Source organism: Xiphias gladius, chromosome 23, assembly GCF_016859285.1.
Source record: "Xiphias gladius isolate SHS-SW01 ecotype Sanya breed wild chromosome 23, ASM1685928v1, whole genome shotgun sequence".
NCBI lineage: Eukaryota > Metazoa > Chordata > Actinopteri > Istiophoriformes > Xiphiidae > Xiphias > Xiphias gladius.
The window spans coordinates 7,731,547-7,875,725 of NC_053422.1; the positions used below are offsets into that span (position 1 = coordinate 7,731,547).

The 144,179-nt window shown below is 38.5% G+C and overlaps 1 long non-coding RNA gene across 1 annotated transcript; it reads right to left on the reverse strand.

Annotated features, from left to right (window-relative positions):
* Positions 1–64,207: 64,207 nt before the first annotated feature.
* LOC120784873 lies at positions 64,208–93,596 on the reverse strand. The gene is made up of 4 exons (XR_005706516.1): positions 93,499–93,596; positions 65,266–65,569; positions 64,845–65,115; positions 64,208–64,753 (listed from the first exon to the last, which is right to left on the reverse strand). It is a non-coding gene; the product is annotated as an uncharacterized LOC120784873 (long non-coding RNA).
* Positions 93,597–144,179: the final 50,583 nt, after the last annotated feature.

Here is a 144,179-nt window from a genome sequence, read left to right on the forward strand (position 1 = left end):
CTATGATGTAGGTACTGACGCATAGGCATAAACAGAAACTGGTTCAGAGAAACAGAAACAGATATTGCCACTGACAAAAGTCCCATTCACACCCAGTCACTTGGTGTGTCTTGGGCGGATCAAACAGCCATGGGATATCGAAAAACCTACATGTAAATGTGACCAAAAAGCACTGAAGTGGTTTGACAGGCATTTTAGCCAGGTATTGAAAAGGTGTAAATGCGTCCGTCTCTCCAAGCCACCTACATAGTACCCCTCCAAGTATAAATATGTTAGTAAGTGGCCTGGCCCCTGTGGTGATGGCATCTGAGGCAGTACTGAAATTATGCCGTAATTAGCCATTTCATCAATGCACCAGGAAGCAAGTGGCTCCAGAGATTTTACCATAGACAATCGTTCAGAAGACGTGAATCAAAGCACTTAACGACAAGTAAAAATTTTGTTGCTCTCAAATCCATCAATCCAATTTGTCCATATGTTTGTTAAGTTTAAGTATAGTTGTTAGCGACCAAGCTCAAGTGTTATTGTTGTAAATAAGAAGACATTCTTCTTCCAGCATCCTCTGAGCAGTTACCGAACAGCTTCAGCTTCAGTTGCATTGCCACCGCCATCTGGGTTCTACGCTGATTTGCGGGTCGGCATGGAAAACTAAGAAAGAAGCAATCTGATTTGCAATCTGACGTATGTGGCAAGTAAGTGTGAACAAAAGTGCACTAAATTGCATCTGGCTTTTATCTTCAGATGAGACACTGGAAAAAGACAAGCGAGAGAAACAGATTCACACCCTGATACTGCAGCAAGAACACACATGGACAGATGAATACGCTGACTCAACTTGAAAGTAGTTACCTGCGCGTAACACAGTACTGGGCTGCTAATTTCCCGACCATGGACATTATCATCCTTTATTATATTATTGTCCATACAAATGTTGGAATTTGTTTTTTTTGTTAATGTTGTAACCACCTACTGTAATTTATGCCTTTATAAATCTTAATTTACCTCTCAGTTGCTCTATAATTATCAGGGGTCATTTGGATTTTCCTTGGAGTTAATTAAAATTGCAAATAACATAGCAGATGATGCAAATGATAAAATTTGAATATACTGTTAAAATTACAAAACATTAATATAAACACTAACAAAGAAATTGGTGAAAATACACTTTGTGTGTTTGTGTGTGTATGTGTGTGTGTGTGCGTGTGTGTTTGTGTGTCTGTTGCATATTCACTCGTAGTGATACTTGTTGATATAGGACCATGTGATGTGTCTTTTTGTGTCCATTAGCCCTTGAACGAAAGTGGGCACATTCGGAAATCCAGCTGTGAGTTTAAGTTGTCACACGCAGAGTGCCTAAGTGATGTGTTACAGATCTCAGTTCCAAAGGAAAACATCGTTACGCATAATGAAGAACCTAAACTTTGTGTATCTCGACCTGATTTTGCATTGTGTTCATATTGTCAAGTGAAAAAAACTGTCACTAACTGAATCATTAGAGATAGCTGTCCAACATCGCCGGCTTTAGTTGTCTTACATCCGTGTGGGAGTTAGAGTAGATCCACGGCGTTTGACGCAATACTTTTTTTCAGATCTGTTTACATAACACCGATTTCTTCATGTTACTAAAGTGTTGCGGATATGACTCGTAGATGCTTTGACACCCTCTAAACCTGCAGACAATACAGTGTGTGCTAAAATGTGTACCTCCCTAACCAAACGGAGTGAAGAAAGACGAAAATCATTTATGGCCTCATTTCTGGAGGCATTACTACATCGCCATAGTAGTATTCCACTTTAACTTTGTGTCCTTTCACTTGTGTCACAATGCCTCCTTTGTTTGCAGAGTCGTATGACCAGCATTGCATTGACTGACACATTCTCTCTTGTGTAGTGCGGTTTGGCAGATGAGGTAATCCACCGTCTGCAAAAGGTGGCTTATTCAATCCTCTTACAACAAGGACGCCCTACTCTATCCTTATGTATACATATGCAAACCTTCTCCAAGGACAGCTATTCCAAACTAGCTGTTTATAATTATTGTAAGTAATTATGTGGAGAGCAGCGTGTCGTTTGATCATACAGTGTCTCCCTTCAAATACAGTGTTCCTAATCAGTCGTATTTCAATGTGGATAAGATATTGACTGTTATTTATCTAGTAAAATAATTCCAAGCAGCTTTCAAGGAATGTCTTGATGTTATTGCTGGGTTTTGGTATCTAATCAAACTATATCATAAAATTTTTTTCTTCAGCTATTTTTCCCTCTTCTTCAGAGTCCGATCCACATTGTTCAATTATCGCACCATTAGTGTGTGTTGCGCGGTGTGTACTTCGGTGTAGTATTACGTAATACCACTCACAGGACCAGTATTTAGTTCGAAACACCATCACGATCCTGCTCCCAGATCTGTACCCAAGGCTTTGATTTATCCATTTGTATCGAACGGTGCCTGCTAAATTTGAATCAATAAATCTAGTGTGAATATAGTGAAACAAAAATGCAAGGCATGCTAAAACTGATCAGCAAAAGTTCTGTCAGTGTTTCCATTTAATCCACTACCCTGATCCTTGACCAAAGATGGACTGAAATGTGTACATTTCTTCTCTCTTTCTGCCATGGTTGCCTGAAAGACCATAAGCAACAGTGTGACTGGATCTGTGTAGCCTAGCGTGTAGTGAGCTGTTGACCTTATATGCAGTGTTTGGACTAGCAACAGACTGGATGTACTGCTGAACTAAAGACAGTCTGAATCAGAGCTGAACGTCGGGCAGTGTAAGCGGTGACGAGTTTACTTACTGTCGTACTGAAGCGCCTTTGAATGGTGATCAGACTGTTTAGCATGGGGGGGCTACATAGCCAGTGACTACGAATCTTTGAACTGAACAAAACAAAGTGTTTTTCGAATCAACAAAGTGATTTGTGATTTCCACCTCTATTTGTCGCTGTGGGTTGCTTTTGTCAGTAGAGATTTAAAGCTTTGTTGTTATGTCCACGGAGAAAAAGTCCAGTTATACCTGTACCTGCACATCTTTGCTCTTTGCTACTTCTTGTTCAGCCATATCTACCATATATATCTTTTGTAATCCAAAATGTTCTTACTCAGTGTGTAGTGTGTGGTTTTTTTGACTTACTTTTGTTCCACATCATAAACTGATTCCGATCACTTTGTGACTGACAATGAGCTTTTTCTGAATCTGAATTTCACTATGTCCCATAGCAGTAAAGAGGTTTTTAAAATGGATTTAAATCTTTTTCCTTTTCAATATACATTTGGTGTTTTTCTACAGCTTTGATATACTTCATAAGCATAATTATTGCATCGCCATTTTCAAAATACACTGTAGATCACAGATATCCTTTGTGAGTTATATTTGCATAAAGTTTAGAGTCCTTACTTTCCATGAGAGTTTTCGTCTTCTTGGAGATTTTCATCTTAATTGAGGTCATGCCATAGTTTAAAATTCTCTTCAGCGCATAGCAAGGATTTGCTCCTGCAGCTTTTTCAGGCTATGCGGAAAATCTACTCGGGGCCAATCAAGCAGACACCCTGGATGGCAATGGATGCCAAATGTTGTGCTGCCAAATTGTGGGCTTATCTCATTTCAACAACTTACTTAGACGTTAAAATGAATAAAACAAGGTCTTTGAATATCATGAAATAAAACTCACCTTGACTTTTTAAGGATTTCAAATGTTTTATTTTTTGATTCCTAGGTTCTCAATGTGTTTTATGAGCTTTATAGTTATAAAACATAATCCATCTGAAAGATCATGTCAGAGTTTGAATAATACATTAAGATCTCGAAAATCTTGTTAAAATGGTTGTTTCCATAACTACATTTTCATACTGACTCTCAGTGTGGGCTGAGACATCATCTGAGTAAGTGAGTAGAAGAGTGGGAGAGTCTGGGTGGGTGATGTTTACGGTTGGATTTTTTTTTTATGTGTTGATTGGCTATTGATGAAATAACCTTGAAGGTGGGTGCGGTGGGACTGGAGATATAGACCAGTATAGGCATCTGAAGGCAACTCAAATACATATATATGTATATATATACATATATATGTATTTTTTGCCCTCACTAGAAATCACACATTTCATTTTCATTGATGTTTTGTTCACTAATACATTCAAGGTCAAATGTCTGTCTGTCACTGATTAGCTTCTTTATCAAGGGCGTTACATGTCAACACCATGCAATTACATGCATGTGCTCAGTTGAGAGTAAAGGTTCGGCATTTGGGATTTGCATGCATACCATACATTTTCAGAGATGTATTTGTTGTTGCTGATGTTCCTTTGTGTTGTTTTTTTATTCTTCATTCGCAAAGTGGAAACTTATTTGACTCTTTTGTATTTTCATAGTTGCTCACTCAATTTTTGACTACTACAACATGTATTCTGTAATACATGTTGTACAATGTGTTTTGTTTTGCGTGGCTTTGACCTATAAATATGCAAAATAGAAATGCATACACATATGTAACACACAGTATGTTACTTGATTCCTTAATTGTTCATTTGTTTTTAAGTATTTATATTGTTTACTTAACGTAAAAATCACCTTACATGAGAGGCTGAGACAAAGGGTCACCTTATATTTCTGTTGTATTAGTATTTGGAGTCGGACATGTGTAAGTATTCACGAATGTTCCACATACTGTAGTTGTTACTTATTTCCACATTTACTGGGTTTCAAGTTTTATCCCATCTGCAAAACAGTCAGAAATATTCAAATATTCAAAGGGCCATTAAACCAAGTTCTCACCAAGTCATTTAGAAGGTTCTGAAACCATTTTCTGCTGTAATTCAGTCTGTGAAAGCAATAATTATTCCCAATTAATTACGGTTTCAGCACCAAAAGCTTTGGGATTGTACATTAGTCTGTCAGTTTCCGGGGTGTGTGGTCCTCAGTTTCCCTTATTAAGCCTGTTAGATTTAAATGGCTGCACATATGCCTTTGAGAGAGTAATGGCAAAATGAGACCTTTCACCTTGGACTGATGGGAGAAATGAATTCTGAACATGGCAAAAGCTGCATTTGACTGACAGGTCAATTGAAGATCAACTGCCAGTGTGTGCAAATATGTAGGGGCGTTCAGGATAAAACATATTTCTATGGCGGCCGAGAGAGCTCAACGCACTGCAACTTAAGACATGCAAATAGACAAAACGCAAGGAAATTAAGAAAACAATTTAACAAAACATTCTGTTTGTCTCTTTGGTTGTGTTGTGTGTATTTGCAGCTCATTTGTCTGTTTGCTTGTGTTGTGTTTATTTGCAGCACTTCATATTTGATGTTGTTTCATTTATTTTCTTTGTGTTGTGTTTAACAGGTGAACTCAAACGCAGAGCACAGACTCAAGGTACAAGTGACCAAGTAAAGATTTATTGTTTTGTTTTTGCAGATGAGGAGAAATGTGGAAATGAGACTTCCGGCAAACAAAGGGGGAAAAGAGGGAATGGCGGTTTGCAGAGCAGAGCAGAGCAGGGAATAAAGGCTGGGCGGTGAGCGGGTTGGATGACTGGCCAGCAGGCAGGAGAATGAGTTGGGGTGCAGGCTGATGAAGCAGGGGGGATGAGGGACGCTGGACACTGGCGGAAAGGAGCTGGTTACGGGGAGGTGTATTGTGTGGCAAGTGTGGCAGGTTGATAGCAGAGCAGCAAAACAGGCAAACAAGGGGGCGTTCCTGGAGCAAAGGAAGGAGAGGGAGGAAAGATTAGCTCAGGGGCAGTACACGAGGATAACACAGAACAACTCTAAGCGGCCCGAAACTGTGCGGTACCAAACTGGCGGAAGTATACTAATCCGGTGGCTGATTAGTAGATGAATGGCAGGTGTGTAGAGAGATTGGCAATCAGGCAGCCAGGAAGGAGTGAAGAACACCGCACCCACACCACAGACACACATACACAGAGAGAGACAGACAGGGAAAGACAGGAGACACAGTGGAAAGGAAAAAAACACCAGACACAAAAGGGATTAACTACAGTCACAGCCAAGATCATGACGCTTGACAATCTGAAATGTGTTGTTACGATAATACTAATATCTTATTCTAATGGTAATATATATATATATATATATTATATATACAACATATATTATATATACATAATTCATATAGGAATATAACTGACACAGCCCTTAGGCATTAAATGGCTTTAGCTCAAAAATTCCAAGGAATCGTGAAGTGCACAATTTGTTGTTCATTGAGCTTTACAATATACGCCATTTTTACATTTAATATTTAGGTCAGAGTGACGTAAACATTGTAACATAAATTCAGGGTTTGTTTCTACTCAAAGATTTCAAGTAATATGGACGAAAAATTGAATTTGTTTTCAAACCCTGGATTTAACGTTGCTTTGACAAATGTTTACTAAATGATGTGTTAAGACAGCAAAACATTTTTGTGTTTTTGTTATGTGAAGTGAACACGTTTTTTACTTTATTGAACAAGTGACTACTTATCAAATGACTATAACATTGAGTACATATTTTTAAAAACATTTTCTTTTAGATCTTTACAGGTGAGTATGCTTCCCTTCACATCACCAGCAAAAAAAAGCACCATGTTGGTACTAAATGCAGAAGTACGAGACAGGATGATGCCCTTTGATTTGATTTCTAGGGGTCCAGGAGGTAGAGGGAATAAAAGCCCATCGGGGACCTCCTGTGGTGGAATCTTCCTCATGACAGAGGCTTTTTCCTCTTCCAGTGCCTCCACTTTAGCATGGTTGGAGAGAGCAGTGTGGAGGATGACCCATAAGGGAGGTGGTTGACAGCTCAACTGGAGACCATATCCTCTCCTCAGCGTCCGGCCAGGGGAAGAGAGGAGCACAGAGCTCCAGCCACACAAACTGACGCTCTAACAGTGGGTGCACAGTGGGGATGGGAGTTTAAAGCTCTGTTGGCCTCCCCCCCTATCTTCCTCCCACTGAGGAGGGAGACATGGGGGTTCTGGCAAAAAAAGGGGTCACTGCAATAGGGAAGCACAGACAGGGAAACGCTTCATTTACCGCTCTCTCTGAAGCACAGACAGTGGAGAGATATGAGGAAGTCACTGTCACAGAGGATTAATCCCACACAGTTCTCATTGCAGGTTAGATCTTTGCTTCTCTTTGAACATGACGACGCACCCCTCGGTGCAAAGAGTTCCTCCATTCCAAATGGGGGGCCTATGCCAACTTGTACAGCACATATTGTTCTTCTGCAATTGAGAGCGAAGGCCTGAGAGATTCTAAGGGCCCAAGCACACCACCATTTATTACAGTGAAATTGCAGACCAAAATCTATTCATTTCAATGGAATCACTGGATCACTGGACAATTTTGGAAAAAAAAAAAAAAAAATGCACTGTGCTTTTGCGTAGTGCTCCACTTTAGTGAACTTTAATATACAAGGAAATTGACCATTTACAAAATGTCTTAACCGGTGCTGAACACTATGGGAACAAGGAGACACGAAGAGTCGAAAATGGAAGAAGTTTTCATATTAGCTTCGTCATACCATCCAATTCCAATAAATTGCTCCAAAAAAGGCGCAACATGGTTTGCAGTCAGTTGTGACATAGGAGTGGATGGTAAGTTCCCTTGAATAATTTACTGCCTGGTTAGTGACTGAGAATGCAAATAGACACTTTGTCAGGACACCAAGCTTCCTTCACCAGCTATTCTGCCGGACTGCATGAATGAATTTCACTGTGTGACTTTCTAGTGGGGCCGGGCTGCCACTTTACTCTGAAACTCGACAGTTTCTTCTGACTTGAGCTCAGTCTCCTGATAGGTGAGAAGGCTGAGGGAGCACATTAAAGGCTAGGCTTCTAGCCTCTGTTACTCCTCGAGCATTGCTAGCTTCGCGGCAGTCAAAGCCTCTCCTGTCTCTCTTTAAAGGAGTTAGACCCCGACTGTATCCTCAATGGGAGGAGCTTTGTCGACCATGCAGTTGGGAGCTTAATGGTTAGAGGCAAAACCCGTTCCTTCTTGATTTAGTGAAAAAGTGGTGCCATATGGGGGAACACTGGGGGAACATATGTAAACAGCCAATAAATGTTTACCACACTTACATTCAAGTACGGCACTACGAAGGCATTCAACAGTTCAAGGCCCGGCTTACCCACACAGATGTTTTGAAACGTCTGTTCAATTACAACAAAATGAACAGGGGGGTCATGAAAATACTCACATAGTCCATGAGAGGAGGTCCAAACAGTAAATTTAACTGAAAACACCTGTGTTAGTGTACCACAGATGTGTAGGGGATTTAATGTTGAGATGTGAGTTTTATTTTTGGCTTAAGATATGAGGTGAATAAAGCACATTTGTTGCCGCTGTTTCAGTGACAGGTACTTAAGATGCCAATGCTGTGCCTATACTACAAATAACCAAGGTTATTTTCTGCTGTAGTAAGTACCAATTACTGTTTTAAAGGGAATAAAATGAAGCCAAATGAGTCTGAACTGCTACTAAAAAGAAAGTAGTTTGTTATTGTCATGTAAATAAGGGATATGGTCTGAAGGATGTTTTGTCCTTTGTTATCCCCAAGTCTAATCCACAAAGGACATTTCTGCACACAATCAGTATAGTGGTAGAACTAAAAGGGTTTCCTGTTTTCCAACAAGGACTGGGATTAGACCCAAAAATGACCCCTTAACCACAAACTGCTTTAAACGACACACAATCCCAACAAAAGCAAATATCCACACATATTCCTCCTGGACGACTCATCGTAACGAATATGAAAATATTCGATTTGTCGTTTGTTTCATGCAAAACAATTGTTTGGCGTGATGAAAACTGAGGCCTCTGGGATCTTAAGGTGGGACTTTTGGTGAGACAAACAAAGAAGACACTCTTCAGCAGGACGTTACAAGGATCCGTGCTATTTGCTTCTTCTCCTTTGACGGAACACACTGGTGTTAGCGTAATTAGAAAAAAGAATGCAGAAAAATTGATTGAAATATATGTGAGAGAGAAAAAAGGACATTCTTGTCGTTTTCAAACAGAAAATCTTCCAAAGAGAGACAAACACAGCTATGAGTCTGTGTGTGGTGGGGGGCTCTCTCTGCATTAATACATTTCTTTTTCAATGGAAAGAGTTTTCTCTTGCAACTTCCTAACATTGCTGAGTGCGCCCAAAAACTCAACGCAGTGGGTGCTGAAAGTTAAAAAAAATTAATCACACTCAAACTTGAGTAAAGGTGCCATGCCTCAACTGAGTTTTCTGTGGTTGCATAGCAACAGTGGGGGCTGAGACTAGCACTTTCCCCTAAGAACTCCTATGTTTGGTGAGAGGTTCTGTGGGAGCATTGTAGAAACCCTTTGTAAAGGCCTAAAAAGACTGACCGTTTTCTTTTTTTCCTGAAAGAAATTGGTGAGTAGGCTTTGAAGGTGACCTGTTATGCTTTTCTTTATTTTCTGTCATATATATATATATAAAATGTTACAATTTTAACATGGCCAAAGTTTCAAATAATGAGTTAAATGTGTGTAAAAGTAATCCCTGTGAGACAAAAGATCAGGCTGGAGACTGCTCTGAATGCAAGTTTGCCAACGGTTCTTTCTGTTTCTTTATACGGTCATTCGCTCCAAGCGCGGCTCGTTCTCACAGTCTACTTGAGTAGGATTATAGGCATTTAATGTACTCCAGCATACAAGTAACCAACGGTGCAGGTTTACTATACAATCATCTGGCGACAGCAGACTAAGATTTTACTAGCAACATTAGCTTTTATATTTCCTGACGGCATACATTTATCCACTTTCGTCAGGATTTTAGTGCATTTCCCCACACATACAACTATTTCCAGGGGCATTTATAGAAACATTTTTATACACGGATTGTGACTGAAAGACCACCGTTATGTCACACAATTAGCACGTAATGGGCTTAATATTTGCCGAACAGAGATGTCCTGCTGTATTCATTGTTGCTGCGGATGTTCTTGCTGTCCACTCTCAAGTTCCGGATTGGATTCGGGCTGTGGATGGATTTGAGAAGTTGCCATTTCCAATCAATTATGTTCTGTTACTCAGTTTTAGTTACTAGTTACTTAGTTTTACAGCTCAGCTTTCACAACCTCCACACCAGTAAGAGGATTAGGTGGTGCTCAGAAATGCTGGGTGCGCTTCACCTCGGCAGGCTTCCAGATGTTCGGCCAATCAGAAGCTTTTAAGGAGGCCTCTTAAGGAAGCCTGAGCCAATATATCTGTTTCAGTCAGAGGCTCAACTGAGGGGCTGCATACGGGCAGTTTGAGATAAATAAGAACTTCTTTTGAACTGTGAATGGAGTCCCAGAATAAAAATCTACAGCTGTAAATAAACATAATAGGTCCCCTTTAAAATCACATAGAACAACTTTTGAAGAAACTAAAAGCTTTATGAAAGATGGAATAAGAATTACTACATTTTGATCTCAGTCACACATAGCAGTGAACTCTTTAAAACAGGAATTAATGTTTTAGCTGTTTGCTGTAAATGTTGCTGGTTATAAAACCCACATAGTTTCATAACCGCAAACAGCGAGACTCAGTGTGACTCTCTGCACTACGTTTGTCCCGAGAATAATGCATCTGCGTGTGGCTAATGAGCAGCATAAGTTTAGCGTGGAAAACATTCACACAGAGTTTTTCTGCCTTTGAATGTTTCTCTAAAAACAAGTTTATGCGCCTTTTTCCAACTGCTTACACCCTCAAGGGCAACTGTGCCTTAGACATTTTGAAAGTAGCCAGAGCTGGGGCTCATTATGGCTTCAGAAAATGCCGTCGTTAATGTCCAGCAGAGTCTTCACACTATGAAACCAAGCGGCTCCTCCAGATGGCTCTCCAGTCTTACCTTGCTCTCTCTGTGCATCTCTCAGCACTCCTACAGGAGGTGGGAAGCAGGCCAGAGGCCCACATCTTTCCAGGAAGACAGAGAATATTCAGCTGTGGAGTCCAAGACCACCCGATCAGAGAACTACAAAAAAAACCCCCCAAAAAAACACTAAAAGTAAACACAGCTGTGGGGCAGAGGAGGGAACAACCACTAAAACCACAGCTAATAGAGCATATTCAATAAGGCAATGGTCCTCTGCCAAAATCCAAGGTCACTTTTGATCTGTATGTAATAAAATAAATCTATCTATCTACCCATGTATCTATCTATTGTGGACAACGTGATCAACTTACCATACTTTCCAAACCAATCAACCAACTGAATACCCTTCCCCTCAACCCCTGCCTTACTGAGAGCCAGTGTTTGGGTAGCCTGTTCTGGGCTACTGTAGAAACATGGCGGTGCAACATGGCAGGATCCGTGGAGGAGGACCCCGTTCCCTGGGTGGATGTGAAGGGCTCATTCTGAGATAACGAAACACAATGATTCTTAGCTCCAGGTGATTATACGCCAATGAAAACATAATTATCAATATCGTATTCCATTTCTACCAATAGATTCCTCTAAATCCTACAGACTGTTCCTTTAATACTATGGAACAGTCACAGTTTGGTCAGGTTTAACTTTACCTTTATGCTTGGGTAAAGATTGTGGTGTGGTTTAAAATAAATACTTCCTTAAGGTTAGAGTACCTTTGTCGTCATGGCTACAATAACATAAAAACCCCAAATAATCCAAATCCACATAAATTCAAGATGGCACTCTCTCTAGTGCTTTCTTTGTTTTTGTTTATTCTATGTGTGTGTTCGGTCACTCCGACCCGATTACTTTCACTAGAGAAGAACTGCTTAAAATCAGTTTTTCTCCGGTTTTCACAAACCTGGAAAGTTTTCGTGCCATCACCCTCGTAAATACCGGACCAGTATCATCTACTATGCCACAGATACTGTAGTTTCTTCAGATTATTGCACCCTGCTTCACATCTACAGTACTGTAATGTACATATGCTCATACACCACAATTTCATTCCCGTACGTAATGCACATCATTGCTGTTTGCACTACCACTCACACTTGCGCTTTATTTATATTGCTTGTCTTTTATATAATCTGTATATTGCATGTATATTGTGTATTGCCTGTACATACTATGTACGCTCTCTGTATATTGTCTGCATTGCTTGAGAGTCATCAGCGGTCGGAACCAAATTCCTTGTGCGTATTAAAATACTTGGTGAATAAATCTGATCCTGATTATGAAATCGGATTCTAATTCTGATAACAAAACATGCAGTTAAAGTTGCGGAATGGTCATGGTTCAAAGAAACGACGATGGCTACTTGTTTCACATGGGAAATGAACAGCAGTCTCCTGTGTCAAAGCCTTGTGTTTAGTGGACCCATCCATTCACACCGACCTCCTCCCAATGCAGACTTTGTTGCTAACCTGACTTCCTCCTTTGCTCCCGTCACAATTACTACGGCTGCTAGAGTTCGCCCAACAATAAAACGTAACTGTGGGTCAACCTATGGGCTAGTTTTTTACAGGAGGACAGTCTCGTAACTACTATTCATGAAATTACACATATTTAATAACATTATCAACATTATCTTTGGATGAAATTCACACACAAAACAGCAATGTTATTTTTCACCGCTTGCAACAATAGTGTTGTGGACATTCTTAAAATTAAAGTAATGTTGGTGGCAGCTGGTAAAAATTCCAAAAAAAAAACATTATTTGAAACAAGTTTCCTGGAACAGACACAGCTAGTGTCCATGCTTCATTGTTCGTTTTCTGATCATTCAAACTAAAATCGGAAAGGACCAAAAGGCCTTGAATGATCGTGATCAACGTATTTATTTCATCTGAATAGTATTTCATTCAACAAAACCCTGGCCAGCTGTTGTCACTTTGGAAGGGTTTGTTTTTGCCTCCAAAGATAAATGACGCCTCCTCTTATTTACTGTACTTGTTTGAGCTGATAGTATAGAGAGTCAACCCATGCTGTGTTATAAATTTCTGTAAGTAACTGATCTAAATTGCCCTGTTCACAAGTATAATTTGTAACCGTACTGCACTGTACAGCTTTCGTTTTTGAGCTGAAGCTGGCCCTTGTGCCAGCTCTCAAGCCAAGCTGGTTAATCACACTCCCACACACGCCGCATTCTGTTAGGAACAACAATTATCATCTCTGCAACGAGCTGCTAGATATTGTTTTTCTTCTTGGAGATTTTCATCAACAGTGAGCAGAGAATTGTGTGGCATCTTAGTGACAAAACTGATGATGCGCACATTACAACAGTTGGCTCTATCTAAATTTTATTCACATCAAGATAGGTTTTCTGAATGTTCATTAACTGAATATTGGGAACTGTCAACCAAAAAGTACTGAGGTATCTTCTCTCCCTCAGAATTGACAATTAGGACAGATTTGTTTTGTTTTTTTAATTCAAATGGATCATCATTTTGTTCATCACCTCTGAAATGGTGGCAATTTATTACAAATGTGTGCAATTTACAGCTATAACTAACAATTCTCCTGACCTGACCACAGCTAATTGACTTTGTTATTTCAATTTATTTTGCTATTTTAATTTTATTTTTAATATACAGTAGTCACAAGAGATAATTTGTCTTTTTAATGTAGAATTAAACACTTTACTTTGATATACTAGGCCCTATACTAGGGTAATCTAAGGGGAATGTGAGCAGAGTTTAGAAATAGCATTTCAGCAATGTCTGTTGTGTGATTCAATTGTCTTACAAGACAAAGCACTACATCTGTCTCACTCTGACTCATAGATCATGTCCACAAAACATACTATATCAAATGAGGCGATGTGAATCGTGTGAAATCTCAGAGAAAGAGAGGAAACGAGGTTACAAGTGGGCCGACATCTTGTCATAAATTCTATAACATGACTTTATGTTTCCATTTTGAGCATTTAGTTGACACTATGATTCACAGAAAGTTGTTCGAGGTCAGTAGTACAAGATTAAGTTCTTAAACGTCGTACTGCAACAAGACAGCATAATGCTCCGTGTGTGCTTGTGTGTCCATTTCTGGGCTCATGCTTATGTCCACGATGCTCTCTCTGACAAAATATATTTATTGCCAAACATGTTTTGGAAGAAATTTTTTCCGTTCACAGGTAACATTTATTCGAGGCTGTCCAGCCAGAAGAACAACAGCATCAATCCTTTCAGCAATTCCCCCAAAACAACACATGTTTATGTTCAAGTGACAAAGCCTTCTAGCAGCTCTAGTAATCTTGACGGAGGTGAAGGCATTGGACACTGGGGATGGGTCAACAAAACATCAGACTTTAACATGGAAGATAATGGTTTATTTCCTGTTTCCAGATGTGAGTCAAGATTGTTTTTTTTTTTAATTTTTTTTTAGGCATGACCACAATTGTTGTTCCCAGAGTTCATTATTGTCACCATGACAAACATCCCCTAATCTAACGAAGTAGTCATTTTAACCCAAACCGTGAAATTTCTCTTAACTTAACCAAGTTGTTTTTCCGCCTAACCTGAACCTTGTTTATAATACTTTGTCACATCATAAAACCGATTTATTTTTCAACACTGATTTGTAGAAGTTTTGGGAGTCCAGAACAAATGATGTTGTCAAGCCAATTGTGGCATCAGGACAAATGACACATTTTATAATTTAATTTTATGACTTGTTGTCATAAGAGCAGGATGGGGATGGGGGGTGGTACAAAGAACAGAGACAGAAGTTTGGGGCCTCTATGTTCTGTTACGTTTGGTCTCTGCTAAAGGTCAGGAAAATTTTTTAGTTTTTTGCTAAATATTGAAGTCGCCACTCCCAAACTCCCAAAATTTTATTCATCTTTACATGCATTCCCATCCCTACCATGGGAATTCTTTTTTTTCCAGGTGGCACAACCGGTCTATCCCAGCAGGGGATAACTTGTTGGCATCTAAAATAATAAGAAAAAAGGGACAAGATTAAGTTTGGGGAGAAAGGGAGACATGTCAACTTACAAAACTGTCTTCTACAAATTAGGTTCATATTCAACTAATTAGCTCTTGTTAACATGTTTTAGAATAAATGTTATGCCAATCTGGATTTCATTCACTGGCAACGCTTTGTTCCAAAGCAGGAAAAAGTTGACATGCTACCCCAATGGAAAAATGTAAAGAAATGATGGACAGGTTTTCACGGTCTAGGCCATGACTCCAGTTTTTTCCCTTGTGTTTCTAGTGTTTCCCTTTTCCCCGTGTTTTCTGTCTTCCCCTGTCTGACTCTGTGTGTGTGTATGTGTGTCTGCATCTGGGGCAACGTGGCGCTGCTCCTTCTCCCTCTCTCCCTCTCTCTCTCGGCCACCTGTTGCCAATCAGCCAGCACACCTGTACTTCATCAGCACATCAAGTCATCAGTATATATTCCCCGGTCCTATACTCACTCTGCGCCAGATTGTAGTTTTCAGCAGTCTGGTTGATTATGCGCAGGCTGCTTAGAAATCTCATTCTAAGTTCTTGCTCCAGTTTTTTTTTTTCCCCCTCCCTTTCCCCTCCCTCCCCCCTCGTGTTAACATTTGTTTCCTTGTGCTCAGGATTACTACTCACCTGCTTGCCTGCCAGCTCATCAGAGTGCCACTCTCCAGACCTACTGCTTGCCTTGCCAGCCACCAACCCTCTAAACCCCACCTGCCTGTCTGTTCATCTACTCATTCCCTGGCTTCCCGGGGCTGCTGCTTTCTCTGAGCCCCCCCCAGCTCCCTATCTGCCTACTGCCTGCTTCCCCTCAGCCCCTTGCCAAAACCTTGCACATTCCTTTTATCTTAGTGCTGAGCTAGCAATAAACTCACTGTTGTTGATTTGAGCTCTGAGTTTTGTGTTCTGTATTTGGGTTCCTCTATTTGTGACCCAGTTGGGTTGATACTAGAGAACAGGGTTTACATGCAGTCTTACGCTTCTATTCATAGTATTCTTTTTAGAATATTTAACCGAGACCATGGGCTCTCCCTAACAAAGTCAAGTCACAACTTTTGCAACCTTTGAATCTACAACACTACAGTTGTCCTTTTTGTCATGACCTGTCTCCTGTCTCCATACCCTGCGCACTTCTCAAGCCATGCCCCCCCTTCATGTCCATGTTCTCCCCTTTAGACCTGCCATTCTTCATTCACACACCAGATTTCTCTGGACTATTTTCCTGTCTTCAGTTCCACTTGCTCACCTGTTTCTCATCAGCAATCCCCTGTGCTTCCCTGCCTACTCTCACACCTGTTCCCAGTTACCTCATCACCCCAGTCTGTATCTATACCTGCCATTGTCCCCAGCCCATTGTCGGTTCATCTGGTTATGTTCCAGCGTGTTTTCTCAGTGCATCTGCTACCCACTTATGTTCCTGTGTATTTCCCTGTGAACCTCCTACCTGCATTTGTTACCTGTTGTCTAGTCTTGCATAGCCAGACCTATCCCCACAGCACCATGTCAGCTCTGGAGAAGGGTCTGGCTTGTTTGTATTTCTTTAAACCAGTCACAATCGTCTTGGGTGGCGCTAAGGCCATGATGCTGCTACCGTCCACCTGCAAAATAGTGTCGGGGGTGACTTTTTTTGTGTGGAACATTTGGTGGGAAGGCGATCAGTGTCCTCCTTAAAGAGGCTAATTCGCCGGACAGAAAAACCCCCCACAAAAAACAGTAAAAGAGGTATGTCGACTCTATGATTGCACAATCCAAATCTTCATTAAAACTTGCCATTTTCAGTGTGTAAGTTGCTGGACTGGAGGTTGTTGTTGTTTCCCGTAGGTAAGGGACTTGAAACCAGTAACGGGAAGATCGCGGGAGGGGAGGAGAATGCAAAAGACACTGTCAACTCACCAGCCTGCTTGTATAACCATCCGCCTATAAGCCTGACCTCTATTAGTGTCCTCCCCTGCTTGTGCTGATACCAGCAATCTTGACACCTTTCCTCTCTTTCACCTACTGCTGGTTCATACAATCTTGTTATACGCTAACATGCTGCTTTCATTATTTAATACAAAACAGTTATGGATTTCATTTTACTGAAATAGAAAAATACTATGAAGTGGGTGACACACTGATGACATAACTGAAGTGACAGCAGTAATTTTTCACCTGAAATCTGATTGCAGCAGCACATGTGCAGATGATCACTATGCCAGTGTTCACTTCTTTATCAAATGATAACAGATGTCTCAGACTCAGTTAAAGATGTCGGCTCTCCTATTTTGACCTTTTGCAAGTTGTTTTGGTGGAAATCAGGAAATTATTATTATTATTATTATTATTATTATTATTCCTTTCTTTTCTCTTTTTGCCCAGATTAACGCTATTTTTGCACTTCAGCTAAGGGGTTCTGATGCTCCAAGATGTTCATGTTATACTGTTACATGAAGAATGACAAAAACGGTAGCTTTTTTTATGTTTTGTGTAGTGTATCTCAAGTATACATAAATCTGTTGATACTGCTTTTGAATTTGTTAGTTCTTCTAAAAGAACTGTTAGTATTGTTGTTGCTTCTTGTGAAGTGTATTGAGACTTTTATGTGATAATGCCCTTTAAATAAATGTTTACTTGTCGTTACCTGATAATTATTCAAGTGCAGAATATCACATGGAATACAGAATGGTATACGGATTAATTTGGAAGCTCATTTCTGCCATACAAAATAAATGAAAAAAAACAATCACCTTAGTATTTTTATTCTCATAATCATGACTCTCTATATCACAGTTATGAAGATTCTTAGTGATGAAATGCATTCAGATGTGCCAGAAATGTATCAAGAAAAACACTCAAAGAGGCTATAATGGATATTAGCCTCTAAGAGGCTATAATATACACTGATCATCCACAACATTAAAACCACCTGCCTAATATTGTGTAGGACCCCCTTCCGAGGCATGGACTCAAAGAGACATCTGAAAGTGTCCTTTGGTATCAGTTACCGAGACGTAAGCATCAGATCCTTTAAGTCGCGAGGTGGGGCCTCCATGGATCGGACTTGTTTTTCTAGCAAATCCCACAGATGCTCGATCGGATTGAGATCTGGGGAATTTGGAGGCCAACACCTTGAACTCTTGGATTCCTGAACAATTTGGCAGTGTGGCAGTGTGCCACAGTGCTGAAAGAGGCCACTGCCATCAGGGAATACCGTTGCCATGACATACTTGGTCTACAACTATGTTTAGTTAGGTGGTACGTCAAAGCAACATGTACATGAATGCCAGGACCTAAGGTTACCCAGAAGAACATTACCCAGAGCATCCGACTGCCTCCACGAGCTTTCCCGATGAGAAACATGTCAGCAAGTGGAATTTTCCCCTTCTTATATGGCCTACTGCTGCCATCTCTTCCCCAGGTATACAACGCACAAATATACAACACTAAATCAAATGACCACGTCTACCATTTTCTAGACTAGAGAGGCGTATATTTGATCATATATTATCCCGTTACATTGTAACGAGATAATCAAGGTTATTTACTTCACCTGTCAGTGGTTTTAACGATGTGGCTCATTGGTGTATACAGAAAGTCTTTGTAATTGTTTGTTTGCCTCCATCACCCAGTCAACAGGTGGTTTACAACAGTCCATTGTGAGTGTCAGCCAACAATATTCTGAAGTAAAAGGAGGAGGGGAGTTTAATCGAAACAAACAGCTTGTTCAGATGTGAGCCAGGGTCACACCAAGTACCCACCCCATGGCTCTGTATAATTGCCTTCATGCTCATGCCTCTGCCAATAAAAATACCCAGCAGTGACTTTGGAGTGGCAGCAAACGTAACTCTTCTCAGTGGCTTTTGTAGCATATTAGCTTGTTGGATTGCCGCCGCAGATTCGCCTATTTTTGATGCTGGTGCCGAAGTGGGACACGAAGGATAATTTGAATAAGAGCCACTGTTAGTCAGACTATCAACATCAGCCTGAATGCTGCATGGCTGTTAGAAAATATAAATATACACTGCAGGGGGATTAATCATTAAGATGTAAAAAGAAAATTAGCTGTCCATCAGCTTTAGTGATTTGGAAGGTTGATTGCTCCGCCTTTCAACCTTCTACATCGTGAAATTTTGCTGTCTGGGATGTCTCCCCCTTTTCCTCCACATGAAATTCAGAATTATTTTATATGCCAAGCTCAGGATACATAAAACAAGTTGCATCAATAGAGTTGGCAAAAGGTATACTATTTGCACAACTTAAAAACGCAGTCCATACAGAGCTGTGCGTAGCATACAGAACATGGCACAAGATAAACAGCAACTCACTTACCAACTGTCTGAGACACTTACAGCTGGTAAATTGTGCATATGACTCAGTGAAGAGCTTTATATCATTTCAAAAAAGTGACACCTTCCTCCTCCTCCTCCTCCTCCACAAAATGATTAATACTATCCTAAAAGGCATATCCAGAATTGTATATGTGACATGGATACTAACTGAGAAACTAAATCTGTTAAGAATAAACTTACATATCGAACACACAAAATGATTTTTAAGGTTAAGCTACACACCATTATGTCTGTGATCTGTTGGAAACCATTGGATTGAAGACTGCACACTATCTGCTAACTGTAAACCTATCAAATCTATTTAGATATCTATTTAAATATTATTATTTACAATGTTAAGAGGCCTGGACCAGACAATATTTTAAAATATATAATAGATATAGAAGAAGTATGAACATTTAAGATTGTTATAGTGAGTGTGATCTTCAGAAGATATTGAGCATACAGATCAACAGCAGAGACATGAATTATGCTTTGGGATAATATTGGATATTTTGATGATTTATTTATTTACTTATTGTGGTCACTCTGGGTTGTCATTGGAATTCGATGTAATTTTCAGTGGAATATGCCTTTAACTATTAGAGAGCCCTTTGGAGATTTGAGCATTGGCACTTTCAAAATGTGCATTTTCCAAAATGTCATCACTCAAGGTTTGAAACTCATATTGGTCCTCAAAAGTAAAGTACAACAGGACACGGTCACACACACACACACACACACACACGTTAATGCACAAACACAAATTGAATGTGTCATTTGTTTATACTGTATGTTTCAGAATTGTGAGAAAGGATTTTCTCCTCTTCATCACTGTGTCGAATACAAATGTGTAAGGCTCAGTGGCGCAGTGTTCGGTCCTCAGCCTGAAGGTCATGTCCCCATTTCAAATGAAGTCCAGAGGGCACAGAGTTTTGGACAGCAGGACACATCCAAAGGGAGTTTCCACACATAATGGGCTCTAACACCCGTTGCAGAGAGAACAGGGGGTGTTTACTTTGTTGACTGACCTTGCACCCTCTCACTCCCTGCAGGATAGACATTGATTGTGTATGATCTGTTCCGGTATCCAGCACTGAGCTGTCTACAGCAGGGTTTAAGATACGACATATGCACTTTGACACAGCGTTTTTTAAAAATTGGAAATAATTTTGTTTGTTTGTTTTTGAAATATTTGTTTAACAATGGAAATTTGTCGCAAACTATTAACAGCCATTGTCTTTAGTGTGTTTAATAAGACATGACTCCCTCCTTGAATAGATATTATATTTATATTATACAGAAACTACGTTGGATTCATTTGATTTTAGAAAAGTTAAGACAATTTCTCTGCAATATTTCATGGATACAGGTTTGTTTCAAAGTAAACTGATTCATTAAAGTAAGATGGGACGCCCTGCTGATACGATTTTAGATCTAGTTATTTAATATTACCCCAACTCATTGTTGTTGCAATGTGCAAAATGTGGATGAAGACACTGTGTACATTGTGTGCAATAAACCTCCTGCTGCTCTTGGATTTGTTTTTTCCGTTTTTTTAGAAATGACACTATTTGTTGGACTTGATTTATGGTGAAGCTCCAAACATTTGAAAACATTTTAATAGCTTTCCAAAATAATGCAGCCCAAAAACTACAGATTGAATACATGCATTGGTATAAAGAATAAAAATGAAACTGCCTCATTCATTCAGTGTGAGTCTTTGGATTTTGTGACATGAAAAAAAAAAAACCTTCAGCTCTATTTGAAAAAGCTTTGAAAAGCAAACAGCGAGTTCAGCAGATTTGACAGGTAGGATAAGGAGCATGATAGATCACCTTGAAAACGCAGAGCGCTACTCAGAAATCCATCCATTCCAATGCATCCACCTTTGCATTAATACATGTGGATGTAAATATTTCTTCCTCTGCCATGAAAGCAGAGGTAACAATAACGAATGCGAACAATCTACGCATATATTTCCCACAAATCGTTGGTCATACAAGCAGCTGTTGTTAAGTCAATGTAAATTTTTTCTTCCTGATGAATGTAAATAAATGCATTCAACAAATATTATAAGCAGTTTCAGCTGTCCCCTTTGACTTATTATTTTTCTACACCATTGTAAAGCTTTCACCCGACTTTGATTCTCTCCACACTGTAGAAAAATTCTGCATTTTTAATTTTCCTTTTAGGAGCTTTAACATTAATAAAATGAGGATTAATGCACTGCATCCACTTTTGCTGGCTTACTGGTATGGCTAATGTTAGCTAGCACTAAATAACTTTCTCAAAATAAAATATGTTTTATAAAAACTGAGAGAAGGCATACTTGTTAACCCGTTTCTACTCTGTTTACCATATCCTGCTTGGTGACCAACTTAGCTCCTTTTCATTATATTTACATTACGGGGAGTATGAAAAGGTAGAAGTTTAACTGCTTGGTAGTTAACAGTTAGCCTTGACATCTAACTGACATGTTAGTTAATTCAACATTGAAATACTGATGGTAAGGAAACGGAGACATGCTAGAGATATGTCTAAACCTGGGTTGCCCAAAATTGTGTTACGGCCGACTCCAAGGGCACAGCGTTGTAGGTCTCCTCTCCAGTAACTGGCAAGTTTTTTCAGGAAACAGGGAAAGAGATCCATAGTCCAGTTAGTTTCCGGTCCCTTATAAAACAAGGGATATGAGTGGCGTCCTGGTCCTGCACCTGCTGAACACATGTGTGGACCTTTTTCACAGCCGACCCTTTGGCTCGTTCTAACAATAAGAGCACAGGTGGTACTAATAACATTAATGACGGCTCTGTTCCGTTCTTGTGTCCCACTGAGCCTGCAGGCACATAACCAAGGCCTTGGAACTAGCACAGCTAAATGGACTAAAGCCTTTTTTAATGTCGGTAGTTACACCTGTGCTTTTCCTGCTATGACATTTCAAAATGTCTGCTGTGAAAATGGCTCATTGCACAACGACCGCAATTAGTTCACCCCACTAGTCCGGTCATCTGAGTAGCGCTACCAGCCTTATGAGAATCAGGCCGAAGGCTTCTACCTCTCCAGGGTTAGAGCTGATATTTCTGTTTGGAATATGCACTGTAAAGGTATGCACTTGTGACCCTTTCAGATAAAAAAAAAATCCATCAAATTCCAGAGGTTGGGTAACGGTACCTGGTCACATAATGCTACAGCAACAAAAACACACAACGTGACAGTGTCAATATGGTTATTCAATGTGTCCTACATACATCTGGACAAAAAGCTTGGGTCAGGAAAAACAGAATGATTATTATTATTATGATTAACTATTATAAGGACTAAGTGCAACGAACCATCTTCTAAGTACAGTAAACACTTAGTTTTTTGTCTATTTATTTGTATAGTGATCTTTTTATTCCTTACCTTATTAACTGTTTTTGACACTATATGTTTTACAAGAATATTAAAAGCTGGACATTATCATTACAGTTTAGTCAAAAGCAACACAAACCCTTATTCTTTGTCAAATGTGCTATAAACAGGTGCTCTATATACCCACGTGCACAAGTCCAGGTGCACAGCCACAAAGAAAATCTCACGATGACACCTCATCAGCCAAGGGCAAACTGCCAACGTCCTCACACTCTGCCTGTCTCAGAGAAAAGCTGAGGATTTGTTGAGGTCCGACGGGGTGAACGGCACCATCAGACAGCCACCAAAACAGACCAGATGGATTCTGACATACCCAGCTATCTCCCCTGTCGAATCCCAATTCAAAAACAGGTAGTTGGCTGAATGTAAAAATGCTCTAACATTGTTTACCACTGATCGAATGGATTCTATCTTCTTTTGACTGTAACTGGGTTATTTTCCATAATACCTTTATTGTATTTCCTTTCATCCAGGTGGGACGTTTAGTTACAGAAAAACGATGCAGATGCTGGAAAGAAATCCGTTGTCTTCCTCATGGTCACTTCAACAGCATGAATGTTTTCTTTTATTTTTTTTATTTTTAATGACCAAGAACTCAAGACTGCAGTAACTAATCTAATGTTTAAGTATACGATTCTGCACTCAAAAGTTAATTACACATTGGAAATTTGTTCATCCGTATGCTTTCCTAATGTAGTCTGCATCTCACGTGTCTTTTGTGCTTTGCAGCATTGCAGATTTTAGGAGGGCTTCATGGCAGTTGTTACAATTTGACTGTGGCCCACGCAGTCACGGGGTATGAAAAACAGATTTCTCATTATCAGAATGTTCACAGTGTTGGAAGATTGGCACTGACATTGCAGCCATAGTCATGCTGCCAACAGGGCAGGTAGAAGATGAGACTTGTTAATGATATGAGTCACTTGTGACTTGCCTGCAGAGTTTAAAAAAATAAAAAGTAAAAAAACATGAAAAAAAACTTCAGCCTTTTACTGAAAGAAAAATTAATAATAAATAATTCAACTCAATTACTCTCTCTGAGGTTTCCTAACTATTTTCAGCAAGGTCCTTAATTATGGGTGGGTTTGGCAACGTTCTGATACTAAAGAGATCAGCATTTTTTTTTTTTTTTCCTGCCTCATAAATGTTAAAATACTTCTGTTGTAAACTTCAAACAGCTTTAAGCTGACCATGGTTTGTCCAAAGCACAAGACTCAAACCTAGCCTGGACAGAACGGCAGCCACTGGTTATTTTGTATTGTTTCATACACAGCCACCTGGCCGAGGGCTGGTAAAGCTTAACTGGTGCATGACTTGAGAAATGTGTGTGTGTGTGTGTGTGTGTGTGTGTGTGTGTGTGGGCATTTATTTACACAAGAAAGCATCACCTTGATTGTTGTAAGCATTTACAAATTTTTACCATCCAACAAGACCCCTTCATGTTATTTTTGTATGCATTTCTCATTTCAAGATCACATCTGATGGAGATATTTTTAGAAGAGATCATAAATTATAAACAACACCGGTATTATTCTGTTGGTTATGATGAAGTCAGCTCTTGGAATTTCTGTCAAAATAATTTTGCTGATAGATAAATCTCTCTTGATGGCTATCCAGATATATACAGAGAGAGTTTGGAAAATTAAACACTATGTACAAAGATGAATGGCACAAGGAGATCTCACATATAGTTCACTAGTGTTAGATATTTTGTAGTTGAAAGTCCCTACTTCCCAACAGGGTTTGCATCAATCCCTCACATTTATAGAGATGTCTTTGCTTTTAGATCTCAGTAACTCTTGAGTGGCCTTCTGTCTTTGTCTTGTGTTCATCATAATCATAAAAAGCATTCTAAACTTCATGTGTGAAATGAATTTGTAACTAAAAATAAATGAATGACGTACATAGAAGACATGAATGCCACCACCCTTTTTAGAAATTCCTGTTAACCTTAAGCGATGGAGGCTCTTTCAGGCCCAGCAGGGCTTTGAGCAAAATGCTAATTTCAGCATACTAACTCGCTCACAAAGACATGCTGATGTGAAGCAGGTATACACCATTCAGCCACGGCATTAAAACTGGTAACTGGTTTTAATGCCGTGGCTGATCGGTGTTTGTTAACCATACTCACCACATGTCAGCGTGTTAACATGTGTAATTAGCACTAAACCCAATGGGCAGCTGTCTGATGAGAATATCAATAGATTTGTAGGTATTTGGTTGTAACTCAAAGTATTTGACAAATTGAAATTTTGATGTGGTGATGGCGCTATACGACAAGTAAACAGATCACCAGAGTTATTTCGATTCATCCTGAGGGGATTCTTGAATGTACGAACATGAGTGTCTAAAATTTCATGACGATCCAGCCAATAGTCATTGAGGTACTTCATTTCGGACCAAAGTGGTGGAGCTGCAAACAGACAGAAGACCATCATTTCCATCAACGGAATTATGCTGCTAGTATGGTTTAAAAATGAATAGACGGCACAGTAACTGCACTGTACCATTATATGCTGGGTAGTTATGTAGTAATTATAAGTACCAAAATTTTGAATTATAGGTTTCTGAAGGACCTAGGCTCTGGTACATAGAGGTCCACGAGATAACAAGGTAAAAGTTGCACTAAGAATTTGTACAAAGAATTTACCTACCACAAGTAACATGATTTGTGATAATGGATAAACTAGAAACAGAACTAAAATAAATTTTGAAATATGTCATACCACCATTGGGGTTATTCTAACAACCAGTTACTTTGAATTAATCAATATCAATATATACCACATATGATTTGTAAAGTTTCTATGTAAAAAAAAAAAAGCATTAGGGCAAATATTTGATGAATTTGTAAATATTTACTTAACTTTTTATTCATTTGCTGCACAGAAATGCGGATAACCATCAACACTGAGTGAAATGGGTGGGTTTGACTTCAATTAGAAATTTAATTGTACATGACGGATGGTAATGACAACCACCTACCATCCTACTAACCTATGTCAGTGCACAGGCATAATATTATCTTCCCCTCCTCCGCTCGATCCTCCAGCTCGGTCCTTTCATCTCCCCACGCCAGACGCTGACACACTGTAGTTGCTGCTGTTGTGTGACTGAGCACTTTCCAGTGAGCAAAGGGCAATCCGAGGCATTATTGAAACCGGGACTGGCTTTAGTTGACACTTGTAGCGCAGTGATTCAGCATCATCTTTCCCGCATCTAATCTCTTCGTCACCTCTTTGCTGATGCGGCCAGATCGCTCTCCATTTTCCATGGCTGGTAACCCAATTATCTTGTTCCTTATCAATCCAAGGGCTCCTTCTCAAGGCCTTTCATCATGCAGAGGACTAAAAGGAATCCGAATTTACGCGGACAGTTCGCACCCATCGATATGAAAAATGTTTGTGCTAATAGTTTTATTTAGCAACTAGAAAGGTATTATTATACCACAGACAAATTCATTCACACAAATTACTATAATCATTGTGAACATAACAGTTAGATGTTTTGAGAAGTTATCAATGCAAACAACACATCTCGCACCATGTGGGAAACATCAGTCTACATTCAAGCAAATCCTCCTTTTATCCCAGCTGTAATTGCAATGCCGCTGAATACGTTGCCACAGCATAAGGAGGGTATAAATGAGACTACCTGTCAGTTCTGATGCCAGGGCATGACTATCACACAGAACGCAGCATTCTGCAGTTTTCAGTTTGAGACATGAATGTTTAAAATCACAGCGAAAGCATCTGAGCTTGCACTGCTAAGGCGGGCAGGCACCAGCATGAGACTCGTAGCTGCAGTGCATTTACTCTTTTAACTAATAGAGCTACCCCAGATGTCTCTTCCTTCCAACCCAAACCCAACTGGCACCTCTTAGCATCCCTCCACTATATTTCCCTGTTGTGCTGTTCATCATGAAAAGTACTTACCTATTGAAAGCTTGCTTGATGTTATTTGGCATACGCGGTACAAAATGAGAGATGCATTTACAGGAATAAGAAAAAAAAATATAAACACTTCAATGAAAAACACTTACATTGTGAAGCATTTTAATCACTACTGCAGACACAGCTTTAAAGGTGGTGCTGCTGGGTTGGATTCTAGTTAGTACCATTTATCAGACATAAAAGAGCACTGAAAATGAGGACTGACGTGAGAATTCAAAGCAACAATGAACAGAGCTCCACAAGAAGAAAAAAAAAAGCAAAGTTCTTTGATTTATCAGTGGGAACAATCTCAGAAAGAAGAAAACACAATGTCCTATACACAGACGAACAGAAACGACGTGTAGGTACAGTATTTACTGAGTTGATTTAAAAAAAACTGCTAATTGGCATAAAGCCTAATGGCCCAGCTGTGGGCTGAAAGCCACACAGACAGCACGGCTTTTGACCGTGATCGTTTCATTTTCTACAAACAAAAACATATGTGGCTTAAGCAGTAGATCGCTATCCTACATCAGTGCATCTCAGGTGCAATTACATCTGGGTTACAATAATCAGAAATGCCCCCTAATCCCAAATTCTAAGTTTTTGATTTGCTTTGGACTCCGAAATCACTTCCTATTTGCTACATAGTGTACCAAAAACTTTATGACATGTAATTTTATTTCAACTTTATTATTAGTATAAAATTTTATGAACTACATAGGGTCGGCGAAAAATTACCACGATAGAAATAAACCATGTGCACTTCAATTTTTACTCCCCCCCCAAAAAAAAAATTAAAATAAAAAGAAATGAATGTTATTAATGTATTTATGTAATCATGCTTCCTACATTTAGATACATGAATTACAGTTACGCAGCCCTTCATCGGTCAGTGATGATGTAAAATGTTTGCTGATAACTATGGAGTGTTTGTTCATTAGGAATTAGTGAATGTGTGAACAAGTGATTCGGATACAGCCTTGATACGTACTTCATAGTAACCTACGGTTATACTCGTTTTCAGCAGGGCATGTCTGTAACAACAAATGGTACACATCAGTATGTGTTAGAGATCAAACAACTCCAAAAGTAATGCACAGTCCATTTGGCCCTGCACCATTTGATGAAACCTAACGAGGAGTGGTCAGCCTTGGAGGCTGCAGCCATATGTGACAGTGCTTCCACTCTCTCTCCATCTGTTCCTGTTGCATATTTCATCCTCAGTCACCTTCGAGTCATTGTGGAGACTCCAAATGTCACTGATTTCTATCCTCCAAATCCCCCAAAGCCCCCATATGAACATTACAGAAGAGAAAAAAAGGAAAAAAATCATCTCACACTTTCAGAGCTACAGCACTACACAAAACACACCCGTGGGTGCACTGCACACCATTTATGATCTATATCACAATTAGAAATGAAAGGTCTCCCTCAGTGAAAAATGTCAGTTGGGTTTGAAAGAGTTCAAGCCTTTCATTCTCCCCCTGGTGTGGGAATAGATGGAGAAAGGGTAAATGGTAATGATTCTTTGAAAAGGTTCTTGATGTCTTTCTTAACCTCTTAACTGTTAGTGGTGGGGGTACAGTAACACATGTTGCTAATGCTTTAGTTACTGTCACTTTACAGTATATACAGTTTAAAACAACTCAGAATTGGAAAATATGGATAAATTAATAAGAATAGGGAAATTTTATAGGTTTTTTTTTTTTAATTTATCATATAAATACTTCACTACTCTGAATATACAGTAATAAAGACAACCCCAATTTTGCAACACTGTGCTTCTGGAAAATACTTATTGAACATAAGAAACACCTTGATGAAATAAAGCAGGCAAATCTACCATATTTGCCATTACTTAATGCACTAGCTCATTTAAAAAAGAAAAAAAAAACACAATACATTTTTACTTAAGTTGCTTTCTGCTTACATTTCTATTTTTCCTGCACTCCCCCTCTGGTCTATTGTATTATGATTGAACCAGACAATTGTACATTTATAATGATACAATTGTTACAATTTGAATAGGACACGACACCTAAAAGGCACAAAAAAAACCTGAGTAGTAACCAATGAATGGGTATGGAACAAATCGGGACCCAAGCGCTAATTAATGAATCACAAATACTTATAAAACATTACTTGAAAATATAAATGAGTTATAAAATATTTTAACTATATTTTTTGTTTTATAGTTTCCTTTAAAAGATGACATTCATAAATGTTACCTCATAGCGTAACAGCAAGCCGACACAGAGAAAAGTCCCATCCAATAGTATTACCACAGATTAATCACAAATCTGTGAAACCTGCAGTTTCACAGTTTTCAAAGTGACATACGAAACAACATGTTACAATGCTACAATACCAAAAATCCCTCCAGGGGATTAACTTCAGGCAATTGTCCATTTTATCCCCCACTGCTGATCTATAAATATGTCACAGCCACCAAAATACTGGCACCGGCATTATATGGGAGGATGACATTTGTCTTTGTGTGAAATAATCAGCTGAGACAATTTAAACCTCAGCATGTGCAGGCTAAATAAGGCTCTGCCTGTCAAGGCAGTCTAGTCTCTTCCCACTGACTCCTGCCTAATGTTTAACATGAGAACAGATAGCAGAGCAAACTCTACGCTTAAACATACACCGTCTGCCAAATTTAACGGTTCGTAGTTATTAAGCAAAGGAGACTGCAACGTCTGAAAGTAACAACTGCAGCTGAATCAGTAACCATTGGTAATGTAATATCCCTTTTATTGCCTGCTTTATTTCCCCCTAACATGTTACATAATCTCCATTTGCATATAATCAGTTTTATCAGTTTTATCATTTCTGCTGTTTGCATTGCATATTAAGTGTTGATGTTCTTTGTTCTTTAATGAATCTTACCACTATTAGCGCTGTAATGATCCAGTTTCATCAAACGGTATTTCTAAAGGGCGACTCAGAAAAATATGTTGCCCTTTAGGAAACGCACCTAATGTTTGTAGGATCTCTGCCCGAGAGACAACAATATGGCTGTACACAAGATCTGTGTGTGCATTAGTGTTTCTCTATTTCTTTTAGAGGCTTTAGGGTTTTGAATGTTTTGGAATCAGTAATGATCATTACACACTTCATAAGTTGCTGCTTATCCTCAAACAAAACATCCTCATGTTTTGTTAATAGTCTGTTTTAAACAGTGTGTTAGTTACACATTTCATCTCATTCACAGTTGCCACAAAACACATGAATTTGGCGTTTTCTGAGCATTTATGAGACAAGTTGCGTTGACAGCCATTCATTTGAGAACTCGCATTACAAATGTCTTCGGAACAAGAGCTGCTACTATATCACCTGTGTGTTAATAATGATAAAATAGGCTATTGTGTTGTTGTTACGGAGATAAAACTGAGTACAATTATAAAATGTAAATTTGGGTTAGTGTTTTGCTGCTCTAGCCATCAGGGTAATTTATCAATGCAAATTTTTTGTTACGACTATGAGGCATAAAACCCATGAGTATAAATTGAGTAAGGGTACGTTATATGGCTTATGAATTGAACTTTTCATTTTGAAATACATGCACATTGTTTTGTACAGCTAACAATAAATTTGTGACAGTTAAGGTAAAATCGAGCTTGTTGTACATAACCATTGGTCAAAATAACAATATTTTAGTTTGGTTAAAAAAACCCTGGGTACCAGTTGGTACCGAGCAAAGTTTAGACAGCATTGAATCGGTGCTGTATTGCCAATAATAGGATTTTTAGTGTGCAGACAAATCCAGGAATTCAGGACATGGTTAGAAATTGTAAAGAAAATCTGTTGACAGAAAGAACTTAACGAGCAGGCAGGTGAAAGAACGTGGCTAAAAGAAGAAATAGCAAATCAAAGAAACAAAACTAAAAGCAGAATTGTGTTTTGACAGTTGATTTGAAGGAGAACACTGTTTCAGCCGCCGCTGTAACAAAGCCAGTATCAGTAGAGCCCTGCCTGGAGCGCTAAGTCAGAACAATGGCTCATAGATGGCTAAAAGGTCCAAAATATAGCTGGAAGCAAGGCCTTGAAAAGCACTAAAAGTTATCAATCAAATTTTAAAATCAATCAGGAAACTGACAGGCAACCAACGTAAGGATGCCAGAATATGAAAAATGTGGTTCCATCTCTTTGAGCTGATTAAAAGCCCGGCTGCAACAATGAGCTGCGGCTTGTTCGTATATAAAATGACATAGTAATACCAGAAAATAACCAGTAAAAGCATGTATGACTCTTTTATATTAGTAATAGACATAACTAATCTAATTTTGGCAGTATTTAAAGCTGAAGAGAACATGACTGAATTACTGCATCGTTAATGTGGGTCAAGGTTTAAAGTTTGATTGAAGATGCTGCAGTGTTTTAGGTGCAGCCTGTGCGATATTGGTCAAAAGTTTAAAAAAGACTGCTTAGTTTGTCACGTTATCATACTAACACTCCTTGAAGCCACGAGACATCCAGTCCTTTTATGGCTGTCAGAATTACAACATGTCCCCATGAAAGATTTTCAGACAGCGTTTTCAGGGTTGAGAACATTGCAGTGTGCAGCGTCACCAGTGTATTTTATGGGCTGACTGCCTTGCTCAAGGGTATAATAGAGTTTCTTCACTCTTGGGGTCACTGGCGCTAGCTACTGTAAATCTAGAAGAAGAAAAGAAAAGACAAAAAGCCTTTTGTTGTTTTATAAGGAAAACCTTGCAGGAGCTTCTGTATTCATCTTTGAGTAACCTCATTTTGCTGACCTTTTATGCACGGCAGCTTCTCTTGTGTGAATGATTTTGGTCCTGCATACTGAATTTTCCAAGGTTCTTTCTGAGTCAACCTCCATCCTCATAATGAAGGTTTATGAAACTGGCCAACTTTACAGCCTCCCACATAATGAAAAAATAAGCTTATGTATATAAGCATTAGTCATAACATAATTTGTCTATTTTTCTGTCTGATCCGTCCAACACTGGTTGAACACAATTTGATATAAAAATTAGTTGGACTGTGCACTAGTGTGCAAGAGTTTTGCATTTTAGTCATAGTACAGAATATTGAATGAGGGCACAAGGCTTAGCGAGCCATTAAAAAGCTCCTTTGAAGGTCTGATAGATGACTGAATGAATGATGTATTCTCTTGCAGTAACAGGCCATGATTAGTAGCCACGATAGTGGGGCTGTCTTGTTTTCCCCTTTTGAGTCAGTGTGTGTGTGTGTGTGTGTGTGTCTGATCATGGCAAAATGTGGTCCTGGAGACACCTACTGTACCAGGAACTACCACAGAGGCAGTTTTGAGTACTTAAGAAGTTGTTCGCATGTCTGTCTGTGGACTGATTTTGTCACCGTGACAGCGACACAACAGTGCAGGATACAGTCACAAAACCTTAAAGTGACCTTACAGTACTGATCCCTCGTGGGATTTTTATATGGCAATATGAAAAAGTAACACTGTGATTTGGTTTGTGCATTAAAGGATAAGGTGATATTCTGTGTTGTCAACAAATGTCACGAGAAGAACAAAAACAAGAACATGATGAACATGGGCACTGTAGTTTATTTTGAGTCAGTCACACACACAGTCCTGCTGCTGCACAAATTGTGTATTAGTCTAACACTGACATTATTCCCCAACAAATGCACTATTTGCTCAGGTTTGAGTAATATTTCTAAATGAAAATTTATATGCAGGACCTGTTTTTAAAGATTTATGCCTTCAGTTGAAACAAATGAACTTGAGTCTGAGTGCCAGACAGGCTGGCAAGTCAGAAGGTATTGAGTGAAGGACTAATGCATTTGTTGGTTTTGGTCTTTTCATGAATTTTGGATTTTTTGACAATAACAAATATGTAGAATATTGCCAGCTTTGATCTTTAGGTAGCTGTATGTTATGGCATAGAAAAGTCTTAGCTTTGTGAACACTTTATGACAGAAACCATATACAGTACTTATAATTTTATTGCACATCATGTTGGCCTCATAGTTTTACTGAACTGCAGTGGTAATAAAACTGTTGCTTTGTATTTAAAACAAATCTCAAGCAGACCCTGCCATCTGTACCATGGTATGTGCTGCAGTGGGCCGAGGTAACCTCTCTGCACATGCTCACTGTGATCTGGTGGTCTAATGAGTGAGTGGTCCTCAACACCTCAGACTGCACCAGTATTTAAGAAACCTGTTTGGTCATTTTAGTGGTGCATGTGCACAAGGATGTAGTGAACTAAACTGGTTCTAAATCTATACTCGCTAAGTAATTAGCAAGTCAACAACACGTAGGCATATATGCAGATTTGGGGAATTTCTGCCACCAATAAACTGACTTTGGGAATAGAAGTCTCGAAATTGCTTGTGAAGTTCTACTCGCTATCTATACTAGACTCTATTTTAAAAAACAAAACAGTTTTTCAAGTTTAAAAGAAGCCTAAGGATTTTGGTCACTCACTAGAGAGCCATCAAGATACAGCCCTGGTCTCCTACTCTTTGAAAATGCAGTATCTGTTTCACAAGGTAACAATTAAACTGCAGCTGTCAGCAGAGGAGATATTAAACTCGTTCCCTGTTCTGCCTCCTTTTCTGCTGACGGTGACCTTGGTAGGGAGACAGAGGCTGGCTGCTGAAGCCTCATGCTGGTGGAGAGGGTTCGCAGGCTCCATCTCATGGAGAGCCAGCCATCTGGGATAGGGATATTCATCACACTGCAACAGTAAACACACAGCCACTGGCACAGACACTATCATCCTCATCACCATCATCATCACCAGAACTCGCCAACATCATCACATGTGCCGGGGCTCTGTGAAAATCCCGGACCGCCAGTCCTACTGTCATGCAATGTCATCTAATCACGTGAGGTGACAGAATTGGCTGAATGCCAGGATTATCTTTATCATTTATTTTTAAAATTCAAAATGTGAAGAAAAAACCCTTTTCATCATGCTCATAAATATACGTTAAATGGTTGCTTGAGGTTTCATGTCAAATTCCGATGTTTGTCAGTGCCTTCCAAAACACCCCGTTGTTCCAAAAACGAATATCGCCTTTTCAAGGAAAGGGACAGTTATCCTTCTGATATTGTCATTACACTGTCAATCATCCTTTCAGTAATTATTCAGTGATTTCACTGGAGCTTGTTCACAGGTTTTCTTGTCAACCAATGATCATTGTAGCTTGAAATTCTGGTGTATTTCAACTTGATGTATTTCCCATAAATGTGGTCATTGTGACTCTAAGGGTCTTGCTAACTTTGTGCTGTGTTCCTCTGTTGTAGAAATTCAAAACAATTTATACTGGGGCAAGTCTCACACAGCCTTTACATGCATCATTTCAGGCAGCTGTCTCTGAGTCTGACGGAAAGTAAACACAGAGAGATGCATGGTGGAAAAGCCATTATGGCGAACTGCATCTACATCCAGGTCAACTTGCCAGTTGTCCTAACCACCTTGCATATTCATCCATGCAGGCTGGTTTGTTTTACAGGTGCAGAAACCGAAAGGCACCAGAAACATCCTGAAAGACAATGTACGTCAGCGAAGTGGTGATGTTCCTGTGGTCTTTGCTCTCCATGCAGTGATAAAAATTGATGATAATATAATAACAATATAATATAATATAATAATATCCATATGTATGGAAAATATGCCAGGTGGAAATATACTGGAGGTTTCCTTTAAGAATATTTAGATTACCTCACCTCTACAGTCATTGCTGCTTTGCTACTCCACCATCCCAACCTCTACTGGTGTCAAGGCCCTGTATATGGATCTCTGAAAGGCCACTATTAAAGGACGCTTACCCCTGTGATTTGGCCTAACTGACATGGTTAAAACCAAATCTCTTTGTCTCTTTTTTAAAATAAAGCATCTGAATTTTTTTTTTTAATTTTTTTTGTCTCTGATCTACCATCCCTGTGATTAAGGTATGGTTAAATTTAGACAATTACAGGTACTTGCTTAATGTTAGGGAAGCTTGGGTTGGCTAATGAAGAAACCACTACTGACTCTTTGAAGGGGAAAACACACTTATTATTGTCTCCAGTGTTGAAGTCACACACATTTTACATCCAAACTTTCACCACAAACTCCTTCCTCAGACTTTTTTCCGCCTTTGTAACATCATGTTTACTTTAAACAACATAAACATATAGCATTCAAGCCAATGGCAAATCATAAGACCATGTCATAAAGAGGACAGTCAGTGTTATCACAAACACAAGAGATCCCAAGTAATGAAAATGTAAAAATAAGTTGCTATTGCTGCAATTTTTCTGGGAATGAAAAACCATCCCCTAGCCTTGAGTATATCTGTTATTTTGTGACTATTATTGTGTGTGTAGGTTGCTTCCCTTTAATTTGTCTGTTGATCACTGTAGAAACTCGCTGTAGATTTGTTGTGTTTTTGTTTTGGAATTCACCGTGTTTTCCTCCCTCGAGTGTGTTTTTTGTGCCAGTAATTATTGATTGACGTTTGGTAGGTGCATGGGTCCGTGTTTGACTTGGGTGACAGTTGGCAATTGGTCCATTAGCCAGAGGCACTTGCAGGTGATTGGTTGCCCAGATAACATCATGCTACATACAGAGCCGGGCTGACTTGTGATGCTGGGTGGGAGCCTGTTCTTCCTCACCTCCTGACCGTGCACCACTGACCTTCTTTGTATGCAGTATGGTGATTGTTAGAAGCTGTATATCTCTGTTGGAGTTCTCTGTTGGGGAATAGTAGGTGTGAGCTGCCTGTAATCTTATCTTTGTTTTTTCCTGTGTTGTTAGTTTGACAGGTTAGCAACTGCACTAGTTTTCTTAAAGATTGTTGGGTTGTTCTGTCTCTGCACAATGTAGAACTCCTTTTTTTATGTTGGCCTTTCTCAACCTGAATTTGAATTCTTCTGCTTCCTAATATTGTATATCGACTATTCTGTTGTGGTCTGGTTTGGCGATTTGAACAAAAGAAAACAACAACCTTGCTTTCACTGTACACAACGATCATATTATTAAGATATTTTAATAGTTCATGAATCCAATGCTACTTAAGCGCGCACCTTGTAAGTTAGGTAACAATTACACAAAATGTAACTGTAGCTTTAATTTACACTTTAAACATCACAGCATTCACAAAAAAAAGACAGTTATAAATGGATGTTCTCTTGTCAATGCACCTTCAGGTCAAACGTGTCGGCAGAGACTCGTTAGCAATTTCTCTGAATCATGTATATACTAATGTGCCCAAACTTCTGCAACCTTAGGCAAAGTACATACTTTTTTGATTTTCAAAGTGAAACGATGATGTTCAATTCAGGGGAGTGTGAGGTCCCTTCCAAAAGCTGCAGTTTGTGCTTCTTGAAGTAGTTCATGGTGGATATCAAGGTCTTCTTTGGGTCATTGTCCTGTTGTAGAAGCCAGCCTCTTTCCAGTTTCAGTTTATTGACTGACTGCATTATATCTGCATCCAGAAATTGATGATATTTGGTGAAATCCATTTCTCCATCCATCCGTGCAATGTTTCCTGTAGCAGTGGCTGCTACACAACCCCGAGGCAGAATATTTCCACTCCCATTCTTAATGGTTGGCAAAACTTTTGCATATGCCACAGTTTCATTTTCTCAGTTATTTAAGTTCATGAAATAAAAAAGTAATTTAAAGAAGGGCTCATTTTTTAAAATATCTGTTTGCTTCATGGGTTGGATTTACTTCTTTCCATTTCAAAAAAATCAACAACGTAAAAGATAAAATGATCTGCCCTTCTTTCCCTGGACTCTGCTATTTTTCCTGTTTTATTTTGAAATTGCCTACCTTGTCTGTCTGTTGTGTCCCTTCCTGCCCTTGTGTGTGTTTTCCGCCTTTGTGATTGCCTGCCCCGCCCCGATTAGTTTCACCTGTTCCCCATTACCTTTGCCTTCCTTGTGTATGGAGTCCCTGTGCTCCCCTCACTCTTTGTAGGATCATCTGTTCCTGCGTTTGGTTCCTGTGTTTTCCTTTGTGCTTGCTACCTGCTTGAACTTACTGTTGTCTGTCCCTGCCTTTTTTGCCTGCAAGCCTGTTAATTTTCAATACTAAAGTATCTTCTTCGTGTGTGTCTGCATTTAGGTCCTCCCTGCCTGTGCCGTGACAAAAAAAACCCCCAAAACAATCACATAAACCATATTACAAAATGCTTGAAACAATTGATAAGAACCCACATAAAAGCTCACATTAAAGAATGGGTATTAGTGGCAGCGTAACATAAAACTGGTGTACATTCAGCCATCATCATCCCACCCAATCACCCGTAGTAAAAACGAGATCCCCATCATCATTCACCAATATATACTAGGTCTTCAACAACTAAAAAAATTAATATAGCATGTTCTGCTGTTTTAAGGAAAAATTATGAAAAATACCTTGCAATGTGGCCAAATACACCATTTAGGAAAAGAAACTGTCCATACAGATTTCACTGACCCTTCTCTCCTGGTGAGCCCACTCTTGTCTGTTAGGCGAAGGATGTTTTCTGGTGAATGACAATGGCTCCACCAGAATGGCAACCTGAATCAGATGTATTATTAAAAAAATGTCAGCTCTGCCTATGTGTTCACATCCCCAAACCCAGTGACAGGCTGAGTGCCAAGACATACTTGTCATCCATGATCATGGGCTCAATATGAAAAGAGAAGAAATTTGAAGAAAGCTAGAGAAGGCAATTCTTTGAATAAAACATTCAGGGAAATGAATGAGTGCTTGGGATGGGAGTTCTGGCTCTTCTTAGTGAGCCAGAAGAGAGATAATTTGGCTCAGCTGAGCAATAAGAGCCAGCTCTTTCAGCTCCCAAACGGCTGTTCATTTAGTACTTCTGAGTAACTTCTGGGTTCTATAATTCAGCCAAATTTAGCAATGTTTTGACTTATGATTGCTATGTGTGCATGCATACCACTTAAATTATTCATTTTAATACTTAACCTTGTAATTTCCAGAATACAATAATTTAACATTTTGTTTTGTATAAAAAAATTGATGTAAAAACATCCAACAATATTACAGATATGTTTTGAAGGTTTTATTTATATTGAACATTGTAAATTAGCACTTAACACTGTACAGTCGGTAGACCATCAGCCGACACATCATTATTTCCTGCTACCTGGCAGAGATCGGCGACGTATACATCCTCTAATTTTTCCCGTTAGAATTTTGAAAATTAATTGATGGTATGAATAATTTAGTTACATGTTTGGTTGACTGACGTGTTATTGCAGGCTCTCACTCAGCTTTTCAACCTTAATTTAACCAGGAAAAGGCCCATTGAGATTAAAAATCTCTTTTACAGTAGCATCCTGGCCAAGACAAGCAGCAGCACAATTAACAGGGCTACAGACATACATATAACAATTTACACTGAAAATAAAGAATGAATTACAGAATCATAAAATATCAAAAATATTAATCAAATGTTCGTCACAAGTCATAAACACCAGGGATCAAACAGGGCCAATATGAATCAGTCAAAACATCTACAGCCAAATGTGCCTGCCTCCAAGTCATTTTAAATTACTTGCATCCAGTGAGACCTGCTCCCTGAGAATTTGGTAATTTTGCAATTGGTTCCAAGAAGAGGGAGCAGCATACTTAACCACCCTTTTTCCCAATTCAGTAAAAAAGGTGTTTAAGCCACGATAGCTTCTGTTTGCTTGGTTCAACCCAGGCAACGCTACACAGCCCAGATTTGGATTTTTCTGGTGCCAAACATCTGCCAAGAAGGCAGCGAGGAGGAAACCAAAACTGAGAGATCACAGCATTCCTCCCTAAACCTTTGGGGCACATCACAGACATCCATTTTATCTCTACTGTCTGTGGTTGCTGCTGAGTTTGTCCAGTGGCATAGTGACAGTGTGAAAAGACGATGCAGTCCTGCGCATACTGTAGCTAGTCAATGACAAATGTGTCCCATTGTGTTGACATTTAATTCAATCAGCAAGTATAATTTTGTTAACAGTGCAGTTAACAGGTAACACCCTTTCCCATTTTGTCTACACCACACATCTTATGTTCTACACTTTCTTAATGTATTAACGTTCCTATTTTAAACTTGTTCAAATTCATAGAGGACAGGGATTTTTTTTGTGGAGGACTGGGTGAGAGGTAATTTTCGAGATGCATGACTTTATTCGTCCATGCAGATGTGTAGGGTTTGCTTCATTAATACACATGTCACACCTGAGGTGCAGTGATGTCAGATGTTAGCATTTATACTAAATGACTTTATTTATAATGGGAAGTTTTGCCAGTGCTGCACCTGGCCTGCAATCTGCAATCTCTATACACTCTACTGACAAATTTCAAGATATGAAATCAGTCACAGGATGATTCATGGAGATGATTGCTGGTGGGTTCTTTTTAATTAGGCTCTCTTGCAAGTTTGTTGCATCATTGTGACGAATCTGGATTGTTGAGAAATTCTGTAATTAGTGAAAATGTTTGTTATATCTTATGCATAGGGTCTGTCTGAGGGTCCCAGAAGCTTTGTAAAGCTTTGATACAAACAACCAGACTGAGGTTGTTAATTCTTATGAACAAATCACTGTAGTCACACATTGTGAATATTTTACATTGCATTAAGACTCAATTTCATAATCTTCTTATTGCTCCATATTGCAGAAATATTTGCTGTGATGCCTTGACTGAACTAAAAGTTTGCACAGTTATTTATACATTGAGTCAGTTTCATAACCTTCTGACCCTTAAAGCCTGTGACTGTGTGTATAATTTAAAAAATGCATGAAAGATGATATTCATTGTACCTTGTTTATTCCTCCCTTCTTACTGTGATCCGTCAATCGTGATCAGTAATCCCGAGTTGATTTTGCTGCAGCTAACTATTGCGACCAAAGGATCAATAGTGTATTGTGCTCCATAACAAGGTCTGCTGAATGGCTGATAATTAATACATACTGTATCAGTAAGGGCCTTCTTGGTGTGATTGCGCATGCTGAAATGACTGCTGAGGCTTTGTGTCTCCAAGGAGGTGGAAATTAATTCTTCAGTGAACTAAAACAAAATATCCACTAAATCATTTGAAAAATGACAAATTGAAATGACACAGTTTTGTATATTTTTGACGACAGTGGGTCAATTATTTTGCTGATGCACTGATAATGTTGATTAATGGCACCATACGTATTTGATGTTAAAGAATAGGTCAAGTATCCAAAACCTGATGTGCGTTATTACTCTGTGGCATAGATCCCCATTGTTGTCCACAAAATATTGACAAGACTAAGCATTTACAGTCTTGCTAGACGCTCTGTGAGGCAGTACTTAGGCGCAGCCGAGTTCTGAGTGAAATACTAATGTCAAAATGCTAACATGCTGATGTTGAGCAAGTATATTGTTAATCATGTTCACCGTCCTAGTTTACTGTGTTACCACGCTAACATTTGCTATTTAGCAATAAACACAAAGTACAGCTGAGGCTGACGTGTATGTCATTAGTTGGCAGGTCCTTTGCAATAACCACAAACAACATCTCATGGCTTCATGGCAGTTGTTGAGGTATATCAGTCTGGACTAAAGTGTTAGGCTGGAAACAAACCATTTCACTGAGTGGCAAGTTACTTCATTACTATGAATGGGCTCGATCATTTATTTCGAGTCAATCTTATATGCACCATCTCGCAGCCATCGATACTCACTAGCGCAGCAAATCCATGACTGAAAATAGTCCCCAACAAATACACTATTTACTCCTGTTAGTCAGTCATGTTATTTAATGTGTCATTCACGTACAAGTGCCCAGCCCGTGTGAACTTATAAGACACCAAAAACAGAGTTGCAATAATGACACATTTATAATCATTCAACTAGAAGAACTCATCAGAACAGAAGAATATTAAATTAAAAAAAAGTGACGTCTCTAAATCATCATATAATGATGAATACAAGGAGAAGATGATTTGTTAGCACTGTCTGACATTGTTTGATTGTTGGTATTCAGGGCAATGTGAGTCACATTAAATGTTTTATATTTCACTTGAAAATCGTTTCAGCTGTCTGGAAAAAAAACCCCCTGACAGATATGAACACATGCTTATAAACATTCTGTCCTTCTGACACCCGTGCAGATGATTGGTACTGTACCATAAGCCTCTTGTTTCCTTCAGAAAAGCAAAGCCTCTGCAACACAAACACACCTATAACAGGGGCACTCAGAGGCTCTCTTGCCATGATGTTGGAAAAATATTCTACTTGAGTGCCCACACTGTTGTTGCTCTCATAGCTGGCTGAGCGGCTCCCAACTACCCCCCCAGCCCCCCGTCCCCCCAAACCTCTATCCCTGCTTCTATCCACTGCACTTTCCCTGCCCCATTCTCTCTCCATTTCCTGTGTCACTGCTTCCCCATCTTCTCTTTCTCTGTTTCCCCTCTGACGCCCCTTCTTCATCTCCTCTCTCTCCTGCATCTCGCCCTCTGTCTGTGTCTGAACTTCTGCCTCACTCTCCCAGGTAAGGATGCTTTGATCCCACATCATGTGTGGGTGAGCGACCCCTTAAAGCAAAGGGCTCCACTTTTCACAGGTGAATCACTTTGCTTTGCTTTTATGTGGCTGCCACCAAGTCCCACGAAGTCAGACCTTTGTGCGTTAGCAGGAGCAGAGGGTTTCAGATGTCCATGTTGTATAGCCAAACAGCTATGAATAATGAAACAAAGGTCTGATATAAGAGGTAGATGCAAAAAGGAGACACTCAGCGTACACTTTCCAACAGGTTTTCCACCAGGAATAGATTATTATTACATGTCCTTTAATAGTTGGAATGAAAAATGTTTTGAAATGCTGCTTAAACAGGACATACAGTACCATAATGTACACAGTATGTTAAACAATTTGATCATAAAACCACTGTGAATTTTCGCCGGCATACAGCTGGAATGTGTTTTGGAGCTGGCGAGTGCATATTTCTTCTTTTGGTAAAGTTAAGACTCCAAGGTGGCCTAATTAAGAATCCTATCCAAAGTTCATCCACTCCCCAAAATTCTGATTCATCCCATCGACTTGCTCTGACACTTCTCTGAGTTGAAAAAAAAAAAAAAAATCCAGAGTCCTAGCTAGCTTCTAAGCAGTAATACTTGCCTGCGATATTATGGGAGACATCTCAAGGTCTTCCAGAGCAGCTCTCTAGGGTTGCCTAGCTACCAGCCGATTGCATGTCTCACAGCTCCCACTCTTTTCTTCTGTCTTGTTCAACATGAACTGAATGTTTGCATCTCTACAGAGAAAGAGAGAGGCTAGCTGCCAAACACTGGGAAGGCAGATCAACACACGTTAATCATGCTCAATAAAAATCCCCATTCCTCATCGTACAAAAGAGGTCTTTCACTAAATAATTAAAGGCTGACTGGGATTGATGAAGTCAGTATAATGTCAGTGCAGCCTTTAATAAACTCTCTGTTTCACATAACTGAGTAACTGAGTGGCTCAGCAGCACATGTCAGGGAGTCATGACTGGTACTGGATAGACACAATTATTTCTAATATCAAGCTGTCATGGTCTATGTCATATATTAAACGGTGTCTATCTATCTATCTATCTAGCTATCTATCTATTAAATAATAAATCATATTTAAAAATTAATAATTTGGTCAGTGCAAGTATAGACCAAAGTAGCAAAACAAGCTCAGCAGACTTTTAAAGGTGCCAGCGCTTTAAACGAGTTGTACAACAGCACATTTATTTTATAAAAATACAGTCATTGCATAACTTTTCGAGTTGAGTGCAAATTTTTTTCTCATTCAAAGCGTCTATATACAATATATTTTTATACAATTATAAAATTGATCAAATGACCCAGCAGTGTTCCCTAAAATTATATTAAAAGAATGGACAACATATTGTTCATTCTTTTAAATGAACAATTCAAAAGACCTTGCCTTTCCAAGAATGGAATCAATGTGTAACTGTTCTTTTGTCAGGAAGCAGCATGTAATTTGTTACTACTGTAATTATAGCAAAAAACACGATAGTGTTCAAAGTTTGTACGTAGCTGCTAATTCCAGTTCTTAAAAAAGAACCAGGAAATTACACAGAGAAAAGGTGCATTCATGTAGAATTTATAGCAGATTAAAGTTTACAGAAAATGTCATGTAAAAAATCTTAGTAACTGGGAAAATTACATACAGCCATTTGGTATCCCTAATATATGTTCATTAAAAATTACACTGTTTATAGTCTTGATTCTTGTTATCATTTGTATTGTTAATTGTAATTTACAACCATTCCTCAGTGTTTTTCTTTGTTCAGGTAACCTTTTGACCACTGAGTATTAATTGATACTAATTAATGGGAAAATGTTTTCACTGTAACACTTCATTTAAACATTCTAAGAAATTAGAATATATATCAGTTTGAAAATGATCACATTTAATGAAACATATTAAGTGTGTTCTTTGATTTGTGATAGAGGGATATATAAATAGAATTGATTTGACTTGATTTTGTGAAGCTTCTGTATTTTATTCTTGTTCTGCTGTATATCTACTGTATTATTGTGTAATTCAAATTCCTCGTATGTGTTCCCATGCTTGGCCAATAAAGCTGATTCTGGTAGAACACACAGTTGTAGCCGTGATGGTCGACAATGCTTCAAATAGGGATGTTGCTGCAAAAAAGCCACAACGCTTAAAATGTGGATGCTTCACATACATCGCCAACCCAGGAGCACAGGAATCATCTTCACCGGTCACCACAGTCTCAAGGTGGGCACCCAAGATAAGTGTCACCAATTCAGTATCCTACCAAATGTGAAATATGTTCACAATCTCCCCTTCTGTTCCTAAGATTTGGCATTGAATAATGGCCAGAAAAGTTTTTTTTTTTGCAGAACTTTATGAGGCCACGGTGAAATTGAACTTTGACCTTTTGGATATAAAATGTCACCACTTCATAATTTTATCCTATTAGACATTTGTGTGAATTTTTGTCTTAGTTAGTGTATGAATTCTTGAGTTATGGCCAAAAACATGTTTTGTGAGGTCAAAGTGACCTTGACCTTTGACTTTTGACCACCAAATTCTAATCAGTTCATCCTTGGGTCCAAGTGGAGGAAATTCCCTCCCGTCCTTCCTGAGATACCAGTTGGGACAGACAGACAGATGGGCAACCTGAAAACATAATGCCTCCATCCACGGCTGTTGCTGGCGCGGAGACATAAAACAGGTTAGTGAAAGATTTTGCTTTTTCTAGAGATTTACCGGTACTTGGGCTAAAAATGGCAATTTTGCCATGACTGTTGGACTAGAGCAAAGCCTGTGGAGTATATTAAAAGGTTCATTCCCTGGGAATTCTGATTGCGCATAGGTAGTTTCATGGCAACCTGGCCAAAAGTATCCCATTCTCACATTTGAGAAGCTTGAACCAGTGGTTTGGCATTTTTTCTTGAAAACTAACTGAAACGAATAAACGGTTGCCAAAGGTGTTTCCACATTTCCACATTTCCACATTCTGTCAGTCAACAAATTGTTTCAACTCTAGAATAACGTATCCAAAGTGTAGGAGGTTAATTCTCCAGAGAGCATAAATGTGCTAAGTATGTTTCATGGCAGTCCAGCCATGCAGCTTAAAGATTAGCCGTGCAAAGGGGAAAACGTCTCAATGATGGCACCTAAAGGTTGAAAATATTAAGCTCCATCTCCTGGGGACATTAATGCATAAAGAAAATGTCATTAATATCTAGCCGTTACTTTTGTAGATGCTTTGCCCTAAACCCAAATGTTTGTCGGTGGGGATTTTAAACTGACAGCGGCACCATAAGAAAGGTCAGTAGTTCACCAGAGTTATCGGTAGTGATGCTCTGGGCACAGCATCATCTGTGCTGTTAACAGGGAAAATAGTAACAGACTGGAGAAATACCCCGGGGAAAAAACAACGAATGCAACTTTTAAAATGACACGTTCGCCACACTGATTTAGAATATGAAAAAACCTTTTTACAGTAAGTGGCACAAAGAGAGAATCTCAGCCTGGGCTTGAATATTGCACTATTATACTCGTCTCTCTCAAAACAGCCAAATAAATAAATAAATAAATAAAACACACTTTAAATGCATCACAGTCAACAGACCATCGGCAAAAGCTAAACTGTAAAACCTTCAAACAAGCTTGAAAAACCACAATCCACACAAATTATAACCTTATGCACTCCCATAAAACCCACGCCTGCGGAGCTCTGCTTCCTGCACTACCTTTTTTTTCCTTTTCCTTTTTTACCTCGCGGGTGGCTCTGAATTCACCCTTTAATCAATGAAATAAGATACACAAAATTGTTTGAGATCACTGTACTGTATTTTCATTGACTTGAGGTTAGCCAGTTTGAAGATAATTTGCACTAAATGTTGCCTTTGTGCTCCGAGCCCTGGAGGAGTACTGGCTGCCAAGTGTTTAATGCCATCATCTAATTTCTTTGGTCATTTTGTCATGTTTTGGTGTCAAGGTAATTTAAAGTCAAGTGTGTTTGTGCTCCTTCTCCACAGGGGTTTTAAAGTCCTATTTAATTCAGATAAACAGATTTTAAGAGGCTGCACTGTCAACTAAAGATCTTTCGCAGCAAATAAAAGCACTACTGAAATTGATTACAGTCGGTTTCCTGCTTCAAGATTGAAAGATTTAGGAGCGCTGAATGTGGGCTTGTATGTTCGCGCGTATGTTCATTTGCTCTCATTCGTCACTGTGTGTGGTGCCAACTTGATAAATGACCACTTTTCTCAGCACAGTCTCCTTCAGAAACTTCCACCATTTAAAACCACTGCACAGACATCTGTTTGTTTGTAGATCTACCAAACTGTCTGTAGATCATGTGACACAAATGGCAGAGTACTGCCATCACAATGATGGGCAGTCTCAAACCGCATGCTGGCAGCCACTCATCAGCTTTATTCTGTGGCAGGCTAAGCGGCCTTTTCGGTCAGGGTAAACATTTCCAAACGGATATCCAATCATGAAAAAAGAATAATCCAGAGCAGCAAAGGCCAATCAATGGCCCCGGACACCCGTCTTTGATATCATGGCTCTCAGTTGACTTTCACTTCCTCTGTAGTCCGCACAAGAAAACACAAACATGTGAAAGACAGCAGTATCAGACTAAATTGTAAGTGGTACCTTGCAGACCAAAACGATCACATCGTATACCCAGTGCCTTCACAGAATCATTGATGAATACCAGTGGCTTGACAAATTGACCACCACCTGAAAATTGTTGGTTTTCAATGGACTCTCCCCGATCTGTACTCTGTTTTGGAAGATAATCCCCTAGAATTTCAAGATACTAACAATCCACAAGTGTTCAACTGCTGAACTTTGGAGGATAGGAGCTGAACAGGCAATCTACTTTACATACACCTACAGCCATCCTATGATGTTTGATTTCAGGGCTCATCATGGCCAAGAGACTAGATGGATGTTTTATTCACATAAAAAAATTCACAAGATACATTATCACAGGTCACAGGTTGCCATTTTGAGTGGTTGTCAATATTTAATATGAGGCGACCTGAGGGCAGACCATATAAAAAACTAAAAAACAATAAGAGAGAGCAAAGCAAGAGTAGAGGGAGAAGAGAGGATTGCATCTCTTTTTTGTTAAGACTGCAATGGAAAATGAAGGATAACCCCGTTGGCACAACACACAAAAGGATTGCCAGGAACAAGTGGAGCGATGGCAGACAGTTAGTCAAGTTCTCTACAGGTGTCCTTAAGGCTCACATCATTTCTTGTATGTGTGGCCTGTCAGTACATTAACTGGTACAGACACAAGGCTTAGTAATTAAATCCCCTAGACCGAAAAAAACAAATCACTTAGCAGCGCCGCCTGTGCCATGAAAATACAATATGTACACATGTGGAATCGATCTTTACATGTGAAAAAGTTGTATTTTATAAATGAGTATAAGTGTAAGTACGAGTGTTCCAAGATCACATGCCTATATGTAAATATGTCCCATGGATGTGACATTTTGTGTCTTTTTTGTCCCTTACAAAGAAATACATGTGAATGAAATGTTTTCACGTGATGTCTTAGATTTCACCTGCAAAACAAATCTAAAAACCATGTGTACAAGTATATAAGCAAATTTATCACGTGGCCAGACATGTCCACAAATGACATGACTGATTTTATACGGTGTTTCACGTGTGATAAATATGTGAACTTGGTTTTTGTGTAATAAACTTTATTTATTTTTTTTTTTTGTGAGTTTCCAAAGGTTGATTTTTAAAAAAGGTTTCAGTCATACAGGCAGAAAAACCAAGGTTTCTGATGAGTAGTTCCCTGAGAAAGATTGATACATTTTGGGCCATTTCCTTGCCCACTTAGATGACTCTAACATTTGAAAGCGGTGACTAAACCTAGTTATTAACCTTAACTCAAACTGTATATGGTTGCACTTTCTGAAGGTATTGACATGGAAACACTTTCTGTTTTTATGTACGTTTACCTTCTACATCTTATACGTTCTTGCTTTGCCTAGGTTTACAACCCAGGACTCTTAGTCCTGTGTGCTATTTATGAACATTTTGTGTCTCTTGCTTCAAGTTACTGCAGACTTTTTCTGTACTAAACCGAGACCATGATCTTGTTGTAATTGATAATTTTGGAAAACAAAGGTCAGTCAACATTTTAATATCAAATTCTGTTTTAACGGTTTGTGATTTGCCAGTAGCATGAATTAAAAACATTCTACATTATATTGATGAAAAAACGTCCTCCAAGTATTTGCTGTTGCAAATTGGTGGTATATAAACATTATTTCCAGGGGACAGAATTGTTGTTTGTTAATTACAGAAAACTCGACATATACCCAGAAGTGTGAAAGCAGTGCAAGATGTTTCAGTGACATTCTTTCAGCTAAAAAACAAAGCAGCCGTCATGTAACACAGGTATCTGTTATAATTAACAACCCATTTTAATCACTCTGTATTCTCACTGTATTCTCACAATGTCAGAAGAGTGATGACAGAACAATATTTTGCATTATGATGAATCTTAACAAGACATTTGTTAACTCTGACTTCAGTGTTTTTGTCAACTGCACCCCAATGTCACTGTGCATGTTAATGTTCCACTGTTACAGTTCACTGAAAATTGTTGATAATGTAACTACTGAGTGCAAAAATGTTAAAGAAATCGTCTCTGTGGTACTAATGCCAACACACTGAAAATGTGCAGAATGTGCAGCACAAAACTGAAGTAATTGTACTTGGCCCTAAGCACCTCAGAAAAACATTATCTAATCATAATGTTACTCTGAATGGCATTACCGAGCAACTTTAGAGACGTTTTGTCCGGGACATGTCCTTTTGCCTCACAAAAGGACCGCCTTCTTCAACCTGCGCATTATTGTGAAAATTAGAAACATGCTGTTTCAAAAGGATGTCAAAAAACTAGTCCAAGCATTTGTTACCTCTAGACTGGTCAACTGTAATCCCTTATTGTCAAGGTGTCCCAATAACTCTGTGAAACAGCCACCAGTTGACCCAAAATGCTGCTGCACGTGTACTTACCCCAGCTAGGGAAAGAAATCATATTATTCCCATGTTAGCCTCTCTGCACTGGCTCCTTGTGAAATCCAGAATAGAATTCAAATCCTTCTCCACAAAGCCCTTAATGACCAAGCTCCATCAGATCTTAAAGGCCTCATAGTACCATATTATCCTAACTGATCACTTCGCTCTCAAAATGCCACCTTACTTGTGGTTCCTCGAGTTTCCAAAAGTAGAATGGGAGGCAGAGCCTCCAGCTATCAGGCTCCACTTCTGCGGAACCAGCTCCCAGTTTTGGTTCAGGCGGCAGACACCCTCTCTACATTTAAGATTAGGCTCAAAACTCTCCTCTTTGATGAAGCTTATAGTAAGGGCTGGCTCAGGTGAGCCCTGAACCGTCCCTTGGATGTGCTGCTATAGGCCGAGTAGTTTGTGCTTTTCCTCTCTGTTCTCTCTTAACCTGTCGTCATTCTGCAGGTATCTCTGGGCTCAAGATCCGGATCTGCCACTGCTAATCAACACTTATCATCATTATTATTAATTTTATGATTGTTAATCTGAGCTGCTATCATTGCTGCTGTTATTGTTAATAACATTATCACACCAATACGTATCACTGTTATTATCATCATTATAAGGACCAGTCTGACATCATTTGAATGCAACAGTAAATACAGCTGTTCCAGGTCCCCCCCCCCCCTGTTTTTCCTCTCTCCCCCATTTCTCTCTTCTCAACCCAATCGGTCGAGGCAGATGGCCGCCCACCCTGAGTCTGGTTCTGTCGGAGGTTTCTTCCTGTTAACAGGGAGTTTTTTTCCTCTCCACTGTTACCCAGTGCTTGTGCATAGTTGGAACTGTTGGGTTTCTCTCTATAATATTGTAAGAACTTGACCTTACTCTGCAGAATTTCTTGATCTAACGTATATTATTATTTTGCCCTATATAAATAACACTGAATTGATTTGAAAAATAATGACACTCACAATACTCCGTATGTATTCATTCAATTTTGATTTTAAAATTAGAGGTGCATGCAGCACCAAAGGCCACTATTGACAGTGACTCTGAAATTAATCACAGTTTCTACCTGCTGCCAAAGTGATTTACTGGGACAGACTGTTCTAACTTGCAAAATTCAATTAGGTCTATTTTCCACCTTTTGTAATCCTGTAGAGAACAAACACAAGAGGCACACATCATGGCTACGAGTTGTTTTGAAAGGTACATCAAAAGAGTATATCCAAATTCCTAAACCAGAACAATGAGATGCCTGATTTTAGGGTAGCTTTGATGTGAAATTTCTTGATGTTCCCACATATTTTTCTTTTGGAATACAAAATATCTGCACATAATGAGAGAGTTGGAAATGATAAGACATGTGACATGACTTTCGTAAACCTGTAATTCTCTTAAACCTTTACTCATAGATAATTTTTGAAATTTTTGGCACCGCACTGAATCTTAAAAATTAACTCCTACCTGTTCAACTTTAGGTAATTACAATTTTTTTTTCAAATGATATCCTATTAGAATTTTTAATTGGGAACTTAATATAAAATCATGATATAGGGATATAAATATTTATTAACTAATCAGCAGCCATCTGTAAATGTACACAATGGAAATGAAATTTGAATGATTAAGCAATCAAACAGATCTTGATGGAGAAGAAAATGGTTTGGTGGTGAAGATAATATCATTCAGTCATTATAAGATCATGAATTGGTAATGGAGCAGGCTAGTTTTCAGCTGGAGCTTTTCTCACTTCCAATAAAGGCATGGAATGACCTTGGTCACATTCTCAAGATAATTATCTCCCAAAATCAATGGTGGGGCCTCTGACAAATGTGATCATCAAGGCAACTCAGCATGCTTGAATTACCACTTCCTATTTCTTTTCTCAACAGTCTAAAGTCTTAACTAAAGGCTACAATATTCATTGTACTGAATATTGTACTGTACCTAACTTGGCTGTTCAAGGGATTCTGCTACTGAAACATCAACAAGATAACGATAAACATTACACTTACTGAAGCTGCATACGACAGTTATAATTATAGAAAGACAAAATTTATAGAAAATTGGGCAAAAATATGCAAGTATACATATACTGCACAGACCTTCAACCTGTAATTTATGCTCAAGGTTCATGTTTATTGATTAGCAACCATTAATTTGACTGGTTGACGTTCCTCAAAAAAAATTTCTATGAGTTTCAAAGTCTGTTTGATGGACATGTACTATAAGCACAAATATACTAAATTTCCATGTGAAATACCTGCATTCCGCTGTGCCATGAGCAACCATGATCAGAGACTGTGCAGGCAGAGCACAAATGTTTTTCCATATGACTGGAACAGCACAGTAGAAGGTGCTTCTTACCTTGATGAAAGGCAGGAGGTGTAAGGATCACCACCACTACAACAAGCACTATTACCCACAGCTCCTCTTCTAAAGAGTTCACTTTTGGCTGCATCCCCTCATCAATCCTCTCTTACAATGTTTAAAACTCATTGGGCAACAGAGAAAACGTCAAAAAAGTGTCCAAATCTCAACTGATTTCTACTACACAGAGGAGGCTGCAGAATCACAGAGAGGTGAACATTGCAAGCCTGATCATCTCTCTACACAGCTTAATCACAGTCACTTTACAGTGATAACAGGTGGGTTGTACGTGGAGACTTCTGCTGTTTTGCCCTGACATGGCAAGTCAGAGAGTTTAGCCGTTGCTATGAGGGTGCAGCAATGCCATGCTATAATTGGAAAAGGTTGTAATACTCTTCTGCAACTGATAACTATAGGTAGAAACTGTGAAGGATGTCATTTTCACTCTCTTGCAACTAAGCCCAAACAGTGTGTGCCACAATCTAAACCAAATACCAGTGTGATTAACAGGTGGCTGTAATGAACTAGCCGATACACACAGCGTGAGCTTAAAGAGCATGCTGTAGGGCTTCTTGATTTTCATGTGTTTATATTATTAATTGTAGTGTACATCCACTTATTTCAGTCACTAAATAAGCATTTATAGCCACTGTATCAAAGCACCACGGAGGCCATTTTCTTCGGGATAAGTACAGGTACTTCAGTGCAGCTGTCAATTCCTTGTACACAGCCACATAACTTTCATAGTTGTAATGACAGCAAAGTCTGTCCTGAAAGGTGCAGTATTGTTGCTGTAATCTGCATTGGATCAGCATGGATCACTTCAACATCACATTAAACACACTGTAATCATCTGGATTCTGAGTTTACTGAAAATTTAGGTGGTTAACTTACAAAAACAGGAGTGCAGATAATCCAGGAGGTTTTTCAGCACTGAGGTAGACTAGTGGCTCCCCCCGGACCACTAGACAAAAAAGAATTAATTTTATAACTTCTTTTTATTGGCAGCACTTTTATTTTTATTGTTTTGTTACTGAAGTATCTTTACAGCTTGAAAAAATGCAATCAACCGTCCAATCCAATTACTGTCATCATTATGATATATTAAAGGCAATTCTGAAGTGCTTGGCTTATTACAGTGGATTGAAGGGGTCATTTGCTGCTTAATTGACTTGCCAGAGAACAGGAAACCGCATAGCCGAAGGGTTTTCTCGCTGTTTACATTTCCCCTGTGGCAGTCTTGCTGTTGATCATGGCAGCAGGTTCATATCACAGGATTACTTTCAGGTGATATGGGGAGCCTTGGGAAAGTGGGGAAGAAATGGGCTTTGAGAGAACAAGAAGTAACTGTGCATTTTAGTCAACGCAGGAGTGAGAGACCACTGTGGAGTGCGGTTCTTTGCTTGGCAGGGTAAAGTAGAAAATGCTGAAATAGCTCAGTGACCGTCAGAAATAATTTACTCCGAGCGGCAAAGTTGATGTAGTACGTGACAGGATTTCGAGAGAATGCAATTGGTCTGCAAGTACTTACAAAAGTTGGTATAGCTAGTCTTGCAAGATTTAAGAATTTTTTTAAATTAACCCTGATTCAGACTTAGGGTAATGAATTCTGGCCATTAAAAGATGCTTGTAGCAATAAAGAGATTTTAAAATTGACAAGGCTGCATATTGAATACTGACTTAAAGGTATAATATGGAACTTTAAAATGTCTAAAAAACAATTAGATCTACGTTATATATTTTGTTGAGTTGTGTACTTACATTATCTCAAATGTTTCCAGCAATTTTCAAACCTAGAGAAATCCGTAATTTTAAACGAAGTAACGGTCCGTTTCACTTGGTCGCCTGTAATGGCATTGTTTCCCCTTTGTGCATGTGTCAGCGCTGTGATTGTTTGCCCAGAAGCGGCCAAAGTTGACTTTTTATCCAGTTTTAAGCCACATTTTTACAATACACTTTTTAGATCTTGGTTGTTTTTAATATTTTTATATATTTTAACCAGATGAAGGATTTTAGTCATCTGGATTAGAGGCAACTTGGCTCACAACCCCTTTGAAACGTCCTTTGTCTGCCAAAGAGAGTGTCAAAGAAACACTGATTTTTAACGTAAAACTGCTTTATTCAGTGTTTTTACCAGATTTAATCACCGAGTCTGTTTGTTTTGGAGAGGAAGAGACCTCTGTGGATAATTCGACTCCCGGTAAAAACCGCCTCAACAATTAACACTGAAGGAATCCTAACCGGGAGAAGCTAAATCCAATGACAGCATTTGTGAAGACAACAACTCCCATTATCCCAAGCTATTTCACAATGTCACAAAACTCCATCTTTTGTTATTGTTTTGATTGAGAGACCCCTAGCGGCAGAAAAACTACATATTGTGTATTTAAAAGGATTTAAAAGCAGGCTGCATTTTAGAGGATATTTGGCAAGAAAGCAACAATTTACATTAAGACAAAATTTCCAAATTACCTGGTAAAGCTGTTGCAATGCAAATAAGACTGGGTCTCTTTTGCCAGGTTTGAATATACTGAGGTTAAATACAGGTTAATAATTTTTCTCCATGTAGTGCAATCCTCAGTGTGATTGTTGCATAATGCCTCATAGGATATCTCAACAGTATCTGATGTTTTTTTTTTTCCTGGAAGAAGAAATTAATTATAAAGAGGATGAGATATCAACCAGTGGAATGCTCCACAAAAACTCCCAGGTCCTCTAGACGCTTAATCACAAAACTTAAAACATCTTCAGATAAGATTTGTAATGAACTTCCGAGAATCACTTCAGAAAGCCCTGTTGGCTTCATGTTATGATGTTCACTCTAGTATCACTGATGGTTCCATGAAGTGTAAGGAAGGGAAATACTGTCAAGGGCATGAGTAAAGACTGTGTTGTATGGGCCTCATCCTCAGGCAAAAAAAACCAGCTCCATGCAACAGTGTACTACCTTTTTGAGTTAGCATCTGACTACGTTGCGTCATTACATTTCTCCTCAGGCTCTGTGGAGTGTATTTTCTGACTTACTGACCTATGTGTTCAACAGCAGAATACACTAACCTTACATTGCTGATAAGGGTCCAGCACAAACAGTAGCTTTGAAAAAGAAATTGTTCAAATGATTCCATTTAAAGAAAAACCTTTCAGTCGAGGGCAAGAGTAAAAATCATTGATGGGAAACTTCGCCATGTTATGAAGCATGGATGCAGCTGATTTTGCATTTGTTTTCCCCCTGGGAGTACATCCACAGACAGGACAAGATCCACTCAGCACTGAGCATACTGAGCTGTGTTGAGTGATCGTTATCTAAGCCCTGTAAGAAGCTCTGAATTTGGATAGTGTCCTGCCAAATGGAAAGAGAAAACAAATTCCACCTTGAATCCTATTTAATGTTATTCAAATATTTGGATATTGCTTTGAAACAAATAACAAGTGCTGCATTGCTAATCCTTATGCAAAACACGGAAGAGGGAGAATTCAAAAGGAATGGTTTGAATAATAAATGCCCACAGCTGGAGAGAAAAATGTAGGGAAAAAAAGGGAGAGGACTGCATCAGCAGATCTGGGACATACAAGTAGGACAGGGGGGCTTGGCACAGGCTGCAAATTTTGACTAGTCACCCTGTTTTCCTACAGGCTATGTGAGCAACTGGAAAACAAAGAACTCAGCACTTGACTTGTACCGCTGAAGCAGCCCCCCCCCCCCCCCAGACTAATTTGCTCACTGCATCATATTCATGTGCTCTCTCTCTCTCCACCACAAGAGCCGTCCCCCTCCCATCACTTCCTGTGTCTTTACCTCACTCTCTCTGGCTTTCAGTCCCTCCGAGGCAATTCAGAGTCTGCTTACACTAACCCTGTCCCAATTGTCACAGATAAATGTGATCGTACCTCATAAATCTCTTCCTGCTTGTCGCCTTTGTTCACAAGCAGCAGAAGCAGAGGTGACGTTGTTTGCTGTTGACTCCACCGCTGCTCCTTTCGGCACAATGCAAGGGGATGTGCAAAACATCTGCAAAATCAAAGCTTTGTCCTGCGTAGAACAACTTTGGGCATTAAACAAGAGGACAGAGGATGAAAAAAAAAAAAACCACCATGTAGAGTAGAATTGCTATGATCACTGAATAACGTTTATTATTTACTATATTACAGTATAAAGACTACAAAGTGAGGCGTCAGTAGGTGTACAATGATGTCCAATGGTGATATTTAATTGGCTTGAAAGTTCAACCATGCCTGTGCAATTTTTTTTATCTCTATTTGGAGGTCTATTGGACAATCCAGGGGCTATGCCACTGACAATTTCCCTGACATTGGTTAATTCTTGACCTTGGAAACAGTAATTGAGGAAAAACAGTCTTACCACAGGGTCCATTTAGTAGCTGTTCTGGAGGTTTTGATCATACCACATGACCCTCTTTAGCAGATGGAGTTTGGCCAGTTGTAGTTATTCAAATAGATGTTCAAATTAAGCCAACATGGACAAGTAGTCCATCTTAGTCCATCATAGTCTATCTGCCAATGAATATCATGTGATATGATTGAAAGCTATAAAAGGGCTACTAAATTCATCTAGTAGCCAGAGATTGTTTTCTCAGCTGCATTATGTAGTCACTTAAATTAGCACGAAACAAAAAGTACTGCTGAGGCTGCTGTGAATGTCATTAGTTTTGCAGGTATTTGGTCATAAACCAAAGTATTGGAGAAAATCAAATGTAAACTGAATGATGGCACTAAATGAAAGTAAAGGGATCACAAATGTTATTACAATTCATCCAACCAATTCATCCCTACCAATATTTTTACTAAACTCAAACTATCTTGCCATTCTGACTGCACGATATTTGTAAGATCTATGAAGAGCTGAAAGGGTTCATGTTTTTTTTCTGCAAAACATTGGTTATTATGATGAAGAGTGAAAGACTGGGATATAGAGGGTACTCGACGATGATCCAGCAACCCTCAACTTTAAACTGTTTACACATTGTTGACCAGCTGAAGCCCAGCAGTAGTAGTAGTGGAGTTGGTGATGGTGAGGTTTATTGTCTGGGGACCACGAATGTCTTGAATGTCTCAAGATTTTTTGGCAATCCATCCAATAGCGGTTGAGATATTTCGGTTTAGTTGTGGACCGGCCAACCGAATGATAGATTTACTTGCCATCACTGGAGCCACATCACTACAATGGCTAAAAACAAGGTAGACAAAGAGTTTTTAGAGTACAGTAATGCAGAACAGATATCTAAAGTGACTGCTTCTACAATGAGCGACTGAAAGACTGGTATTTATCGTGGGTAGTAAACTACTTAACTACACTCTGCGCTCTGAATTGACATATTTGTCAGTTTTCAGAATGAATGCCCAGACAGAGAGGCAAGCAGGCAATAAAAGAAACAGCTTTCTAGCAAATGATGCCAATCAGACTTCTAGCGTGGCAGGCCACTTGCATATAATGGAAACACTCACAATAGACACTTAGAAAATAAATAAATAACTAAAGCATAAATAAAGGACATGATAGAGCCATTCATTCCCTGTGATTGCACCTACAAAACCTCTTTGACACTACTGAAAATCATGTTTTTATCATGTTGACCATTGTATTCAATCTGGACTTGTGCCCTTAAAGTGCTTCAAAAGACAAAAGTCCTCAGTTTCACTGCGCTCTATTCATTTCTAAGCTAACCAATATCTGGCTTTACTAGCACTCAATTAAATACTTTTAAACAAATTTACAGATAATTGTCCAATGAATGGTTCAATTTGATGATTTTCATTAAAATCGTCATTTTGCCTCTCTGCTCTGCACTTAGCAAATAGTCATTAGATGGGCGTCATTAATTATGTCTTTCCTACCAAACTGAAAACCATTTGCAGCTGGTGGGTTTCATGCCAATGGACCATGTTTTAAAAAGATGCTACGTCTTCCTTCAGTCTGAATAAAAATTGTTTGAATAATGGAGAGATTTATAATTGCCCAAAGTCCAATTTGATCCAATGCAATCCCTTCTTTATCTTCAAATCACTTTGGTATTTTCCATTCTCCATCTGGAAAGGCCAGAGGATTTTGTGGGTTGAACACAAGGGCCACCAGGCCATCAGTTGAATATGCTAAAAATAATTATAACTACTGTTTCCCTGTTCGATTTTTGAAAATCCTACGCTAATAATTTTGAATCAGCCTTGAGTTTGATCCTCCTCCAGTGATTTCCATAATGACGGTAAGTGGCCAGCCAAGGAGAACAAGTATACATCTTGAGTCACGCACAACCTTGATATGCAGTAAGTGTTGGTAAGTTACTGTAATTTAATTGTGTACACATCGTCTTGAGAAAGCAGCTGTAAAGCATGGCAGTCTCTCCTCTTATGAAATGTATCAAATTAATGCACCAACTACAAACAATGAATCACAGGCTGGATGAAAACTCTTTTCTCCTTTATATCCTGGCAAGGAAATAAAAGAAATGATGTATGATTACATGGCTTATATCATCAATGTGTTGACCTCAGTGAATGAAGATTAGAGGAATATCCACCATTAAAAATGAATGTTATAACAAGGGGCAAGGTGTCAGTCAAGGACTACCTCACCAGCTACCACCTGTGTGAAGTTTCATACTACCAGGAATTAAGCAACACTTTTATACTGCACAGTCTATACTGGTTTTTCTCATCAATCAAAGCTAGAAATACAAGCTTTCTTAGCGGACACACACCAAGAGACGAGGAAAAAGTATTAATTAGGTTTCAAATATTTTTTGTTGTAATTGTGGGCTGAGCGCAAGCAGGTGGGTGCAGAATAACCTTCGAAGTAAACGGAATAGTCCGGGAATGTGTCAACCACTGCATGGGGGACAGTCCCAGAAGCTTTTCATAGAAAAGCTTAACTGAGCATGTTTCTGTCCACAAGCTTATTAGTAGTGAGAGAAGACACTCAGCTCTACAGGATAATAGACGAAAAGATTTTTTTTTTGTTGTTGTTGACTGAGTTTACAGTTACTCTTTGACTTTACCCAGTGGCATCTCAATGTTTTGATCCTTCACTTTTGCAAGAGAAAGAGACAAGAAGGACAAGACAGATAAAAAGAGAAACAACAAGACTTAACTCATGGAACAGCAGATTAACGTTAGGTTAAATAAATTGTGTTTTGATTGTAAAGTCAATGGTTCAATGGGGCCTGAGACTTGATGGTAAAACTTGACAATGAAAGAATATGAGTAATGTTCTCCGTTAATCAGGTGCCACTGAGGTGTCCTTGAACATGGCAGTGAAATCAGAGCTGCTCAGTGGCCCAACACTACAGTAGATGACAGTAATTGCACAGAGTAGCTCCCAGGTATACATGTGTTTAACTGTCACATTGTACAGATTGACTTAGCTCAGATCTGATCCAAGTGCCAGCCAGAGCACCTCAAAGATCATGGTTTTGGTTAAATGTAAACTTGTTGTGTCTGAATCCACTGTGAACTTCTGTATTAAACTGCATCATAATTTTTCCTTAACCAAGTGCTGTGAGTGCCTAAATATAACCAAGTAAAAGTTGAATAGTTCTGTGGTCAACACAGGTGGATACTGTACTCCAAGAAAGGATATTTTTGGCAGTAAACCATCTGGATCCACTACTCAATGAAATCATTCAGTCTTTGGCCCATCCTCTAATACTTTCTTCCTAATTTGTTTGATATCCATTGGCAAGTTTTTTAGCTATATATTCCTGAAAGACACAGAGACAAACAAACAAAGGCTTAAAGTATAATTCCATTAATGGAGCAACAGCTTCTCCCAATTAAAAGACGACAAAACACATCATCAGCAGTTAACCACCACAACGACACATGCGTGTTTTCTGATCAACTGTAGTCATGGTTAAAAGAAATGAATGTTGACAGTCATTTGGGAATGCGAGGCAAACAGCAATCTTCTTTTTTTTTTTTGTCTCTCTATAACATTACAATACTTCTTCAGTTAGATGTTAGCATTTGATGAAACAGGTAATGATGTTGTTTTTCTCCAGAGGACATTCTCTGATGGAGGAAAAATGTATGTGGAATTTTTGCATCTAGTAATCTATTTACTAAAGCACCACTTCCCCTACTAAGCTATGAATTGTCTTAAGACACAAGTGAATAAACTGCACTCTCTGAAGAAAGAGATTTTTATTGTCTCTCTTGATTGAGATGCTACTTTAAGCACAGGTTCACTGAGTGTCATTCAGTGTAATTTGCCTTTTGAAACTTTTGAAACTTCAAATGAACTTCAAGGGAGGTGTTTGTTTTTTATATTTGTTACTGTCATTACACGACCAGCAGCGCGCTACGATAAGGCTTGATTGAGTGACCGAGAATTGCTGATATCAGGAGAATTAGGTGGCTTCGTTCTCTATCTCTCGCCATGCAAATCAATGATACTAAGCTGTGAGACACAGCAAGCCCATAACAAAGAGAAGCTCCTAAATAAAAGGCATTCCCTGTGTAGTATTTCACCAGGACCACAGCAAACAAGCTCCGGCACCACTGCACTCCGTGTTTGTTTTGCATTTCAGATGTAATTGCATCCTTAAAAAACATAATGATTCAAGCAGGAAAAGTACAAGTATGCATATTGTTGAAGGTATGAGGTTAAGTGGAATAAAATTAGGCAGACGTTTGAGTACAGAGGCACATCCAGTGCCTTATCTATATATATAAACATGTAGAAATGTATGAATAAATATTAAACCAAATGCGCACACACCAGCCTCAACTTACAAAACTGATGTGACCATAAAGCAGTGTAAATACCATGCTCTGTGACAGCAATACTTTCATCCATCTACAAAGGGTAAAGACACAATTTTAAATAAGCTGCAGCTTGGCACAGAAGATAAATCTGAGGCTGTTGTTTTTAGTTGTTCTGATGTTTCTGCTGCAATTCATGGAAGCCTTTCCAAGTCAACAGCTGATAGTCTATCAAGCCAGCAGCCAGCAGTTATTTTTGAGTCTGGTGTGAAATTTGAGAAGTGAGTCAAGTCAAGTACAGGATGCTCAGCTCATGTGAAGTTTTAATTTTTAACTGTAGTCCATCAGCTTTATATTTTTATTGAACAAATCTGTAGAGAGTTATTGTCCTTTTATTTCATTGTAATGAGTATGTCATTTTTTCCCCCTATAATATTCATGCCTGGCAACTAAAGGCCGATTTCACATTTTTATAGTTATGTTTAAACACATGATTAGGGTTAGGATAGGATCGTGGTCCTGGTTAAATTTGACAAAGTCGACGCTGACTTGCAACATGAGAAGGGATGTGATGACTTTTGAAGATTTAACCAAAACCGATATTGTTTCACTAACTTTAAATGTGTTTTTTAGAAGCCTGAAATGAGCAACAAGTGGAAAGCAGAACACAAACTTTGATCTCTGGTGTCCAAGTCCTGCCCTTTATATGCACAACCATCCAGCCTGACCTTCTCCCTTAAAATCAAAACTAGCTCACAGTAAAACCCAAATATGATATACTGTAGTTCAGAAGCAGGCACGCACACATAGTGGTTTTGTCTGTCTACTCCCCTTCACCGTTAAATGTCACCTCCGGGATCATTCCGCAAATGGATCTTGCATGACTTTACCGTCTCTCACGAACATAATTGACTGTCAATTCACAGCTTGCCCAGCACAACTGGAAGTCTCCTTCTGTAGCTTGACCTGTTTAGCACCTCCTGTGCCAGACCTGACAGGGTTGGGGCGCTTTAGTCAGGGTTAGGGGAGTGGAGATTGTTCAGTGATGTGTGGAAACTGACATTTCGCAAAGCCCTATTTAAAGTTATTTGCACTCACTTGTTGGTGTGGTCACCTGCTGGTTGCTGTGGTCCCAGTGATTTGATGGCTTGTCAGCGGTCACTCCGTTCATAATGGCAGACTGATTTATGGCAGAGGAGGTGACGCATGAAAACTCAGCTGCTGTCGTCCTGGGGTATTAATGAAAATACTAAACTGCAGTAACAGGTCCCTTAAATCTGGGCAAATTTAAAAGATATAAGGTACGAGATCTTGATTGTGCTGCAGCACCCTTAACTTCACATAATATCATCTATAATTCAAGAAAAGTAACTCAAAAGCTTTTGAGCCAAGTCAGTAAATATCAGTCACATTCCTGAATAACATGATTATTTTTTCATTGCTTCTCTGTAATATATTACTTATATTTTAAATTATTTATATTTTTTCACTAAACTTGTAAGTTTAATTTTTTATACAAAGCTTATTATGGTGCTGACAAAATGCCTAATATTCCTCCTCTGTGATTTATGATGCTTGCATCTAATGAATAAAATAAATCTGTATAACATATTGGCCATGATTTCTTCCTCTTCTTTTTCTATACACAAGAATTATCTAAGGTGACAGCAATAGTAGAATCTATAATGGGACATGGGGAGCGTATTTTTGGCCAAAGTTAAACTAAATCAGAGAATGAGTATTCTTAGAGCTTTGACATTATAACATATTTAAAAAGTGCAAATGCCCTTGGAAACATAGAAGTAATGGCATAAGTGGAAAAAATGAGGAAATATAGTCAACATCCAGTGTTAATGCCACTATTTGTGAAATTTACAGGTACACTGACAACAGCAGTCAAACATTTAAAAGAAAGTGTAACGCAAAACATGTAGGTAAGTAGCTGCACCATCAAGACACAACTGTTGTGCCGTATTTGTCTCTTTGGTTAATACTAGTTTATAGTATTGGCACCCAGTCAGGTTACAGTACGATGAGCCTAACTTGTCTTCCATTCTTCACAACAATTACCCTTTTTTCCCTAGAATGATGATGATTACTTGGTCCTTTTAACCATGACGCAGGAAACTCCAATTTTTCCTATGGATGCCCATAAATCCGTTTTGAAAGTGATAGTTTTAAACTTTTAGCAGCATAGCCTCCTAACTATAATTATCATCCACACAACCTAACTTACAACATTAAGCAACTTCTGTTTTAGACATATTTTTTTTCCTGCAAATATTTCTAATAATAATTCAGCTGCAAGACTAAGTGTCTACAGCCATGCTTTGAGCTAAATGTTAAGGTCAGTAGTGACAATCAACAAATGCAGACGTTTCCAATAGTTGTCCAATGCTTTCACGCAAAACCACAAATGTCAGCCCCATGGCCCATTTTGTGCCAAAAAAATTTGACACACTAGTGGCACTAGAAAGAAGTCAAGGCGTCACTAAAATCAGAAGTTCCCACTTTTCAGGTGGGTATGTCAACCATGTGTCCTAAAAGTTATTTTTCTATACAATTAAACTGCAATTTCAAATAGGTTTTATAGGAAACGTAATAGCGACCAGATTACTTTTTCTATTAACATAATGAGGCTATGTTGTGAGTATGCTATGTACAGATGGGTGTCAAATTAAAGGAAAGACCTGAATAAATGAATGGAGAAATATAGCAAATGCAGATGCCCCCATCCATAGGGCACGAGGGGGCAATGAATGGTTTGATGAATATGAAAATGATGGGAATCATATGCTGTGGCCTCGCAGTCACCAGATTTCAACCCAATTGAACACCTATGGGAGATTTGGACTGACGTGTTAGACATTGCTCTCCATCGGCATCATCAAAACAGCAAATGAGGGAATATCTTTTGCAGAATGGCATTCATCCCTCCAGTAGAGATCCAGAGACTTGTAGAATCAATGCCGAGGCGCATTGAAGCTGTTCTGGTGGCTCGTGGTGTCCCATCACCTTACTATGACAGTTTATGTTAGTTTTTCCTCTAATTTGTCACGCTTCTGTATTTGGCAAGTTGTAAATATGTTGATACTGAACATAACAGTAAAATGTTCACAGACAGCGAATTTGTTTTCTGCCAAAATATTTGACCTTGCAGTACAACAAGCAGTCCATTTGTAGTGAATACCGCATTATTAAACATTAAACATTTTTATGGTTATGTTTAGACACACACAGCACTTGGTTAAGGGTAGGAAAGATCATTGACGGTTTATTACAGACCAAAAATTCACACTGACTTCAGACACAACATGTTTATCCACATTTAACCCAAACCACGATCTTTCCCAAACCTAAATCAAAGTGCTTCTGTTGCCTAAACCAAACCATAGATGGGACTGTGGATGTGAACCCCGGTCTGCGGTGTGACAGTTGTTCACTTTCAATTAAGTTTTCCCTACAAAAGGTATTTGGTCTCACAGTTTAGTTGTATAGAAACGTAATTTCTAGGAGACAGGGTTGGGTGTGTTGGTAGGCAGGCAGGCAGGCAGGTAGGCAAGGAGGTTTGCAGGTACGACTGCTCTATGTACCAGGAGTCATACCTCACCTAATCGCTTGCAAGAAGAAACTATCACATTCACACCTCCTACTATGTAAATTATCTTCTCTGCCGGCTCTTAATGTGTCATTACAAAAATGTCCATTGGCAGACAGCCTCAGCTGCAGGGCATGTAGAGTGTGGGTTTTCACGAAGACTGGCTATTTAAAAGGAGTCTAAAAAACACATACACTTTAGTAGCTCTCCCAAGGGACTATGCAAACGAAATTGCAGAGTTTTACTCTGATATTTTTTTTTCAACTAAATATTTACGGTCTTTCCCTGAAGGTTGTTGCATGTGTTTGAGCTAATATGCTAATATGCCTGATTCCTGGATTGCTGAAAATGTATTTTCAAGCCACAGGGGTCAGCTGTCACATGGGCCTTCTATGTCTGACAAGGATGGTATTTTATGTTGGAAGGTACGTTTCATTGTCGTTGGTCTGAACCACAATTGAAAAGCTATTTGGATATTAGGCGTGTTAATTTTTCAGTGTGACATATTATAGAGGACCATTCCTTGCAAGGCTTGCAAACAAGTCATATGGCATCTTAAGTTTGCTTGGCATTTGGCGGCATATTTAACAACCCCAATGACATGTCTGGTTCGGGACCTGCATTGGCAAGAAGTGCTGCATTTTTTTGGTCACTTGGGGATGGTACAACAAGCCATAAACCTGACATTGACATGATCACCTTACAGAGTTGGTAGCCCCCTGTTTACACATGCTGACACCGAGTAGCATTACAGTTTTTCACATTTGGTTAAACACATTTGGTCCAACTGATGTCACATTTTCATCATATTAACACACAGGCTGAAGTAGAAGCTGACTGGCCGAAATTACTAATTTTTTTGTTAGCAAAATGCTCTAACACCCACAAAACATTAAAAACATGCAACAAAAGCAAATAAGTCCCTCAAAAAACACAACTTGTGTTCAAATTAATGTGTTTTTTCAATCAATCATCACACAACGGAAAACTGAATACAAATATCAGTATGAACCGGTTCAACCTCAATTTGTGCTATATGCCTGTGCCATTTGTTGATACTTTACATAGTTATAGTATGTGCCCAAAAAGGCAAGCAAGCATATCACAGCATGAATTATATTCTTTTCTCCCAAGATAATTTTACCAGAGAAACAAACCCTGCAGCACTCTGCACCCGCACTGTTCAACTGTTCACTTTTTTTTTTTTTTTAGATGCCCTGTTGAAAGGTTGTGGAAAAAAAAAATTTCTAAAAAGTTTTCTTCATTTTATTCTTCTGTGCAGGTGTTTCATTCCCATGAAATGTTGTTATATATATATATAAATAAAATACCTACAGTAAGCACCTAAACTATACAAATTCAGACACTGAATGGGTACGGCTTATGCACTGCATTTTTTCTTCAAAGAATCTATAAAAACTCACCCAAAATCAGAAATACTCACAAACAACAATTTTTATTGTACTGCATCAGATTTTACTGCATCACCGAGGGAAAAACCTCTTTGCATTGCATAACCACCCCTGGCAGTCCTCTGCACCTATTGCCAAGCAACCAGCATTCATTCCCTCTAGGAGGGACATCTGGTTATATGGCCGGTGATCATATCCCTTCCATCTCCAAACACAGAAGAATTCCTCATTTGGGTTCAGTGAAGGAGAATATGCAGGGAGGAACTACATCATCACACGGGGCTGTGATGCAAAACATTCATTCACAAGGCGAGAGCGGTGGAAGGCAACATTGTCCCGAATGATGACATACAGAGTCATGCCAGGCGTCAGCAGCCCTCTCTCCTCAGGTGGTACCAGTCTTTCATTCAGCGCGTCAAGAAATGTGCATTCTGTATTGTTTTGGCCGACAGTTGTTACGTGGCAAAGGACAACATCATCGGAGATGGCAGCACACATGGTGATATTGGCGCCCCTCTGACCTGGCATTGTAACAGTGGCCCTCTGCCCAACGATGTTCCTTCCGCGTCCCTTCACTTTAGAGAGCTTGAAGCCGACTTCATCCACATAAATAAATATGTGTTTTGCCTCTTGAGATTCGAGCTCCATTATTCTTTTAGGAAAAAAAAGCAAATTCATGAATTATTATTCCAGTTGCATGTAACTGTATGGTATGACAAGGCATTACGATAACAAAACCTTACCTGCACATACTGGAGTCTTGTTAGAGTTTCCTTGGAATGGATCTCTGTACAGCTGCTTCATTCCGACATGGTTTTGTGTAGGGACTCAGTCAATACTCAGTCAAAACTCATCATGTTGATATTTCTAAGTGCTCCCTGATCTGCAATTACTGCTGCCTGGATTTCATGCAGTCTGATCACATTGCTTGCCATGACCATATCTACAATGGCGGCCTCCTGTAAAGCACTAAAGGTCTTTCCTCTGCCACCAGTGTGTGGCAGTATGTGGATTCTATGAAGTAAATACAAAAAGAATTGTGAAAATGGACATTAAGTCAGACTGATGGAACAACTGCATTACTGGAGATATAGTTTGTTCTGCCAACAGGGCAATACAGTGAAGCTGAAATACAAAGTGGTATACAGTGACATTGTGAGTTACCTGTTCTCATTCCAAAAGTCAGACGACAGATGCCACAGTGCTCCGACTCAGAATGGGCTGGACTCTTTGTCCAGGCTTTCTAAAGGACAAGCCTTGATTGATGGCATGGTCAGTAACTGTTGCCCGAATTTCACTTGAAATTTGAGCTGTATTTTCTCTTCTTGCTGCTGCTCCTCCACTCCTCTTCCTCAGGCCCCTCTGCTATGGTTTCTTACTCTCATTACGTGCCTTTGGCCTCTTCGATCCATGCTTGCAAATAGCAACACAGGGGTGGCATCTTTTAAAGACGGATAACAAGTGATTGCTGAATGAAGAGTGCAAAGGAGTTTCACATAGGAGCATTAGAGATTCATACTTAGGTAAGTCATTTCAATTTAAATAAGCTGTGAATAGATGTTTTTCTTTTTTTAATCACAGTTAATCCAATAGAGTTTTGGGTCTTTCTATGAGATCTGTGTTAACTTTTTGAAAAAGGGAATAAAAAATATGTGAAACCAATTAAAAAAAAAAAAAAAAAATTGTTAACACATATGCAAGAGAATTTCATTAAATGTGTCTGAGATATCGATAAAAACTGTAACACATTCCCAAAGCGTCAACATTTGCCTGACAGCGAAGTGGCCAGTCACAGCAGCATAGAGTTTGGAGCGTCGCTCCAGCTGATCCAATCTAGCACCATCCCACCTTAACACATCCACTGAATAAACTCTGAATTGACTTGGGTTCTGCCCAATCACAAACAAGAAGTGTTGTCCCAACCTTCACGTTATCTGAAACGTCGTTGTGTTTTGACCCTCAGACCCACCATACAAAACAGTGATGTAAAAGATGCTAAAAAGCTCCACAGAGCTGAGGGGGTCTGCAGAGTTGAATGACACTTCTCTGTGGGTTCCTCACTACAAGTGACCCCCTTCCATATTGCACATGGTCATTTGATCCATTGTTAATGTAAAAATATTGATTAAAGCAGCTTTAAGATCTAAATCAAGTTGGAGTTTTTTCTGAAGTGGTCTAAATTGTAAATCAAATCTGAGTCTAGGGTTTTTTTTGATTCAACCCTTTTGTATATCCATTCTATATCAGTAGTGAATTACGGCGTCACTTGATTTTCAGAGGGACAGTCCACTGAAGCTTTTTTCATTTTCATTAAGATGGCAGGAACCTTGACAGAGCTAAACAGAGTAAACAAGGCACAGGACATTGTGATGTGAAAAAGTAAACACAAAGCCAGCGCTGGACTGGTAGCATGATAAATTGGACATTTATTTACCTGCTCACAATTACATCAGCTGTGTACTCCATACTGCCTGAGAGTAATTTAGAGAAAACTAACAACTAAAGACACAAAGGCACAAAAATAAATGAGTAAAAAAAGTGCATCTGACAATGTGACTCAAAGATATTGATTATGTCCCTTTGTTTCAGAATTCTAGAAGTCATTCTATTTTGTTTGTTTGTTTTTCTTTGTTTGTTTGTTTTACATATGACAATGAATTAAATATTAATTTGTTCCCCAAGAACACCGTTGGTACCCTAAAATAAGGAACCAGCATCTAAACAGTAGATCTTGTGAGGATGCTGAGATGACTCGATCGTGAATTAATTGGTACCATTTTTCATCCAATAAAAAAAGAGCCATTCAGTGAGTCCCACTGCTAATTTGCATAATTCATCAAAAATTCCATTTTGTATCGATGCCAAGCAAAGAGCATGTACAAAACTGTATGTCAAGACATGTTAAGCCAGTTCATGCTACCAATACATTTTAGAAGCAGAGAAAAGGGCAGATGGAAAAGCATTTTTGTAATTCTTATAATTAATGATTTCTGGTACTAAACGAACATCCAATTCGAATCCCCCAGTGAGTATTTCATCCATTGTGCACAGCAGCAAAGCGCTGCCCCACTTGTCCTGAAGTGATCCAGCTTACCAAGACTTTTCAGAGTGGCAGGGTTCTCCGCGGGGTAGTGCTCCCTACATGTGGATAGGGCTGAATAGGAGACTAGGAAGCGTAGCTAAAGATTTCTTTTTTTTTTTTGTCTGTGAGAGCATTTAGAGTGTCTGTGTGGTAGCCACGACACATACATGCTTTGCAAATATAATATAACTTAAAAGATTCTGGAGACCTTACATTTAAGCCAACAATTATTCTGGATAATTCCTTGAGAAAGCATTTTGCCAGTCCCTCATCCCTACCAGCACGATGCTAAACAGGATATATAATACTAGCAAAGCAAGCAGAACTTTATTTATATAGTACATTTAATTCCGAGGAAAATATATTCTGCTTCTCTGAAAAGCAATTACTATTGCATCAGTCCTAGACATGGGAAATTAAATACTTATATGTAACAGCTAACGCATAGTCTCACAGTCATGGAGGTATTTCATAGGCAAAACCCTCATTCATGCCTAGTTATCAACATTTCCACATTCCCATGCAAAATGGGAAATGTAGAAAAAAGAAAGACAGAGAAGAATCTCTCATACATAGTGTACACACAGACACAAGCACAGACTTGTTGATATTCTTGGGCCACATCACCTGTGTCCAAAAACCTTCAGGGACATGCAACTCTGACAGCATGACAGACTGAGTGATCCACCAAAAGCACGTTCTTTGGTGTATTATGATCAGACAATAATTTGAGAAAAAGCTATTGTATGTTGTGCTGAGGCTTCAGCCTTGGATCAAAGCTACAAAAGGCAAAAATAACACTGGGATGGATCATTATACTGCTGTCATGAGAAAAATAAGAGAAATTCTGATGTCTTTTACTTTCTTGAATGGAGCGTTTCAGTACGTGCACACACAAGGCTTACATCTTTTCTCTGTCTGTCATTTATCTATTTATCTATCCATATTTTTTTCTCCTCATCCACAGCGCTATCTGCTTGTTGCATGTTACCCTATGCATCAAGATTTCACAAGATAGGTGCAGTTGAAGAAAGATAGAAATAAAAAAAAAAAAAAAGGTCAATTTGAATTTAGCCAATCTTTACAATATCTGCTCACTGGCTCAGGATGTGGTCTAATTTTAGATGTGAATTTCCCTCCCCTACAAATAAGGCTAGTATTGTACATTTTAGATTTGATTTATTCAACCTAGTGCACCCTTGGAGGGTGTTAACGCTGCCCATTTATAAAATTACTGATTTGAAAAATTACCTAAATTGTGATGAGTACGATGAAATCCACAGGCGGTAGGTTCTATATCTAGTGGATATTTAAAAATATAAGCATTATTAGAATCCTAATCATTTTTAGTGATAATGTAACTGTCAAAGAACGCTGCAGGGGGGGTCCCATGTGCTCTGTTTTTTTTTGGGTTTTTTTTGTTTTTTTTAGATGACCATCGACCTGAGCTGAATTAATGAGGAGAGGTTGCAGGAAAACTTGGCACGCCAGCTGTCAGCATCAGGGCGCAGCACTGCTACGTTTATCCCTGTCAGAGCAGGTCACTGCTTTAGGCACATATATGTGAACAAAATTGTCAAAGCATCTGCAGACTGTGTTCCCCTTCAGTTGGGATGTAAAAGGCCTTATTAGCATTCATGACATTCTTTTGTGGTACTGCATTCACAAATTGTGTGCAGAATATATAATGTAAGATATGTTTCCTTTTTAGATTACAGTGTATGGTTACTCACGGTAAAAATAGATAAGATGTTTAATTTCATAAAAAGATTAAGGGAATTATTTTACATTATTACCTTGTATTCATAGTGTGAAACAAGTCTATTCACAGGAACATAAAATACAATAACTCCAGTGTCGTATAGGTACTTGTGAGTAGTTTCCTTATCTGTCAGTCTTGGCTCATCCTCATTCAAAACACATTTTGGTGCGTGTCGGGACTGTGTGTTTCTTCCTGAATGCAACAATAATGTGAGGTTTGTATGTACATCTCTGCCATATGTCTAGTTAACCTCCTCTGGGTGTCAGCAATAATGTTTAGTGAAAGGCAGGAAATAGAATAGCATGAAAGTCACATCATCATGAAACTGGTAATCTAATCGAATATCTGTTGCTTGTAAGTAATGACTTTTACCACCAAATGAAACAGAATCAAATGATCATTTGTTCATGTATCATAACGATTTCAGTTTTCAAAATAAGAAATGAGAAATGCATGACTGACTAGAGGAAGATTTCAACTAATTGCCTCCGTAGATTACTCCGCTTATGTAAGAAAAGGCCATAAGCAAGACACAAACAGTACTTGTCACACAGTGCTGTAAGAATATTTAGATCTATTATTAAGTAAAACCAAAAATGCAGCGATATAAAAAATTTTCACTTATAAAGTACAAGTCCTACGTTGAAAGCTTTACTTGCATTAAGGACATATGTATTTTTAGAAAAATATACTTAAAGAAGATTTATAAATTTCCGGCTTAGTTTTGAGTTCTAATGCAAACGACAGCTGTCAGTATCCACTCTGCTGAGTAGGGCTCACTGACACTCACTGATGACATCCTCTAAGATGAACCAATGCCCATATGTTTTAGATGTAGTTCCAACCTTGTTAGCCAGCAACGGAAATCTAAAAAAATAAATAAAAAATAAACTCTGCTCAGTAAATGTCAGGTTTGTGAATTTAAAGAACATCTCACTATGAATCTGTTTAAACAAATATCAACTTCTTCTCGACTGCGACATATTGCAAATAAAGACTAGGGTGGTAAACCACCGCACTTGAAATTTAGCCCACTATTAGTCAACTACGTTTGATGCCTTTTTACATTCTGTCAAAGAGAAGGTGACCTTTAAGCAGGCAGATACTGAAAGACAGCTTACAAATGAAGATGCCCTACACAAAGGTCATGTGCTTCTTTAAAAAGGACATCAGAGGAAAACATCTGACTGCAGTCATGGAGAAAGTGTTTGGGGACTGAGTAAAAAGAGTTTTTATTGGCAAAACAGTTGCACGAGCTTGATAAATATTATTTGGGGATTAATGTAAGACAAAGACTGACAAAAAAAAGTGAGGTGCTGCCTGCGCCTTTTCTTTTTTTTGTCAGAAGGGACTGTGTGCCTTTGTTTGCATGTGTGTCAGGATGTGCAATCTTGATGTTATTTAGTGTGACAAGTGACAGTGATGCTTTACTACTCCACGAACCTACAACAGTGCTTGAATAATAAATTCTGAAAGGGTTATATAGGAATTTGTGGAAGAGTAACGTCTTTAGCACCAGACTCTCGGCCATGTGATCCTGCCATCTGGCTCCTGAAGTTACATAAATGGGTACGTCGTTTGGGAAGCGTCCTACTGTCTTTTAGTCAAAAGCTACTGTTATCTAAAGTGATGAGAGTGCATCTAGCCTGGAGGGGAAGCCAGAGGGCTCTCATGAGGAGCCATCACGTTGATCTGTTGAATCAGAGAGACTGTGAGTGACAAGGGTGTATAGCATGGACAGAAAGCAAAGGTCCTCACACCAAACTTAGCTCTCGACCGAAGGGGCCTTAGAGAACAGGGCGATGTCATGTTTGATTTAGATTTGCTCAAACCAGGTAGTGTTTGTTTTCAAAATACTGGATATATAGAGAGAGGTAGCCTGTATACAGGGAAGTATGCTTCCCTCCTGTACCAACAAATAGTGATTTAAGACAAATTTATTACTGTAAAGTGTGTTATTAAAAAAGAGGGCACAAAAGAGGGGGAAATATTTTCTCACCATGATTTGTTTCAGCATTTAGCCTGCGCTATATTCTACACAACTGAGAAGAACACAAGGAAATTTCACTCTGTCAAAAACATAATCACTGATCGCTCACTATTACATAAACTCTACTTGAACCTGTCTTTTCATTAGGAAAGACTTTCATGCACAGAGTTTGACAGCAACTGTAAAGAATGCACCATTAAATTAGTCTTCTATAAATTCTGAAAAAGAGCTGCTATGTCCAATTTAATCAGCAAGTTTGGAAATGTTGCCAATTCAAATTTACAACAAGCTGGAAAGTGATTATGCAAATGACATTTGAGAATGTCGAACAAATGCTATACTATTGCTAATTAGTGTTTATATGGCGTATATACTGTATATTTCAAGCAGTTTTCTACGTGGTCATGATGAGCATCAATAGTTATGTTGCTTAAATATAAAATAAAAAAATGGGTAAATTAATTTTAGCTTTATTTTGATATTTGCACAGATATTTACAACAGGAAAATACTGTGGAAAACATGTTATCCACAACTGTTAAAAAAAGACAAAAAAAAAAAAAACAGAAGCAAATAATGCTTTCTGGAAAGAAAAACAACTTCCATGTTGGCTCCATTTCAATTGAGAGAGTACTCAATTGCATTGTGAATTCTTGCCAACATGATCCTTTACAGGTCTGCCTTTCAATAGATTTTTAAGTGCTCAGCATCTGCAGCAAGTGCTGAGGCTCTGCTGACCTTGGCCTAGTTTTGCATGGAATCTGTGATCTCTCTTTGCACCTCACACAACATCAGACTGACCTCTTTCAGACTGTCAGTCCAATGAGGCCTCATTAAAATGGGCTACGTGGAGAGATTAGATGTAAAGCCCCCACCTCTCCTTACCCATTATCTGAACATCAAAACATGTCATCACATATAGACTATATATACCTTATCACCTTAACAAGACAGCGCATGAATGTGACGTGATGAGTGCGCTTATATCCACAATCGTCTATAAACACATGAAATTTTAAATGTCTGGAGGCATTATGCTTTAATGTGTCTCTACAGTTAGACTAGAAAATGCCTTTTAGTAAACAGTAGGCTGTATGGCACTGCAGCAATTACAATATTTCTCTAGTTGAACCTTATCAATTTTTGTACAATGCAGTTCTTATCTATCCAGACATAACCACTAGGAGGGCATGAGTAAATTAGGTATCATTGGATAGAATCCCAGTAGATATATATACAAAGACCTAGTTCCGTGTGATAAAATACAGTGCTCTGAGGAGAACCTGGATGTCCAACATGTTGATTCCCAGTTCCAAAGCTTTGGCTACAAACTGAACTATGTTGCATCAACTGTCTTATGTTAGTCAACAATACCCTTTAGGTGAGTACCAATACATTGATGTCAATGTGGATCTAATCACAAAGCGATTATAATGTTTAATTTGAACTCTAATCTTGTCATGTAACTTAGCATCAAGGCAAATTAACCTATTTGACACTATATGCATCACAAAGCCTCTCAAAGGACTCTGGAGAGAAAAAAGGTCTGTCTGTAATTAATCAGCATTCACAAAACAAAATGATGCAATACAGACTGGGTAAGACAAAGCAGAAACAACTGAACTGGTAAAGGTCGTTTGATGCAGTTTAAACCGTGTTTTAAGACTTTCTTTGTCATAAATTCAATGGTGATGTTTTTTGAAGTTCAGTGTTAATTTTTTGGCATTAATGTAGGATACCTGATATCACCAGACACCAGTGGAGACAAGTGATGAAAATTAAAGTCTAGAAAGTTTTAAGTACGAATTTCCCCCTCAACTTTAGCAGTATTTAAAGTGTAAGTACAAGTTTAACTGTCCCAAACTGCAAATTAAGCAGTATCTGCAGGGCTTTGATCTAACTGTCACAATATCAGTACTCAACTTACTCCTCCAGTGTCTGGGATTTCTGGCTTTCAAAGTGGTCATACTAGGAGTGAATGAAATTGCAGTAACTGGTACTTTCTGCAACCATGTCTCAACACACTATGGGGACAGCTCGATCTGAACGTGTCTTTTGAATACCACGTCCTCAAGGTATTAATGCGAACAGGGGAGATGTGTTTAAAATTTATATACGTAATAGCACAAAACCAAACTTGGTATCAGTATCAAAACTTTGTGGTATCAAAGGTGTGCAGTGTAATCCCTGCTTTTATGTCCCTCTCTATAAGTCTGTTCCAATCCACTTCCCTAACTTTAGAAATAAGCTCCTCTCATTGGAGTACGAGCGCCAGTGATTGGCTGCTTCATCTGTTTGTTTGTTGTTTGCTTTGACCAGAGAGACAGTCTTTGAGTACCTTTGATGTGAGGACTGTCTATGATTTGAAATGGGAGCATAGGCACTGGTGAATGTCCCAGCTGACTTATCCCTGCTTCAGTGTTATTGGAGGCTCATCCTATCAAACAGTAGGAAACAAAATCATAATTAAGGACATTTGTAGTGGGGATTCAACTTTCATTATAGCACAAGCCAACATAAAGCCCCAAAGCCTGGTACATGCTTGGCCAACAATGTCATAAAGGACAATATGGCTGCTGTAAGGTCCACAGTGACAAGACCAAATGACTCTCTAGCCAGAGATAATCAGCTTTGTATGTCATGTTGACATGAACAGAGTGTTAAGGCATATTGCACTTTGATGCTGGCAACACTGGCACAAAGCTGATTTCAAAAAGTGCAATAGGAGAACACAAAGGGAGACATTCCCGCAGTGTCTAACTGGCATCTGCATTAAACAACAATCAGGGAACACAAACTGGTTAGGAGTGGCTTGGTGCATTAGGACTTGAGAGAGTGAGGGCATTTTATGTCCATCTTGCAAAGTTCCAGGCTCACACTGGATCAAATCAAGGAGTTCTGCCTTCGTCCATCCAAAAAGGTAGACAAATAGCTGGCATGATAACCAAGAAATGAGAAGCACTGATCTACTCCTCCGCGAAAGTCACCAAATGAACAGCAGCCGGTGTTGAGAACAGCCAGTGCCCAGGCAAGGGTTGCTGAATTTAAGAAATGTTTAATAGGCAGTATTAGGGGCATGTCTACTTTATGAGGAGCAAGTAGAAGGGATGGAATACAACAAGGAGAGGAAATAACATGCAGTAAATGTTTTTTTTTTATCTGACTTTTATTCACCGTGTCATGATCACATAATGCAGTACGCATACAAGTCTGATGAGCCACACTATCCCAAACAGGGTTGGAGAGTTGTTTTGGTGGCAATCATAGTGAGACAGAAACCTCAACATCTTTAGCGGTTTTTTTTTAAAGGAAAATGACAAATCCACTTTACATAGTAGTAGTGGCTAATCTATTCCACCCACAGACTGGTGAGAATGTATTATACAACCCTCAGTTGACGCTCTGGGTTTCAAAGCAGCGTTTTTTTTTTTGGACTGCATTCTTCATTCCATGGCTATAAGTTAAACCAAGACAATGCATATTAATATTGTATATGCACATATATATCTATACAGACTCACCCATTAAGCCTTGAATTCAGCTGCACAGATCTATCAAGACCCAGTTTCCTAATTTTTTGCAATCATTTGAAAAATGAAGGAATGGGGATAAAGGAAAATGAGGTTGGGAATAAAAATCACAGAGTACACACAGAAGCAAACAGAAATGTTATCTTAGCAAGACCTGACCAAGGCAATGGGTCATTAAATTATCTGAAAACAAAATGTGATTTCCTGTGGGCAGACTTAGAAACTTTGATTATTGTCTTTTGTGTGCCTCATACATAAATTTGCCTTCCCTCCAGAGATGATGAATTAACTTCACAATGAGAGACAGTTTATTGAAACATTACTGATAAGTGTTAATTTATTTATAACATGTGCTTTATGTGTGCATTTTTTTTTTTTTTACAGGCTAAGGGGCAGATAGACTGAAGTCATACTAGGAGGTCTTAGAATTCAGATTTGACAAAACCCGGGCATCATTTTAAAATCTATCATAAGTCTATTTGCATAATAATGAGAGAACACCCATTATGAAATTCATAATTTAAAACAAACACTTAATAACGGTTCCACAGATAGCTGAGAACTCCACCTCCATTCCCCACTTCATAAGGCACAAACCGAAGTGTGCAGTAATGCCTGATAGGCGGCATTTAATTCCAATCCATTATTAAGAGCAGGTATGTATATGATCCTGCAGCACAGCAGCCCATACTTTGTATTCAAAAGCGTTTTCTGGCCCCATGCAGTTGTATTACTTTCAGTTACAGCTCATGAATAACATCAAACAGACCATGAAGTGCATAGAAATGGAAAATGTGATAACTATGAGGGTGTATCCAACCACTGTTTGAAGTACCTTTGAGCCTCCGGATCTTGAAATGTGGGTACAAGGAAATGCACATTGCTGTGTTGCTGTGTAATAAAAATCACTGGGTAAATTGGTTGATTAGAAGATTAGGGACATAGTATGAGAGAAAAAGTAGCCAAAGGCATAATAATAATAAAATCAAAGGCTGTAGCTTTCTAATGTTGGCTTCAAACCAATATTTATTCAACAACCCACATCAGCTTGCCTTGTGCCTTTTGGTGGATCTTGGAAAAGAAAATTTAACGTTCAGTATATTTCAATATCTATCTCCACCACTTACGTGAGGCACACATGCTCATAAGTATGATTTTGAATTCCTATATTTGGAGCAGATTATCCATTGTACACGTACCACTGACGCATGCCAAATAGTTGTAGAAAGGCAAAATCGTTGTTTTTCTAAAGACCATATTAGCCATCAACCTCATCCCTGAACATAAAGTCGTGGGCTTGCTCATCAAATTCTTTGAGCTCCGTGAGGTTAAATTCATTACATATTCAAGGATAACAAGGCACTTAGTTATATGGGTTTAGTAAATATTCCCTGTCAAACATGGATTGGGAAGGCTTACCTTTAATGGAAGGAATGAATCATGACTGCAGCATTCAACTCCACATTCACAATGACAGTTATAATTCTATTACGTTATATAGTGTTTTGAGCCCCTGAGTGACATCACACGGGGGGAGAAGGAGGGAACAAATTCATTCAGAAATCACCCCTTGGTATTTAAAAGTACACATGCTCATTCTAGCACCAATGGTGGCAACTCAGTAGGTAATCCACCCACTTTACCGTTGAGGGAGTGCAACCTCCACTACCTACACGTAAGCCCATTAAAAGCTTCAGCACATTACAGGAAAATCCGAAAAAAATGCACATAGGCACTTCCTTCTGACTGCCGTTTCCTACATTTTACATTTTTGGGTTTCTGCCATTGCAGTTTCAAGTTTGGACCAGGGACTCTATGGCTCCCTAAGGGCCAGAGTAAGCTCTTTTTCCTACGGAGGCAGGAATGAGAATGTTTTATCCGTCTGTGGTGGCCAGAACCATTTTGTACTCTGGGGTCTGCTGGGGCAGTAGCCTGAGGGTGGCCAACACCAACAGACTCAACAAACTGATTCAGAAGGCTGACTCAGTCCTGGGGTGGAACTGGACCCTCTGCATGTAGTCGTGGAGAGTACGATGTTGTCAAAACTCCTCTCCATCTTGGACAACGTCTCCCACCCTCTACACAGCATTCTGGTTAGCCAGAGGAGCATGTTTAGCCAGAAACTCAGAATGACTAAGTGCTCCACTAAACACATGAGAGTTATTTTACCGATAAATTACTGTTAATCTACTTGCATGTTTCCAGTTTTTGCACTTTTGTCCATACTTTGATTCTACCTCACACATTACTTTTTACATTTTTCACATTTATATTTGTACTTTTTCTATTCACTTACTGTGTATATTATGACTATTTATAGTATATGTTACTTTTTACTTGCTCACTTCCTTAAGTAACTGAGTGTTGAGCAACTGTAACAAAGCAATTGCTTTGTGTTGATCAACAAAGTGTTTGATTCTGATTTTGAAATGTTTTTTTAATTCATGATGATCTTTCAATAAAGTTGAATGAGTACAAGTCACTACAATGTACAGTAATGAAGAAATGATTACTCCAGTAATGGATAAAGGTATTTGTGCTTTGTTTAATCCAGTAATTTGATATAAAATGAGTATTTCCCATCTATGTTCAACACCCCTTCTTCCAGAGCAGTTCTAGAAAACAGACTATGAGGGGACTGAATATGTTTTTCTACCACTTCAGCAAATATTTAAGCTATAAACAATGAGAGCAAAATAGAACTTGCATGCCGTACTTCTTATAATTCAGCTGTTTTGTTTATGTCTCCAGAGTCAAGACTTTACTTGTGTTGACTGAACTGCTATCAACCTCGCAGGTCTTCACCCTACTATGTCAGTTCTGATCCAAACAAAGGCTGTCTTTGACTAATCACAACACCCCGGAATTAATACAGATCAAATAAGGGCTGAAGGTGAACCTGATTCAAGTGCAATTTTTCTTCACTTTACAGAGTTGTGAGGCTCACTCTGTATTCAACAAACACTGACACATTTAATATGAAACACTTTCACAGCCACTTTTTCTTATTGACCGCTTCCCGACTTGGCAGGCGTGCAGCTATTAAGCCATAATAAATAACAGCAGGCGTCTCCCGTAGGCTGTCCTGAGTGCCACCAGTGATGAGAATGCAGTGGCAACGACAATGCACCTGGGAAATAATGCGACATTACGCATAAAGAAATCCACCATTATGTTGTCTTTTCTTTTTTGACACATATGTATGTTCCTGTGGGCTACCGAAGCAAACAGAAGACACAAAGGTAAAGACAGAATGCAGCGCCTCAGATCCAGGGATAATTTACCACGGATTTTTTTTCATTCTAAAAGCTCACTTTGACAAATGTGCCTCGACGATAGCTGGGAATTTGTGCCTGGCAATTGATCATCCCATGGAGCTGTGCTAAACCTGCATGAAAACCTTGATATACTGACTCAAGCGGTGTGACGATGGCAGTTAATGTTTGACGCCCTAATTGTTGATGTAAATCTTCATTATTCACTTGTTTAGCAGACAAGTGTGGCACCATTTGATCCAGTTTGTGCAATCAATGGCATGAATGCCAATTGCAACATGGCTACTCATTCATTTAGCTGCTCAGATTAAATAAAAGAAGTTAGTAATAGAGACACCTTTGTGCACCACACCACCTTAGCTTCCATAATTGTGCTCATAACTAATTTCAGGCATTTCATCCCACACAGCTACCAACCTGATACCATATGACTTCAATAGTGCTTGAGACACAATCACTCTTGTATACATGTGCACTTATATTGTACTCCATTCTACCTGAATGCCCATAGCGGCCGGATGCTTAATGTCTATGCTTAATTTATATACATAGTCTCCAGTACGGTATATCTTGCTCTGTCACCTTGTGCTGTATACTATCTGCGGACCTGCTGTCCCTGTTCTGTATGTGTGTTCTGTGTTGCAAGGCAACGTGTTGACTTGTTTCTGCATACTGTAAATATCAAACAGCATGTTCCTACAGTCGTGACTCTGATTGAGTTTACATTCTCTGACATAATGAATTCCCTGGATACACTTTATATAGTGTCTTAAAGTGGTCGAGTAGCATTCACTGTACGTTTTCAGGTGGGTATACTTTTCTTTCATTATTTAAATAAATAAATTATGAAAATTAAAAAAAAAAAATTTATTCCTCAATGTAGTTGGGATCAGATTTGTTACAACTAGTATTGAATGTGTGGATGGGGAAGTTGGTTACCATTCGCTTTTGTTTGAATTCCAAGCCACAACAAGAAATGAAATAGCTGATATAAAGAGTCCATTTTCACAGATTGCACATTATAGTTCCTGCTGAAGACTTGGATGATGTCTGCATTAATATTTATAAGTTAGGGTTAACCATACATCTGTAAGCTTGTGTAATTGAATATCTTTTTCCTATACGTGTGGCTTTTTTTTTTTCATTACTTGTTTTGGGGTAACGCATCCAAGTGACACATTCTCACATTATGCCCCTCATAAATCTCTCTGTCACAAAGAGCAATTCTGCATCAGTGCCACTTTATTTGGTGCACTTGTGCAGATTTATATTAACTGCGTGTCAAATCTGCAGCGACACTCAGGTATGCTACATAAAGATTCTGTTCACAGTGTTTCGTTGTTATACCAATGTCAGGCTGTTATAGTTTGGCTTATCACAGTGAGCCTTGGATTACTTTTGTTATAGCAGTTGATGTTATTGATTTCATCGCGTTCACCATGATGATTAATATCCATGTCAGTTCCAACAACCAGTGAAAAAAAACATGTAAGCGGAGGGGGGGTGTCCTCTCCAAGAAAACATACACTTGCCTTTCTCTCCTTTATGAAGACGTGGTATTTGTAAAGCTGCTGGGCGTCTCTCCATCACTGTGGGGGCACTGAGCTACTGTGAAAGCCTCAGGTTTCCACTGACATTCTTTAAGAACAGATCAAACTGGTACAAGGGGTAGAATATGACACTTTACTAACACCTGGATAATATTATATCTCAGATAAGTGCGCCAAATACTGGCAGATGCCAAGGAACGAACGCACTTTTTATGATGTAAAACTTTTTTGTCTGAAAGATAAAATCAAATCTTCTGTCAAACACATCTTCTTTAAAGAATTCAGTTCCTCTGTTAAATTGTTTTTCTTCTCTTCAGCTTTCTTTCAACTGATAGATGTAGCCATGTTTTTGCCTTGTGGTGCTGCACTGCTATCTCAAGTAGGTCCTGTGTGTTTTTTTTTTTCTTTTTCTGGGTCTCCATTAAAACTAATTAAAATTTGGTTATTTCTAGTCACTTACTTGCCATTTCAACAACTAATGTAACTTTTATTTTCAGTGACAGTTATACAGATACACCTCTAACATGGACATTATGTCTACTGAGTTTTGAGATTGAAGATGCTAGGACAAGGTTTTTCTGATGCAAGAAGATGCTGATCAACAGAGTTGCATCTAGTAATACAAAGTGAGGAGAAAAAAAAAAGGAGTGCAAATGGGCCTAACATTTTAGCACTGTTGAAAAATAATGTTAACATTAAGGAAATGAGAAATGCAAAAGGAAAAATGTGTAATAATTCAAATATAAAACTGAGGTTTGTAGGACTACCAAACACATACGTGGTTGGCCCGCATAGTTAACACGGATATCTTGTTAGAGTTGCAGTAAAGAAAGGGGACCAGCAGAGACCAGAGCATTGTCAGTTAAAATATAGAATGCAACTTATGATTCTGAAAAAAGCCCTTCTTACAAAAGGGTTTTTTTCTCTTTTCTTTTTTTCAGTTGATAATTGATTTGCGATGCCACTGCTCTGTAAATGCTGAAAACAGTTGCATTAACAACTCGCAGTGTGATTGCTGAGTGACAGTGCAAAATCATTTCAATGGAAGGAAAAAGCAAGGTTGTATTTCAGGACACTTAGTAACAAATGCTGGAGAGTCAGATGCACATACAGTAATTCAACTATTTTGTTCCACAACGCTATGTTGCACCACAGAGATTGTTCTGGGCAGGGTGAGATAACAATATAATACGCGTCAGAATGAATAAAGAAAACAGTCCAAATAAATAAAAATGGAATGGACAACATGATAACAGGACATAAGGAACACCAAATAAGTGTCAGACAAGAATCATATTATATCTAATATTGGATTGAAATTATTTCATACTTCTCAAGACCACATAAAGATGACAACTGCATTGTAATATTTTCCTCACTGAGTGCTGGCTCATGACAAAATGCAAATGATTAAACACTTGTTACTTCTTTCTTCTATTTTTGGCAAATACTGAATTGTGTGACATTTTTACTTTTACATGAGTAAAACAAACCATCCTGTCTTCCACTCTTGACCTTTCCACTGCCTTTTGTTGTGCCTCGTCTTACTGTAAAAAATTACCCTTATGGGAAGTAACATCATAAAGGTACATAATAAAAGAACCATACATAATTATACATACAGATCTTTAATAGATCTTTAGTGCAATATCCTTGCAGTCAGTGAATGAAGATTTAATCTGCACTCCTTTTATAATCATAGATTTTATTTACAAATGCACTTACTACTCCACATACCTTAGATGAGTTTAGATGTATTAGAGTGAGATGTTGAAATGACCTTGTCCTCGTTTACAACTGTTTGTCAGGTTTTATAGACATTTTTTCATAGATTTACATTCACATTCACATATAGCTTGTTCAGTTCAGTGGTGTCAGTCAGCAGTGTCAGTGTTCGAGGTTTCGGTAAGTAAGTTAGTGGCAAGCAAAGCAGGCAGTGAGCAGGTCAGAAGAATTTGAATTTCACTTGCCTTCAACATTCTGTCTCACATCTGCAGTAAGTGTTGACATTTTATATGTTATATATACACATGACCGAATTCTGTCCCAGCTCTGCCTTTCTCGATCATTTTGTATTAATACACTAGTTTCCACAGCTGGATGTTGAATATCAGAAGATGTAAGGATGAATAACTAAGAACTATAGACAAATGGAAATGGAAACTCAAGCTTGAATTATTTTTTTTTTTTTCCCAAAATGCATAAGACCAAGTAGATGTAGTCAAGACATATTCAGCTTTTGCTCATACAGTATTTCTGAAAATTATTTAGGGAAAACGTAGTTATTATGATGAGTCTTTCCAGTTTCAGCTTAGCAAGAGCTCAGTATCTATCAGTATCTAGCTATAATTTGGACCTCTGCATTCCCTACATTCAATCAGGAAAACTAAATGTAAGAACAGAAGTGTCACTGTGCTCCCTTCACCAGACACACCTTTGATGCCTTTGTGCCTCCCTTTCATATCCTTTTGCCCTTACTACTACCATATCATAAAGCACCTGTATAATAAATTATACATAATAATAAAATATAATATATATACAAAACAAATACAGATCTTAGTCTGATGCTTTAACAGTCAGTGAATGAAAATTTTAATGAATTTTTTATATAATCATAGATACATTACAAAAGTAGTTAACATACTCTTAGATGAGGATAGATATGTTAGAGTGAGATAATGAAGAAACCTTTTGTGTCTTTTTTACTGTTTGTCAGGTTTTATAGACATTTTTCTAAGAATTACATTCACACACAGCTATTTAGCCATATTATGTTCAATTGCATGTGTGAGTGTCAGTAGTGTTCAGTAAATTGCATTTAATTGCAGTGAAAAGCAAGAGTGAGCAGGTCAGGCAGGCAGATTAGCACAGTTATAGAATTTTTCTTCAACACTTCTCTCATCTCTCTCATCTGCATAGTGTTATATATTTTATATATATATATATGTCCCAGCTGTCCCAGCCAGCTCTTCTTTTCTTTTTCATTCTCGAATATTTATTTTCCACAGCTGGAGTTGGAAAGAATATCCAGGAGGAAGGAAGGAAGATGTTTTAAGAGAAGAATGGAAAAAGAAGCTACAATTGAATTTTTTTTTTTTTTTTTTTTTTTTTGCATAAAACCAATGTAAGATGTAGTCAAGACATATTTTTTTTTTTTGCTCATATATTTCTGAAAAAATTTTAGGAAAAAAACGTTTTATGATGAGTCTTTCCAGTTTCAGCTTAGCAAGAGCTCAGTATCTATCAGTATCTAGCTATAATTTGGACCTCTGCATTCCCTACATTCAATGAGGAAAAACAGTCCGGTGAGATGGATGTCCTACTTGAGAGTTTAGGTATGTTTTTGCAAATCCCAGCCTAATATGCAACATCAAATGAATTGGTGTTATTCACCGTAAACAACGAATGTCGCTTAAATTGTTCCCTATAGGAACGCAAATAACTGCCCACCAAGATATCTTGTTAGTCGAAGTATGGATTATAAACACAACATTTCCTCTCAGTATCAATTTTCTACAAAAATTCAGCATTAACTCTGAGTCAGGCTATTGCTAATAAACCCAATACAGAATTGAAAGTAGGTAATAGTCTTAATTCTACCCATAAATAGACGTTGCTATCACAAATTTTAGATGAATTCATGCATACACTATATGTATTAAATGGCAAAAAGTCAAAGAGGATTATTGCAGTATTAATGTGTGCCCATGAGCAGACAGCAGGGAGTTGTGAAGGACAGGACAGTCTTCAGGGCTTACTTGTCCATTCACTTGTAATTTTAAATGTTTAATCCTTAATGACCACCACATTATATTCGTTTTATTATCTATGAAGCTATTATCTCCTTGGATAAGTCTTGATTAAAGAAACATACTTACGACATCAAAAGCACCCAGAGCTTCAGCATACACTTATTCAGCAATTGTTGACAGCCTAACGCAGCACTTCAGGCAGAATCTTATACACAAGAGAGTAGGGCAACCTCTTTCAAGGTTTGAGAGATAATTATACATTATTATACAGTAAGTCAGGGAGCTGGGTGGGATCCAGCCCATGCCAGGTGGTTAATACTGGGGTCACAGTGGGGTCATGTTGACTACGGGCCAAGGCAATGCAAGCAGGATGACTTTTAAATACTACACTCTTTGAATATTCAGTACATAATGTTAACTGATGGCTAAGGGCTTTGAATGCATTTTAGCTTATGGTGAATCAGAATGACTGATGTCTCGTAACAGCTGTTCTGCAGTGTTAGAATGCTAAGTTAATTAAACACAGTATCACACATCATGTACAGGTCGTGTCTGGAGACAGCTTAATAAAAATAACTTCCTGCACCAGTGTGCGTAATTGCCGTGTAGGGTATCTACTGTTGTGGCTCAAAGTTGCATTAGGTGAAATGATTATTTTTAAAAAAGAAGATGGATTTAGACAAAATCACCAGTTGTTGCAATGTAGAGATAGTATCCAATATCACCTTTTCAGAAATTAAGTTATCATATAATTACCTTGTTGGTCAAGACTTCCATTAAGAAAAGACTGTCTTCTAGCATGTATTTTTTGTTACGGTTTCAGCATCAGTATAGTGGCTACTCACAGGTTATTAATTCACAAAGGCTACATATTAAATACAACTGATTAAAAACACAAGTTGACAATATGGTTTCTCTGATTGCAGCCTTTGTATAATAAGAACAACATGTGTCATAGTTAAGTGTACCTGGGGTTTACCTGTAAAAACGTCCTCATTTTGAATGTGAAATCTTTTTATGCTAAAAACAATTCCACTGTGGGTAGACTCTTTTTGAAAAATGTTTTGTTAAACTAATAATTATTGACAACATTCTTGTCTGAGGACATAGCGTTATCTGACTCACTGCTACACACCTTGAAGTCGTATTTTGCCGCCTACACATGTACTTCTCTGACCTTTGCCTACAGGATACAAAGATATAACAGAGAATGTAAATCTTGTTTATTGGCATATCATTTTGATGGTTATTAATGTATTTAGTGATGTTACAGATGTCATTTTGTCATGATAATTACTTTAATTAGTGCCTGTAATTTCATTTTGACAATTATGTTTTTGTTTGTGTTGTTCTCTGTTTCGCCTACATAAAACATGTACTGTGCCAAAAGGAGAGCATCATAGGCCTCAAAAGTGCATTTTACTTAATGAGAAACTTTTAACATAAAAAGGTCTATGATGACCATAGATAATCCGAATGAAAGTACAAATAAAAATCATATAATAAGCTTAAATACTTCACTATACAATCCTTCTCTGATACAGTGGACATGAGACTGACAATGTACATTACACAAACACTGTAGTGTATTGTTGGATGACACCCAAGCAATGGAGTTAGAGTGCAATTCTCAGTAAACATCATCTTTCAAACAAGCAAACATTACAGTATTTTTTTTGTTTTTGTTATTTTGTGTGTGTTAGGTTTACTAGTTCAAACATTCGGTCCACGTATACACAACAAACAAACCAAACTTCGTAATATCGGAAATCTGTTTCAAGATTACACTTCCGAAGGCCTGAACTCTATTCCGCTGAAGATCCTCCGGCCTGAGGTGCCCAGCAGAATTATCATCTAAGAGGCGTCGGAAGAGGTGCAAGGACAGAACACAACAGCGGGGCAAGAGAGCCAGCCAACAAGCGAGGCTGAGAGCTAACCCGCACAGACCAGCCCTGCCGAGTCTCTTCCTTACCAATTCCCAGACACTCATCAACAAGATGGATGAAATAAGACAGAGGATTACATGACGATCATTAAAGAGACTTGGCTGGACAGCAGCATTCCCAACGCAGCTATCAAGCTAGCGGGCTGCTCTGTTTGCCAAGCACACAGGAGTAGACTCCGGTAAGAGTAATGGTGGAGGAGTGTGTATATATGTTAATAATGATCGGTGTACAGCTACAGACATTATTGGGACACACTGTTCCCCAGACACAGAATACCTGGCTTTGAGATGCAGACCCTTCTTTATGCCGAGAGAGTTTACTGCCATCTTAATCATAGCTGTTTACATACCACCACGTGCTAACGCTAAGACAGCCCTGGAGAAACTGCATAGCATTTTCAATAACCAGCTGAATGATTGTTGCAGGAGACTTTAATCACACGGAACTTAAGACGATACTGCCCAAACTCAAAAAAATGTTAACTTTCCAACCACAGACAAAAATATTCTTGACCAAGTTTACACAAACTTCCTAGGAGCATACACAACCACCCCGACTCCACAATTTCGTTTAACACACCACATCTCACTGGAAATGTGACCATCTTCCAAACTTCCAATCTGTAGAACAAGACCAGCTGTTAAAACTGTCCAAGTCTAAAACCAAAAAAGCAGAGTGAAGTCTCAAATGGCACTGTCCAAGGAAGAGCATGTACTTGTCCTAAAGCTCCACCGGTTGAGATCCATTGTGATGAAAACAGACATCAATAAGGCAGCAGGACCGTTCAGGGTGTCAGTTAATAGGGGTGTTCACCAGCATCTTTAACCTCTGTCTACAACAGGTTGTAGTCCCAACCTGTCTTAAATCCACCACCATTGTCACTGTGCCCACTAAGACAGCAGTTAAAAGCATAAATGACTCTTGCCCAGTTGCCCTAACCCCAGTCGTTATGAAGTTCTTTGAAGCACTTTGAGAGATTTGTATTATCTCACATCAAGGCCACCCCCCCCACTGATCTGTAAGCGATATCTCACCTTACATATCAGAACAGCCTTTTGTCCCATGAAAGACCTGATATTGTTTGCATTCATCCTTTAATTTATTGCCTCCTTATGGCAGCAGCAAGCTATTGTCTCTGGAAGCTAAGCTATCTACTAGCCATTGCATCTATTGCTTAATTTTTGTGGGTGTGTCCATGTCCCGTTGACAAAGGCTGAGGCTTGTCAAGCAGAGGGGGGAACATTGCTTCATACCAGGGAAGAACCCATTAAATTCTGGTATTCTTGTCTATGTAAATTTTAACATCTTAAAACCAAGATCAATTAATCTGTCTTAATGACAATGTGGAAATTTCCTTCTTTTGCTTTTCCCTTTTGTCCTTTCGCTGAGGCATGTGGCATTTTTACTTTGTTTCAAAAAGTACATACATACATCTGCTTGTCTGTCATTGAAGCAAAGTTTTAAAAAAAACCTCTTTGCATAAAAGAAGCATCAAAGGGAGACAGAAAGTAAGAACAGGCTTATCAGAGTAGACTCAGGATGTGTACCTTTCCCTCTCTGTTTTTAAATCAAATAAATTAAACACCAGAAAGCTCTAACACACACACACACACACACACACACACACACACACACACACACACACACACACACACACACACACACACTCCTTACCTTACCAACAGTGAACTCAGAATACGTCGACCACTATTTGTAGTTATTTTTGCAAAAACAAAAAAGAAATAAAAAATTCTTAAAATAAATATGGAGTAAGATTTCATAATTGCAAAAGTTCTTGTGTAATTTTCTTCTAGAATTGTCAAGAGGTGACTTCTTGGAAGAATTAGAATTTGTTTTGACACTCCAGGGAACTCAGAAAGGGCAGTGTTTAAACCACACTTTGTGTCACTGGCCCCTTACGGTTGCAAAGAAACCTACCATGCTACCAGCTGCACTGGCAGCTTCGCTCTGAGCACTTTTCAGTCTTCACTTTTATTTTTGGACTCAGTTTCAAGCAGTCCTGAAGACACTATATTATTTGGTCAGAGAAACTTGACCATCATTTCTTAGAGTCCTTAAGTCTTTCATCTGATGTTGGATTTCAAAATTCACCAAGGATGGAAACCACAACTTCAGAACTTCAGAGCAGTCGATAACACCCTGAGCCATTTGGTCAGACACTTCAAATTTGTATGTCTTAAAGCATTTGAGTCTTTGGGTGTTGGACAAAATTCACTGAGACTAATAAGGATCGAACCCAAATCATCAGAACTTCCAAGCACTCCTCTAACAACCAGAGCCAGTTGTAAAACGAGCTTTTGACTAATTTGCATACTGGACTTCATAATTTAGTGAGCATCACCATGATTGTATAGTTGATCACAAACTTCTCAACAGTCCTCTGACTCCTTGAGCCATTTGGTCAGGACCATTTGAGCAGTGTTTCTTATACCTTTTGTGTCCGTCCTTTGGAAGTCAGACTTCAAAATTTACCTCAGTTACCTGAGGATAGAACCTACAACCTCAAAATTTCAGATATTTGCTATGTTTCTTATAGCCTCTGAATTGTGTTGGACTAAATAGAAATAAAATAAAAAGATAAAAATCAAACCTCAGAATTTCCAAGCAGTCCAAGCTGAGTTATTTAGTTAAGGACTGTTTCACTCTTTTCCTAGCCCTTCTGACTCTCTCCTTCGTGTGCTGTCCAAACAAAAAGGTTGATACATCCTTTGGCAGGTTATGGTGGCCATGTGGAAAAGCACTGGAGTAACAGGACCATTCAGTAAGTTTTGAGGTTGTGGGTATGATCCTCTCGCAATTTGTTGTACTTTGAGTCTTTCCTCTGGGTGCTGTAAAGGCTGGTGAGACAGTAAATTAGCTCAAAGAGTTAGAGAACGGCTTGGTAGATTTAGGGCTGTGGGTTTGATCTGTGGGAGATGCATTAAGTTTTGAAGTCCAATCCAGTCTCTTTTCAAATATGTCATGGATTTAGAGGACTACTCTACAGGTTTGAGGTTTTTCTGTTTGAGCCTCAGTACCTGCAGTGAATTCCAAAGTTCAACACCCAAAGTAAACATTCAAATGCTCTAGGAAATAAAATTCTGCTGTCCAACCAAATAGCGCATGGTGTCAGAGGGCCACTTAGAAGATCTGAGGTTGTGAATTCAATCCTTATGAACCTCATTGAATTCTGAACTCAAACAACCAAAGTACACATTCAAAGATGCTAGGAAATAAGAGCCAGTTGTCTGACCAAATAACTCCTGGTGTTAGAAGACTTTTTGGAAGATTTCAGAATATGAGTTTGATCCTTATGAGGCTCACTGGATTTTGAAGTCCAAAGTAAATATTCCAGGGGTCTGGGAAATGAGGGACCATGCAGACAGCAAGCCTGCACTTGCCAGAGTACTATCCCTCCACACCGCTGCTGCCCATGCAAGCTTGTGCCCTGTTGGCTCACAGTTCCACTGTTGGTGAGTGTGTAATGACAGCTTGGACAACTGTTGGATAGGTACACACACACACACACACACACACACACACACACACACACACACACACACACACACACACACACACACACACACACACACACACACACACACACACACACACACACACACACACACACACACACACAGGAGTGTGAGAAGTTTTTGTCAGACGTATCACAGTCAACTTTTAGGAATCAGGTTGGCCAGTTGAAACACCTGTTATCTATTTAGCATTAAAAAAAAAAAAATCCTTTCTGTTTTGCAGTTTTCACTTGCAGTTAGTTTTGTATTCATCAAAGCTTTGAAAGCAAAGCATCTGAAATAATTTAACAGTTTCTAGCATATCAATCATTAGTGCATTTATCTTCTTTCAAACCCCAAAAATGTTTTCCATGTTCACTTCAAATGTAAAAACCAGACAAGAGAACAAAGAACATTTTGTAGAAACATAATGTAATCCACAATAAGCAGACACATTGTCAAACCCAAGAAAATGATACAGAATCCAAATTTTTAAATGTTTGTGGTAGAATACAATTCTGCAAACAATAAATGAGTTGCACATATAATATAATTCTCTAAAGACCTACAATACATGTCCCTTACAAGCATACAATAGTATACTTTTGGTCCTAACTGTAGAAATAAAAGCAGTTTGAAAAGATATAGTGTTAGCAGACAAAATAGGGAAAACAATCCTTCACACTGTCTAACTGAGGAAGGTCTGAAACGGCCCTGAAACGTTGCAAATAAATGTATCATTGCAAGTTAAACAGTGAGCGGGATTTTGTTTGCTACTTTGGACCATTTATCCCTTTTCTATGCACCTGTCTCATGTAATAGATGTGCAAAGTGTTCTTCTGTTAAAAGATATACTGTTATCATTTAGCATTTTTATTTCTTATCATTTTAACAATACACATTGTATTCTTTCCTAATATTCCTTTATTGTACCACACATACTGTATCTATATCAAAAGTAACAGCATATGGAAATTCTGTTTAGCTGCTGCATTGCTACTTAGATGATGCAGCAGAGCATAGTGATTTTAAAAAGTAACATCCATCGTGATATTTGACCGTAATAAATCAAGCAGGGTTAACTGCAATGTATGTGATGCTAAACATGATTTATTATGTTAGTCAAGGCAGAGTTATGACTCAAGTTGTTCTTGTTTGAACAACAATGACCTCATCATTTTAAATTCCGCATGTAAGGAAACCTGCAACAGAGCAAACACTAATGTAAGATGTTCTGACTGTGGCATTACAGTGAATTTACTCTTTCGGGATTCCTTTAGTTTAGTGGGTTCAAAACAAACCAAAAAAAGAGTAAAATGTTTAACAAGCAGTGTGTTAATCAAGTGCAGTCATCATAGATTCATCTGTTTTTGTGATGTGTATGTTAAAACAAGTCAAAGAGCAAGTTTAACGGGTCCTATTCAAAAATCCTAAAACTTAAGTCTATTTCAAAAATGTTTCCACAGAGATTTAATAATTAATTTCTTTTTCGGACATAATTTTCTCTGATGTCAACAAAATGTATGTGTGGTCTGAAGTGTGACAGGGTGGATATGGACAATATGTTTTACTGGCTTGTTTTAACCTACTGGTATTGGCGATGAACAAATTCAGAAACAATTGTATTCAACGAGAAACATGTTATGCTGATCAAAGTAACAAATTACGATATAAACACCCACGTAAAAGGCGTCAAGAACAACGGTGGCTTGCTGTTATTGACCTTTCTGGGCACAGCAGGAGAATATTGGGCCAGTGCATTACATGTTCCCAAACGATTCTTAATGACTCTATCTTAATGATAGAGTAGTTAAGATGGTACCAGAAAACATGAATTAAATTACTCTATTGTGTACAAGAACAGACTGAGGGAAAAAAAAGAGATTTAACTGCTGTTACTCTTCTGGCAAACATGATTGGCACAACAGACTTTATTTGCACTAAATGCACCATCTCTAAAAGCATCTTCCTATTTAATTACAAACAATAACCCTCCATAAACATAAAAAACATAGAGTTTAAACCCACACGAACTTTCAGACCCCTCAGGAATTATCAAATGGCCTAATTATTATCCACATTTCCTCTGCAACAGATGTGCTGAAAGGCAGAAAAGTTAGAAACACTTGGACCCTGCAGGCAGAAAGCTCCACTCTAGAGCTAAAGTTAAAATCAACATGATTACATAACCTAAGGTAAGAGCTTAGGCTCACTCTGATGGAGATGCTACTTGAATTACATCAGTGTCCAAATCGGTTGAAGGCTTGACACTGGACAACCCAGTCTCTCCTACTTAATCACCCTTGTTATTAAAGATGCAAAGGAGTAATATTCAGCTTTATTTACATGACACTAACAACACCTTTCTTGAAAGTGCTAGTTGGACATCACACTTTCATGTCTGAACCACTGAGGCACTTCATCTAAGCTTAACCAATAATGATTTATGCCGTCAGATGATATGCTCATCATCTGATCCAAACACGCACCAATATACAGTATATTCGAGGCACTTTATGTCCCTGACATTTTTTCATTTAAAAGGGTTTTCATGTAAATCAGCATGTATTGCCTTGGTGCAACTAAGATCATTTGTAAGATTTTTTTTTTTAAATCAATTACATTGTTCACTTCATCAAATTTTTTTTTTCATCTGATGGCATTGGGGAAATTATATATTTTTTTGATTTTTATATTATACTTTTCTGCCAATACACCAAACTTAACCTCTTATTATGTGTAAAAACCATTGTGGCTATACAAGAACAGCATTTTTATCTTTGTACAAATACATTTCGCATCAAGCATTAATCTTTACCGGTTCAGTCCCAATTTTTGTCCTACCTGAGTGCCCCTGTGTTCTTACCAGCGGGGGAAGAAGTATTTAGATCCTTTGCCCAAGTAAAAGTATGTATGTAATGTATGTAAACAATACAGCAAGTAAAAGTCCTGCATGAAAAATCCTATTTAAGTAAAAGCACACATGTACTAATAGCAAGTTAGTTAAGGTATTAAAGTAAAAGCTCTGGTTTAGTCCCTCTGACTGATATATTATCATATATGACATTATTAGATGATTGATACTGAATAATCATTGTGCAAGCGGCATGTTACTGTTGTAGCTGCTGAAGGTGGAGCTAGTTTGAACTACTTAAACTGTTTTATATACAAGGACACCAGATACATCTGAGGGGTTGCGAGATGATTAATGGCAAAGGAAATCCTTTTTCAGTTTTTGGACTTTTTCCTTATATCTTTGATTTCTGGTGACAAATTGGGTCATTTGAACATTTATTGAAATGAAACCATGTAAATGGTTTAGAAAGGAAAATCAGAAAGAAAAATCAGTTGGAGCTGTTAAAAACTCATAGACCCTGATTGCACACTGCTTTTTGTAAGACTTAAGAAGCCAAAAAAAGCTTTGGAAACTACTGGTTTACTCTTTAACAATGCGTTGTATTTTAAAGGCTTGTTATATGATCCACTGTGTAAAATCTCCATCTTAAAAGTATCCAGTAACTAAAGCTGTCAAATAAATGTAGTGGAGTAGATAGTACGATATTTCCCTCTGAAATATAGTGGAGTGGAAGTGTAAAGTAGCAGAAAATGGAGATACTCAAGCAAAGTACAAGTACCTCAAAAGTGTACTTAAGTGCAGTACTTTAGTAAATGTACTTAGTTTCTTTCCAACACTGGTCCTTACCACTGGGTAAGGACCCCCCCCCCAGAGGTGGGGTAAAATTAAGTAATAATGGAGACATCTAGCTCCAAATCAACTAGACTGGGGATTTATTGTCATACTGTGGGGAAGATAAAACTCCTGGATCACAGAAATGTGGTGGGTGTCTTTCTGATCTTTATTCTAATGAGGCTTAATGAGCCCCCCCCCCCATACACACACACACACACACACACACACACACACACACACACACCTAGTTAGTTCTCCGTTAACATGTCAGAGTTTCAATTCCACTGTTGATCAATGGGGTAGAGACAAGCTCTCTCATTTAGCTCAAGGCTAAAACTGTCAGACAAGATTTTGTAAGAATCCCCGGCTTTAATGAATCCAAATGCTAGGGCAGACTACGCAGCCAGAGCAACTAGAGTCATTAGGTAAATGGTTAACAAATAGCTAGGAAAGCATGAACAGGCAAACCATGAAGGATGAACTCTGCCAGAGATACATGTGAATGTGAGTGGGCAGCCGGGGTCATGGGCAACAGTTGAAACCCCCCCCGAATGCCCTTTTGCTTATGGTGTGGATGAAAACACGGCTGAGGCCCAGATCAACCTGATCACGAAGAGAGATCTGGTCGCGTCTCTGTCATCTAACATGTTGGAATGTGTGAGATTCATGACTCGACCAAGGCACAGCGGAGCGATGCAGAGAGCATACCGGCAAAATAATGATGTTGAGAGCAGAAGCGCATGTCAAAATGCAGCAGGGACTGGGGCAACAACTGATTTAGCTCAGGGAAGCCAGAACCAGATAAACTGAAAACAGCTTATTCAAAAATAAGCTCAATGTGTGTTGATATGTGCTTTCTTTTTTTTTAAATAAAAGAAAAAAAAGAAATCCAGGTTTAAGCTATTTACTGGAGTAAAGAGAAGCTTTGTTTAACACAAGTTCATCTGCATTTCAAACTTTTACTTTACATAAGTAAAAGTTGCTTATGGAAGTATTCTTAGCAAAATATAGACCTACTTTTTAAGCCTCAAAAGTAAAGCACTTATTGAATAATTTATTTGTCAGTTTATTTATTTATTTATTTATTTATATAGTTTTTATTTAACTCACGTCCTACTTCAGTCCAGCGGGTGACACCTCAGAAGAGTTACCAGGCGAGATTCCACATTTCCGTGTTGAGTGCCGGTCCCGGCCGCAGTGGTAACATTGTGCTCAGGCAGTTTCTGATACCACCCCCCCACACCCCACACCACCCCATCCCACCCCCGAAATAAATAAAATAAAAATAGAGTGTCTAAATACCTCAGGTCGGGGTGGCTGCAGCGCTCCGCCGGACCCCGGTGTTTTAATGTTTGCTGCCGCCGAGGGGAAACGAAGCCGTTGCTGAGCGAAGACTAGCCCGCCGCCAGACAACGATCGACCGGGCCTGACGACGGACGAGTCAGTAACTGCTAAATGTTAAAGAAAAACTGACGTTGGCAGCCAGGGGGAGGGTGCCCCTCAGACACGGTAAATACTATGACCGAGCAACCCTATAAGGCGGAACGGCTAAATATGTCGGGGGTTTGTCGGGTCGTGTCGCTCACTCGACTTCATTATCTCCCCGGTGCACTTTACCTTACGTTAACTAGCTTAAACTGACGGTAACTTCAGGCTAGCAACAGTGGTTGCTACGTGAACTGCCACCAGTGAAATTTGTAAACACTGGCCATGTGTGGAGAAACAAGGTGGCTTTATATTTCTATTTCAGAGATAAATGTTTGTTTTAGTTTATTTTTGTTTTTTTTTTAGCTGCTGTTCTTGAGGACATAGGACGGAGCTGCCAATTGTTACTTTAACTAGTAAATTCACCAGAGTTTTTTTTTTTTTTTTTCAACATAGTGAAAACTTTACAAAAGCATGTTAATGTTTTAAATAGTGTATTTGTGTTTAAGAAGAGTGCACATGAATTTAAGAATAGACGGATGGCAGTGCTCAGGTCCCTGGTTGACCTTTTGATAAAAGCATTTTCCTGGCCCTGGATGAGCTCATGTACCTTGGAAAGATGAATGAAGATAAAAGGAAACAGAAAAATCTAGAAAAACAGACAACAAATTTTCTGACATGACCTTTGGTTACACTTATATTACTTAACATGAGTCATGTAAAATTTACATTCATTTTCTCATTTACATGCATTTTGTGTCCAAAATATAATGTAAAAATGTGTTTTTCCCTTTTGATCTTTGTTGAAAAGGGACAGAGACAGGACAAGGCGGGAAGAAAGGAGGATGATTTGTGACAAAGGTGGTGGAAGCAAAGCCCAAACTATGGGCATCGTGGCCGTCACTGAGTCAACAGGAAGCTCCAGACATTTGCTGGCTCTGCCGCCGTCTGTAAGGTTGGTGTTGTCAAGCCGTTATAATACATTGACTTGTAACAAGTGTAGCACATTTTGCCAAAACTGATTCATCTTGTGATTACGTTTTTGTAGAAAAACAGTCCTTGAATACCCATTACTGAAATACTCGGCATGCTTACACCAGAATATGCTAGCGCATTAAGACTTGCAGTATATTGCCTGAAGACACATACTTGGTCCTCAAAACATTTTTTAAATGGGCATATAAACGCATGAATGTATCCTACACAGAGCTCTGACGTTAAGGCTAAAGCATTAGCGTCCTCATCCAACACCTAACTGGCAGTAAGTATAAATGGCAGCTATTTATACCGTGTTTTTTTTATTCCGTGATCCAACTGTTCTTGGCAGCAATTCTGCTCCTCTGTCTTTAATTGTACACCAATCAGCCACAACATTAAAACCAGTTACAGTATATATATTCATATACACGTGTGTGTGTGTGTGTGTGTGTGTGTGTGTGTGTGTGTGTGTGTGTGTGTGTGTGTGTGTGATTTGAATGCTCATTGCCAATGTTTTTTTGTTTTTTAAATATTTAATACCTACATTATCTGTTCTTGGCAGCTTCATTATTGTTTAGGTACTGTTGTGGTTAGGTTACTGAAACACCTGGCTATGGTTAGGTTAGGGAAATATTGTGGTTATGGATTAAAAAAAAGTGTTAATTTGCCTATGATCCTAATCTTACTATTGCTGTAGTTTGGTTTTTGGTTCTACGTGTTTAAAATGGGCCTTTAAGGGAAAAAAGGGAAACAGCTGGATATATTAGTTAAATAACTTTAGTAGCCTTTTTGTGAGGTATATAAAAAGCCAAGTTATAATGATAATGGAACAGCAAATGGGTTGTAGTTGCTGGCTTTTTGGAACGTGGGTCTGGACTGTGGACAGTTGGTTGGAAACTGTGCTGCCTCGATAATGAGATTCAGGAAGGGCTGTGCTGTTGCCTCAGCCAGAGGGCTTACCCAGGCTTATCTGCAAGCTGTACCAGAGAGAGAGAGACAGAGAGAAAAGAGAGAAAGGAGAGAGAGAGAGGAGAGAGAATGACTGAGAAAGACTGAGAATGAATGAGAAGGAGAGATTTTAGTAAAGACACTGGCCCTTCAGAGTAAACTGCTGCTGTCAGTTTTAGAACATTAATAACATTTTTAAGTTGAGCAACTGACAGTGTTTGTCAAAATGGTCCAATCATTCAGCCACACATTATACTATCTGGTAGTGGTAAATATTGTCCAGTACACCTTTAAAAAAGAGCAGTAAGCAGATTAGATGTAGGTTTTCTTTTTTTTTTTTTTTTTTGCAGTATGCACTGTGGCCATCAATCTCAAAATGCTAAACTCTATTGTCAATGTTCCATGTTTCATCATGCCTGCCTGTAGTAGAGATGATGTGGAGCCATTTTGCTCTGTGTTTCAGTGCCCACTACTTTTCACTGTTCTACTGTCTTCACACTTCTGGCACTTTTTCATTGGCAGATCTTTTCATGTTAGGTATGGGTGGAATATTATTTGTGAATGTGGAGTTGCTCCACAGCTTCGGTGAGTTTGAAAGTTGATGGCAAACATTCAAAACATAAACAGTATTTTCATATTTATTAACATCAGTGTGGACATGACCTCAGACAATGCTACTTAACTTTGGCAAAATTGTCACATTATTATTATTATTATTATTATTATTATTATTAGGTATGGAATGTAAGGATAGCTCTGCCATTTGATTTCAGCCATCAGCTGTCACCCATGACTGTGGGTAACAAATGAACTTGTTAGGTCATTGCACACTCATAATAGAAATATTTTTGCTTGGAATAAAAATTAAGTATGAAATCATAGTCCTCTGTGGCTAGAACATGAACAAATTAAGAACGCAGAAAAACTTTTAATAAACTTCAACTTTTAAATCGCCTACATATTTCCCTCTGTACCACCCTGACAAACTGACTTACATTTTGACGTACATATTTTAGTTTCATATGTATGTCTGATAACATGAGTAGTAAAGTCACCTCAAATGAGGTTGGTCGCACTTTTATGACAGTTTAGGTTTTCCTGGCTAGTGTTGGTTTGATACAGATACAAATACTATGAACAAGTGCTAAGAGGTTTACTACAATAAAAAACTTGATATAGTCAACATTGTTAAAGTCGTAACTAATCCCAGACCACACACAGATGATGTATTGCCTCATAATTGGCTTAATAATACTAATTAAGCTTCAACCATACGTACAGTATGCAAACATTTTAAACATAGGAAAAGCTTAGTACATCTACCATCCTGTAATACAATGGGCTCATTACCTCTGCTGGAGCAGCCAAGGGTCTTGTACAAATACACACAAATACACAAGTGCAACAATTGCTACGTCATAGAGCTTTGCATCAATATTCATCAACTGATGCATGTTCAGAAGAAGTAGTCAAGGTAAAGTAACCCATATCTGCCATTCTGGGAGTGAAAGTGATAAAGATGCCGCTTTTCTGGAGAGTTGACACAAGTTGACGTTGGGAAATAGGACAGTGGCCTAATCTGACTTGGCGACATATGACAACCGATGATGATGCAGCTCATATGCTGTTGGTGTGAACTGGCATTTAGACAGTAGTTCTGGAGGAAGGCGAGACTTTGTGGCCAATACCCTACTGTGAGGTGGTTTGTTTAGTTCCAAAATACCACTTTTTTTTTTTTTTTTTTTTTTTCTGGTGAAAAGCGTGATGACATTGTTGACGTGACTCCCCAGGCTAGACGTACATGATGGATGGAATACAGTAGGCAAGTGACCCTTCCAAAGGCACTTTAACATTTGCCTCAGAGCTTTGGTGACAAGGTGTTGATGGGATGTGACCTTGCCTTGATAATATCAAGGTCAGCATCCTCTTAGCAAGACAAAGTGAATAAAGAACCAAAATGTGTTCTGCATGCTCTATATGCGCTGTTACAGTTATCCATGACTGATGGCTTGAAGTGTCATGCTGTGGGGGATTCTAACTGATGAACGTGTGAGGGGGTTACACATACTGTAGCAGTGAACAGGAAAAAAGCAACCTTACTTGGACAGTGAAGCCCAGGTTTAGCAAAATAATTGCTCGGCTTTAGCATTATTAGTTATTCACAGTAGGTGTGTGAAAACAGCATGTATTGTTGTCATGCAGCTCTTAGTACATGACAAACCTGAGTACGCCATAAATGGTTTCTCAGAAAAATACATGTGGGGAGGTGAGATACTGTATACATGGGAAACGTTTCAGAATTTTATTTTGTTTCTAATTGTTCTTCACATTGTTTGTTATTATCCTATACCTTTGGGCTAGTAATCACTGTGCATGTACACATGATGATAACAGAAATTCTGGCAACTGGTTTTTGGTGGCTAATTATATAATTATACGGCTGCTACTGCACGTTTTGTCCTTGTTTTCATGCAGCGTGCTGCTCTCTTGCCGGCTATTTTCGTCTTCCTCTTCAGTCACTCTTGACAGTTAGCCAGCGTCAACTACTGAACTGACTTCCCAGACCAAAAAGTTATGACAAAAGGGAGATGCAAAACAATGTAAACTTTAGGGTATATTTACTAATCAGGTAACGAGGATGAAGAAAGTAGATTAGATTGCCTCTTGGCTCAGTGCTATTTCCATTCTGCCGCTCCCTCTCTTCATATCTATTTAATTTTACATATTTATCAAGCATTATTTGTTTCTCTAAGGAGAATGGGCGGTGAACCTTTCTGTCTGACATGGCTGGAAATGGCACAGCAGTAATTGTGAAAAAGCTTGAGCTAGAGAACTGCATATATCTCTGTGTGTGCTGAGAGGGAAGGAGAGGAGGAGAGAGAAAACGAAAGGGTGGGGAGGTGCAGGAGGAAGCATGTACGAGGGAGGGTGAAGGCGAGAGAGAGGGAGAGAGAGAAGCGGAGTGGGAGAACAAGCGGCTCGCCTCATTCCGCTGCTTTCTCAGCATCCATTCTGTGAGACCCTGTTCCGGAGAAGAGAGAGCTACATAACAGGCAAATTGGAGAAGGAAAAGGAGAAACAACCCATTGAAGAGGGACGATATCAAGGAAAATTACACAAAATCAGGGCTTACTGGCATCCACTATCACCTCAGATATCTTTCGCAGAGGCGCCTGAAAGTTTCCATCTGGGGGGAAACCTCCCCCTTGTTGTGGGGAGGGATGCTGAATTTCATTCCTGAAGGCAGGAGGAGAGCTGCGAAGACTGGCTGGATTCACTTGCAGTGGAGCTGGTAGTGCACACCAGAAGAGATCCTACAGTGCCTCTTTCTCTCTCTCGCTCCGTCTCTGTCACACACGCATTTTTCAGTAAAATACATAACATTATTTCACTGTGCCAAGGTGGAATATCCGGGGAAGTAACCCTAAACAAGTTCTCCTGAACCAGGGAAGTAAAGGGGAACAGATTATCTACAGAATCAATGAAGGACATCCTGCTCACAAAAAGTAAGTTCTAATGAAAAAAAGGCTTTGAATTGGGTTCTGATTCTGAAAGACTTGGAGGATTTTTTGCCCTTTTTCTTTGTTGTGGAGCAGCACTGAGCTTCTGACAGCTTATTTTGTGGACTATAGAGTTCTGGATGGTATTTAAAGGTAAGGACACATCCACGGGTTCTTGTACATTAATAGCCACCTCCAGGTTTTTAGAAAAGGGCAGATTAGGGAGCCGAAAAAGCTCAGCACAAAAGATACAGTGAAGGGGAAAGAAAGAAGAGAAGATGGAAACGGTTTGTGACTCTTATCCTAGACTGTATTCAGCCAGTTTTACAGTAAGTGCAAAGTTGGGATAAATGTCTCAATAATACAATAACATTTCCCAGGGCTTCCAGAAAACAGGATTGTCTTTTTATGGCTTTTGGAAAGCTACTTCCCTCTGAAAGGAAGAATGTATCTATGTGTATCTGCATACTTGTACATGTATGTTTGCTCAGAGGGGAGATGCCTGTCTGCAAAGCAATTCATCTCTTTGCATCTTTGCTACATAGCAGTTATCACCAGGGGAGGGTCCTAGTGGAAGGGGCATAATTGCGGTGGCTGTGTGTCCTCGTCTTTGCAACAGCTAGTATCTGGGAGTGCAGGGAATTACTTTTGTACAGTAGCCACATTTTATTCATAATGGTGAGTGCCTCTCTGCATTTTAAAGACTGCTCTCTCCCTTTTATTTCTGCTCACAGAGAACCGATTGTGTCCACTATAACACTATCTGAGATGCCCTACGTTATACCTTCACCTTCAGTTTCTATGTAAATGTAAGTTTGCCGGTACAATCCTGGTCCAGCAATGCATCTCTTTCCACGTCTATTTATCTCCCTGTTTTGCCTGCTCTCTCTCTCTCCAATCGGAAATTGATGATACAGTAATTTCTTTATTTCTCTCGCTGGCCAAGGTCCTTTTCAAATGGAAATTTTTAGGAGACAGTGTACATACTAACAGACAGAAGGATAAAGGTACACAATTGTGTTCTTTTTTGGGAAGAGGTAATCTGCTGCCCTCTTGATCAGTGCCAGTGCAAGACTACCTCTTTTTCTAAGGCAATGGTTGAAATATTTATGATTGCATGAACATCCTGTTGGTCCCCTGAAATATTTAAAATAATTGAATAATAAATAACCTGTCTAAGCTGTCAAAGCCCACTATTGGCCTGGGCAGAATATAATAATGCCACCTCCTCATGTAACATGCAAAACAGTGACCATTAAATGCCTTTGACTCTGGATATAAAAATTTCAAAAGAAGTGTCTCTCCTCTGCAAAACATCCACTGGGGGGAAGTGGAGCCTGATGGGAAGTTGATGACAGCTCCTGTGTATCTGGTGTTGACTGGCTAATGTGGCTCAAATGGCCAATTGTTCCGCTGCATATATGGCTTGATTGCAAGAAGATGCTGTGCACAAATGTTTCATTGAAATCACATTTAGCATTCAGGAGACGTCGTTGTGTTTGCTTCCTCTTGAAAGAGATGCAAACCTCTTATCTGCTCTGCTTGCTCTATTCATTTAATCTAATGAGCAACATCTACCGTATTTATATGCCAAATATGTGTACTTGCGTGCACATACATGTGTAAGAGATCATTTAAGAGTGAAAGGGAGTTTCTGAGTGTATCTGGTATCTGCGTGGGTGTGTATTTGTACTTCATCCCATTTGGTGTTTTATTGAGTGTTAACCACGGTAGGACTGATGCATTGCCTCTGATATGGAGTAGCATGGTTAAAGGAAAGTACTAAAACCGACTTTGCTCTTCCTTGTGTTTCCTTTTAACTCCGAATTAGCAATGCTATGTCTGCCTTTTTCAGACTTTTGGATTTGGCCAATGATTTTCGTTCAGGTGTTGCATATGTGCATTGGTGCGAGACTGTGTGTGTCTGTGTGTGTAAGCAAACAGGGTGTACTGCACTGCATACATACTGTGTGTGTGTGTGTGTGTGTGTGTGTGTGTGTGTGTGTGTGTGTGTGTGTGCGTGCGCAGGTAAGAGTGCCTGTCTCTGTATGTATAATCCCCTTCTTTCTCTGTAAAAGGGGATATACAGTATGCAGTCAGATTTTCTCCCATTTCCGATGTTAGCAGAGGAGTCAAAGACAAGGCCCTCCATTTTCAGGGATATTATGCATCCACTGAATCACAGGATGGACAGAACAGAGGGAAGGAGCCCTCTTCTACCTTGTGATTATTCAGTGCTGTTGACGGCATGTTCACAGGGGGCAGAAATCAGAGGAGGCAACTCTGATGGCAAAATGCAGGGTTTTTGATTTATTACTCACAGAAACAGAGTTTGAATCAGTATGCATACACGCCAGTGGGCAGCTGAAATCTGACACACCTGCTTCCAAGTATAATAAATCATTTGCAATCATGTGTTTTGTTTTGATTTGGTATCAGCAAAATATCAGTCAATTATAGAAGTTGCAAAGTCCTAATATTTTAATATTTGTCTTTTAAATTGCCGGTAGTACCATGAGACCTCACTTTGTTGACTAAGTCTTCATTAATATCATATATATCATGAATATCATGAACATCACTGACTAATCTAGCTTTTCTAAAGATGTCATACCTCATCATGTGGTTAGCTTTAAGGAAGTGGTGTTCTGTTACAAAATCACAGCATAAGAAAGAAAAGAAAGTGTAGGCGGGGTATCTGTTATGGAATATCCATTGCATCGTTTGTTGTAATGGTGAATGCAAACTAGATTAAGATATCTTGTATATATGGCTTTCAACATCAAATTATCAATGCTATTGAAACAAATGAGACAGAACAGATCATTTCAATATAATTTTTCAGAAAGATGAAATGGGGGAGGTCCAAACTTCCCTCTCCTTGAAGTAGAGGTTTATCTTTTCTTAAATTTGAGTGTGTCAAATGTTTTTTTCTAGATTACTTACTATGTTTTGGCTATCTAATACAAGAAAAAAAACAACTGACATATCTGCACACAAAATGGCATAAATCAAATATATTTGATACTTGATATGCATTTAAAGTTGTAAAAAATTAAGCTGAGACTGAAAAAAAAATTGAATTTGTTCCAGTGTTCCAAAGATCAGCTGCAATGCAGGTGATCTTTGCACAGCCATATAAAGATTTTTCAGGATCTGTTTGTAAATGATTGTTTAAAAAAACATTCAAACTTTTTAAAGTAAACAATACGTAACATTTGTAGATCACAAAAAATAGTTTTACTGCATTCCTTCATTATAGTGGTCGAATGCTTATTTTTTTGTTAACAGGACAGATGTATAGAGAGCTCTGTCAAAAACAAGGCCTGTACCCAGAAGCAGAGCAGTATATTTTTAGCCTGTCCATTAAGGACATGGAAGAAGAATCAATAATCGCTGACTGAAATACTGGGTTTCAAATTTAAGTTTTTTTTTTCATCTATGACCTTTGGATTCTGTTGGGAATATGTACTTTCTAAATATAAGATTCAAACTTGGTCAATGAAAGAGTCTCATATACATAAATTAAACAAGGCTTTTGCTGTGTTTGTTAATATAATTTATGAATTTGAATCAAACTTAATTTATTAGGTATCCAATACATTCATGGATTCTTTTTTTTCATTTTGCTGTAGTGTCTGAGAAATATCTGTGGTTGGGGTGCCTTCCTCACATTTATATCACACAGCTACTGTATGTGGGTTCACCACATATGTTGACATTACAGGCTAATACTGTATCTCTTTGATTGTTGCTATCTCTTAGAAACACATTAACACACTCATGCTAGCTTTCACGAGCCACATATCTGCAGCATATACACCACCAGCTGGCTGAGACAAACACAAGACCATAATTTAAATTGAGGTCTGGTCAACTGGAAACCAGGCAGTGAACGGATGCGACTGATCTGTTGTCAGCCCCTTTGAATCCCTGATGAGGCGAAACACAATATGCTCAAACAGCTGGGTCATTTATGGAGTATACTTATTCATCATGGTTGACTGCGGCTAAAAGGAAGGGGAAAGAATTCTGTATGCTTCATCTAATAAAAAGACTATTTTAAATGAATGTCATTAATTAGTTTACAAAAAATGGCAGGGTTTGGGGGAAGACCTCTGGGTAAACAGGGCAACTACCGCACATACAATAATCTTAGAAAGTGACACGAACAAAAGCATTGGCCAAGTGTACTGAGCAATTTACTTCACTGAATTTTTGAGGGCATATGAGTGTTTTGCTGTTTTGCGGTTTTGTTTTTGTTTTTTGATTTATATTTTAGGTAGTTCGCTTACAGAGTCACTAAAAGTAACTTGGACAGAAATAGAGCGTAAGAAGTATAGCCACAGTTTCTTTTATGTACAAAAGAGAAATGCTTGGCAAAAGAAATAAGGAACAGGAACACAAAGGATTTCTGTCTGGTGTCTGTTGTAGATGTGATGTGCTAAGTGACTGCTGGTGGCAGTGTAGCCCTTTTGGGATACAGTATCCAGGAAGAGGCTGTCTGGGGCATGAGGACTGATCTACGAACAGCCTCCATTGACAGTGACCTTGCTGTCTGTGTCACTTTGACGTGTGACCTTCCTGGGCAAGCTGCCGAGGGCAATAAGTGTCGTATCATCAAAAGTCCCTTTCGATGTGTGTCGACAAGGAGCATTAGTAAGGGTCAGGGTTGACGCAGCCGACTAAGAATAAGGTGCAGACCATGTTCCACCATGTGGCAGTTTAGACAGAACAGGAGCAAAAGAGAAAAAACACTTTTTGGTTATTCTCCTGAAAAAAACAAAGATTACATGTCCTTGGGCAGTGTTCACAGCTTAGATGAAGATACTTTATATTATAACCTTGATCTGAACCTGTGCTTCACTTAATATATCTTTTTACACAAGTTTTCCCGTAAAACCTAGCAATTGCATAGTATGGAGTACAAGCATGCAGCCTGCTAACTGGCATGCTTCTTCCTTGAGTATTTTATTTCTGGGAGACATTGGAGAATTTTATTTGTACTGCAAGCTCAGCTGCTAGGCTGGTATAAATTAGAATAAAATCGTGTTAGATCTTATATTTTGTGGTTTTCCCCTTAAGATTATTCTTTATGAATGTGGACAAAAACACCCCGAGAAAAACAAAGGACATAAAAAGGACAAAAAAGACATCATGATTCGTGGGCAGTGTGCTTTCCTGTCTGTTATAGTTCTTAAATTCTGTATCAAGAAAGAATTTGAGAGAGAGTTAACGGAGTCACCGAATGCCACATGAAAAAACCCAAAAGCATCAAACTTGAGAAATTTAACTAGAAAAAGATGTGAGAAGTAAAATTACATGGAGGTAAAATTGCAAAAGAAGGTATTTACTTAAAAAAAGGGGGTATCAGGAAAACAAATCTCATATTGTGATAGGGCATATTGTTATACCAGTTCTAGATTTTGCCTCCATATCTTATTACCGCCAGCATATGTACTATAAATATGCTGACATCCAGTTTATCTGCAGGCTCATATAAACAAAGCATTGCACTGAAGTACATACTGTATGTGACATACCTTAACATCCATGATGTCTTACAATGCCCTTTTAAAACATTAGTCTGCCCAGTATTTGAGCCACAAACATTCAACTAAACAGCTAAACCGCTTATTTGCCATTACTGACCAGTCCTGTTTTGCTACATACACAAACTAATTAAGGCTCATTAAATATGCACTCAGTAGAATAACCTGCCAATATCCTAATAGCAAGGAAAGATTGATACTTTTTTTTCTTTTTCTTTTTTTTTAAGCAAGGCCAATGTTGGAGCCATCCATTTTGGGTTTTGCCTCCGTCAGCCACTTTAGGATGTCCTTACAGCAACTTTGCCACCTTTATCCTTTCCCTGCAACCTTAGTGTTCAGCTGTGAAGTAGGGTATTTGGAGTATTGATCGCTTGCTCTCTAGATGGTAACAGTAAAGCTGTGTCTCTTGTATCAAGGTGAGGAGCTACTTACATATTCATTTCTTTGTCATGTGCATTGTTTTGTTAAGCTTGATCTATAGTTATGTTAAATAATGGGTATTAGCAGAGCAGATCAAAGGCTGAATATCAAGGCAAGAAAAATTATTCATTAAGCATGTATACTTTTGTAAAACTGTGTAAAATTCTGTTAATCCAAGTTTCATATTAAAGCATAAATATGAGCATGGATTTGACAAGACCAAAATTCACTCATTTGTTGCTTTTAGCAAAAAAAATGATTTTTAAAATAGTATTAGACAGACACCAGTTCAAAATGTGTCCTTGAGCTGTGAGCTGCCACGCTGGTCTCCGACATCACCTGTGTCTCTTACACTGGAAATGCTCCTATAACCCAGCTTCTGCCAGACTATGAAGGGCTCTCATCAGGACACTGCGACTACACTTGTTAGTGCACATCACTGATCCCGGCCTCCTTTGGGCTTACAGCTGGTATAAGACCAAAGTACAGCTCGGATGTTTGTTAGTTGCTTATGCTTTAAGGAGTCTGTGGCAAAGAGCAAGAATGCCTACACACACCTTAAAATCCCACAAAGAGCAGAAGACTTGTTGTTTTGTGAGAATGAAGTGGCTTATCTCCCCAGGTGTTGTAGGGTCACAGAATGTTGTGCTGGGTCTTGTGGAAGAGTTTTCATCTCCTGGTGGGAAAAAGGTTCCTTGTAGAAAGCAATATATTTTATCCTGAAAGCAAAGTTAAAGAGTGAAACGAGAGATGAAAGAATAGAGTGGGATATAGGAAATTCCAGAGAGGAGATAATGGGTCTAACAGTTTTAACAGTACTTAATAATTTATATACAGTAATTGGTGCCCCTGCCTTTTATTGGGTTTCAGTGCCTAAATGTTAATCTAGACTATTGATGTTAAAGAAGACAGGCAAGATGACATGAGATTAATTTCTGTACAGGCACAAGAAGCTCATACCTGCGCTGTTCTATTAAGATAGTGACAGTTGGCTGCTATCCAGTAAGTGCAACCAACCCAGTTTCATAACAGCATTGTTTTCCTGAACTCCCATATACTGCAGTCATCTTGTGCTCTACTTCAGGCTGTTGCGTAAAATGCCAATACATTGGGAGGAGGGGTTGTGATTCACTGTTGCCCTTTTAATTCATTGCATGCTTCTCCCTTATTTTCATATGCTCTCAGATAGCTGTCGGTCGGTTGAGAGTCATTAGAACCTTTGTCATGCCTTTGCTCCTGGGCTGGGGAACATACTGAATAGATAAGAACTACTTCTCCTCTGCCAGCTTCTCTTCCTCTCTCTCTATCGCTCCAACTCTCCTTTCCTCTTCCGAGCCTGCTCGGTGTGTTACCAACGGTTTGACCATCAAATGGAAGCTCTAGACATTTCGGAGTCTTTCAGGGAGGTGAGGGAGGTTCTGAGGGCAGCACATAATCATCTGCCTGCCGCAGTCTCACTCCCGTTCGCCTTCCCTTTGGTTACAAAGAGATGTTGTCTGATGATTCAGCTGCTTGTCTGGAGCAAATATGGGCTATTGTGTGCGTACGAGACGGTGTTTGCTGGTTTATGCATAGCTATTGGGTAGAGGGAAGGAAAAGAGGTTTTGTAGGGATTGACAGTGTAAAACTAATTAAATTCCAGGAATTGTGAGAATCTTATAATGTCATAATAATGTGATTAGTTGCTGACTTGCTTTAGATTATTCAATATTCTTACTATCCCATCACTGAAAATATGTCAGTGCAAAACCTTATTAAGTAGTAATTTCTGGTTAAATACTTAATTACATTACCAAGAATTTTTAACTACATGTTATTAAAGTTTTTGCCCTTTCAGATTGACAATTTTTCAGGTATTAATAAGCTGTTTTATTATGTGATTTTGAATATACTCTTAGTTGCTACAAGAATTACTGTATGAATTTTTCAATTTTTTTTTAAAGAACTTAGTCTCAGCAACCATCCAACAAACTTTTCAATGAAAGCCAAACAGACTGTTTATTCTCACTTAAATTTGTAATCTGTCATTACAGTATGACATTTTCTGTGAAAATACTGCCTGCCTACTCTTGGCTTTGTTTACAGTGATTCATTGAATCGAAGGCCTCCCTTCCCTCTGATATTTGTTTCTTCTTGACATTATGAAAGCTATTCTGTATGTCGCCACAAGATTTGTATATGTATTTACAGAATATAGAAGATCTATTTAAATTTTCATTGGGTGTAAACAGTAAAGTAAAGCAGATACTAGATTTGAATGATAAACTATACTGCAAAGTTTATATATCTAAGCCTTCCATTGTTAGGGGACCTATTCTACTTACTAATTTTAAATAGCTGATGTATACCGATCAGCCACCACATTAAAACCAATTACTTGTTTTAATGTGGTGGCTGAATGGTGCATATATACAGGATATATATGGTAACTGGTTTTAATGTGGTGGCTGATTAGTGTACGAATGTATTTAAAGTACTGTAAGCCACACTGCATAAAGGGCTCCGTTAAATGGCACATGCTAGCTGGATCATAAATGAATCCATATATCTCTTGTTCAGGCATGCAGGCTATGGGATATAAATGACATCACATGCCTTTTAGAATAAAATTGTGGATGACAGCCCTACAGCATCTAGCTCTCTCCTGTTACCCTTAACATGTGTCCAACACATGAGAGAGATTAAATGCACATGTCCTCAGAAATACCTAACACACGTTGTCCGAATTCAGCTTGCCCTCCACATTTGATGTTGCAGGCGCTGTACTGCCCACTCCTGTTGGATGAGCCACGAATTAAACCTCTAAATTTAAACACTGACCTTTACTTCCCAGTATACAAGAGCCACTGCTATTGTCAACATGTTTAAATCCTAGCCTTGGATGCCGGCATGCTCGCTGTGAATTATAAATCAATGAGCATGTATTAGTGTGAAATCCTCCAGCACTTGGGGCTTTGCTTGTGATGGTAGAATGAATAGGAGGGAAACAGGGCCACCTCAGGGGATGCCAGGCTGTCCAACTCTGGGTCTGCTGGTCACAGCCTGGAGCTCATCCATACAGATACACAGACAGGGAGGGGGCTTATATCGCACTGATTCTTAAAAAATGTGTGCCTTTCTTCCTGTGTCTGTGTCTGTGTGAGTGTGCTTTGATTAGCCTCAAGGAGTTTCAGGAATAGTTACAGCCTATTGAACATAGGAAAAGGTATTGTTGCATGATACAAAATGTTGAACTAAGAATCCAAAGGGATTTATATTAGTTCATGTAACATTCACATTTACTGTTAAATACAATAACGTTTCTTGAAAATCATTTGGTTATTTGTCTGGCAGCAGTAACAATAGTTTTGAGTCATTACAGGAGGAACTGGCTTGGTTGAACAGACACAGCAAACTCAGATTTCGTCTACAAACAAAGGGAGAAAGACATCACAGTATTGGACATAGGCCTACTACTTGATCAGAAAGTGATCTATGTGATCTGCATTGCAAATACAATGCAGAAATGGATGCTTAGCAACAAAGACGCTGCCCCTGCCAAGAAAAAGGAAAAAAAAAAAAGGCTGTTTAACATTGAGTTTTGGCTCTGATAGACTAGCTAATCAGAAAGCGTGAGAAATGTTTGTTGAAAAGCTCTTTGGTGTGGATATGACCCACACTTTTTGTATCTTAGCAGTTCGTGGTGCTTGAACAGCCATTATGCGTTTGAAACTGTCTGTCTTCAGTAAAACGGGAGAGAGTGAAAACATTACTTGACCGTATGAACAGTATGAAGTGGAATATAATTTAATTTTCAGCAGAGGAAGCTATGGTCCCTGCTGCAAACCTGCTAGGACATATAGCACATCTATGTTCTCATTGACATTGCTTCATCTTATATGTAGAATATTGAAAAATGTAAATTATTTGCAAAGAAAAGTAATCAAAATATGATTTTTGTATTTAAAATATATTTTATTATACTATATAATTAGTGTGTATAACACCGTTTCATAGAGTGATGGGGTTATGATGATTTTCAACTTATTTAAGTCATACGTTGACCCCGATATGGAAAGCAAATGAGGTCATAATTTGTCTCATTTTCCCTGCCGTTTGATGTTTTAATGTAGTTTTAATTACCAGTTGGAATTCTTAAACTCCGCTACAAATGGGAGTAGGCTTTTTAGAATGGTGCATGCTGCACCTGCACAGTATGACCGGCAGAAGGCGATCTCTGATCAGCATTTTTGAACGTTGCACTGTGTGCCTGTGCACGTGAAGGCCATTTCCTACGTAATGGAAAGAAATAAAAATTTTCTATTTTTTTAACACAATGTTATCAGTTCACACTCCTACTCGTCTCATATCCAATGTTCCTTTTTGTCAGTAGAGTAAATGTAAATAACATCATATAGGATCTACTTGAAGACGGTAGCTGGCAGCTACCAGCATCCAGAGCGAATATGTCTTGTAGACGCTTTATTTTGCGCTGCCGACAGAGTTAACGGGTGCACTTGGCTGTCGCTGAAGCGTGACTTAAATTCCGATGTGTCTGAATCAACTTTGGCAAGGGAAAACAAACGCGTTTACAAACGCTGATTGCCCTCTTCAGGTCATAATGCGCAAGCAATTGAGCGGCATTCAAAAAACACTGACTGCCATTTCCAGCGGCGCTTATTAACACCAGCCGGCTATATAAAACTATATTAAAACGTCAAATGACAGGGAAAATTAGACGAATAATGATCTCAACTGCTTTCCATACTCTAAAGACATTAAACAAACCCAGCAAACATATGCAAAAACATACGCGCGCGCACGCACACGCACACACACACACACAGAAATGTGAATAATTTAGATGCTATGAACATGTTAAAATGCATAATTCTAAAAGCATTCAACAGATAATAATGGGATTACTGTACATGACTGCATCAGGAAGCCTTTTCAACATGTTTGTATTACTTAAGAGAGGGAAAACGCTTAGCTTCTTTCAGCTAATTAGCAATTTAATGACCTGAGACACTGAAAATGCTAAAACGAAATCACCACATTTATTGTTTTATCTTTTGCAATTTTTATGGATACATGGTGAAAACAAGACCACGTAAACGTTCCACATGAGGTAAATTCAGAGGCAGATTTCACAACTGATGATCACACAGTAACTTATTTGCCCTGCAGGAAGAAAAAGAAATGACTAACAGCTTACCACAGGGGTATATGATTGACTCATTGAGGTTTGAGAGGTTGCTACAAGAACTATCTGTGCCCACAGTGACGATGACATGGCACCTTGAGTACAATGAGGTTTAGGAGTACATTATCTCGACTATTACTGTTCTGTTAAGAGATGAAAGCCTTCTACTAAACTGTTTTGTGGCCACTGCCTTTGGTCCTCAGGGTTGCCCGTATACTTGGCGGCCCTGGTTTCCTCTCTTCCGGTGCGATACCCATCTAATCCCATTACTGTTTGTGACTCACTACTTTCAACTGTCGGGCAAAAAAAAAAAAAAAACGCATAAATAATGTATTCCTCGGGTGTATCCACCCCCGGATCAATGGCAATACAAAGACCATCTACAAAGACGGTTGGCTCAAGGCCATATTTGATCACTTCCACTGTGCACGATCACTGCTCCTTTTTTTGTCAGCCCGCTGAGACTCAATTATTTCCAAGTGTTTGTAAGTTATTGTTGAAAGAACATGAAGTGAATATTTAAACTTGGTGAGGGGAAGAAAAATCTTTGATGAGACATGAAAACGGCAGATAGATGGTAATAGTGAACTGTTAAACAGAGAGAGAGAGGGAGAAAGAGAAATAGGAGAAAAGAAAATGATGTGATACAGCATCTATTCCTTATAGGGATTCTGGGAAAATAGTTGTGTGCATGACATCGGGCTAGCTTCTGCTTTGTTCATACAATATGAATGAGAAAAGGGACAAATTACAGAGCACTTGAGCATTTGAAAGCAGGTCATAGCATTTAACAGATCTGGAGGAACTGGAGTGCAACTTGGAAGGACTTACCTGCCTAGGCAGGACATAAACAGTTTATAGCGAGCTTATCTACTGCACCACAGAAAGCATTGTTCAGTGTTGTTCCTATGGTGAAAGAAATCGGGGATAAAAAGACAAAATGCTTGTCATTGCTTTTAGGAATGAAGTCAGAAAATTCTAAGCAATCTAGAAGGTGTCTGAAGTCATTAATGAATACACTGAAGAGGCTGAGTGTAGCTTTGTGGTCCAAGCAACAGGTGTCAGCAAAACTTTTTTCTCCAGAAGCATAGATTTATTTTTCCTACCCCATTCGAACACCTTGCTGGGCTTGTTCCTCCTGAACCCAGACGGCTGGGCTTATAGCCCAAGATTTTCACCATGGGAAAAAAAAAATCAATTTTCTAGATTTCGTTTCATTCCCTACAGAGCAAAATCTTCACTACTTCAGCAAGAATTTATGCTACATCCGATTGCCACTGTACCACCACTCCGGCTGTGCCATGGACAATGACTGTTTGTATGAAGAAAAAGGCGCACACTAAAATTAGATCAAAGGTTTCCACTCTATAGGCATCAAACGGTGGACAGAAGCCATGCTCCAGTACAGGTAGTGCCATGCCTATTCAGTAACTCAGATGCCATATCACAGGTAATGACTGGATCTGGTTAAGGAGAGAGTGCAGTTCCCAAGTGAGTATGTCTCGGTTTCATTAGTCTAATTTACATTCCAGGCAATATTTGAGGGATTACAATTGTGTAGCTAATCAGCAAACTGTTGCACTGTGACTCTGCAATCATCGATCAGTGCCCAGGACAACGACTCCACCTGCTACAAGAGCCCTTAGTCACACTTGAATTTTTTATTTTATTTTATTTTTTTAATCTTACACTACCTCCGCCTGCTACATGCTGTACCAAGCTTGTGCTGACAGCAGGCTGTAACTGGTTTTTAACCGAATTGAAAAGTGTAGTGATCTTTGCATACAGAGTAAGGAGGGAGTACTACCTGGGCCATCTAGACTGAGAATATTGACCAGTTTCAGAGTTTAGTTTGATATGAGATATCAACACAAAATTTATACCTGTGTTAAAAAATGATATGTCTAGGGAGAGTAAAGACAGATCACTATTTGGACTTCACTAGCTTAAATCAACTCCAACAACATTTATTACATTCAGGTTATCCCACCTTCTTTTCTCAAGCAACAGGGCTCTTATCTATATTCCTATTGGGTCTTGGTTTTTCGGATCACTTGCATAAAAACACAAAGCTGAGATGTGATTTTTTTTTTTTTTTTTTTCCCCCAAACTTTAAAGTTTAAGATAAGCAACTGCCATCTTTGGGATGTGTATGAAAAAGTCAAATAGGGATTAGTGTGATGATTTATTATTTCAAGAGAATTAGAAGCATTGTTTTGTATTGTCAGAAGTATTGTTTATGAAGTTGGAATAGTGACTATTTTGTTTTAGAATATAATTTTTATTACTTTGGTTCATCATCTTCTCGACATAAAAACCCTGCTATCAACCACTGACAAAACAATTTGTATAATCATTGAAAATGTGGCACAGATTGTCAGTTGATAGGCATGAGGCTGGCTCCTATCATCGGGAATGTAATTAGAGAACTATAACGTTGGCAGGGATATCTCTCCTTGTCACTGCTGTCTGACTAAGTTCAGTAAACACCTTTTGTAATGGAGTCAACCTTTCAGCCTGCTGAATATGCAGTGTATCGTGTGATCTGCACTCACCACCTACTGAATGTATGTGTGCCATCATCTTTTAACCCTTGTGAAATGGGAAATGTACATTGAGTGTTCAGAGGTGATGAATTGATTCGCCATCTGTTCAGACAAGTCAAATAATGTTTTTAAAATTTGCCATCTGCATCATGCATTGGGAAGACAAATAAGTGTGCAAAAGGATTTGGTTTGTTTTCATCTTGTTTTCTTGATCAAGCATGATGGAAAGCCACTAATTGATTGTTACAGTATACTTCACTTAAATGTAGCGTTTCACAAGTTAACTTTTCCATTTTTGGAGAGTGTTCAAAATGGCTCCTTGTTGACACTGAACTCAGACAACCTTGTGTGTACTACTTTGATGAGAGAGGGGGGTGTACTTTCATTAGATTCTAAGTAGGTCGCTGTCTGCACAGGAACAAGATACAAAAGATTATACTGTATGCCTACTACGAAGAAGTACACCTGGGAGACAGGGCCTGGCCTTGGATATAGAGTGCAAGCTTTATGTTCTATCATATTTAAAATATTAATCTAGGCCAGTGTTACCTTGATAAATTTAGAGAAAATTCTAACATTAGGAATTCTGTGACTTTGCTACTGGTTGTTGGTAAGAGCACAATACAGAGAAACAATTCAGGAGAAAGTTTAGGTTTGGTTGTACAGCTTGATTAACTATTTTTCAATTTTTGTGTGCAGTCCGGATTGTGTACATTAATTTTCAAAAAGTCTGGCAGAATATTGTTCTTATAACATGTGTGTGACAGAAAATCATTACAGTAAGTGGGAGCAGTTTAAACCAGTAGAGATACCGTTTTAAACCAAAGGAGTGATACCCCAACATTGTTACTAAGGATACCTTGATATGAGTGTGCAATGTGCACATGTAATTTTTGGAGCTTCTGTTTCCTCTTCTCTGCTGCTGTCATCTGTACTATATACTGTGTTTTATACCACGGGTTTGATAACTAATAGTCACCGTTCCTTTGAAAATTAAGATTCAGCTTCCATCCGGGTTTACTAACACACTCAAGACAGAGTGATAATGATCCTAGTGTAATGATAATGGTACAGTAGGTAATAAGGATGGCAGTAGGTACTCGCTTGACTCCTATTCCAGATTACATGGAGCGTTAGCCTTTCCCAGCAGCCTTCGGTTTATATTATAGCCCAACATATACTGGATTTCTGGGGCTGATGCTGATATTATTTTGGGAGTTTAAAAAATCTGATAACAATGTATCGGATGATAGCGATTTTTTTATTCATATATTTGTTTTTTACATAAACACATAAATTAAACAATAAATATTGTTATGGGTCCCTCAGTTTTGTTTTTTGTTCAATTTTGACCAAGCCCAAGAAAGGTACATACTAAGCAGAACATTTTACAGTTTAAAAATCAACTTGACAGTGGTTATGGTAGATAAACCTTTCAGTGGTGACACTGTGTCTAAATTACCTCAAACCTATTTAGGTTGTGAAAGTTCAATCAGATTGAACTTTGTTTGAAGCGATAGAGGCAATTTGATCAGTTTGTGATGGGAGGGAATTTGTTTCGCCCCGTATCACATAGAAATGAACGAGAAGCAAATTTTGGTCTAACTTCCCCATTAGACTGTTGGAGGAAACTGGAGCATCTAAGTAGGAAACCTAACATGAGGAGAGCATGCACACAGAAAGTACCAAGACTGAGGTCTGAGCACAGGATGTTCTTCCTGTCAGTTCCAATATGTGGTCTCAAAGGTAGACGCACTGAGTGGATACCCTTGTGTTTCAGGGGCTTACTCCAAAGATCCTTTGTGGGTTGTATTAGACTGTCTGCCCCTCTAAGGCAAGAACTTTGATCTCTCAGTCGCTCTGGGACGTGTTGACATTTGGCTAGCTTTGACCTTTTGAAGCAGTTTTTGTGTTTCTGGAAATATATATATATAATATATATCTTCAGCTTGTTGATAAGACTTCACTGTAATTTTAACAATGTATTAATTAACTACATAACGTATGAATAATCTTTTACAATAATAACACAGTTATAAAATAAGTACATTTTTTGGCAGGCAATGAAATGGTTCAATTTTCGGGGCCTTCCCACTTTTGGAATGAGCCGGGCTTACAGAACAAACAGTACATGTACAAATATTGGTTCAGTTGGTAATTTAACTTCGTATAATCAAGAAAAGACTTTCTACTACTAGACCTGCAATATTCCACACAACCAATTAGCCAAAATATTTCCTCCATTGTTTACAGAAATGAGCAGGAAGATGATAATTTAATTTGCCGATAAAAGGGCAATATTTAAAATGGAGTTGGTAGAGAGAGTGCCTGTTTTTTTCTCCCTGTGACTGGCCATCTGAGCTGAGTTCTTGTGGTTATTTTGCAGAAATGAATTAGCTAATGTATAACCATTTCCTTTTCTGTAGAAATGGCCTGACATTAAAGAACTGCTGAGTGCATGTGGAGTCTATCCTAATGGGAGAGATATCATAAATACTTAGAATAACTTTCCAAATAGTCTACTCACATGTTATATAAATGTATCAGAGGCAGTGTATATGTGTCACTAGTGTAAACATTTAAGCAATAAAACACAAGCGAAACCTTACACCAACATTATTCAACAGAGGAATGTGAAAATAGCCCCCTGGTTATTAACTCTGTACATAAATAAATCTGTATTGTGAAAGGAAAACATCCAAAGGCACATTACCATAAGAATGCAAAGAATATGCAAACCAAGCAGCATGAGAAAATAATCTAAATAATATCCATTAGTTTTAACGAAGATATTCACAGGGAGAGTAAGCTTTAATGAGCGTAGTGAACAGGTGTACCATGCTTCCAATGTGCGGCTTTTGTTTGAAAATAGCATTTAACGTCAGTATTTGGTTCACGCTAGGGGATGAAAAATAGGTGGCCCAAATTTTGTGCACACCTTAGTGTTACAACAGTTTCTCACTGACAATCGAACTGTATAGAAAACATGAAACAACATAGAACATGTGCTATAGGGAATGATTAAGCATAACAAGCAAAGACACCAAACCAATTAAATATTATCCATGATTTAAATTAAATGGATAACCAACATAAAACTTTTGTGATGTTCTCTATAATGTTTTCAGATCCCTAGTGAAACTATAATCACCAACTGCTGCCTTTCTTGGTTTAGCCATTTCCTTGGCATGCACAACAGCTGCAGTTAAAGACATGTTGTGAGTGAGAGCTTCCTTCAATGGAAAGTACAATGCTCTAAATACCTTCTAACTGCTAGGAATGATAACAGGGAATCACCTCTCACTCCAGATGAAAGTTGTTTGAGCATAGCAATTGGCTAACACATATGCAGCGACAGAAAGCAGGATTATTTGTTAATTAATGGATTTTGGACATTTCCCTTTACAATGGCTTTTTTCTGTTCCTAGTATTTCAGCCTTAGATTCTTATCCCCAGATCACAATCATCACCTCTGTTTTTGCTCTGTGGTGAGTATGTTGGCCTTCGGAACTTCAAATAGTGGTTAATCACTTTGTCTGGTGATTGGATTTCCAGAGACTTCCACTCTATGCCCACTTCCTGGAGGCTCAATTTCATCTGAGCCACATGAAGCTCTCTCATTTTATTAGACATTTTTTAAAAACGTAGGAACATTTTAAAAGAGACACTCAGGTAACTCAACTTTTATATTCCTTTCCTGCAGTGAATGCTGCTCAGCATTACTGGCAGATTCCTTAGCACTCTCATAGTTGTTTCTAATCAGTTATTTAAAGGTGAAGAAATAATGCACCTGCATTCATTCGCTAGTCAGAGACTTGGCTTTAAAAATGCCTGCTTTTCAAGTTTCAGTTACTACCTCAAAATGATAGTTGAAGGATTAATGGGAAGCAATTTTGTTTAGATAATGTTGCAACATGTAGAACATGGTTACAGTGAAACATTTATGAGAGATTCAGAATGCTGTTTCTGAACAATTTCAGTCCTAGCTTTATGCATCTAACTTTAAATCCAAATGTACAAGTAACATACATATTGCAGTGTTTCCCTTAGGATACTTTTAGGCGGCGATGCAGTTGTACGTGTGTGCACGAGTATGCGATGCTTGACTTGCGCACATCAGTAGATGGTTAAAACAACCTTAGAATCATTATAGACAGGGTTTTTCATGTTTGCCTTTTCATGTGTGTGTTAATTTACTGGGAGCTTTTGACACTTGAAGAGCTCTGGAGGCCCAGAGCTGTAGTAATAAATGTCGAAGAATGAAATGCCTCTAAAAAATTACTTAAACTATTTTTATCGAACAGAAATAGAAACATAATATAAACTTAATGAGCCAGTCTCTCAGACCCAACTGAAAATTCAAATTTTACTAACAAGAAAAGTGTACAGGACAAATTTTAGTCTAAGTTTGTATCTCTTTGAGGTTGGCACCGCATATGATCAGGATATGAATAAAAACATTTTGATTTGTTTGTGCATGTTTGAGCAAGCAAATAAAAATTTGTGTTTGCATTGTTTTGAGAAATTTAGTGTTACATTTTTAAGTATAGGCCTCAGTACCCCATTAGTGACCAAATGACTCCAAAGTGGTGACTTATTGATTTGCATTTGGGCGTTAATGGGGTGCTGACGTAATAGTCCAATGCTTAAAATTTTAATATTTAATTTCTCTAAAATGGTTCTGCAACAAATTTTTATTTTGTGTGCACAAACAAATTGAAATATTTTTATTCATATCCTGATCACATGGTGTGCCAATGTCACGGAGGAGCAGTGTTTGCACAAGGTTCAATTGTATTCCCCACAAATGTCAGTAATTTGATACACCACCATATTATCTATTTAAATATTTGCTTATTACATCATAGTATGGATGATATCTTCACCGTAATATGACTACTATATATACATGCATAATGTTGGTTTATTTGCTTATTTCAAAACAAACAAACCAACATTCTCATCAAAGTAGCAGTGAAATACAGGAATGTGTGAAAGGCCAGGTTAATACTGCACCACAAACATGCCCACTTGGAAATACCTGGCCTGTTGTGAGGTACATGGGCACTAGTTTGCTAGCCAAGTCACATTGACTGAGTCATGGTTACAGTTACAAGCAAAGGATTTTTTTCTGCCACTCCTCATTTTATGATTTATTGCTTTACCACAGCTGTCAGACCCCAGGCTTCACTGATTGGCTCTTAAAAGGGAATATTATTAAAAATCAAGTGGAATGCCACTGAGCACCCCAAATGGTTGAACTGAGGCCCCCAGTGGTAAGGTGTAAACAGTGTTGAGCCAAACAGCTGTTTTTGCATGGAAAAACAAGGTGTTCATGAGTAAAATAGATTGCAGATGAGGATCACTACACCCTGACATGTTGATTCTTCACCTGAGACTGCCATGCATCATCTCCAGAAATTATTGCTCAATATAAATCCACTGTTAGGGGGTAAGCCATAAAGATATTATATTTTGATATCTATGAGGACTTGTCCTTTTGGATCAACATATGATCATTGACTGATATTGCTTACAGCTGCACAGTCACAGCTTCAGATGGAAGAGTCTTGTTTTACTTGGGTAAATCAGGAGGCTTCTCTAAAGCTGAGAAAAAATTCAGGTTGCACACATCGACGCATACAAAGACTTTAGATCCCAAATGCCTGCTTTTCTAAATTTTTCTTAAAGCAAACCATTGCTTTTTTTCTTTTTTGTGCAGTACAACGCGTTTTATTTTTTAAAGACAATTGCTTACTGCGCATGTGCACAAAGTGTGCATTATAATCATCAGTGTTTAACATATCACATTTTTTTATGAACACAATCAAAAGTACTGTACATTATCCGCAAGTTAATGCCAAGTCAGATAATAATACATAGGGAAGGGAATTGATGAGATTTCATTGATACCAGTGCCATAATTGATTTTGCTTATCGGTTTGATTCTTTATCGATTCCCTTAACAATTCCAGTTCAGTTTTCTGTGTGGAACAAAAGTAGGTCTACGCAGATTTTTGCCACACATTCACACCTGGCACATAAGTGCTCCTACGACAATCCTACCTCCTTTAAAAGAGTTTGCTCTATCTGTCAAGACTAAGTAGACATATATAGAACTGAATGAGGTATAAACAAACAATATTTATTGAATACAATGTTTTCTTTAGAATCTTAAGATAAGTTGATATTAATAGTAACATAAATAAGACATTGTAGATAATATAAAATATAGAAAAGAAAATATAACACACACACACACACACACACACACACACACACACACACACACACACACACACACAAAATCAACAATGACACAATCAACATTTTACATTCAATATTTAATTAATAGTCAATGTCAACCAATTGCTTTCCATTTTGCATTAGTCCAGTGCTGTAACTAAACTTTGACTGAGAGACTATATAATCATTGTATTTTTTTTTTTAAAATTGCAATGCCCGAGTTTCATTTGGTGTGCATGCATACGAATGCATGTACATGTGCGATGCGTTTTCTGAGCTGCAGTTAATTTGTAACACCATTGCCCGTTGACGTTTATCAAATGTAATAAATAGCTGTATTTCACTTTCACTTTTGTGAAGCACAAAGTCACAGAACACAGCCCTGGAAGTGGCTGGCAAGCAAGACACGGCCAGACCAGGAGATGAACTGCCCAGCTAGGGTAGTGAGACAGACAGACTAGAGAGAGCTGTACATCATCTTAACGTTACTGTTATTGGGTGACATCAAACTTGGAGACAAAAGAACACAAGTTTAATGATTGCTGTTTCCACAATTCACTCTCATGCTGTTTTTTTTTTCACACTTTTCATGACAGAAGGACAGTGCCGCTTCATCCTCTCGTCAAAGTTCTAAACATTTACACGAGCTTTGACACGAGGGGGAGGCGGGGCCCTTGCATAATCCGTGAGGGCCTAAGCAAAATGCATAGCGAGCGTATAGGGCCTCCCAGCGCTGACTTTCAGGAAAACATGCTGTCGATAACAAGAAATTGATAAGCTTGGAGGCATACTATTTTGATGGTTGTGACAATTTGGAAACTGGTTATGGATTCCCATCCCTAATAATGCAGCATGGGCCTGCGATTTCTACCTAAGCCTTATCTAGCCAATTCTGTTCCAGCTCAAGCTCAAAGCCAATATATCTACGTAAAAAAACTTTCACTATCTCTGTGTCCCTTTCTCTGTCGTGTACACACACATCCGGTACATAGCTACACACAGATGCTAGTACACTATTATGTGATCATCATCTTCTGTAAATCTTTGTAGCTGTGCTGCCATCATCCTACTTCTGCTGTAGTTACTGACACACTTACACTTAAGTTGTCAGTGCTTGAATAGAGCAAGCAGTTCTGCTTTCCATAACCCAAGGGATGTTCAGCCTGCTGATTAGCATATTCGGGTTCTTGTCTGTGGTCTTAGGTTTTACACTAATGCTTGAAAGCAGTGACCATTTAAAAAGGTTCCTGGCATGCACTCAGTTATACAAACAAGCTAATACATGTCAAGAGTACAGAAACAACAGAGCTAATTAGTTGCGCGACAGAGCAGGAGCTCAATAAACGCCTTCTGTTAGACTGGACAGCAGTTAAAGCCATAAACTTAATGGTTCACTGAGAATGAGTAATTATTGGACCTTGAGTCTTTGGCAGTTGGGTCTCGTTCAACCTTTATTGCAGAGGCATCTTAGAAACGCATCACAAAGAGCAGGACATGAGACTTATCATAACTGACCACATTAAAGACGTACTCCAGCTTTAGAATGTTTAGTCTTACGAGATAAGAAAGTTAGATTGCTAACTGTACCTTGTGTTTTGCGTGTCTTGAGAAAAAAAGGAGAAAAGAAATGTTATGCTCATGCAACCTCTAAATTCCTCAGTAGATGCTGCATTTACAGTGCTTTGGTGGTGGTTGACTAAGGCAGTGGTTTCCACCCATACTTATCGGGACATTTAAAAAGCTTTAGAAAGAATAAAACATTTGCATGCATTTTGAATATAATCAAATTTATTTATGATTTTCTTTATGATGGCTCTTGAGATGCAATTCTTGGAAGCTCTCACTCTCATCCACATCCTTTTTCATCCCTTCATCATCTGCTCAGACCTTTATCCTAGGACTAACAGACACTGAATACACATTAGGGACTGAAGTCAGTGCTTTCCAATGGTTCCTCAGTCATCAAGCTCCAGCCATCTCTGCTTTGTATGCAGTGGCATGTGTTACCATCCTGTATGTGGAACCAATGATGTGATTTTTATGGTAATTTGTTTTATGGTTAACCAAGCCTTGCAGTGGAGTTTGAAAGGGTTTTCTAGTTTCTAAGGTTTACACCAGACATGGGGAATGTGACATCCAGGTTGTAGCTTTACTCCTAACCTTGCTGGAAGTGCAATTCTTTCCTTAGATTTTTGAAAAAACTCATCCAGCTGGACTTTAACAGTGGGAGGCGAGTGTCATTGTACCCTTGTTACAATAGACTGGCACTGGAGTTAGTTGGAGGAGTATATTGAAGAATTTGACAGCTTGACAGTAGGGGTAGAAGGTATAAACGGTCCATAAAAGTACACCTGTATGAATTTGCCATATGTTATGGATTTTGACCATACCGTGCTGGCTGCTAGAACCCTTGCAGATCTAAAGTGGCAATGACATAAATACACCAGTGGGAGGAACCCTGCCCAGTCTACCAGAAAGAAAAATAAGATGATTCGCTGCAGGCTTTGTCGTCACCAGCCTGCGCTAGTGGATCATTTGGAAAATGTGAGAGAACATGCTGCTTTGTTTGGAAATGAAGAAATGAAGAAATGACAGAAAGTGCTGAAAGGAGGAGGATTTGGTAAAAAATACCAGTGCATCTTCCATTATATGGACATGTTTAAAAAGTCAGACAACAAGCAGAAAACGGTAATCTGCAAATTATGCCGGACGACAGTGGTTGCGAGGGTTGGTACAAACAATCTTTTGTATTACCTCAAATCAAAACACCTTCTGAAATATGAGGAAAGCAAAAGAATGTTTGTTTTCTGTAAATGTCAAGTGAACCGTCGAGCAGCGGTGGGGAGAAAAAAAGCTGGATCTGCAAATTAGACATGATTCTCAGGCATTTTCCAAAGGCTGTCAATAAGAGAAAAAAGTTATCAGTGGACTGACGTAACAATTGCCATCATTGTGTACTTGTACATAATAAGGACATGATTTCTTCTCAAATAGTTGATAGAAAGGGTTTTAGAGACCAAAGCACCAGGGACCATGGAGCCTTACATTACTGTAGTCTGACTGTCCACTTCATCAATGATGAGTGGGAGTTGTACAGCAAATATTTATGGACTTCAAATTCCGCTGATGACCACACTGGAGAATTGATAGCCAGAGGCTTGAGGGAAGCACTGGAATAATGGGGGCTTAAAAAAGAGTTGCAGGTATGCATAACCACTGCAAATGTTATCAAAGCAGTGCACTTAATGAAATTAGCCGGAGGCTCCATCTCACCATGGGTAGGTCAAAATAGGGGTGTGAAAATATTTTTTTGTCTAGGTGTAACGTAATCGTATATTGGCAATGGTATGTTGGCAATCAGTATGTTTTTGATGTGCTAGTACATCCAGTTTGTATTTCCAGTATAATTGTAGGCCTGTAAGTCAGGCTATTTTTCTCAAATTTAGGCTTCAGACACAAATAGACGAATAATTAATTTATTTTATTTCTATGGCATTCACAGAATTGAGTTTGCTATTTAGTTAGCAGCTGAACTAATTAAAATCAAATGTTTATCATAGGCCTACTGTAATTATATATAATGCAACTGTCAAAACATTTCATAGACATTGGAATATGCTTCCAGCTGACCCTAAAAATTACACACACTTTCAATCTTTTTCCCATGGTCGAAAAAAATGGATTTTGAGCAACCAGTTATGTTGACATTACTTTGACCGTGAATCAGATTTTTAATTACAATCAATTGTAGTCTTATAGTTGTACTGATGAATGGGATGGTATTTATATGCATGCATGCTTGTAGATTTGTCTGTGTAAATGTTAGTGTGATAGAAACTTAATAATGGTGTTAAATGTAAATGAATGTTTTTAGTGTCTGGTGATTGCTCTGTGTGTACCCGCCCAGGTACTGAAGATGGAAATGAGCTAATAGCTAAATGATCTCTTATCATTTTGAGATCAAATTTTTTTTTTGCATGGTCCTTGTTTTAATAATTACTATTAATAACCTACATTTTTTTGGTCAACAGAGGGATGTGTTAAAGGGCCTTGTTTTGAACTTGGAGTTGGCATATGTAAGAAAGTTGTAAGTGCTTTTTCCTACACGCGGAAAAGAGAGAGAAAAACGGCTACTGCTCAGGCTGAGCTTCACCTACCTCCTCACTACCTCATCACTGAAATGCCAACCAGATGGGGGTTACGACAGAAAATGATCCAGAGGGTGATTGAACATGAGAAGGCCATATTTCAGGTCCTTAAAGCTGATAAGAAAACCCGGCAGCTGGCACCAACATGGCAAGTGTTTGAATGTTTTTTTGAATCAGTGAGCAAGACCCTCAGCCCCCTGACTGAGTTCACAGATGCACTGTCTGGGGAAGAATTAGTCAGTGTGTAATACCTCAAACCTGTGCTCCATCTTTTCAGTAACACTGTTCTGACTCAAGCTCAAGATGACACAGACCTTACAAAGGACATGAAGAGGGCCATCCTCCAGTATTTAAATGAGAAATGCTCTGACTCTGCAACAGATGGCCTGCTAGCCATGGCCTCCCTCCTAGATCCAAATTTCAAAGTACATAGTGGATGGCAGAAAAGAATACATCAAAGCCAAAGCTGCAGCAGAGATTCATTCACTGCTAGAAAGGCAGGCAATATCCACAGAGCAGTCTCCATAACAAACAAGAGAAGCTGCAGAAGACGATGGCACCAAAGAAAACAAATCTAAGTCTGGGTAGCTTTTTCAAAAAGGACATATGTTCAATGACCTTGTCCAGTTGTCCTCTCCGACAGAGATGCAAGTGAAGTTGAGCTAGGACCTACCTGCAGGCACTGGAGGTTGTATGCGCAGCAGATCCACTGGAGTGGTGGAGGCTACACCAAGCAAATTTCCCAAGAGTGGCCAGATTGGTCAGGAAGTACCTTCCTGCCACTATTGCCCCTTCAGAGAGGACATTCAGCACTGGTGGCAACATTGTGACCTGCCACAGATCTGCTCTGAGCCAGAGACAGTTGACTGACTTGTTTTCCTGGCTAACAACCTCAAGAGCCGCTATAAGCAATGAGGCTGGCTAAGTAAACCGGAATAAACAGCAATGTTGACAGTATTTGTTTTTGCACTACGAGAGTTAAACTGGCACTGTTGTACTTTGAGTATATGAAATCAGGCCAAGTAAAGAGGTATACTGGGATGCTGCACCATGCAGGCCTATACCTACAATACTGCAACTGTAGGCAGCTATTCATTTTGCGATGTTGTATAATGACTGTTGCATCCTGTATGTTGGTTTGGAAAAAAGTTCCTGTCCTGCTGTATTTGAATTTACTTTTCAATTTGATTATACTGTATAATGTTAGATTTTATTGTATTTAAGGGTACATGCAATGAGGCCAAGTAAACAAGCATGCTGAGATGCTGCAGAGAGATGTTATCGTGGACTATGCAGAAGCAATCATGCCAATTCCTGCAAAATGTAACTGAAGAGGAGTTACTTATTTTGAACTATTGTGCATGTTGAGAGTTTCATTGTGTTTGAGTTGGTAGTGGGTAAGAAAACCTCCTGTCCTGCAGAACTTGAAGTTAGTTTTTTATTTTCACTTTGTGCACCTGATTTTATTGTATTTCATGAAAACGCGTTTTTCACAGATGGAAGTTACATGACAAAAGGTTTATATTTTTCTTCTATTTATCATTGCAGTTTTGCACAATAAAAGTTTTTAAAATACCTCTGTATTATGTGAAACATGTCCTAGTAATACAGTTAAGAGTAATAGCTTCCATGCAGTTGTCATACCAGTTCTTTACCCCTTCAGAAGCATTTATATTGAACTTTTAAGAAAAACAAATATAGCATGATATATACCGTTACTGTCTGTGCTTCAACTAATACCACAATATAAATTTTAGGCCATACCACCCAGCTCTACTTGACAGATACTATAGCACTGAAGAAAATTGAGTCAACTTTTTTTGGATTTGTTGGATTGTCTCAGTAGACTACCATGATCCACTCTTCGAAATAAATACTCTTCTTCAGAAAAGATGGTGCTTCCAACCTGAGTATAAAATATAGATAAGAAGGTGAGCTGAGGAAAGACATGAATACATTTAAAAGATAATGAGAAATAATACTCCCCAAAGAAAAATATTAATCGTTTTTTTTTTATTCATTTTGTTCAGGCATCATTTCATCTCTGGAGTGTCAAGGAATTATCATAACATATTAAGATCTTATTACATTTCAGCAGCTCAGTTGTAGAAATGTAGACATTTAAATATATAGATGTTTCTTATTCACAAATGTGCATCAGACTGCCCATGCATGACAGAACTGATAACTTCCTAGAGGATGAGAAACACATGTCACAATATGAGCTGGTACACTAAGTCATCACTTCATCCTCACAAAAAAAGTGTTAATCAGGCTGGAAGAGTAGGCAGGATACTGTGCAGGGGAGGTGCCATGGCAGAGGTGACAGAAGGTTTCCTGTCTCAGACAAGGCCTTTCCATAATCTCTTGGCATTGACTGGCCAGCTTGGCTGTGGGCATAGTATAGCTCCAGGCTACTTCTCTGTACTCCTGCAGTTTGCATTCCATAAATAACAAGGGGCAGACTGAGGCAAAGACAATGAGCAAGTGAGGACAATGTGGCAAGGAGGCTGAGAACCTAAATAAGAAACAGGCAGTTGGTTGTCCTGAAGACAAAAAGAGGCAAACGGTGATTTGTTGTTCAGAACAGAGGCAGATTGGGGATGAATAGTAGCATGACATTGGGAGAACAAAAAAGGAAAACACTGCAGTAGAGAGATAAGGGTCCCTGTATAAAGGTATTGGGAAAAAAAGACAAGATGCTCTTTTTCAGGGTTAGTGTTTAAGCAAATTTACTCGCTTCATTCTTGCCTATTTGCAGTGTTTGGTTACTGTGCTGGGAAAAGCAGCAACATCCCTAAGCAGTAAATGGCAGTACACCTTATTAAATTCTAGAAAACATTAATTAGCAAGGCCAAGGATGACAACATGGTACAGAATGGGAGTCAAATAATGTTTACGTATGCTGTAAGTACACTTTTAATCATGAAATACTATCTCCCGATTGTTTTCATTGCTTTAAATTAACCACTGCAGTGTGGACTACTCACTTAGAATTCTTATATATGTAAATGGAATACTGTCCCACCAGGGTGAAGTATGTTTAACTAAGTTGCACTCAGTGCTGTAGGCCATGGGAGTGTGCTAATGTTTAGCATCTTATATTCTGTTGACATTTAAATTATAAATGAGTATGCTAGTAAAGTAAAACCAAAAACAAACTGTAATCTAGCAGTAAGATGAAAGAAAAATACACAATAAAAGATCTACTTATGGTACATACCGTATATATGCATTTTAAGTGTCCTCTGTCCCAGTAGCTTGCTTATGGCAGGTTGTCTTCAGGCTTTTACATTTGGTGTTCAGAGGTTTTAGCTTTAAATTCATTATAATTTGATCTGTATACATTGTTCATGTCTATGGAGCTCTCATCAGCCACTTTACATACTAGTTTTTGCACATCAAGAGCCTAATCTCTAAATCAACCAAGAGTACTTTTTCATTATCTCCAGAGCGGTCACTCTGACCTGTAAGAGGGAATAGTACCACAGGGAACCATAGGGGGGAGGGGAAGTTGCAGAGTATGCACGGTGGAACGGACCCTTTTGGATGACATGTTTTATTCATTCAAATATGTACACAGGGAGCATTAAGAGCTTGCATGCATAGCACTGCTACCTCCACACAGCAACACAAGGACATCGCTAGTTTTGTTTGGGTCAGTGAACAAACTGGGGTTGAGTATGATAGCTAAAAAAGGGTACAATGTGCACACATGATATGGTTTGCTGTTCTTTTCAACTTACATTCAAACATAGTACTAGACTAATAAAACAGAGCAAGAACTCAGTATTTCTATTTTGGGAAAACAAACGTCTCTTTCATTACAATGAGTGTTCTAGGTGGCACTCTTCCCTAATAGATTTTATTTTATTTTTTAGGTTTTATGATATCAAATACACCTTTTACCGTTCTAAATGGGTGATATCAAACCAAACTCATTTCCTCTATTCTGCAGTAGATTTGATATAGATTACTGGTTTGTCATTTTCAACAATCTTGCCGCTCAGTAATTGGAGGAAGTGTGAAGGCTATTCTGTCGCAATGACATTTAAAATGTCTTCTGTATGGTTGGGAAGGAATATCACTGTTAACTCAAGGTACGGTATGTGACTTTAAAAGTAGTGCACAATAGCAGTGATTAGGTGAAGGCTGACAGGTGGAGAGAGTAGTTGATTTTACGTGAATGTTGTACCAAAGACCCATCTGTTGACAGATGTGATGATAAGAGTTTGAAAAAAAGTATTTATTTTGCACTCAGTTATCAAGTAGTATAATACATGGCTATAGTCTATAGTGGTAGTCCATATTGTAATAGTTCTTGCAACAACATTGATAGGTGGCAATAATAAAATCACAACCTTTAACAATGTAATTAATCTAGCTTCAACAAGTATCACACAGAACCACCTAGTGAAGAGGTAACACGGTACAGCGCTGAACTCATCATTCACTTTGTAGCTTGTTAAAAAAATCTGCCATTGTCTTGTGAATTACTAGATAAAGAATAGTCATGGTATATGAGGGAATAAGTTTAATCCTCTCCTGAGTTTTGAGGAAGTCGTTTATGAATAAAGCATTCTTGTTCAGCAACATTAACCAAAGACTGTGCCCTTCTAACTTTTAAAATGCAGTGCTCTCATAATCCATGCTCTGTCACTCATTTAAATCCCATTTGGTTTTCTGGCCACATACAGTATTTGGATTGCATCCAATAGAAAAAAAAAAAGTCTGTATTGTGTGTTGCGCTGTTTTTTTTTTTTCTTTTCTTTTTTTTCTCCTTAGGCTAAATTTAGGACAGGTGGAGAGGCACAGAGTGCAGAGGTCCAGTGCAGAGGTCTAGTAATATAATGAAACAAATTCTTCACTCCAGTACACATTTCATATGTACGGGACAGGTAATAATTAAAGTATATACAGAACAAAATTTGCTGACTTTCCTCATTAAGGCATTAAAGCGCATTTATTATCCAATCAACAGCATACAGCCTTCTCTGAGGCACTGTGTAACACCCTGTGCATTTGTGTGGAATCCTAGGATGTAACTTTGAATCAGAGCAATCTTCCTGCCCAATCTAAAATCCATGTCATGCTGAACAGGGCAAAAACAGAAACCTCCATTGGAAATAGAGTGAACAGAACTACCACAAGTCACTGTTGTTCACTTTTATCTTTTCACATGAAGCGACATACTAGATGGTGAAACTAGAGGTACTGTAGAAATGTCTATTTAAAATATACTTTTAAGTGAAATTATGACTTTGAGGCTGAAGTGATGACTCTTTGCTTTAATTTGAATGTACACCCACGTGAGATTTGTACATAGCTCCCCAAAATTAGGGGCCGAAACATAAATGCAGAAGTCCTTTGCAGTAGATGAAAGCTTGAAACCTTAACTCAGTGGCATCAGCAGATCTGTGATATCTTCCCTGGTGATGTTTTGCTTGGTCTGTATTACAGACGCTTCTTGACTTCTTGCTTAATTTGATGTTTTTTTGCCAACAGTCTGGTCTTTGGCAGTATGTTTTGGATAAGGCATGATAAGGCATGGACACATGCAAAATCTGATGAGTGACTGAATCAATTTTTGATCAAGTGTGTCTGTGGATCTCAAATTTATGGCAGAACTGTGATAGATTTTGTGAGATTTATATGTGACTTTCCAAGGCACCTTTTTTTTTTCTTTTTAAGAAAAAAAAAAAAAGCATTTCCCCAGAATAGAGAGCACATGTATTGCCTTGAGTAATATGAGGGTTGTGTGTTCTATGATATGACTCTGCAGTTCATTGTTCAAAAGACAACACAGCTTAGTGATCAAAGTCTTGTCTTTGCTGATATGCTGAAAACAGTTAATTTGAGCAATGCATTGAAAAAAAAAAAAACAGTTCACCTTGTAAAACAATCTGAGACTTCTAGGGTAAGTTTAATTAACACTTTTCAAATGCTTTGAGTCTTGAGCAATTACTATATAAGAGTGTTACCTTTATTTTCAGAAGGAACAATGTAAAAGTGTTCCTTGAATTATTTGAGTGAGGATGGTTCCAAGAAAGTGTAGGTTTGGTTTCCCAGAAATTATGGCATTAGACTGTCCATCAACATCTTTAACCAATGAATACTATTGACTAACAAACTATATTGTCGCACTGTATTTGACCCGTATTTGATTGTGCTAAACACCCTAAGTAAATGCTTAAGCTAGGGTGTTAAAAGAAAAGGCTTTGCTTTATTTGGGAGTAATTCTGGTCTAGTTCAAATCCTCAGCTGTTAAAAATTAATTGCTCTAATTACATATAAATGTAAAAATTTGTGTCTGATTTGGGTTCTGATTTATTTTACATGGTTTGAGGTAGAAGACGACTCCCACCTTCTCAAAGCAGAAAAAAATATAGTCTTATATTTAGGTCAATATGGTATAATTTCTCTCCAGAGTGCGTACATAACTCTCAGCATAGTTTTTTTTAATTATTCATTAGGCTATGGTGCTCTTAAAAAAATCTTTAGGTGCTGCATTCAAGTCTCGTTCATTACTGGTAGCGAAAACCCTTCACAGGTTATGAGAGAATAGTTATGTAAAAGTAACAAACAGATGTCATAGTTGTTAAAATAGTATTTGGTATGGGACAGAATAGTTTAGTTTAGTTAAGGGCAACCATGTTGGTGACAATGGAGGAAACCACTGCCGGATGGGCTAGGAAATCACATAATTTCTGGTCTTTGTCAGAGTAACAAGTAAAAGAGAAATTTAGGCTCTGCAGTGAAACACAGACTTTTTATTATAAATTAGGGTGATGATTCCAGATATCTTCTCTGTTTCCCTTGCTGTGTGAAAATGAACCGTATTCATTCTTTTGTTTGATACATAGCTGTCTGAATTAATTAAAATGAGACCAATGGAAATGCTGTTCGTGGATGAATTAGATTTACACTATGTTTGGAAGTTTGGACTGTCCCAGTTATTTTCATAAACAACAGATGTAGTTGATACATGTGACACATTTCTGTAACATTACAATTTTCATTTGAGATAAAGTCAAACTAATCTCATTAAAGTGTAAGATCTTCACAAAAGTAAGTGGGAAATATAATCATTTGTAGTGCGTTTGTCACGGCATATGATGATTCTGATTAGACTTTATGCTCTGATGGCTATACAGATCTGTTATGTATTAATATCTCAATAACAGTATTGCCATTTTTCTTCCAGCCTCTTCTCAGATATTAACTAGGCTAATATATAGGCTTCCTCTTCCGCTATACCTCCAAATGCAAAGATTACACTATTCTCCACTTCTTGACTTAGTTGGTAGCACATCAGTGTGTAAAGCAAACCATGGATAATGTATAACCATTGATGTAGAAGCCAAATAACCCTTCTCCGGCTGATACTTGTAAATTGTGGCAACATTATTGTTAATATTTTTCCTTTGACTTGTAATCCAGCAAAAGAGAATTAAACATTAAAATTAATATTTTAAATTTGTGGTTTCTCCATGTTTGAGGAAATGATTCACCATGACCCATTATTATTCCATATTTTTCCTCGACCAATTTCCTCTTCCTATGTGTGGGTGCCCTTAAATTCTTACTGCCTTTTTATCATGACAAATTGGTTTTATCCTTAATATTTTATAAAATACATGTAGCTATGGAAATGAAATCACCAACATATACTATGATGCTACCTGTTTCATATTGAGGCTTCCTAAAATTATGTAATACTATACTAAGTTACATAAACAGCAACTTTTTTTTACTCAACATTAACGAGTTTTTGTATTTGTACTCCCAATTTCCTACCTCCCTGGTCGAATTCCTCCAAATCACTCTTGACATACTTTGTGTGCTGGTTTGTATGAGATACTGTGGGTTTTACTGGATACAACAATTTTCCTTCAGCAGTGTGCACATCTCTCCAGCACCATCTGGCTCTACTGTGGCATTTTAAAAACCTTGACTGAATCCCATGTTCTCTTTGTGTACTAAAGCCTTTGTACTGTGGCCTACATACTGATTCTTGAGATTTAAAGCCTCCCAAAACTATGCTGCCAATATCGCAATGGGAAATGTGACACTGTTTACAAGAGTGCTCCAGATAATTTATTGAACAACTATTATCTCAATTAAGGTTGTCATCTAGTTTAGACAAATTGAAGATATCTTTTTTCAGTGTAAGACGCTTTAGAAATTATGAGGCCAACCATCATTGCATACTGTTTTAATGTGACTGACAGCTGTAAAAAAAACCAAAACGGTTATTTGTCTGATCTTGGGGCAGTTGAGTCTAAATTTCTGAACATGAAGAAGTTGTTGCCAAAGTTTGCAACACAAGAGCCACAAGATAAAGAAGACAGAGCTCGTAGCTGCATGATTGATAATTAATGGAAGGCCAACATGTATCCAGTTGTTTTTAAGATAACTTCCTGTCTCAGAGCAGATTGTTTTTCAGTTAAATAAAACTGGAGGTATATAAATGTGAATGCAAAAAATAAATGGTTTCACATATCACTCATTACGCATAATTGATGGACTTTCTCCACCGTGTTCTCTTGTTTGTTGCTTTAGTACATGTTTAAAAAATAGGGGAATTTTTTAAGAAGAGAGATTCAAAACATGGGTTCCATTTAAGGTTAGACAGCCACACGGAGTTTTATATCTCGAGGTGCATACTGTGAAGTTTCATTATTTCAGCTCCTTACATTTTCATAATGAAACTGTCAGTAGTTGTCTTTGAAATTATTCTTAACTATATCTCCATCTCTTCATTGTCTTGGTAAACTGAGGCTGAGACAAGCTGGGCCTTTGATGTCTCTGCCTGCGAGGCTCCAGCATTGTAATGAAACTGTATTGCATTGTCTCAGCACCAAATGTTTGGCATGACGGAACACAGTACTAATTCTAACCCAGGCTTGCCTGCTTCCACTGGTTTCAAAGCTGCTGGTGCTTTTTGTTTCCCAAGAGAATTGCAGGCACTCCAAACAGCCAAACAGCTTTCAGGCTCATCAATTATTTACTGCCTGTTGCCTTCAGGGAACTCCTGAGAAATTATGATGAGGAATGCAATCAAGAAACAAAAAATATATCTTTATAAATCTATATTTTTCATAGTAGTTTTAACATCTCTTGATCAGGAGTTGAAGTCAAAGATTGATTGAAATGATGTTCTAAAATCAGAAATCCCTAACCATATATGTCAAAAAACCAAAAAAAAATGCTGAATCACAAAAAGCACTTTGGTAGTTAAGGGAGGCCTTTGAAATGATTACAAAAGGCACTCTGTTTATAGTGGGTAAATGCCCATATGGTGTTGAAATGTTTCCCCTATTCTCCCTGTCTACACTGAGTCCTTTATTATGAATAAGCCTGACTGTTTTAAGACTGATAACTAGTTCAACATGCAACCAAACAAGAACATTGTTTTTGTCTCTCATTGAAATTTTATAAGAGGACTAAAGGATGAGTCTTTAATGGACTATATAGATTATATTGAAACACTAAATAGCCTTTTAGCGTGCAGTTTAGGTACATTGCTTCTGGGGGCATGACTGCAGTGTACAATATGTGAATCTCATTTGTGTTTACAGCATAATAAAGAAGAGGGTCTGAAATGGCATCACTAAAAATGTAACATGAGACCTGTGAGTGTGCATCCTATAACATCAGTTGTTGTCTTGCTAAAGGGAAAGAAGATGATGGTACAATTTTTTATATGTAAGCCTAAAACCCCAGCAGTACAACGAGGTGTGCTCAAAAGTAAGGTTGAAATTTAGTCATAGGGAAATAATTCATTTAACTTTGTGATGGAGCAAGATGCCTAAATAGTTTGGATGAACACATACTGCACATACACTAAACTGTTTTGATGAAAACCAAAATGTCACAATATGTGCTGTCCATCATTTTTTAAATAGGAGGCCCTGTTGGAAACCCTACCTGCTGAGTTTTTTTCCTTGAGGTATGCAAGAATGTACAATATACAACAGCAATGTACAAGTCAGCAACTATTTTAAAAACAGATATGCATTTATGCATGTAGTTATATGCTTCAGTTGACACAGAAACCTGGATTCCTTTTAAGACTCAGTTGATCACATAACACACACATGAGCCCAATAAAAGCAACACTGAAATGTAATATAATGTAATTCATCAAGTCTGCAGTGGGGTCTGTCAAAGAGGTGTTGGCTCACCTCCATGGAAATTTTGACTGCAGTTTGCATTGTAACTGTGTTGGATTGCACTGCAGCTAATAATTTTCTAGTGTGTAGAGTGGGAAGCTGATGGAAACCAGACATTTTCTTTGCACTGCCCCGACCATTGTTTAACTGCTTTCTGAAATACCCAGTAAATTCGGCAATCACAACAAACAACTTAAGTTACCATTGGATCAGTAACACAGTAAAAAATAAAAGTGATATTCGCAAAAATAAGCAGTTGCAAGTGGGATGGATAGAATGTAATGTCCTCTGACGTTCAGTTGAAGGTGTGATTTTAGCTAAATGATGGCAGTGTTTTTGGTTGTCAAAAGAAATGGAAACACGCCAGTGTAGCAGTACGTTGGGTTTAGTATTAATCCAGCTTCTATGTACGGACAAGCATTTTAATGTATGAGGTACATTTTTTGTGAGACCTGATTTTATTTAGTCTATTTTTTTATTCAGCGATGTTTGTTTAAATCGTTTATGTGTGAAATATGTGTTGTAAGAAATGTGTAGAGCCAAGCATTTCTTAAAGCTTAGCCATTTTAAAGTCAGTAACAGCGATACTTGCTGGTGTTCTGGGTAAAATAAACAACACTGTAATGATAATCCAACCACGAAAAGCCTAGTTCATACAGGATATGACCCCAACAGATAACCCTAAGGTCACTCAAACAAAGGCATGATTTTATGGATGGGTGTATTAACAAAGTCAACAAAACTGGGGATCAAATGAACTAGCAGCCCCCAGAATGTGCAACAGCTTGGGCTTGTACGAAAGCCTGAATATCCTGGTATTCACAAAGAAAGGACAGCCCCCATGACATATTTGTCATGTAATTACGCAAAAGAGACAGGTAGAGAGAGTGTGTGTGTGTTTGCATAGGTGTATAGGCACATGTAACCAAGTGTGAGTCCAGTGGTAGTTTAGTAGTTTCAGCAGGTTGTCTTCAGGGAATAGCTAATATGGACAGTGTGTTTTTTCTATGTGTGTGTGTGTGTGTGTGTGTGTGTGTGTGTGTGTGTGTGTGTGTGTGTGTGTGTGTGTGTGTGTGTGTGTGTGTGTGTGTGTGTGTGTGTGTGTGTGTGTGTTTGCCTGTTTTTGTTTCTCTGTGTGTTTGTGTCTGTGTTGGCAGCATTTCATTTCATAGTGAGAGTTCTGCTGACCTTGGCATACTCAAGATTTCATCCCACTGGTGTCTCATCCCTCTCTTCTCCTTCTCTTTCTCCTCGTCCTCTCACCCTTACTCCTCCCAAATCCCCTCCCAGGACACCGCTATTCTTCTCCTTTTCTGAAAAAGAGCCAGAATGATCCAGCAGATCTGGAAAAAAGGGTGCCAGCATCTCCACCTTTCACCTTGCTATCTCAACACAAGGCTGTGATTAAAACAGACAGCATAGCGGTTAGTCTTTTAGAGTGTGAACATTACAACCTAGATGCAATCATTAAGACGGCCCTTGTTAAAACGTGTCAGGAAGGCAGAGATGCAGTGAATGGCAGATTGAGGTTTTCCTGTACTTGTTATTTTTCTCTTCACTTAAAAATCCAATCTCATCCAGTAGACAGTGAGAAATAAAAGAGTGTGGCGTAAAAAATAATTTGAATGTAAAAAAGCAAGAGCTGCATTATTGTTAGATTTATGAAATGTTAAACATTCCACAGCATAAATTGTTTTAACACTGAAAATGACTAAGGGAAGTTTTGAATATTGCTACACAGAGGCGTACTTCTAGCGTTTAAAGTGCTTCACGTTGACTGCAGTAGTAGCCACCCAGTGCTGCTGCTTGTCTACCTATGGGGAACACAACCGGCAAAGCAATCAAATAAAATGACAACAAATGCTTTTTGTTTTGTTTGGAAAACGCCTGACAGTCTTTGTACACATGTGTACGCTGAATGTGTACAAAATATCAATGAGACTTGCTTTTTGTAGGAAGTCGATTGATGAAGTAATTCCAGGTGGAGTTGGACCATATGGATGACATTTTTCATCAAGGCTCTCTTTTTGGCTAATCCAGTGAATTAATACCTTGGAAAATACCTAATATTTATACCATATAACATATTTATACCATATGAATACCAAAACAAGGTATTTCATCAATCTGATACAAAAATCCTGTAAATCTAATATCACCATTAAGAAGACCTGCTCATCACAATCTAAAATAATAGCCAAATCTTTATCGTCTCATCGAATAAAAAATCCTATCTCCCAACCCTAACTCCGACGGAAGGCCATTATCATTTATTAATATCTTGTATAAAGGTTACACAAATCGCAAATCAGGAGATGTTCTTGCTGATGCAAATTATTTGGGAGCTTTGAGAACAGGGGTGTGGACTGTGCCACTCAGTATCAGGAGTATATGTCTTTTTTCCTAAGCGAAACTACAATAATTCCCTGGGATCTGTAAATGAACCTGTTAAGAAGTACTGCTCAGAAGAACAGAATAATATTTGTCTTTTAAAGGTCTTCACTGCTGAACTAAGTCCTGAAGGATATTACCACATAATAAATCAATACACTCACTGAAATCAAACTTTGCAAACGTGTTATATACTTATGCGTTAATAATGCTTTCTAGTTCTTAATATACAGGGAAGCATAGATGGGAGTTACATAAGTTCCAGGATTTACATGAATGTTTTAGGCATCCAGCTGATGCTCTTATCCAATGTGATGCAGAGCACAATGAGTGGATCACAGAAACCTCCTGCATGCTGACATTCCAAATGTATCTGATGTGTCTGTCTTGTGAAATAACTTAAGTCATTAATATTGTGTGTCCTCACAGAAGTCTTTCCATTTTATGTTCCAGACTGACTCTGCGTAGGCACCTATCCGCTCTCCTGGCAGAAAGCAGACATGTTCTTTGCCCCTGTTCCAGTATGGTAAGTCAATCTTTTGTGTCTCTATTAGCATGAATAGATGTTTTCCACAGTGAAAAACAGTGGGGCTTCATGCATGACTTATTATAGATTTTGGTAGCCAAATTTTGGCTATGAATATTCTTAGAGCTATGAATAGATGCAGGTCAAGGAGTGCCAGACACAGAAAAGCTATTCGGAAAATAAGCATCCCTTTCATTTAGAGAAATGGATATGGAAATGAAACTGAAAACCTGACTCTTTTTACCTTCCGCTTCTTGTTTATATATTTTGTGAGGAAGAGAGGAAATTTGGACACTGTTGGAACTGTGAAATGATTGAAAGAGCTTCTGGTATCCATGCACTATGTCAGATTCCCTCTTGAAGATGGTGGTTTATACAAACACACCCAAAGGTGCATTGATAGAGGGTGAATCCGTGGGTGGCTTTTCAAAATAGGCCAGCCGAACACACTGTTCTTTTCACATACATATTTTTTGAATCTGCCGACAATCAGAGCAGATTGCTTTTGACATGTCTTTGTCAGGTCAGCATTATAAAAAGATGTGATAAAGAACTAATGAATGTTAGCATTAAAATTCATTACATTACAGTAGCACATTAGGCTCTTATGTGCTACTGTACGACCCTTTTCATTCTAAAATATTTTGGGTAGCCATATGCTATATAGTCATTTTGTAACATTGGACATGTAGTAATAGTAGTTATTCTTTAAAACTCCCAACTGTGTAGGATTAATGTTGAATAATCATACTAGTAAGTATACTTCTAAGGTAGGGTTGTTTAATTTAACTTTGACTGACAGATTTTAGTAGCATTTTACATAACAGCGGTGCAGAGACTGTTCAAAAGCTGTCTCAAAATGGAGGCACCAATACTGGCACCCCTAGGACTAAACATGGGTATACAAGAGTTGGTCAGGGTGATTGTAGCCCAGGGGCACAAATCCAGAATCATTAAAGCAGGTCTCTTGTACCAATCCCTGTCATTGTGCTTAACATAAGAGCAGCTTTCACTTCCACGCCAACTACTGTGCCCATTCAGCAGTCCCACGTTGTACGGGCAAGGTTAGAGCAGAGGACATAGCACAGTGGAATTGAAAGCAATGAAGCGTTATGTAACCAATTATTGCAGAATCTTTTGTTAATTATCCTTTTTCACCCTTTTTTAAACAGTATAAGTGGTAACTACATTGACAATGTTTTTATAAATGACATGAGCAGGTTATTTTATTTTAATTGCCAATACAACTAATCAAAGACAGGGTGGTAATGTTGCTTGAGGTTTATGGGGATCTAGTAAAAACCTGATAGCTCTGGGGAAAGTGACGAAATAGAAGCAGACATTGCTGTTACTAGCCTGCAGTTACTGGTATTGTGCTGACAGTAAAAATGATCTATACAAACTGTAGCTTTTCAGACAGCTTGTGAGTCTTCAAGACATATGAAATGCTGAGTGTAGAACACAGAATGGAGGTGCAAACAGTAATTTATCTTCCACCTTTAAAAGAATATCACATTTTTTATATTGTTTATGCTGTATCCTGCTATCTTGGACGTGGTCATGTTAGACTGGTAAAGGCACAGGGAAGGACGGATCATGTTCAGTGAAAGATGTTTCATGAAATATACCTCACGATTAATTGAAAAATCTTGAGAGTCAAAGGTCAATGTGGCTCAAAAGCTTAAAAATAATTTCTTTTCTATCATCAAGAGAGACATTTGGTTGTCATTTCAAGTAATTGTGGATCCTGTGATGGCATCCTGGAAGATTTTCTATGGATTGGATGTCAGTTTTATTAGGTTAGAGGCATAATCAATGAAAAATAAAGGTAATTTTGCTATATGAGCTGAAACCATTATTCTGTTAGTGGCTCAAAAAAGTGTTCCTTGATAACGCAATATACAATCTGTTTTTGGTTTGTTTTTGGTATTGACATCAGTTTCATTTTTACAGATAGTGACTGAAGTATAGTCACTTGAAGGCTATCAAATGAAGTTAATTGCCAATATTTGTGTTTTGATGCAAATGTTGATATGAATAAAAATAAAATAAATTGGATTTTGTGCATATACAGATAGGGCAATAACTGTTTATTTGATGATCCAAGTGACAGACCTTCAGTGTTTGAGGATTCTATTAAAAGATTTTTTGAGGCTAAGGTGACATCCCTGTAAGCCTCCAAGATGCTAATATCTCCAGAAGTTTTTTTAGCTCTAATATTTAGTTGACACTCTATGGCCAGCGTGTGTGAAAACAATTTGAATCTATAAACATCCTTGGAATTGGTTTGGTAAGTAATTTGTAGTGCTTTTTATGCCATTAGAGGACAAATTGTGCAGTGTACAGTGGGTACCAAACATTTAAACCCCAAAATATATCTGTGTTTTGAAACTGTCTTGACTCTTATTCAAGATGTCTCTGGCTTTTCACAGTTTAGGCACTACAACATAATTCCATAAACTGATACATGGAATAACAAAGAAATTGTGCAGATCCCACACTGACGGATTCACCAACCTGTATACCTCTATATATCTATATATCTATATATCTATATATATATGTGGTCAACTAGAGGTCTAAGACACTGACCATGTAATCACAACAGCACTGGTTCGATTCCACGCTGGGACCTTGCAACATGTCATCCCCCTCTCTTTTTCCTCTTTTCCTCTCTTCCACATACTATATAATAAACACAAAAATGCCCTAAAAAATACCTAAAAACTTTTTTTAAAAAGTTTTCTCGTAAACAGTGTTAGTGTTTCTTATGTTCACTGTTATGTGCACTGTTCATTGAACATCTTTTAGAAACAACTGACGACATTACAGATAAACACGTCTTTATCAACAGAAGTGTGATTTGAAATATGGTGGGGTGCATTTGTTGATGTTTTGTAGTTTTTATGGCAATTACTTGGATAAACCTTGGATTTACATTAACATGACTTCAAAGCTGAAAGCCAGAAGCCATGAAGTTAAGAGGTACTTTTCTTAATTGTTAATCCTGTTTTATGGATTTGCCATCCAGAACACCTGCATTATAGTATTTGGGGAAAAAAAAAAATACACTGAGGTCAAAGTGGCAAGTAGGAAGTTTTGACACATTTTTAATGGCTGTTGCTATTTAAGCATTTAGTCGAAACAATACAATAAAATTATGCAGAATATACTGCATGACATACTGCATTGTGTATGGATGAACTATAAACCATATAAAATGTAGTGAGATGCCGTGCCTAATTCTTAAAAATACTAAGAAGTAAGACAAAAGAAACCTCAGTTGTTGTCGAATGTATTAAAACATTTAAATGTAATAATCAAAAATTGTCATTATCTATTGTGCTGCTTTGATTGATGTAGCACAGTTCCACCAGCATTCAGCCAGCAATATTTAAGTTATTATTGCTGAATCTAATTAGTCTCTGTAATGTGAAAGGTTCTTGCACAGTGTCAGTGTAAAGCAACCCCCTACTCTGCAGCTCATCTTTTAGACAACTTTAGCATGTTGCTTTGGTTCACTCATTAACTGTACTGCATGGTTGAGTATCTCCACTCATTGCATTTAGCATCCAGCAGAAATTTTCTTCGTGAACTAAATCACAAGTTGATATGGACTTAATATTCGTCAGCTGGCCATAAATACCCGTCTTGGTCATCTTTCTGTGACCAAGTCATGGCACAGAGAAAGATGGTCATTGGTGTTGGATGCACTACATAAATTGTCTACTTTTTCCCGTAAAGATCTGGTAAAAATTGGTATGGGTTGGTATGACTGATTGAGTTCAAGTTTAAGTACCTTTTTCAAGAGCAGGTGAGGAAATCAGTAATGACAATAGTTTCTAAATGGGTGGTATGTGATTCACGTTGCAAAATGATACCGTGCTTGGCCTGTCCCTGTCTGAGAAGTACTTGTTTTACGTTTCCCACAGCATTTCAAGCTAGTGTTCCCGTTTTTCCATGATGCATGATGCCACTTGTTTTTATGTCTATGGCACACATGCCTTTGTGTGCTCAGACCAAGATCTTACCTTTCTTCTTAGACATAGGCTTAATGAATCCCTGGGTACAAGTAAAAAGGCAGCAGTAAGATACGGGCAGGCCTGTCTGGTGTTGTAATCCTGTCGAAGAAAACACTTTTTTTTTAATCAAAGTGGATTTACCATATCTGCACTGCGATGAACATGATACAAGAAAAGTCTTCATAGCAACTTTCATAGATCAGTTTTTGTCAAAAGATCAAAGTCAGCAATAGGTATTTCTACGTTTTGCAATATGCACATTCTCACAGGCACACCTACAAATAGAAGTACAATTCATCTGACGTTACCTTAGAACCCAACACTGTCTTCAAATCCGTTCGATGCCACCTGCTGCATGCCTGCTCATGCAAACCTGTGTGTTGCATTAGAGTCTCTCTCAACACATCATCATCACTTTCCAGTCTCGATCCCACCAGGGGCCCAGCAGCAGCTGTAGAGCATAAGTTGCCAGATCAGAGGCTCTTCAGGTGAACTGACATTCACCAGCATGATGCCATGGGGTGAGGAGGTAGCAGAGCATGAAAGGATGCATTAGATAGTATGCAGATCAACATGAAAACTGAATAAGGTTCGACTTTACATTGCCACCTAGCTGTAAGCAGCAGATAAAGATGACTGTGGCATGACAGAAGGAGACCGAGTGTGTGTGAGAGGGAGAGGGGCCAGAGGCCAAAAAATTAAGATGTCAGAAGACGTTAAGTTCGGGAATATCCTCGTTAATGATCTCACCTTTAGAAAGTAGTTTAGAGCTCTTTACTGAGAGCATTGAAAGTGAATATTTACCTTTTTGATTTTGTTTTGCATCGTCTGATGATTGGTTGTTTTGTGCATCACCTGCAACGTGTGAACAGTGTTTGCCAAAATGGATTAAACACATGAAAGGGTAGTTTGTTGAGAGCAGTTTGAGCCACTGTCAGTTGTTGCTAGCAGTAACTACAAGAGAAGTGATTATCGATCTCATAGATCTAACACTGCAAAATTTAAGGCTCATACTTGCTGTTATTTTCTCTCAGATGTTAGACCTGTACATCCCTGATGATGCTGGTTCTGCAGTGTTTCACTATGCCAATGACAGAGTGTAGCAGAACTCTTGTCTATTTGGTTAGATGTGTGCAGATAGAAAGTAACGCAAGAATTTGAGCTTGAGTGATAACAGTGGAGCAACATTTTGACAACATTATGGCATTACGACAAGATAATCAATCATTGCAGAATTTCAGAGGTTGCAGAGATGATGCATTTTTTGTTGGAACTTTTCAAATCCCCTACTGAGACATATTTCAACTGTATGTCTGTTAACACTGCTTAACTCATCTGAGAAACATCTACTCATGAGATTGAGGCAGACTAACTTAATCTTTGCATACTAGTGTTTTCATACTGTATCTGTATCTATTGTGGTTAGAATTGTAATATGATAGATTGTTGTCCATTTGTCATGAGTAATCTTACATACTTTTATCAATGTCTCGTTCAGCCATCTCCAAGTCCCTCCTCTGTCTTTCTAATGACAGTTGATTTGTATTCCCAGTATATTTGTTGGGTTTTTTTTCAAGGCAATAAAGGGGGGGTTGACAGCTAGGACCTAATGGCTGACATTTGATTGACAGTGCCATGTTGCAGGAGAAAAGCAGGGAAATTATGTGAATATTCAACATAAGGATTATTCCTTCTCCTCGTGTACCCCTGAATACCTTCAGCTGTGGATAGGGGAGGGAAAAAGTGTATAAACATCATGTTAGAGGTTGAGGTAATTGAAGCACATTGTTGAGAGTCTATCAACAATGCTGACAGACTGTTAAGGTCAAGTTTGATTTTGTGTGAATATTTGGCATATTGAATACAGTTCCTCACACACAATCAACTCAACCAGAAGTGAACTGAAATGTATCCTGTCTGGATGATGAGAATACAGAGCTCTGTGTTAAAACACTGCAGTTGATGCTAATGTCAAGTCAAGTCAAGTCAATTTTATTTATAACAGAAATTATCTCAGGGCACTTATGGCACATATAGGGCAGGTCTAGACCACAATCTTATGATATTGTTTTCAAAGACCCAACAATTTCCACCATGAGTAAGCACTTGGTGACAATGACAAGGAAAATCTTCCTTTTAAGAGGCAGAAACCTTAAGCAGTACCAGGCTCAGGGTTGGCGGCCATCCGCCTCAACCGTTTGGGTTGAGAGAGAAGGAGAGAGGGGCGAGGGGACAGAAAGAGAAAGAAAATGATGGAGCAGAAGGAAAGAGAACATAGCACAATGCAGGTTTGACACAGAGATGTAAAGAATTAGTAATAATAATAATGATAATAATAATAATAATAATGAAATTAATTAGCATCCACGTTATGAAGCAGGAGCCATTCACTTGCCTTGCTTATTCCCAATTGCTGCCTTTTAGCTGTACATCCTGTGCATTTTGAGAAAGCAGTTCACTCAGTGAACTCTACTACACTGAGCTGTAACACCTTAAATAGGATGTAAGGGCACTTCAGTCAGCTGTCTTACTTCTCAGCCTCTGAAGCCATTGCTCGGTGTCTCATTTCCCAGAGTATTGATGTCTTTAAGTGAGCTTCCCAAGTGCCTGGAGGGAGTGGATGCTATATACTGTAGATTGCCTTCAGGGTGTTGGGACACAGCTGACTGGTGTAGCTCAACAGTAGACCTTTGCTTGTTCTGTTCTTTCAAATAGTAATGGAATGAAAGATTTTTAGAGGACATGGTAGTATTGATACTTTGGTATCAATCAAATTGTTGGTTAACTTTCACCCACCCAGCACTTTATTAGGAAAAGCTATACACTTGCTTATCTAACTATAAATTGAGGAATCTCTATCTGTCTGTCTGTCTGTCTCTGTCTATATTTCAATTTTCTCGCCAACTGCTAATCTGATTGACTTTTAACTTCCCGTGTGTATTGCTGAGGACCCAAGGAAATGTAGTGTCGACCATGAAGTTTTCTGGATGAGTGGTTCTCCAGAAAGCTTCAAACATACATTTTCTACATGTCACTTGACGTGAATAAAAAGTTGGAGCTTCACTGCGAGGCCAGAGCAGCACCTGAATAATTTACGGAGCGCACATGCCAGGGTTTTCAGAAAGGCGGAGCTCAGCTGCAACTGCACTTTCTACGCCGTCACGTAAACACTATCAGAATGGAGCGTATCAACCAACACCAGAAATGATACGTTTACTCTAGCATGGCTACGGGACAGAAGTATGTCATTACAGGTGTATTGCTTTGGACCCAAGGAAGTGCAGTGTCAAGTGTGAAGTTGTTTGGATGATGCCCTCAAGAAAGCACGCAGATTGTAGGGTCAGAATATGGCGAGAACAGCATGGATGCATGCCCTGGCTGGTGGTGGTGGTGTAACGGTGAGGGGAATGTTTTCTTGGCTCACTTTGGGCCCCTTAATACCAATCAATCATCGTTTGAATGCCACAGCCTATCTGAGTTTTGTTGCTGACCATGTGCATCCCTTTATGGCCACAATTTATCCATCTTCTAATGGCTACTTCCAGCAGGATAAAGCACCATGTCACAAAGCAAATCTCAAACTGGTTTCATGGACAAGACAATAAGTTCAGTGTACTTCAGTGGCCTCCCCAGTCACAAGATCTGGATCCACCTGGGATGTGGTAGAACGCAAGACTAGCAGCTTGAATGTGCAGCTGTTATATCTTAAGAAATTATGTGATGGGACCAGAATGTCAACGAAATGTTTCCACCATCAAAAATGAGGCTGTTTTGAGAGCAAGGGGAGCCCCTACACAGTATTTGTATGGTGTTCCTAATGAAATGCTCAGTGCAATCAGCCACAACATTAAAAGTGGTAAACGATTACCAGCTGCAAGTGTGTGTGTGTGTGTGTGTGTGTGTGTGTGTGTGTGTGTGTGT